Below are 120477 nucleotides of genomic sequence, written 5' to 3'. Positions count from 1 at the left end.
TGGTATTCCACGAAAAATGATGGCTGGTGCAGTTTGCAACTCAATAATCAGTTTTTCCCTGAGACAACTATGTAGAAGAAATGTGTAGATGTGTAGAAGACTGCCACACTAAAAGAGTTAGCAGGGTGCTGATGGGATTCTTCGGTTAGTTATATAACCACTCTTGACAGTGTCGTATAGCTGTCTCATACTTCCTTTGGAAGCTTTTTTCTTTAAGAATATAGCATACTTGTAGCTTGCACTTTAAAAGATGCTTGATACACATTTTAAAAAAACAAATCCCTGTACAGAGGATTTGTTAACAAGATTAATCATTTTACTGAATGTCAAGAGACACTGCAAAACTTGCTTTTTAAAAGAAATTGTTGCAAAAAGCCAACTAATTCTATACCTGACAGTCTGGTGGATCAAATCAGCAATGAGACCTTACTCAGATTTTGTCTTCACTTTTTGATCTTTCATTATCAGGTTGTGAACCAAACAAACCCTGGATTGCAATAGAAAAGACTGGCTTTTTAAAAGTGAGAAAGTTTACCAGAGAATGAATAAATACTTCTGTTTCTGCACAGCATAAAATAAGGTCCAGTGAATGGGATTCTGGGAATTTGAGATCATTCTGGACAACTGACCTAACGTTAGAAAATGTCTTCAGTAGAGGTTTGCAACAAATTCACTTGCCCAGAAAATCTTGTATCTGGAGTCTGACCAAATGGATTCATTCAAATCAAACACAGAAATAAAAAAAACAGATAATGTATACATTTCCCTCATACATTTTTTTTAAATCAAAATTTTAAGAATGATCATGAATAGTTTGAAACATCATAGACAGTTCAAAAACAATAAATTTCATACGATGTTGAAAGTTATTTCGTATTTTATTTCTAATTGCAATAGTTTGCATCTGATTTCAGACAACTGGAATTGTAATTCCAAACAATGGGAAAAGAAACCCCCAAATCAGTACTAATTAGCTGTCATGAATCTACTGTAAGAGACTGATTTAAGACTTAATGAAATCTGACCAGAGCTATCAACAATACTAAGCTTTCTCTAAAGAAATATAGAGCAAGTTAGTATTTTGCAAAATATCCTTAGGCAATTTAGAAAATTCCATCTGTTAGTCTTACACTGAATTAAATGAGGGTGGTAGCAATTATTTTAAATACTATGTTGACATAAATATACAAATATATTCTACACACTTCTTTTATTATAGGAACCAAAGACTGCAAGAGAAAGAAAGAGAATATGTCATGCATATTGTATCTTATACAGTCCTAGCTATCAAGTGAATAGTAGTGAACACTGCTATAAGTGCATCACATATGAATACGTTATTAATCCTCCCAATAATGCTGGTTCTGCAGGTACTGTTATCTCTCATCTTACAGGAGGAAGGCCCTGAAGCTCAGACAAGTTGGAGAAGGTGTGTGTGGTCACCTGCAGGTAAAGGGCAGAGTGGGGGCTGGGGCACAGGCTGCCTCACCCCACAGTCCATGCTCTTCACATATCACAAGGCCTCCTAAGCACAAGGCGGCTGTGGAGGAAGAAATGATATAGTCCAGCACTCTCCAAATTCCTAAGAGTGTCTTGTCACACTTACTAGTAAGACTTAATTCAGATTTTGTTCTTTTCTAAACAGGAAGAAAAATGCAAGAATGCTACTTTAAGGTAAATAAAAAATACAAAGTGGTACGCAAAAGTTCATGGGAGTCCAAACTGTGTAAATGAAACTCCCCCTTAGTAATAAGCAGGATAGAGATCTAAACATCTCATACTGAAAATCTTTATAATTTAATCTTTACGATTGTCAGGGAACATACAGAACTTATTTCACTGTCAAGCCACACAACACTGGATGTTATTAAATCTGTATGCAATAAAGTATAAATCCAGCTAGGTATTTTATTTGAAACATGCTTTTATCTATTTGATTACTCACTTGCTCAGTATTGACAGCAGTTTACATCTATTAAAGTTGTTATGCAACATTCTATATTTTGTATTTACACAAGAGATGAGATTAAGTTAAACTGTAAGTCACTATGAGTTTTGTAAACAACTATGTTTATAGCCACAATTCATGGATGTGGTGAGTAAACCAATGACCATTAATAAAAGACAAGAATTTTCATCATGCATAGTTTACAGGCTCCTTAAGAGGTAGTCTCTTTGAGAAGCTGGATGTTCAAGAAAGATTCAACAGTCAAACAATTAATTCTTGGCAAGTCTTTTTTTTAACACAAACATTTGCTTTGGTTATTTAACCACCTTAGGAATAGGACTTATTTATACTCTAACTGGAATAAACACTGTGTATAAAAACACAAGCCTGTCAAACTCAATCGTGGTAACTATTACACTCTCTTTGCAGTAAGAATCATTACTCTTGGATTTCAAACACTTTATTTTCTTTCAGGGCACACCTTATAACACTGTATTATAAGAATCAAACAGCCTAACAAAAAAAATTTTTTTTCCTTAACAACCACTTCCATTCCAAATTCATGTGAAATATAATCAAATCAGTTAAACTAATTTTTACATTAAAGACAAGCAAGTAAAATAATTCCTCCAAGTAGGGTTGCATAGGAACTACTCGTTTACCCCAACTATTTTAATCATCGTGATTTGAGATGTTCTAGAGTGCAACAGCACCAGATGGGACTGTTACTACCTCGGCAAGAAAAAAATCACTTGCAAACACAAGAATCAATGTCATATTTGTAATTTGAAAAGAATCTTTAGACAAACCATTTGTTAAGGGAAGTAGAAAAACCAATGTTGGAGTTGCACCACCCCTACCATGAACTGTAGCACAGATGCAGGGTAAAACATTCTTGGTAAGATAATGTGGAGGAAAGATCTACATATGGCACAAATTTAGCAAAGCACTTTTATGTACAGAAGCCTAAATATCTTAGGAGGTTTAGATTACTCCTTATGTCATTACTTCGTGATGACGACAATCATGAAGTAAATTTTTCAAAGCTGTTTCCTTACAAGTGTTAAAAGCTACAAGGACTTCTTTTATATGATTTCTATGTAGCTAGTGAGGCTTAGGTCTTGCCCTTAATTTCATCTTACTAGAAGTGATAATAGAAAACTAAGTAACACAGGGTAAATCTAAATTGCCGATAAAATACAAGCAAAAACACCTGTACACATAATAAAATACATCCTAAACACAAAGTAAGGGTTTAATATTCTCTACAGCACAATACTGACTTTTATTATATTTCTCCCTTGTATGCAGCTCTTCCATTCAGAAACTGGAGACCATCTTTTCATTTCATACCTTCCTCTTTTCCCAGCTTAGAGATACTTTCCAAAAGGCTTAATTTGTACAAGCAGTTATGAAATTAAATTTTCATTTACACATAAGTGTTTAAAAAGCGCTCAAAATTCCAGCTTACACATATGACTTCTGAAAATAAAACTTTTTGAACATCATCTTTTTCTTTTGCAAAAATATTCTACATAGCATGTGATCAGTCTTTTGTTTGGGAAATCATCCGTGAACAGTAAGTTAAAAAAAAGATTGATAACTATATCAATGTCTCTAATGTTAAGATAACTGGGTGCCACCTAGTGTTTGATTTCTGCAACTACTAACTCTACAAATTCAAAATTGCTATTAAAACCCAGGTTCTAAAAACTTCACTTTGGAAATGCCTTTTTCGTTGACAGGCTTACAGTGGCAAAATAAGATCATGAAAAAAAAAAGTATATGATTTCAAAGTTAGTATAAAAATAGCCAAATGCTACTGAAATATGAAAAACAGAACAATCATTTTTTACTTCAAATGAAGATTTCTGCTTCCCTTAAATTGTACCAAAATCTTAAGGGAACTAGGTAACTGGAATATATAAAAATTCATTGTACAGTCAACAGGTAAGTCAAAACTAGGGCTTAATTATAATTTATAACAAGTATATAGCAAGTGGTTTATTCAAAACATCCATTTACTTATTACTGGAAGTGGTCAAAGTGGGAAAGGCAATAATGCATTTTTTTCCTGTTTTCAAAGAGCAGACTTCCATTATACCAAAAGAACAAAGTGGCCTTAACATTTCACTTAAGAGAATTCAGCATTACCAGTTTTTAAAGAAATACCTTAGAAACAAAATCACTCTGCTTTAGCAAATTGTGCTGCTAATGAAACTTTTATTTTAATGAGTCACAGTTAAACATTCAAACTGTTGAACAATCTTCAGAGAAAACTGGAATGTGCAAGGCTGAGTTCGCTTTAGATCTGGAAGAAAAAAAAATCAGATCAACCAAAATAATTTTTATACTCCAACAGTCTACCTCATGTAAGGGGCACACGCACCCTCTTCTTTAGACTATCTGGGAAACAAATTCAGTTTGCTGAGGAAATTCTGTACGCTAGGATTTTCTCAATTCTGGTCTGCTGCCAGTGAATCTTTACAAATTCCTTCAGAATGCTATACGTTATGCAGAATATTATCTGTAAAGATTAGTGTCTCCGTCCTTTCATGCTAGTGACTAGAAATTTATCTTGGGGGTGGGAGCAGACACAAGGAGTGTTACTTCCTTAAGAAAGGGCCAAGTGTGATACCAAATTCTCCTACCAGTCAACCTGGTTATAGAGGTGAAGGCAAGAACACACAGAAACCATTTGGAGAAACACCTTGGGGAAGAAGTAGTGTTCTCAGGTGATAAAGCAACACTTACAAAACATACAAGCCAACTCAAATTACTTTAATAACTACTTTATTATCCCAGTTAATAACTGTCTTTATTATCCCAGTTCTGAGGAAGCACTGGCACAAATTTAAAAATATTTTTCTTAGAAAAGCTTTACCCTATCTAGATGTTCACCCTATCACCTCTGCGTATGTGACTTCAGACTCAGGCATGTTCTCTGACTAGGTTCTTAAGTTACTAACAGTTTAGTCACAGGAATCCTCTGGCTCAGGGGTCTCCAAACGGAGGTAACATTAAAAATAGAATGATGGATTTATTTCTTAACCCTTATTAATTTTCTATTTTAGGGTATGCTTTAAAATACAGTACTGTAGGTTTTGTGCTCAAATTTTCCTTAAGTCATGGTGTATTCTAAATGGTTTGGAGATACATCAAAATATGTAAGATGGACTGACAGATGAATGAAAGTATAGACAGAAATGTGATACACCAAGTATAGAAATATGTTAATTGTAAAATCTTGGTGGTAGGTATCACTAACTCAGTCTTCCTCAAGACCAGTCTTTGCTTTATTGGGGCAGGGGGGCTGTGCCACAAAGCTTGTGGGATCTTAGTTCCCTGACCAGGGATCAAACTCAGGCCGTCAGCAGTGAAAGCACAGAGTCCTAACCACTGGCAATCCAGGGAGTCCCTTTAACAGGGCTTTTAATGTTATGTTGTAATTCCAATGCTTCATACCAAACTGGTTCAAACAAGATTATTCTTTTAATATACTAGTTTCAATTAAGAGAAGGCATGTTTGTACAACACAGGGAATATAGCCACTTATATTAATAATAACTATAAACACACTATAACCTTTCAAAATTGTGAATCTGTATATTGTACATTTGTAACATATAATATTGTACATCAACTATATTGCAATTAATAAAAGAAAAGGCCTGTTTCTTGGATAAAATCTTATTTCTCACAATTGTCTGCTAAATTTCTTAATAGCTCTCTCTCTAGATACTCTAGCAAATACTGATCTTTTCAGGAAGAAATACTGAAAAAGATCATAAAATTCTCATAAGCACAAACAATTTGACTAGCACAAACTAAAATTGAGAAAACACAAGGTGCATCAACTTACATCATCAATGTCTTCATCATCATCTCCGATGTCATCAAACTGGATTTCATCATCATCTCCAGGACCAAATGTATCAGTTTCATTAATTTTAGCTTAAGAAACAATAACAAATATAGTCATATAATATAGCCAAGATGTTAACAAAAATGAATTAAAGTGCCCACTGAAAGCAGTAGTTGGGTATCAAACGTTGAACTATACAAGTCAAACTTTTAATCTGTTTCATTATCAAAAATATCCTCGTAATGTCTACCTAACAACTCTAGTATATAGAACACTATTTTACACATCTCTAAGTCAAGATGGAAATAGTTTTCTTTTGTTCACAAAGGTATTTTTAGTGAGGCTGGCTCCAATTAAACAAACACTAAACTATTACAACTTCTAGCTAAACTTCAAAGAAGGTAGCACATGTTAACAACCCAGAAATTATCAAACACGTCAATCAGAAAAATTTGGTTATATCATGCTTATCCCTTAATAACAGAAATGAACCAGGAATTCCTAGTCCTATTCCCAGATATATTAGTATTTCCTAGATTGGAAATGTGAAGTAAATAATTACAGCAGGATTTTCACACCCAAGTAAAATTACAGTTTTCTTGGTAATATGCAACAACCAAAATATAGTCCAGGGGCTCATAAAGGATAAATCCTCACCAAAAGTATAGTTATTAGAGACAGAGTCTCAATTACTTTCTTCTTAAGGTGTCTAGTAATATGAACTGAAGGTAGGCATACTTGGACTGAGTCACATAAAGACAAAACTAAATATGCAAAATCAAAAAAATTCTATCAAAATTCCTTCATTTAAACCATCAAGGATTAACAGCATATTAACAGGTTAATAACTCAGACATTACCATGTTCTGGAAGCTCGCCATATGCTTTCAGGCTTCTAGCCTCATCTGCATTGTATTTTAAGATTACATCAGCTTTATTATCCTTAAAAAGAGACACATAATGTTTAAAAATAATTATGCCAAAATACTATCCATTAATTTCATAAATTAGTTTCAAACTTTTCTTAAATTTTAAAGTTTTCTCCTACCCTCTGAAAAACATTCTTGGGTTTAAGTCAGTCTGAAGAATCTTGCATATGTAAGTGAATAATGATCAACAAGCTTAGGGAAGACATTTATATAGATTTCACTTCAAAAGAAGCAGAACTGTGCAGACCCAATTTTAAAGATTATTTAGTTACCCTTTGATTAGAAGTCTTTTGAAAAATAAAAATTCACTGGGACCATAATTTAGGTGATTAAACACTAACTCAAAAATTGAGACTGGGATAATGACCTAAGGGAATTATTATACTTTTCCATAATCAGTGGTTCTTAGGGTACAAATCCATCAGAATCTCTTATGGAGCTTTAATGTCTATGCTCAGTCATTTCTGACTCTTTGTGATCCCATGGACTGTAGCCCACCAGGCTCCCCTGTCCATGGAATTCTCTAGACAAGAATACTGGAGTCGGTTGCCATTTCCTCCTCCAGGGGATCTTCCCAATCCAGGGATCGAACCCATGTCTTGGCAAGCAGATTCTTTACCACTAACGCTACCTGGGTGGAGCTTTTATATCTCCTGATAAATTAGGAGTTATGGCATGAAGACCATGACAGTGTATTTGTAAAATATATGGCTATTTCTGATCCAAGTGTCCCACTGAAAATGAATGCTTCATAACATTCACACTTCCCCATCTGAAAAGAATCTGACTTAATTAAGGAAGAAAAACGGGTTCGAAGCTGATTGTTTCAACTTCAAAAAAATTTTTGGACCTGAAAGCAGGTCCAAAGAAAGGCAGGAAAGCGATCACAGTGACCCAAGAATGGTATGATTTGGGACCAGCACTTCTCAAAAAGCATTATGTACAGAAGCCCAAGGGGATTCTGGTTAAAACACACATTCTGATTGAGGCGCCCTGGGGTGGGGTCCAAGAATCTGCATTTCTAACAAGTAACTGAAAGCTAGTGATGCTACTGGCCCCTGTACCACCCTCTCAGTGGCAGGGGCATAAAAGAAGGATCATGGGAAATTAAGAATCAGAACATTTACTGTGGCTGTCATTTTAACAGTATCAATATGAATGCTACCCAGGTGGCACTAGTGGTAAAGGACCCACCTGCCAATGCAGGAGACTTAAGATACTCGGGTTTGATCCCTGGGGGAGGGCATGGCAATCCACTCCGGTATTCCTGCCTGGAGAAGCTCATGGACAAAGGATCCTGGTGGGTTACGGTCCCTGGGGTCACAGTCAGACACAACTGAAGCAACTCAGCACGCTAGCGTGCATGCATGCATGAATGTTACATCTTTCAAAACCTTGACTTCCGTATCTGTCAAACAGGGAATTAATTCTACTTCTGAGGTTCTCTTTAAGATCAAAAGAAGAAAATGGACATTAAAATAATATGAGTTTAGAGCACGCTATCTCAATGTCAGCACTGTTTATGTTTTCGGCCACATAATTCTTTGCTGTAGGGACCAATCTGTGTGTTTTAGGATGTTCAGCATCACCCTTGGTTTCTATCAATTAGATGCCAGCAGCACTGCCCTTTACCCCATGTGTACAAACCAGTCATGTCTCCAGACACTGCCAAATGTCTCCTGGAGGAAAGTCACCCACAGTGGAGAACCATTGATTTAAAGTAGTAATTTTAATTCTTTATTCTGGAACATACATTTAAAAAATCAGAGTATGATCAGAGTTATAAAAATAGAGACACTATCACTCAAAATGTAAACATATACATGGTGCTGAGTTCCAATAGGTGGAAACCAAATAGATTTCACAGACTCACAATGGGTAGAGTCTCCAGGTAGAGATCACTGAAGGGTAACTACCATTTTCTTCCCTAAGTTCCCATCTAAATTTAGAGCACAAGAGTTGGATATGACTGAGTGACTGAACATACACACTTTTATCATGATTTGTCTTGTAACTGCTTGTGTGCCTCTTATTCTCTCCACTGTCAGGCCATAAGCATTTTGTGAGATGGCAGCCTGACTCACTCAGTTGTATCCCCTAGAGTAATGGTTTTCGTATTTTTATTTCAATATGTATAAATTAAAAAAAATTGGGGCAGGCAGGCACTCCAACATAAAATTACATTTTTATTGTTATCCTGCCAACTGAGAACACTTAACAAAACTACAGTATAGTATCCTTCATTCCAAAAAGGGAACTTCTAAATATCCAAAAGAGAAAAAGGAGTATTTAGCTTCATGAAAAATTCACACTGTGATTCTTCTATAGTGAAAATGCAGACTCCATAGACTGGCACTGGGGAACCATGATCCCTGGGGTACCCAGCACAATGCCTATGACAGAACTGGCCCTTAAGAAATGTTTATTGACACAATACTGAGCAGCCTGGGAACTGATCAAATTTGGCTATGACTTATGTTCTAAACATCAGTTGCTCATGAAATTCAAGCAAGTAAACAATGAAAATTTTAATAATATTTTTACCTGGTAGTCCCGTAGACCAACCAATATAATGTCTGAGGTATTTATCCAGACCTATAAAAGCCAGAGCAGGTTACATTTAAAATAAAAATATTCAACCAAGAGCAATGTTGAGTCAGTCTTCCCATAACACATACATATTATTCAGTCAATTGTGGGTAGAGTATCTACATTTAGAATTAGGGGACAAAAACTACAATAAGCAGCTGAGCCATTTTAAAGTTTCTATCATTTGGGATATTAGAAAAATAACAATTTAACTACTTGACAATTTAATAATTTCAAAGAACCAACGATTAGTTTAGCAATTAAGGGATTTCTAATACTGAACCACTCCAAGTGGTTAGTTACCCATTACATATGAGAATAGTAAAATTAGAAATGTGGTTTTACCTTTCCCCCATGTACTCAAATACACACAGGAAACAAAATCCCTTTAGTTTGGTAACAGAAGCATTAATGACCCAATTATTTTTTTAATCATAAAGTCAAGATTAGAGGGACTTCTATTCTAACCAGCCTCATGAATAAATCAATCTGCCTGATCAGCTACACTGATGGGAAATTAATCATTTCTTTCCAAGGCTGCTCGTTCTTTCAATTCAGGAAATTTAACATTAATACAACATTTATTTACCATTAATTCATATTCAAATTTCTTAACACTCCTTACAACTATTTCCCCCAACCCCAAGTCAGAACCCAAATAAGGACCACTTACTGCACATAACCAATGAGTCTCTTTAATCTTCTTTACATTGAAATAGCCCTTCCAGCATTTTTTTTTCTTTCATGACAGTAACATTGCATGTATTGGATTGGCCAAAAAGCTGGTTCATGTTTTTCCTTAAGTTGTTAATAGCCAACCCAATACTTACAGTCAGATGATTTGTTTTACAATGTGTCCCTCAATTTGGACTTAATTATTTTCTCACGATTAGATTCAGGTTAACCACCTTGGGCAGGAATACAACATAAATGATGCTAAAAAAAGGTCCCTGACCCATAAAAACCTTACCGCCATTTCTCCCCCTTTAACCATAATTTTATATTAAAGTAAAACAAGTCTCCACAGCTACCTTCTTTCTCAGTTTCCCTCTGATGTGGCACAATCTCTTAACACCATCGAAGCACATCGCTTCCAATCGTCCATTTCCCAACATTTTGATCACTTGGGCATACTCTGGATGAGGGAAAAGAAAAGAGTATAGGACATTGCTCAATTTCTGATAAAGGCAACTTAAAAGTCCACATAGGTTCATTAGAACATATAGGTGTGTTGGTTAGGAGTAAGTATTTGCAGTAAAGTAAGTACAAGGGCGTGATATACACCAACCTAGTATACAGCAGGGCCAACATCAAAGCTGTGGAATGCCATGTCCATGACAAGCTGTCTCTATTAGAAATACTTTAATTACCTTACTTACTCACTGTGAGTTCAGCAGACTGACCACTGTCTTCATCACTGTATGCTCTACTTCTGGAAATCAAAGTGGCTTGTACCAAAATATACACTAAAATGTTCCTCATCAATCGCTCACTTTGGATCCTCACCCAGTTATGGATCTCCTTTCCCTCAGAGGAAGGTTAGCCTTTAGAGACTGGTCACAACACAATTTTTGGTACACTAGCAAATAAAAGCAGCTTGAATGTTATTAATGTCTTTGTTAAATTAGTGATTATTTTGGTTTTTGTAAAGCTGGAAAGATGTTCCCAGGCAAATGCCAAACTTTTAATCAAAATCTTTCCAAAATGGTACCAAGGAAGCCACCCTGTTTTGTTGCCATTCGAAAAACTGAGATTATACACTGGCTTGCACAAGGGCCATCTCTTGTGGCCCAGAAGATCGGAGGTAGGGGATGGGGGTCACTCCAAAACTTTTTTCTCTTACTCAAGTTGTGTTTAAGAAGAGGCTATCCACCAGTGTGTAAATATAATGAAACCTAACTTTCAAAGGTTCACCTGTGGGATTGCAAAGTGGCAGTGTTACTCAGACTGCAGTGAATCTAGCACCCATTTACTACCTCAATATTGCTGGTCATTTAAAAGGTAGCCTCTCTTCCAAAGAGGGAGGGGGAAACATGAAAAAGAGCTAATGGTAGTCAAAATAAAGTCAATTGCTAAAGGAGGTAAAAATGAGCAAGGGTAAGAAATAAAAAGGTCTTTCAGCCAGATACTGTGTTTTATTTTCAGTGGCTTATATATATTCATGGTATGAACAAATTAATCAAGTTCTGTAAAAGAGACAATTAGAAAAAGTTATTTGTTAAAAACTGCTGGAAATTACTGAGATAAATAGAAAAATTTAAATATGATTATATACTGGACAGATAATATATTCACGTTAAAATACCTGAGTGTGAGTTGGTGATGGACAGGGAAGCTTGGCATGCTGCAGTCCATGGGGTCACAAAGAGTCGGACACAACTGAGCGACTGAACTGAACTGATAACCTTAGTTATCTGAGAGAATAGACTTGTTCTTAGGAGACACATGATGAAGCATTCATAGTAAGGGAAAAGTACCATGATGTCTGCAGTCAACTTCCAAATGGTTCAAGACGGATGGAGACAGTCAGACACACAGACATAGACACACACACGTGCACATGTGAAGTGTTTAAGGGAATTCATGGTACTTAAAACTACAGCTTTTCTGAAAGTTTGAAATTACTCAAAATAAAAACATGGGAAACTAGTGTTATTACTTAAAAATCTTAATCAGTTTGAAAAGGTCAAGTCAATGGTTCAGTTTCATTTCACTGTATTTTATAAATTATTGATAAATGCCAATACAACTGGAGAAGTAAGGGAAAGGCTTTGGATTCATTCCTCTAATAACCATGGTCTATTGAACACACTATGTAGCACCATTCACTATCAAAAAAAAGCCAACCAAGTCATGGAATTGTCAACAATATAGCTTTTGAAGTTCAGTTCACTCTGTTCAATTGCATTTGCCTGGGAACATCTTTCCAGCTTTACAGAGGGAACTGTTCAATTCATTCTTAGTTCTGAGTGTGTTCACAAATAATAGTGAAACATATGTATTTACAGAAATGCCATCAACCCTCAACAAAGGCTGAGTATACACGAAATAACTATAAAGAAATGCTCTGGAGAAGTGTAGGGGATGAGAAAGTGAGGAGCAAAAAGGAACACCACATTTTTTTGCTCCAGATTATGAACAGTATCTTCTAATGTTTAGAAATTGAATATCTTTATTTACAAAAGACAACTATTACTGAAAGAAACCTAACTTATTAAATGCTTACCTTGCCCATCTTCTTTGAACACCAGCTCTCTCTTTTCAGATTCATTCTCATTTTTGCCTCTGCGTCTGTTTTTACCTCCTTTACCTAATGGTTTTTAAAGAAAAAGACATTATCTGTAAAACAGTAGAAAAAGAACTTAGCTTATAAAACGTTCATGACTAATTTTATAAAATAAGGTCTCTCTGTACCTGCTCTCCCAAATGAAAGATCTGTGTGCAAAAAGATAACGGCCGGAGGTGGGCCTGGCAGAGTTCTCACTACTGTAATGGAACACACTGATTTTTGTAGTAGAGGGAGAGAAACAATTGTGGCAACTCTTGAGAGTTTACACTGGATCTGTAGAATACATCAAGCCAGTAAAAAAGCAAGGTCCTACCTGCCTGAACTTGGAAACAACCAAGATGTCCTTCTGTAGATAAATGGATAAACTGTGATATTTCCATATAATGAGTACTATTTAGTAATAAAAAGAAGTAAGCTATCAAGCCCCCTTTACCACGGAAAGGGAAGAGTCTCAACAATACCCAGCAACTGTCCATAAAGAATCCCATGAGGGAGTACTGATGGCCACTTAAAGCAGGTATCGCCCTATGAAAGTTAACAACTGCCGCTAAGGCCTGTGGCGCCCATGTGGCGCCCATGTGGGAAGCCCAGGCCGCACGGAGGTCTACCCACAGGTCCCCGTAGCGCCGGGGTCTGTCTGGCGCGAATTATGAGCAGAAGCACACGTTCTCCCGCAGGAGGCCCCTCAAAAATGGCGTCGGCTCCACCCCAGTGTGACCAAACTGGAAGCCTGAAGTAACTTCCCAGCTCCTCCCCCGAGACCAGAATCGCGTCCGGATAGTCTAGCTGTGTGAAGGCAGGCCGAAGAGGAAAGTTACTGCGGCCTAGGGCATCCGGAGGCCGCGGACAGAGCAAGGGAGACCGGGCAGAGGGGAGTCGGGGTCCTGAGGTTCAGGCGGCATTACCTTTATTCTTAGGCATGGCGGTGACGACGCACTTGAGGCGTCTCCGACTTCTCTCCGGGTGGTGGCGGCGACTCCTCCGAAGGGAGACGCGTGAGATAGGGTGACACGAACCGGCTGCGAGAGACCGGGTCGCGTCTGCGGGAGTCTAGCGACGGACGTCTTCCGAGATCCGCCTTCACCGACGTTCAGCCGCAGCAAATGGCGTCGCGCCTGCTTGCGTCCGTTATCTCCACCTCCCAACGTCAGCAGGCCACGCCCCCTCCTACCTATGGCGCATGCGTAGCCGGCTGACTCCTATTGTTAGATAGGCAGACGCGCTCTCAGACCGTCAACGGCCGTTGGTGGAGCGGGGGGGCGGTGGGCGGGGCACGTGAGCGGGGCACGTGAGCCTGGGAGCAGGGGCGGGGGCCACGAGCCCGGGGGCGGGGCCGTGAGCCTGGGAGCAGGCGGAATCTTGGAAGCAGTGGGCGGTGCCGAGGCGCCGCGGTACAGGCGTACTCAGGTAGCGCCCCCTGCTGCCTGGCGCCAGACTTCTACTCAGTTCAGTTCAGTCGCTCAGTCGTGTTTTACTCTCCGACCCCATGGACTGCAGCACACCAGGCCTCCCTGTCCGTCACCAACTCCCAGACTTCTACTGCTTTGTGGCAAACTGGCGTCTTCAGGTTTGAGCTGCGGGTTCATTAATCTCACAGTTCAGTTTTATTACTTGTCCCAAAGAGTAATATTTACATGACACTTGTTATTTATAAGTGTCCCCTGCTAAGTCACTTCAGTCGTGTCCGACTCTCTGCAACCCCATAGATGGCAGCCCACCAGGCTTCCCCATCCCTGGGATTCTCAAGACAAGAACACTGGAGTGGGTTGCCATTTCCTTCTCCAATGCATGAAAGTGAAAAGTGAAAGTGAAGTCGCTCAGTCGTGTCCGACCCTTAGCGACCCCATGGACTGCAGCCCATCAGGCTTCCCATCCATGGGACTTTCCAGGCAAGAGCACTGGAGTGGGATGCCATTGCCTTCTCCTTAAGTGTCCCCTACCTCACGGTAAACCTAATTTGGTGGAGACCAAATCAGTTGCTTACTATTACCAACGTTTAGCAGAATGTCTGGCACACAGTAGGTGCTCAGTACACACAGGAAGGGAGGGAAGAAGACAAACTCAGCATTAGGGGCTTAATTGTATCCTCCCCAAATCCGGAAAAGACTGATGCTGGGAGGGATTCGGGGCAGGAGGGGAAGGGGACGACAGAGGATGAGATGGCTGGATGGCATCACCGACTCGATTGACATGAGTTTGGGTGAACTCGAGAGTTGGTGATGGACAGGGAGGCGGCCTGGCGTGCTGCAGTTCATGGGGTCGCAGAGTCGGACACGACTGAGCGACTGAACTGAACTGAACTGAAAATTTGCATATTTAACTCATAACCCCCAATACCTCAGGATGTGACTTTGGAGACAGGGTCTTTAAAGACGTAATTAAACTGAAATGAAATCATTAAGGTGGGCCCTGATCCAATATGACTAGGTGTCTTTATAAACAGATTAGAACACAGCACAGAAAGGAACACCACATGAGCAGGAAGGTAGCAATCTACAAGCCCAGGGGAGAGACCTCAAAGGAAACCAATACTGCTAACACCCTGGTCTCAGATTCGTAGCCTCCAGAATGGTAAGAAAATAAATTTGTTTTTAAGCCACCCAGTCTGTGGTACTTTATTGGTAGCTTCAGCAAACTAATACAGCTGACTATGCAGGAGGAAGAGCTTCACTTTTAAGTAATCTTATTTTAAATCATTTTTCTGAAAACGTTAGCATTTAAACATTTTCTAAGAAAGTGGACATTCCTAAGTTACAATTGTCAAACAGTGGTTCTCTACCAGGAATGGTTGACAGTGTCTGGAGATACTTTTGGTTGTCACAACTGGGGAAGGAGGGCCATGCTGCTGGCATCTAACGGACAAACCTAAGCAAAATAATCTCATAAAAGGACATACATGCATTTATTTGAAACTTTATTATATAAATTTTCATTTCTTTTAAAGATTACAAAACCTGTTCTGTGACAGGAATACAAGCAATATTGTTCCAGGATTATTCATGGATACATCTGAAAGAGCTTAGATTATACATTAATATTATGATTTGAAAACTTCCCAGATTAGACTCTTAAGTAAAACAATTTAAAATACTCAGTGATATTTAATCCTTTACAAGCATTTCATAATCATGGCAGCGGTGCCAAGCATCTGATGAGATTTAACTACCAATAAAAGGTACAATACATATAAACTCGTGATATGGTGTCATGGGCTTCTGGCATGCCTTACTAGAGAGAAACTAGTATAAAGTAAAATCATATATAAGAGTAGAAAAATATTTGTGACTTTTTTCTTTTTTAAAAACTGTTTAAGTAGATACCCACCCCTTTCCCACCCATGGCCAAAAATGCAAAATAATTACATCCCTTAGGTGTATACCTTCCCTTTTGCTTAGGGTAAGAGTTAAGATAAACGTAATACAGGTATATAATCTTAAGAGTTAAAAACTCATCACCCATAATTATTAAGGATGCTAAGGAATGGCAATACCTTGAAGCTTTTTTTTTTAATTAAAAAAGGAAGCCTTAGATGGTAAACTACACTTAGAGAAACACAAACCAAAACCTTTGTCCTTATGCCCTTGCTTTATATTTAAAAGTTCTACTTTAAGTACTTGTTTGAAAAACTCAGTATACAGTTCACTCAGTACTATAGTGATAATAGGAGTAGATTTTCACTTCCGTTAGATATTGAACTAATCTACTTAGAGAGGACTATTATAGCAACTCTCTTCTCACATACATTTACATACATTGTACTCAAATGGTATGTGCTCTAAAGAGGTTTTCTTGAGGTTTACACCTCTGTTTAGTCTCTAAATTTTCCTTTCCACTAATCTCTATTCAATGTAATATACTTTGCTAGTTGCTCTGGGAGAAGTCATGGACATTTAAACAGCTTATCATGCACTTCAAGGTTATATGGCAAAATAATGAGGAAAGTGCCTTTAGAGGTAGGAAGTAGGCTCTCATCCCAACCCTTGGTATGCCCTGTTATGAACAGTTAAAAGACTGGAATCAAAGTGGTAAATGTGAGACAGATAGTTAATACAAGGCTTAAGAAAATTAAGTTGACTTTGCTACTAGAATTCATTGAGAACACTCAGTCACATTGGAACCAGTTACAGGTCATTCGATCACACAGAATACAGCAGTGTCAAAAATATATAAAGCGCACTGTAGATACAAAATCTTCTTGGCCATCCATATTTAGTTATTATCATTCTGTAGACTCTTCACTAGAAAAAGTGGTTAAACGTGGCTCTGCAGAACACCACAGTCCCAAGAAAGCAAATTAAAAAAAAAAAAACAGCAAATTTCATTCCTTCATTAATTGGTCTCCACTAATGGTCACTTGGGGAGACCAGAAAAATGTAAGCAATCTGGAGGTGAAGAGAGGACTGTTTTCATTAATTGAAATAAAAATGCTGAGTTAAGTCAACTTATCTGTGAATTAAATAAGGCTCAAAGTATACATCCAGTTTGTTAGTCACATGGAAGTGGACCTTTCGGAAGACAGAGCTCTAGGACTAGTTGGAACCCCCTGGTTTAAGCACCAAGGTCAGCCATGGAACTCATCGTATTTGTTAATCACAGAAAGCAGACCTTTTCTGACCACTTACATTCCTGAGATATCTGTCCTAATGCCTTTGTAAATTTCAAATGTTCGATACCACAAGAGAGAATATTCTCTATAAAATACAGTCAAGTAGCCTGAAAATTTTCAGCTCATGTGTAAAGGCCAGGAAGTTGAGAAAAATCACAGCCATGTTGAAATGTGTGCTGCTGGCTTTTGTGGTGATGCACATTAGTACTAAGCCCCCAAATCGTGAATGCTTTTCTGCTCTCACCTGAGGCTGGATGTACCCTAGTGCTTTTCCTACCAACCCATTGTGCCCACTTATGAAGCCTTTCCTGCGCTGAGGGTACAAGGTACAGCTAACAGACTAGCCCCACTTCCCATGATGTTCTCTTCTCCCAACAGCAACCACTTCTTAAAAATAGATGGGAGAAGGCTGACCCAAACCAGCTCCTTGCAGCCCACTGTGTGTGAAATGTGGAATCTCTACTGGATACACACCACACCCTCTCTAGACACTCACCAAGGGACTTTTCCCACATGTCAGTCTCCAGCCTCACAGCATCTCAACTTTGTGCCTTGTCAAAATTACTATATTTTTGGACTTTTGAGGTTGCTTGCAAATAAATGAATCTATATCAAATCTGCTAAAGTGAAGAGTCTATTGTACTTAGAAAGAAGACATCTCTATGAATTAGGAACTGAAATTACTTACTTATACAAAAAGTTCAGAGGACAAAAAACTTACCTTAATTTAGCATCATCGCTTGAAAGGGAGGATAGAAAACACATGGTATAGTGTAATCCAGATTTTCCAGTATGTGCTTGATAATGTTAAATTCAACCTACCATTCTGGATATTATTTTGGATTATAAGCTAAGAGGAGGTTTGTGAAAGTGGCCTGTTAGTTTAGTTCCTTCTTTCATATTGAAATATCCTTCAGACTGAACTAAAATCTCCTGGGAGGTAACCAGCAGCACTAATGGGAAAGGGCCTCACTCCCACAATTGTAGGGCCCAAGAGAAACTGGACTTGAAGAAATTAATGGAAAGGTTATCCCAGCACAGGCACTACATTTAGAGCACATTGTTGGCCAAGTTTGTCTGCTCTAAGTCAAAGGCAATAGGAACACCAGAATCACAGATGACATAAAGTATGAACTGCTTTTTAGGCAGAAGGCCTTCAGTTTTGTGAACATATAACCAGTTATTCTCCAATAAAACTGGCAGCTCTTCTAGGCAGAGAAGGCAAAGAAGGCATTCACGTACCAGCAGAGGACTGCTCCAAGAACTATAGTTTTTGAACAACTCAGCACATGGTCGTGTGATAATACGAGGGGAAGGCAGCACGGTGTTATGAGGGAAAGAAACTGAATGGAAAGTTAAGGATTCTAGTCTTTGCTCTGGGTCTCAGGTTCTTTACATGCAATATGAGAAAGTTGGACTAGACAATTTATAAGGATTTACACATTAACTTCTGGTTTTAAAAGACTACAATTAACAATACACCTAAGCACTTATGAAATAGTGTCAGTGTCAAAAATCTGAAAAGATCTATTTTCTGCCTAGAATTACATAAGTGACAAGAATTTGGGATGACTCAGGTTTGAAACACTTAAGAGGAGAGAAAAAAAAAACACCTTTATTTCCAGGCAATGGAAAGCAGGTGTTAATCATTATCATCCATATACTCAGGAATATTTTAAAACTTTCTCCATCTAGATTTTCTGAAATCTTTCCTCTTATGTATTTTTTTATTTAGAAGATAAATTTATATTTGATTTCTAGGCAATAATCATTTTGTATCACCTGGGCAAAAGGCATGATCACTTTTCTCTTTCTCTTGAATTACACAGAGGAGAAGTTAAGGAATAACAAGTGGCTTCCAAGACATTTAGATAAACCATGCTTTCTTGGCTCTGTACTCTCAGGGGGAAGATTTAAAGCTTCTGGCAGGAAAAGAGATTTCTGATGTAAATGGCTTAGTACATGACTAGGAAAGATATGTTCAGGCACATTCTTGATGAGATAAGTTAAATCACCTTTTCCTTGCTCATATGTTTTTCGTATTACATACTGATGTATGCTAGGTAGCTTGGCAAAGATACAGGTAATAATGGATGCAGACGTTTCTTTAATGAAATTGTGGAAACTACCAAATTTGATGTAGATAATGAATAAGCAGATATAGTGCCCATTATGAAAACTGATCATTTCTGAAATTAAAGACAGCATTATATGAAACTAACACAATATTGTAAACCAACTATACTCCAATAAAAATTTTTTAAAAAAAGAAAAGAAAGCATTATATGGCTATAAATCATCAGGAGGAATTCAGAAAACACTCAATGCTAAACATTCACTTAGTCTACCTCAGCTATGATTTAAGGTTAGAACAGATAATATTTGATCCAGAATGTTTTATTCCCTAGAATAAGAAAGCTTAAGTCCAAATTTCATAGAGAGGCCCATGGCCTTTATTACATTCAAATTAGTGTTTAATGTAGAGCATCTTAATGGGATATAATTCATTATGATTTATCTTTTTCTCCCCCCCCACCAAAAAGCATACTTTTCCTGCAGGTATACAAGAACAGGTATCCTGTTATTCATATGCTAAATTCTGCAATTTGATCTATTTAAACACGAAAAATCCAATGGGATTTCAATGACCTGTTGCTAAATTTTCCTTTGCCATCTCTTCACCATGCCTTTTAAAGGTCTTTGATGTATATTGGGAAAAATTCCAAATGTATGCCAAATCCTAAGTATGGAGATGATTTAAGATAAAAAATGCAAGAACTACTTCCTTAATTAAGGAAAAAAGACCCTAAGGATTTGCAAAGTATACGGACTAACTTCATAGGTGTACTCTTGATGTCTGTCATACCACACACACACACACACACACACACACACACACACACACACACACAGAGTAACTTTCTCTATCACAAAAGCTCTCTAGGTTAGCCTGACAGAGCACCTGACTTTAAGAAACAAAGAAACAAACAAATGAACCAGTGAAACAGACATGGGGAAAGATATGTACATTTTGGAAGTATTACATTCAAAGGCTGTTCTACAATCTGGCCATTTTGAGGGCTGTCCAACAATACTGTTAATCCAGGTGAACTATTTAACCAGATTTAATAGTCAATTGATTAATAATAGATTCCAAGTTAAACAAGGCATGTATACGTTAAAGAAAGCAGTACAGAAATGTACTGTATATGAACTGTTTACAAAAACATACAAAATGTTGGATGGCACAAGGGATACAGTGCTAATAGAAACGGATTGTTTAAGCTAAGTGCTTAACATAAACTGTCCATCCCTATAACTAACGAAGAATATTTAAGGGACATGAAATATTTCCTATAAAAATAATGCTATGTGGTGTAGAGTACTTTATTCAGTGTATTTTTAGGTGGTATTCATGTGTTCATTATTATTCTTGTTGATTCAGTGAATATATCTTCATCATGTTTCCATTTTCATTTCATCCGAAGCTCCAGGAAAATCTAACTTGCTAACAATCATTTAAAGCGAGAAGAGACAAAAGCGGGAGCAGCAGCAGGAGCAGCAGCATTATGGGTACCAGCTGGGACAGTGTGTGCTTGCAGGTGCCTCTCAGATATGTGCTACCTGTCACCAGAACTTGTGCTATCAACTTACACCATGGTACCAAATATCTCACTGAGGTCACTTCACAGGGCTGTAGAGGTGATTTTTTTAATACCTCTCCGCTGAGCAAGAGTAGAGCGGCCTACTGGTTCCAAAACTGGTGACTGATTACGGTTTAAAGCAGAGTATGTAGCTGCCATGGCACCCTGAAAACAGGAAAGAAAGGTCACAAATAATGACAGTGGGTAGTCACTTATACACAGAATATGAAATGAACTTTCCCCAGATAATTTCTTCACATGCAAATTTATATAGATTTTATTAGGCTCATAATGAAAATAATCACACTAGTCAAATCCTCTGATCTAACTAAAATTGAAGAGGCCAATGAGGGAGGTTGAAATTATGGATGAGAGAAGACAGGGGTGGGCTCATAACAACCAGTCCTTACTTTTCTCTGGACTATTCAATTGTTTTTTACCTCTGCAATCCTTTACCATGAGAGTCAGCAAGGAATGCTGTTTTGGAACTTGTGTTTTACCACTGCTGACAACCTCAAAGAGTCTGCTTTGGGTTGTGTGTAAGAAAGAACAAAGAAAAGTCAGGAAGTCCACAAAGCTTATCTGATTAATAAATTCAGAAATCATTCCTGAACTAGCTTTAGGATGGTATTTTGGCACGCCTTGGCTTTTTCTTTTCTAAATCACCCACTGTATGAGAATCTCACCTGAGAAGTGGATGCGTGTTGAGAGGCAGTGAAAGGGTAAGGTGCTGTGGTACAGAGACGGCATCTCAGTCTCCCCTGGAGGGCATGTGGCATGCATGCCCCAGTGGGCTGCTCACCTTGACCAGATGTGGTGCATCCTGTCTGTTGAGTTGGTATTGCGGCAGTTGGTCCCAGTGGACAATCCAAGGATGTCTGAGCACAAGGGCAGCGGTCAGTCTCTGGTGAGGGTCCACATGAAGCATCTTTGACACCAGGTCCTGTAGTGGGAAAAAGAATAAAACAAGCTTCAACCTGTTATTTGTTTTCCTATAGCACCTGATACTGTGTAGTATTCTTCCTTGGCTTCCATGACACTATTCTTTCTGAGTAGCAGACCTTAGGGTACAAAGCAATTTGGGCAATATGACAATGTTTAAAAAAAAAAAGTAAAACCTTAAGTCTTTGTTTTCTCCTCCCTGAGTTAACAATAATTCTGGTGCATTGCAAAGGGTAAATTTACCACATTTTATGTATATTTAAGGACTTTGGCTCTTTTTTCTCCCAGATATTCTGATTTTCTCTACATTTTCATTGGTTTATTTCTAAGTAACTTTCAGCTACTTAAGATTTTTTTTTTGTACTACTGGTAAAACTGAAAAGCAGGATACAACTGTCTAATAACAGGAATTAATTGGAGTGTTCTAAATGCTCCCTCCAAAGATTACAGAGTTATTTTTACTTTTTTCTACTTCTCAATTTTGTGGGTATTCAGCATATTACATTATACTTATAATCACAAGTATTAACTGGACAAATTAGCAAAACTTATTAGTAATCATGTGGCATCCATAAAATAGGCTGTGCATTGGATGTAATTTTTTTTACATTATTTGTATCTCATCTTCACCTGCCTTTCACTCAAAAAAAAATCATAAAATGCAAGTGAATGAGAACCAAATTATAAAAATCATAGAGATAAGCTAGACTTGCTTTAACTTATTAAAAAACCAGGCAATGTATAAACTATGGTACTTTCTATGGTAACATTACTTGATATGCCTGACAACCAATTGTGACCAAGTTTGCAGTGGATCCCAATGGTTAAAAATTACTACTCCACAGTGACCTTGAAAAAGGAAAATCTGACCACTACAATGCTTAGTATTTTTCAGCAGCTCCCCAGTAATTAGAGAAAATCCCAAATCCTGAGCATGACTGACAAAACCTTTCATAACTGTGGTTCATCAGTGACCCTGTTACATGTACCTTGTACTGGTCACATCAAACTCTGTGCACCACCCTGGAGGTACTGTGCCATTCCCATGCCATCATGACCACGCATGGGCTGCTCCTTCAGCCTGGGATGGACTACATCCTTCTGCTTCCCAAAGCTGCCTGGCCAATCCCTTCAATGCTTCTGGAAAGCCTTCCATGAAATCTTTCTGATCAAACATCATCTGTGAACTTCTTTAGCACAGTAAAGCAGAGCACTGTGAAAGCACATGTGACACTGAACTATATATTTCTGGCCATCTCACAACTAGCCTGAGAGCTCTCTGAGATCAGGAATTCCATCTGAGTCCCATCTTTTATCCCTGGCACCTTCGCTTATTAAGCACAATGCAGGTGCTCAATACATGAATTTTAAAAAAGTAAAAAGTACCAAGAAAAATGAATTACCTGGTTTAAGAAATTTTATTGTTAAACAAAGGGAAAAGCTAACATATCATTTTAAATACAGTTATAATACTAAATTATCCATACAGATATTAAACTAGTCAACTGAGGCTTCATATCGATGCCAAAATTATCTACAGAAATTTCTGACATATCCTATTTACTAATGCAATCATTTCAAGTCAAGCATCCACCTCTAAGAAAAAGGAGTGAGCACTTTTTACCAATATGTATCTTCCTCATCTCCTCTATGTTTTTCTTATTTTGAAATGGAAAACTTTGCTCTTCTTTTCAAACAGAATTTTCTTCAAATGAACTGAAAGTGAAACTAGAGGAGAGTTAGAAGGCAAATCAATGCTATTCAGGGGATGGCGAGTCTGCTAGCAAGAAAGGCTTTTCAAATGGATTTCAAGTAGACACTATAAAGCTAAACTACTATTTATTGTGAAAAAGATAGACCCCTTTCTTCATAATATGGACCAAAAATAGAACACGGTACAGTTATTCTAGGGAACAAGGACTTTGGAATTGGCTGTTTCTTTTGAAGCACCTACTCATGCCTGGTGTGTAACTGTGGAGAAGTTCACACTAAAATTCTGGGCTTTGGTTTCCTACTGGGAAATGGTGACACTACTAGCTATTCTACAGTGTTGTTAAGAGGATTAAAGGGGATAATCTAGGTGAAGTGCAGTGTGAGGCACAGAGGAAACACACAGATCATCATGAGAGCCTGGGATGGACTACATCCTTCTGCTTCCCAAAGCTGCCTGGCCAATTCCACCGTAAGTGTTATTCATCATATTCATTAGTAAGAAGTACCATGAAATAGACAGATAGATAGATAGACAGATAGATAGATAGGCCAAACCAATCTATTCTGGAAAAGAAACAACGTAAGTGGTCAATTTTTGAGTCTGAGGTATTTGGTGACATCATTTCAATACTGCTTTATCAACAAGTTTCTAACTGATATTTTTTTCTCACTAGGGATTATGAAAAATTATTTTCTCAAAAGCTTTAATAGGAAGCCATACTTACCTTTGCTGTGTCTGAAACAGAATTCCAGTAGCCACCACTGAGTGAGAATTTTCCACTGCCTATTCGAGCCAGTATTTCCTCCGGTGTATCATCAGGACCATTTGCAAATGGAGTGTAACTAATTTATAACAGAATAACATGCTAATGAATAAAGTTTCTTTTTTGGTTGGTAATTTTCATATTTATTTGCAATATCCAAAAGTACTCTAAGTAGTTCATTTAATGTTACACCTCATCAAAATCTACTTAAGTAAAAATTAACAACAATATGAAGCTTCATAAAGTACCAGGTCAAGGTATAGGTTATGAAATATTAATTTAAATTTAATATACAATAATATAATTAAGACATGACATACTATAGAATAAAATATTTAAAACAGTATATGTTTATGACACAGAGTACAAAAATGATATAAAAAATCAACTCATAACCTGAAGAACTTAATAATAGTACATTACAGAAAATAATAATACAGGTATAACAGTGATACACACATATACACATAGAATTGTATTATTAAACAACAAGAGAAACTATGGAAAGAAAGTATTATAAGAGATTAAAAAATAAATCTAGATAATGTAACCAAAATTATCGATGAATAAATGCTTACAACATACGGTACACACTCACCCAGTAAGCATTGTGTAGAGGAGGACACCAAGACTCCATATGTCACAAGCAGCATCATAGCCTTGTCGTTTTAAAACCTAGAAAAAGTAAAAATTAGTATCAACACACTGTTTTTTATTATACAGATTTGGATAGGCTGTGAACTAAATTATGTCTCCTAAATCAATGCATACAAGAAAAACAGAGCATGATTAACAAACAAGACAATACAGTAATACTACTTCTAGAAACTTCTACTAATACTTTATATAAATTTAAATTTTGATATTCATCTTAATTTATCAAATGCTGCTGTGGCACACAGAGGACTATAAAAATAAACTGAAGGTAAATTTCTTATTTAAATGTATTTATATTTTGTAAGGGGCTGCAGAAATAATTAACAAAACAAAGAAAATATAACAGTATAAATGGTATAGGGCAAAATTGTACTTTTATATATATACTCAAGATTTAATCATCACTATTATCAGGCATAAACTGTGACAAATACAAAACAACTGTTTTCTCTAAGAAAATCAGAATCTTGCAAAGGAAATAAACATATATGTAGTTAATTCAACATGATAAGTTTTCTAACAAAAATATGTTTTAAGGATATGGGTATAAAGATGAAGAAGCAATTCACTCTTGATAGGGGAGAGAGGGAAGGCTCGGAGGCAACCTGCTTGTATTGGGCCGACGAGGAAGAATTCAGGAGGCGAAATCAAGAGGTGGGAGAGAGCAGGGGCAAGAGAGCAGAGCCTGCTTAGCGACATGTAAGTTCAGCGTGGCCAGATTTCCACACAGGGGATTCTATAGAGAGACTGAAGCGGTCTTTTAAAGGTTTTTTAATTATTTGTTTGGCCACACCACGTGGCTTCTGGGATCTTAGTTCCCCAACCAGAGATCGAACCTGGGCCCCAACAGTGAAAACACCAAGTCCTAACTACTGGCCCACCAGGAAATACCTTGGAAAGCTTTTTATAAATATCTTGTTAAGGAATCTAGGTGTTTTTTTCCCGCTGCAGGCAATCAGATGTCATTGAAGCATTAAAGAGGAAAATAAAATAAGTGGATGTGTATACCAGAAAGATAACTCAAGGTATAGAGAAAATGCTGGCAAGAAGAGAGAATGGACACAAGGCCACCTCATTGGAGGCAATTTGTAGCAAACTAACTGAAAGGCTGTGAGGATCTGTACTAAAACAGGACATGAAGAGGAAAAGACATAAAGATAAAATGGGAAGGACTCAGTAAAGACTGGATATACAGGGTAAGGGAAAAAAGGTCTAAAATATTTAGGAATCAGAAAGGAAAGGATCTGGTGATCCACTGAATGTGGAGAAGTAATACAGGAGGAGGATTTTGGGAAGAGTTAAAGGTCAGTCTAAGGACAGTTTGATCATAGAAGACTTCCTGAAGGTGAATTTAGAGGCAGGATCTGAAGCAAAAAAAAAACATTCCAATGTGTCAAGACATAAAAGCTACATGGTGATTCCAAGAAGCAGACTGCTTATATGAAGTAGGAAACAATCCTGAGGAAAAATGAGATGGCTGGATTAGGGGGTCATGCTTGGACACCAGTTTGTGTCAGAGGCTGTGGATATGTCAACAAATAAAGGAAAAAACCTGTCCCTCATCAGTTCTAGTATCACTGGGAGAACTGAATCAAATAATCTTAAAAAAATTTTTTTTCTATCTAAAAAGTAAAGTTTGGAGAACAGACAAGGGAATCTGAATCTATAATCCAACTAGTCTAACGTTATCAACTATTATCATTTTTGTGAAATATCTAGCACATGGTAAAGCACAAACTTTGTAGCTGGGTTTCTTGGGCTCAAATCTAGATCTGACCTCAGGCAAATGGCATCACCCCTCACTGTGCATCCTGTTTCCTGTAAAATGCAAATAAAAGTACTCACCTCACATAGTTATTATGAGAACAAATTATTATACCCAAATTAAAGCTGAGAGGATGAAATCTGTTAACATATGTGCCTGACATGCAAGCCTTATATTAGGATTAACTATTATTTTTTATTATCTTGCTTCTAGTTTTAATTTTTTACATAGTGATAATCCAAAGGCAAGAAATTTTGAGGGCAAAGCATTGGATTTTAGAGATGCTATAATGGGGAACTGCAATTTCTTAGGAAAAGCAGCAACCTGATCAAAGCAGTGCTTGAGGAAGACTTCAGCAGCTTTGCAACATCTTTGTGGACTGATCAGACAATGACAAAAGGGAAAGCCATGCACCTAGGCTGTGGCAGTCACCTGGGGCTGTGGTGAAGGAAGCAGGGGCTAGGAAGGCAGGTCTGTGAACAGAAGAAGCCCAAACTGGTTGTAGGGGATAACAGAGATGCTAACTGGTTACAAAGCTAAAGACAAGAAAAGACCATGATGTTTTAGCTTTAGAAATACAGGAAGATGGTGACAAAAATCAGAAAATTCGAACAGTATCAGGAAAGAATTTTCCAGGCAAGAATACTGGAGTGGGATGCTGTCTCCTTCTCCAGGGGATCTTCCCGACTCAGGGATCAAACTCAGGTCTCCTGCATTGCAGGCAGACTCTTTATCATCTGAGCTACCAGGGAAGATGGGCAAAACAAAGCAAATGAGTCTTTAAATATACTGAAATACTGCAAGCAAACTCTTTCACAATTACCTCTGGTGCAACAAAATTTGCCGTATAACAAGGAGTCATGAGAAGACCATTTTCTGCTCTTAGCTGTTTAGCAAAGCCAAAATCACAAATGCGAATAGATTCTGGATTGCCAGATTCATCCACATAAAGAATGTTGCTAGGTTTCAAGTCTCTGTGTACCACCTAATTGAAATACAAATTAAAGAGCTGCATTAACAATACGTCTCCATTATGGAAAATTATTTATCACAAACTTAACAAGATGATTGGTAGTGACCTTCACATTATTGCAACAGTATAAAATACTGATAGTGTAAGTATAACTCTCTCACACAGAACTTTGGCAAGGAAAGGAGGAAGAAAGAACAGTATTTATCTCCCCCCTCACTTTGTCCAATTAAGTGGATTAATGAAAAATGCAAATAGCAGTAATATCTGTCTCCAAGTTATTCATCGTTCAACAAATATTAATTGAATATCTATCATGTACCAGGATATTATACAAGGAGCTACAGATACTCTGATGAACAAGACCTGTAAGATCCTTGCCTTTACATGCCAGGAGCTTACCCAGTAGTAAGGGAGGCAGAGAATAAATAGGTGAGTGATGGGGCACAACTCGGGAGGGTCAGGAAGGGTCTCTAGAGGAGGTAACAACTGATTTAAGATCTGAAGAACTGAATGTAGAAGCCAGAGAAGTGGGGGTAGTCATTCTAAGTAGAGGGAATGGTGTGTACAATGGATAAACACAATAAATGTGTGGACAGGCTCAATGGAACAGGCATGGGGTTTAAGTGTAAAAAGGAAACAAAAACCCGGATTTACCTAAGTACTGCCTATGTGATATCCAAGCAATAATGGCACACACACAGAAAGATACCATTCCTTTAGAGTTCTGAATTACTTTCTCCCTTTAATCACCTACTGGAATACTTATTTTAATCTTAAGTCTCTCTGATGTCCCTTATTACTTATTAGACAATATGTTTCTTCCATCACTCAATTCTGAGTTTATGTTCTAATCAGTAACCTCAGTTTCACACCCTAACATCCAGAACTTTACTTCTCCAGACCAGTTATTATTTTAATAACTAATTACTGCTGAGGCACTAAGAAAAGAACATAGAAGAGTTAGATGACTGCAAAGTCACAAATTCTTCAGTGAAAACTGAGTTCTATTAGTTTCCAGTCACAGTAATAGGCAAATCTTGAGCAGCTACAAGTGAAGAAGCTCTAGAATTAAATGAACACATTTCACTTGTTAGCTTCTAGGGGCAAAGACAAAGAAAACAAGAATAATGTACTGAAAATAAACTCCTTAAGAAGAGGTCTGTTATTCTTTTCTTGCCTCCCATTCCTCTTTGCTCCTCTGCTATTTTCCTTTCCTCCCTCTCCCCTCTCCTTACCTCTCTCTTGTTCCTTTTCCTTCCCAGACTCACTTGTTTGGGGAAAAAAAAAAAAAAGAGCTTTTTTTTTTTTTTTGTCCATTTACTAAAAATCTGTAGGCAGGAATAAAGGAGGAAAGCACCCACCAGTCAGAATTCAGGTGGCTCTTTGGCCTAGTCTGTTTGAAGGATTTCCTTTTACAAGTGAATACAACCCATGCCTCTGGTTCTTGTCTAAACTTTGCTGCTGCTAAGTCGCTTCAGTCGTGTCCGACTCTGTGCAACATGGACAGCAGCCCACCAGGCTCCCCCGTCCCTGGGATTCTCCAGGCAAGAACACTGGAGTGGATTGCCATTTTCTTCTCCAATTATTGAAAGTGAAAAGTGAAAGTGAAGTCACTCAGTCGTGTCGGACTCTTAGCGACCCCATGGACTGTAGCCCACCAGGTTCCTCCGTCCATGGGATTTTCCAGGCAATAGTACTCGAGTAGGGGCCATTGCCTTCTCCGTGTCTAAACTCTACATGGGCCCAATTCTCAAGAGTATGCAGTGGCCTAGCAAAATTGGTGCTGTTTTCTATGTCACAAAATCTCACGTACTTCTTGGGAAGTGTAAGAATTTAATGTTTATAAACAAGCTAAATTTTTAAAGTAGAACTTCAGGCTCAATGGGAGAAATCTGCATAGTGGAAAAACAGCAGCATAATTAACATAATATAGTTATTTTTCTTTACATGCATAAACTAACTTCTACCTTTGTAATTTCAACTCAAACACTTAAGAGTGAAAAAGAAAAAAGGTATTTAGTATTTTATACCAAATTTCATACGGTGTTTTATATACATTAGGTTAATAAAATGTTAAAAATACTTACCCCTTGTGCATGAAGATATTCAACAGTTTTGGTAATAGTAAACAGGACAGCACTGGCCTCTCGCTCAGAGAAAAATTTCTGCCTAAGAATTTTATCCAGCAGTTCACCCCCTTTCATAAGTTCTGTCACTACATACACATATTTTCCATCATCATATACCTGTAAAATTCAACATCAAAAATGCAAAAAGTTATGTGAAGCTTTACATGTGCTCAGCATGAAGTTTAGCATAGTAAAGAGAAATTAAAACTCAATTTATATTCAAGGAAAATTTTACTTATCATAACCAATGAAGGATATAAAATTTGTAAACAATTTTATACACATAAAAACTTTAAAATAGGAATTGATGAGACAATGTCAGAAAAATAACCTGATTTCCTTCCGTGAAACTTAACTCAAGCCAATCAAAATAGCTATGGGTATGGAATGTGAAGGGGCACTGAACTTCAGCTCTTAGGGTGTGTTCCTCTTGATCTTTCTACCTACTAATGATGAGAGGGACTGCTACAAAGACATGTGATTGAGATTCTCCCGGAACTTCTACAACTGCAGAACTTCTAATATTTATATGCACTTCTATATTTATATAGTGAATTATTCTGATTTTGATTAAATTGAAAGACAAGCTGTGGCAAGAATTAAATAGGAAGAGTAAGTAGCAAAGAGAAATTCCATCCAACCATACAGAAGCATACCAATTCACTTCTAATGTAGAAAAAGCAAGCTCAACATAATTTTGGATTTATACTCCAGGCAAGCCCAAACTGAAATAACCCTCTCCTTAAACTTCAGGCCTTTTTATTCCCCTCTTCTCATAGAGTTACTGCACAGCTCTGTTTAGCTCCCTAACAGATACCATGTACTGGGGCCCCGAATATGGAGAAAACAAGGTACCTGTCCTCAAAGTTTTTATTCTAGTAAGAAGAAACAGACATGGAAATGAGTTTTAAAAAATGTTGGCGATGCTGTAACAAAAGTGGGGATCATTTTAGAGACTTTAGAATTTGACATGAAGGAGCAAAGATATAAAAAATAGCAATAGCTTAGGGAATTCCCCAGGCAAGACCGAGATTAACTATTCAATATTTTCTACATTTCCTTTTTAATGTACTTGGTTGGATTCTTGGAGGTTATATTAATTAAAGAGTCACTTAAGTGAAACAGCTTCACATTTTAATGGATTATTTTAACCTCCTCTAACAATGAACAGTGATACATTATTCTGAGGAAACTGGAGTTTCAGCTAGGAAGGAGAAGGAAGGATAAACGCTGGAATTCACAAAACCTCAGAGGTGAAAGGTACCTTAGGAGTCCTCTGGCTGAGTTGGCTACATGACATTTCTGGTCTATAACACCCAGACATGGCCTCTAAGCCCATATGAGCATGACCAGCAAGAGAGGACATAATGCTGCCTGGGGAGTTTGCACCCTTTGCCAACATCTCTGTTATGACAAAAGCCAATGGTAGCAGGGAGGGAAACTTCACTTGTTTTTTGGGGGGGGGGGTGGTAGGCAGAATATGAAGCCTGAAGGACATAATGCCTTAGCTAAGTCTTAGATTGTGGTAATTAGCCAGGCAAAGAAGGGAAACAGTATTCCCAACAGAGTGAATCATATAAAATAAAGAACAGTAGAAGAAAACACACAAAAAAATGTACATACTTGAGCATGGCTGGAGCACGGGGTATGTGAGGAAGTGTGAAAAATATAGACGGAGGAAGGCAGGGACCAGAGGTGATGGGCAGCCTGAACTACAGGCAGGAAAGTAACATGGTTACTTCCACAGAAGTGGTAGCTCCCTCTGGCAGTACTATGGAAGACAGTTTGGGGAGCCTACAGAGCCTCCCCTATGGCTCAGAAGGTAAAAAATCTGCCCACAACAAGAAGACCTGGGTTTGATCTCTGGGTTGGGAAGATCCTCTGGAGAAGGAAATGGCAACTCACTCCAGTAATCTTGCCTGGAGAATTCCATGGACAGGGGAGCCTGGCGAGCTGTAGTCCATGGGGTCACAAAGAGTCAGACAAGAGTGAGCGACTAACACCACACACACACACACACGCACACGCACATGCACACAGACATGCACGCACGCACGCATACACGCACGCACGCATGCACACACACACACACACGGAACCTGACCTAGTTCAACCTGAATATAATTAATACCTAAGTGTTCCAGTAAATACTGATATTAAGAGCAATAATTTCATTAGTACTTTTCTTCTTAAAGGCAGAAAAACTAACTATATACATGATTTTTTTCTGTAACTTGAATTATGTATGTTGTCCTATTTTTTTTTTGCTCACTATATTGAGTCCTTTGTCTAACACATGATTCCAAATGTGAGTTAGACAACTGATTCAAATGATCTATATTAAACAATCTACTTACATCCTTTAGAGTAATAATGTTTGGATGCTGTCCATAACGAAGAAGAATTTCAATTTCTTCTGTAGGGTCTCTCTTGCTTTTATCAATAATCTAAAAGGCAAATATTTATCATAAAATTTCATGAACTATACAGTATAAACCTTAAGTATTTACAGCTACAGACTTAGGTGTTATTTTGTGTAAACACTATATTTATAAGCCACTTATCAACGATTTTTACTCAAGTACCTGGCCAGATTGTCTAATCAAAATTTGAATGCCAGTCTTGATATAGATGGTAAGGCCATAAACTCTATGCCCTGAGTCACATTCATATCAGGTCTGTCTAGTTTAAGTTTGTAACAAGTTTAGGATTTAACAAAAGCTCAAAAGCCTCAAGAAAAGGTACCTAGAACACAGTTAACATAACTTCCATTTTTAAATGTCTTAAGAGCTTTGGGAACTCAGTTAACTTCTAACCTCTATCAATATAGATAATTAAGAAGAGCAAGATGTATCTTTAAAACCACCACCAGAGTTTGTTTATTGTAATTCAATACAGTTATTGGATTACCTTTACTTTTTTAAATAAAATGCTTCAATGGAATATCCCATTAGCTGTAAGCTACTTATAAAAAATTAATTAACAGTTAAGTAGAACAAGCTTATTTTTGAAGCTAGGCAGAAAGCTAAGCAGAATACCATACCTAAAAAATTCTACTTGGCTAGAATTAATTATTATAATAAAGCCCTTTAAAATACTAATTTAGCTTTCCAACCCTTTTATGTCAGCTGCTTCTTAAGAATACTCCTCTAAATGTTTTAATCTGTTACAGGAATATTTTTTAAAAGGCAACAAGTTTTGCTTTTATTTCATCCAAAAGGTAGTCTAAAACAAATTTTGTGATCTTCATAATTTCCGTTTTAAAACAGCTTAGTAATTAATATATGTAATAAATACCCAAATGCTCCGCCATCCTAGGAAAGAGCTTGTAAACTCTCAATATGAGCCAAACCCGCTATCTGAAATGGACTTAGTTGTGAAAACAGTTCTTTATTTGGAGAATGGGGAAGACAAACATACAAGTGTCCACTGTGAGCAACTGCAAATGATAGTGTGCAATCAGGCAAATGGATGATTAAGAGGAAAGATATAGGGAAAAGACATGCCAACTCAAAGGAAATGATTTTGCACTAGTCTTGTGAAAACCAGAACACATTGGGAGGCTTTGTTTTATTTTTTTAAATTTACTTTTATTTATTTATTTGATCACACCATGCAGCTTGCAGGATCTTAGTTCCCTGACCAGGGATTGAACCTGTGCCCTTGGTAATGGAAGGGCAGAATCTTAACCACTGGACCACTGGGGAAGTCCAGGTTTTGACTCAAACTTTCTCATAGAGGCATGTGTCTTGGTTTTTGGCTAAGAAATTCCTTATTGTCTTAGGATACATAACTAAATTAAAACAGCTAATGATGATATATTTTATGACACTTGTTCTTATTCTTTTATTGGTTCACAGATCCTTTTAAATGTGAAGGATGTATCAATATTTTTGCCATAAAAATGTATACACACAAAATCCAGCATAAAATTTCGAGGAACTCCCTGAAAGCTTGACTAGAAATGGGGACTTCTGAGAATAAAAGGCATGATACTAAAAACCAGGTCAGGTGAAAACTGGTACCGCCTTCCTCAAACTGTATGTATGCTGCCTTATCTTTTGAGCTTACAGGGGAATCTATGGTTCCAGATTAAGATCCTGCAGATCACTAGTTAGACATTTAAATTACCTTACCTTTTTATAACAGAGGACACACTTAGCAAAGGAAGAGTGTAATTTTTAACTGGTACTAGCATGCATGAGTAAGAACTGTTAGAGTTGCATTTTATTTATTTTTTATTTCTTAAATAATACTTTATTATTACAGAAGCAATACATGTGCATTGTGGAAAATTTAAAAACACAGAAAGCAAAATAAAATAAAAATATCACATTTCTACCACTATTCATATCTTAATGTACATCCTTCAGATCTTTTTCTTACTTTTAAGTATTAGAATTGCATTTTAAATCTAAAAACACTTACCTTCACTGCAAACTCCATGTTTGTGGCTTTATGTATACATCTCTTGCACACGGAGTAGGAGCCAACTCCAATATCTTCTTTTACTTCATACCCATCAGTAAACTGGATACTGTTCCTGTGCAACTGCTACAAACACAATTATAAGTTGATAAAGAGCTCTGTAATGACTTTGGTATATTATGTAATAGGGAAACATCAGCATGTACTATAAATGAATTTAGTAAAATTAAGAATGAATCTTAACTGCACTCATTATTCTACAACTTTGTATTTCAGAAGTGTCTATGATAAAATGTACAGCAAGAAATACTCCTTTTCAAAAAGCTTATGTTAAAAAGAGAAAACTGAATATGTAGAACAAAAAACATGGAGCTACGTGGTTTCTGACAGCCTTGCCTGTGATCATTCCCCATTCTACTATCCAAACGGCTACAAGTCTTTGAAGCAAATGGGGAGATGTTTGAAACCTCTGGTATAGAAGAAAAGATAAGGAAGATTCAGAATTAGAACATCTGGATTCTTGTCTTAGATGCACCACTTGTAGGCCATGTACCCTTGAACGTGTGTATTTTCAGAAGGTAAGGATTATAGAAAATAATGTATCTGAAGGTGATAACCTATTTTATTGTCACTTTGGACTATCACCAGCCATGCCCTCCTTTCTCTACCCTCAAGTCATAGCTTCATTACAACTCTGTCCAGAGAAGCTGCTAATGGCTTGAGGACTAGTAACGAGGGGTAGGATGATGAACAGCAAATTACTAGTTCTACAAACAGACTGAGGGGAGTTGTTCTGGTCTTGCCTACAGTATTGAAGACACCCCTCAGCATGCCTATAGGTTAAAACTTGAATTCTACAGAAAAATTGTTTATGATTTCTGTTAGGTACAGAAGTTTTGACTTAGAAACTTGCCATACATCACATGCCTGTCATAGTAAAAGGGACAGACTATTTAAACATGAACTTTGTTTTTAAAAAAACCCAGTGTTTAAATTGATTTTCTAGAAAGTGGAAAGCAAGAGGACTGACTTGTGAAAAAAAAAAACTTAAGTGCAAAAACAATTTAATCATCAGGCAAATTGAAGCACTAATTATACCCTAAAAACAGCTCAATGTTTCAAAAGATGTTTCTAGTTCCCTCTATGATTAGGAAGATGAATTAAATTTATCTTTCAATGATATTAGGATGGGAAGAAATAAAATCTAATGGTTTGTACTACTTGTGTTCCTCTAATAATATTTAATTTAGTAGTGCAGTTTCCTGTTACACACACACACACTGATAGTCACTCAGAAACCTGCTTCTATAACTCCTTTTTCTCCTGCACTGATCAACAGAAGGGAAAAGGGAAGTAGGGGGCACCCTAAGGCAGTATCCACAGGCATTTCTTCCTAATGACAATGCAGGCTCCAAAAGAATAAAGACATAAACCTGGAAAACTTAAAATTTAAGTTCATTTTTATTTCTTATCTATTTCTATGCCAGAGGCTGGCAAACTATGGCCTGTGGCCCAAATCTGGTTTAGTGCCAGTTTTTCAAATATAGTTTTATTGGCACACAGCCATGTTGATTCATTTATGGACAATCTATGGCTGCTTTTGTGCTACAATGGCAGAGTTGAGTAGTTGCAATAGAGATCCATATAGCCTACAAATCCTCAAATATTTATCATCTTTTCCTTATAGAAAAAAGTCTGCTGACCCCTGTTGTAAAACATCAGTGAAACAGGAGACCCCAGCTCATCATATCTGATCTAATAGAGACAGGATGAAACAAACTAGGCCTGATAAACATTCTGAAGCACAGGAGACAAGAGAGACAAGATGGTCATATTGATCTCAACTCTCTTAGAATTCCACTTTCAAGTCAGATAGGTATCCAGGATTTTGGCACATACAAACTTTTCAAAGGCATATGAAAGAAATTTCTAAGGGTCAACGATATATAATGCATTTTAAGCTGCTCACTTAAAGTCAGCAGATCAAATCTAACATAATTATTCACACAATGAACTATATCTTATAACATTTCAAATTTAAAATTACTTAGACATTCACTCACCTGAACAATTGAATGCACACCAACTGTCTGCATAGCTTGGCTTTCATCATCTGAGGTAATAGCAACAAAACTAAACCCCCGAAAAAGCTGATGCGCATTAGCACTAGGTGGAATGCCAGGTGAATCTGGAAATAATAATAAATTACTATGAAGGCAACTGCTTTGAAAGGTAATTAAGGGAAGAACTGTCTACCTTTCTCACTTATTCTGGAATTCTACTTCTCAGGTATTCAGTGCTTTCAGGATAACTCAGTGAGGCACTGTATCAGAACTGTCCTGATGGCTTACTGCCATCACAACTTGGACATCCTAGTCCCTTAGAGCCCAGAAAATAGCTAATTCATTTGAAGAATATACTAAATGAATGAATTACTGGGTTACTGTTATTCTATATTAGCACTGTCCCAAAGAATTTCCTGCAGTGATGGAAATTTTCTTTATCTGTGCTGCCCAATATGGTAGCCTCTAGCCACATGCAGCTACTGAGAATCCGAGATGTGGTTAGTGTGACTAAGAAGCAAAGTTTTTAATTTTAATTAATTTAAATAGCCACATATTGCTACTGGCTACCATATTAGATGAGTGAGAGAAGTTGCTCAGTCATGTCCGACTCTTTGTGACCCCGTGGACTGTAGCCTACCAGGCTCCTCTGTCAGTGGGATTGTCCAGGCAAGAAAACTGGAGTGGATTGTCATTTCCTTCTCCAGGGGATCTTCCCGATCCAGGGATCGAACCCAGGTCTCCTGCACTGCAGGCAGATGCTTTACACTCCGAGCCACCAGGGAAGCCCATATTGGATAGTCCGGCTCTAAATAATAACCCTAACAATGCTATGGCTACTGGTTAGAGGGAGATACAAGGTTCATCTACAGATAATTTAGGAGAAACAAATTTAGTCCAGTGGTCTCAAGACATAACGTCAGACTCTAGAAATCTAAACTCCAGTTACAATTACTAAATATATAAAATATCAAATATATATATAAATTATTCAAACTATTTCTGTGGAATCTATTGGCATTAACAAAACAGAAAAATACTTTTATAATACAGCTAATGTTCACTATAAAAATAAATAATAAAAGCATAATAAATGTGTTATTCATAAATATAAAAACCCAACTAGGTATACTAATATTTATAAATATACTCTAAAGGCTACAGGCAAGCAAAAGACAAATCTACTTAAACATCAACTCCACATAAAATTCTTTTTAATATTAGCTTGATATCCTCAGCAATATATACTTAGTGAATTTTACATTAATGTGGCAGTATTATACTGAAAGTGAAAGTTGCTCAGGTGTGTCCAACTCTTTGCGACCCCATGGACTATACGGTCCATGGAATTCTCCAGGCCAGAATACTGGAGTGGATAGCCCTTCCCTTCTCCAGGGGATTTTCCCAACCCAGGGATCAAACCCAGGTCTCTTGCATTGCAGGAGGATTCTTTACCAGCTGAACCACCAGGGAAGCCCAAGAATATTGGAGTGGGTAGCCTATCCCTTTTCCAGGGGATCTTCCCAACCCAGGAATCGAACCGGGGTCTCCTGCATTGTAGGCAGATTCTTTACCAACTGAGCTATCAGGGAAGCCCTATTATATCGAAGACGTCTGCTAAGAGAACCGATCTGGGCAGAACATAAGATAGAACTGCTCCATTCTAAGATTTTTCCTTTATCAAAATAACTTGTATTAAGAAAGTTAAAGTAAAATACTCCCATGTATCATCAATTCTATTCATATCATTGCCTATGCATTTGATAAAATTCTATTTGTGTATTAATCCAAATTTCTAAGACTGCCTTATAAAAATAAATACCCTTCAATGCTAATATTATAGGCTGTCAGGCTTTTTGGCTGTAAAGCTTTATAGCCAGATTTAAATGATACACACAAGTACATTTTCTATTTATTTACTTGTCAGTGATAAACCTGGGATTTGATACACCTAAATAAGAGAATATTAAAGTGTAAAACACACCATTATGTATAATGCACATATAAATTAATGAAATATAGCTTACCATTTAAAAAATCACTTCTCTGTAACAGTTACAACAGTAATTTTAGGATATCCTAATACAGGATATGAATCATTTTGAAGTTATCACACCTCACATAAAATTTAAGCTATGTTTGGGATTTGAACTTTACAAGTATTTCCACGAACACTATGCTAGAGTACTTCATGTGAACATAGCTACAAGCAAATAAATGCACAACCAAATAATGTTTTCAAATCAGTTTAAGGCACAACATAATTTGCTAAAAGATTTAACAAGGACCTTAATTTCTATAACATGCTATCAAGGATTTACTAATGATCTAGTTATTGCAGCAGGGATATTGTATGAAGGGGAGACATGAGGACAGCATAAAGATTTATATTAGATAAGCTTTTCTGATTGAACAAGAAAAAATATATAGATTGTCTTATATTTGGGTTTTCACATTTTCTCCTTACCTTTGGGAGTTTTTGCAGTAAACTCAGGATCAAAATAGAAAGTATCTTCAGGCCTGCCAGTTGCAGGTTTAAAAGGTGGATGAATTTCTCTTCTATACAGTTTCTGGAAGTGAAAAAGAGGGCCTTAGTCATGTGTTAATTATTTAAAAAAATATTTCAAGCAAGTTTTCATTCGATACTTACATTCCAGTCTATAGTTGAGAAAAATGAATGTCTTTTAATTTCTTCAACTCCATCTGGTCCTGCACCTATCAAAAATTAATTAGCTTTGATTAAATGGCAATTTTATTTCAAGGATAGATATACAATGCTTATTTAGTCTTCGTTTTTAACACCTGCCCTAGTACTTCATAATTCCACAACACAAATATCCATCCACCCCCTAGAAAACAAACATCAGCAAACACAAAAAAGAAACAAATTAAGAATTTTACCTAATCTGTTTGCAGGATTTCGTTTGAAAAGCATTCGTAAAAGACTCTGGGCTTCTGGGCTCAAAAACTGTGGCATCCCAAGTTTGGCTCTAAATAATAAATCCATACAATAACATTTTATTTTTTGCAGGTATCTGTATTTTATTTTTAAAATGAACTTTTAATTGTAAGATAATTGTGGTTTCAAACTCCGTTTTAAGATATAATACAGAGAGATCCTATGTATCATTTACCCAATTTCCCCCAATAGTAACATCTTAAAAAACTATACTGCAGTATCTCAACCAGGATATTGACATCGATAGAATCCACTGATCTCATTCAGATGTCTTCAGTTTTTATTGCACTTATTTGTCTGTGTGTTTAGTTCTATGTCATTTTAAAAACTGGAATTGATTTACCTTATATTATTTTTAGGTGTACAGCATAGTGATCCAGTATTTCTGCAGACTATATTCCACTTTCAGTTATTATGAGATAATGGCCATAATTTCCTGTGCTATATAGTATATCCTTGTTGTTTATCTATTTTATACATACTGGTTTGTATCTGTTAATCCCATACCCCTAATTTGTCCCTCCTGCTTCATCTCTTTGGTAACTGTGTGTTTTCTATGTCTGTGAGTCTGTTTCTGTTTTACATATACATTCATTTGCATTATTTTTTGATTCCACATATAAATGATATCATACAGTATTTGCCTCTCTCTGTCTCACTTAGCACAATGCCCTCAAGGTATATCCATGTTGCTGCAAATGGCAGAAACATTCTATTTTATGGCTAACCATTTTGTGTGTGTGTGCACGCGCGTGCGCACGCACACCAAATCTCCTTAATCCAATCATCTGTTAATGGCGATCTGGGTTGCTTCCATGTCTTGGCTATTGTAAACAGTGCTGCTATGAACATTGGGGTGCATATATCTTTTTGAATTAGTGTTTTCATTTTTTCCAGATATATGCCCAGGAGTTAAACTGCTGGATCATATGGTAGTTCTAATTTTAGTTTTTTGGAAAACCTCCCTACTGTTTCCATAGTGGCTGCACTAATTTATTTATGTTCCCACCAAGAGTGTATAAGGGTTCCTCTTTCTCCACATACTCTCCAACACATTTTTATTTGGTTGCTTTGCGCGGCTTGTGAAATCTTAGTTCCCTGACCAAGGATTGAACTTGGGCCCCCCGCAATGAAAGTATGAAGTCTTAACCATTGGGCCACCAGAGAAGTCCCATCCAGTATGTGTTATCTGCAGACTTTTTGATGACAGCCATTCTTAAAGGTGTGAGTTGAAGTTCTATACCATTTTATCACATTTCTAAGTTCCTGCAGCCACCACCAGAGCAAAGGTACTGAACAACCAGGATCCTTCAAGTGGCTCCTTTACAACCCTACCCACCTCCCTCCTTCCCTGATTCCTAAACTCTGGAAACCATAATCTATTCTTCATTTCTATAAATTCATCATTTTAAGAATGCCATGTAAAATGGAACCATATAGTATGTAATTTTTTTCATGCAGCATAATTTCCTTGAGATTCATCCAAGCTGTTGTATTAACAGTTCATTCCTTTTTATTGCCAAGCAGTATTCCATGACAAGGACATGCCACAGTTTGTCTATTTACCTGTTAAAGGACATCTGGATTGTGTCCAGTTTGAGGTATCACGAATAAAGCTGCTATGAACATTTTGGTCAAGGTTTTTGTGTGAACACATAATAGAATGTTAGCCCAAAATCTTGTAATGAATTTTTTCATTTTTCAGAACTTTTTTAAAAAGCACTACTGTAAAAGATCGATCATCTGGATCTGTTACTAAGATCTCTGTGACTTTGGGAAAGCCAACCCCCCTGAGCCTGTTACCACTTCTTCATAAGCAAGGGGATATGGATGTTAGATTAATGGCTGCCAAATGGTAGACTTGGAACCCTTTCTCAAAAGGAATTTAAGAAATCCAACATTTAAAACTGTTAAGAGAACATGTATTTCCATATACCTATTTTTTCCTTCCATTCCCTTTAACAGCCCTGAAAGGAAGAGGAGCTGGTGGGAAAGGGGTCTGTGGAACATCTAAGATGTCTGTGGTACAGTCTGAAAACCACTGGCTTGGATAAGCTTGAAGGTCTGTTTCAGCTCTAATATATAATTTTATTCTTTTTCGCAACCTACAAATTAAGGAAACCAATGATCCTGTAAGTATGAAAATAATAACAGAGATGGACAAAATGGCTAGTAGAGAAATTTCTATTTCAGAAATAGATCCATTTATTATTCAGTGAGTTGTTATTGAAGCTACTATGTGCTAGACACTGCTTAGAGCTGAGCATACACATAAAGACAGCCCCCAATGGTGAGTGATGAATATGGGTATAGATAACCCTTGTACATTAAGAGACAAATCCAGAAGGGCATAAGTGAAGAGTGCTAAGGGAACATGTGTGCATGCTCAGTCTCTCAGTCATGTCCAACCCTTCTGTGACCCCACGGACTGTAGCCTGCCAGGCTCCACTAGGACTTCCCAGGCAAGAATACTAGAGTGGGCTGCCATTTCTTTCTCCAGAGGATCTTCCTGACTCAAGTATCGAACTCATGTCTCCTGTTTAGTAGGTGGATTCTTTACCACTAAGCCACCAGGGAAGCTCAAGGGAACCGTAGGGGATATTTATTTTAATATGGGAGATTTTAAAAGGCCTTAAGTGCAATTAAAGGTTGAGAATCTATTTATTTGGTCAGTATTCCTTCAATACTTTACTAAATAACATTAATTTCTCTAGACACTAAGCAATAACAACAAAATATTTCATGATCCAATGAGCTTGTGGAATCTCATCTATTATACCCCATGCTGGAGACATAAAATAAAAATATGTTGTATATGAAAGGTTGATAAATGTGAGTTAAGAAAACAGTATTTTTCTAAACATTTGTTTTTAGCATCTCTTTTTCAGACAATACCTATTAACATCTTCTATAATTAGGGTTATATTAAACAACAGAAACAAGGGGAAACACCACTGTATTGGGTAACATGAATATAGTAGAGATTTTTAAACAGTGGACTAACAGACCATACTTATTTTCAAGAAGGCAATGCCAAGGGAAGTACAGAATGATCTTGAGTGGTAAAAAGTGGTGGGCAGTGGGCTTTCTACTTAGAAGCTTGACCCTATAGTGTGGGTAGGAGGTCACCATGGGTAGGAGATCTGAGAGCTATAAGCAGTACAATACAGAGGAAAGGTTGGGAGAGTAAAATAATTTCTGAGAGTGAGTTTAGTGAATACCTGTGAATGCAACAGGAAGAAATTAAGAATGATTTCTAGGTTTCTGGCTTGGGAAATAGGGTGCATGGAAATGCTGCTAATTGGGAATACAAGAATAGGAACAGAACGGCAAACAAAGATAAATTTAGCTTAAAAATATTAAGTCATGCAGTCGTTTGTTTTGGGTGAGACATGCAGGTGAGTAAATGGAAATTCAGGTTTGGTGTCTGGTAAATTAAGAAACAGTGACTTGGGAGTAATTAAAATATTTAATAGTTATTGGAAAGATTGATATTCAGGAAAGTGAGTCCAGGGGGGAAGAAAAGCACATCAGAGATGGAACCCTGGGGAACAAGAAAATTTAAAAGGTGGTCAGGAACAGAACAATTTGGGCATTAAAAGTAATGACTGAAACTGGCTGAATCAAACAGATTATTAAATCCCATGATCTTGTTATAGTTTAAAAAAAAAGGAAAAAGAAAAGTCAAAAGTAACATAAAAACCCAACTCACAGTGGACATCACCCCCACTGGAAGTAACTAGGGCTCTGACAATTGGAAATAATTAAGAAAAGAGTCAAATATTTATTTTGCATTTGTTTGAGTCTAATTTCAAGATAACTAAATAAACCTAGCTGATGAAGAAAAGTTTATCATTTTGGAAAACACCAGCTAATAAATGAACAAATAACAGAAAATACACCATTTAAAGTCCCTAATAAAAAACTGTTTCAAGTAATGATTATCAATGGATGAAACTATTAGATGAAAGCCTGACAGGGAACTTAATAATGGAGGGATCAGCTATAATCGCAAGAATTCATCACATACAGTGGTGCAACACAGTGTTGTAAGTCTCCTGATGTGATGTAATAGGGTACAAAAGCACAAGCTATGGAAATAATCTTGCCAAAAAAGTTTAACCAAAAATGGGATAAAGGAATAAGTGAAAAAATACCACAAAGAGAATTTAAGAAACATCCACATTCCTGGGAAAAGACTAATCGTTATATAACCATAGTAACAAGTCACCAGAACCAGTCAATTGATCAAAGACGATTTGCCTAGGTGAACAGCCTTTCCTTTTTGTTCTTGCAAACTAACCATTCAATAACAGCTGTTCATCTGTGAAAATTAGCCAAACAAGAATGAACTAACTCCAATAACCAGACCTGAGTACCAACAGTCCCACCCAAGTAACTACACTCTTACAGATGATGTCAACTCACTTAAGGCCCTGAAAACCTGCCAGTTCTTGAACTCCACCTTTCCTCCAAACCCTATACAAGAACAGTGGTCTACTATGCTTGGAGAGATGCTGCTGGACCACCATCGCTTTCCCTTACTATAGTAAGCAACAGAACCACCTTTATACTTTTTGTTTCAGATACTGAGAAGTGGTCTTATCTTTTGACAAGATAAATTTAGAAAGTGAAATGATATAAAAGTGACTTAATTTCTACAAGTAAATGGCAGGGGAAAAACAGGAGTACACTGTTCTAAATGAACAGAAGCTTAAGAAATATAACCAAAGGAAATGTGCAAACTTGATCTGGGACACAGTTTTGGAGAAAACCTGAAAGATCTGGTTAAGGATTGATATTAGATATTCAATTTACCATGCAAATTGAAGCAGCTAAGAAATGACATGCCTGGAATGCTTGAAATATCTCAGGAAAGAAGAAAAAAAAAGAAAAGACTAGACAAAGCAAATGCAGCAAAATCTTGACGACTGTTGATTGGTATATGTATGTTCACTGTATTCTATTTTTGCAAACTTACACTGGAAATTTTTCATAAGAGATTTTATAAAGAGAAAGGCAGGCAGAGAAGGAATAGTCAAGCAAAAGAGATCAAAACAGGAATGGTTAGAGAGGTGGGAGCAACAGATAAAAAGTAGGAAAACTAAGTGGGGAGGAGGAGGCCAGCAGGGTCAACTATTCCTCAAAAAGACCTTCCTTAACTGTCCCACCTAAAACGACTCCTGCCCTCACACTTCAAGAGTACCCTGGCTTACTATCCCCGCTGCTCCTATTACTATAGTAAATTATCATATTTATTTGTTTAGAGTAATTCCTTTGTTTCCCCCACTAGAACGCAAACTCTGAGACGACAGAAGATCCTGTCAGTCTTGTTCACACTGCATCCTAAGTACATACATATAGCAAGACCTCAATCATCTGTTGAATGAACTGTGGGGACAAATGATATAAAGAGTCACCTTTCAATCTGTCACTGATTTAAGCAACCAGGAAATTACTGATGACTATAGTGAGAGACGTTTCAACAGGGTGGTGGAAGTGAGCAACAAAAGACTGGTTATGATAAAAACAGCCAAAAAGGTAACAAAAAGCTTAGACTACTCCTTAAAGAGCCAATGTATCGAGAGAGTGCAGGAAGATGCTGCAGAAACTTGAAAAAAGGCCAAGTCAAAGAAATGGTTTGATTTTTTCAACACAAGAGTGTGAGTATTAGTTGAAAGGAAGGGGCCAGAGTAGGTAAGAGTGATGAAGGGTCAGTGAACATTTGTTTACATAGCAAACACTTTTAAACGTTTTTTTATTATGAAGGATAACATAAAAGTGCAAAAAACAAAACAAAACAAAAACCCCAAAGTACACAGCTCAATGGCTGACCACAAAGTGAACAGTCATCTGACCAAGAAATATAAGATTTCCAGAACCACTCATCCAATGTAACTACTTTCCTTATTCTGGCACAGGCTTTTGCCATCTAAATATGGACCCTAAAAACTATGTTTTAGTTTGTCTGCTTTTAAAACTTTATAAATAGAACCACCTATGTAGTATTCATTTTTTGTACCTGAATTGCTTTTGCTCAACATTCTTGTGAGGTTACCAAGTTGTATATAACCGTGGTTTGTTAATTTTCTTGTATGGCACACTACACCCATGGGCAAAAGGCTTCAGCCTATTTTTGTATGGCTTTTGAACTACAAATGGTTTCTACATTTTAAAAGTGTTAGAAAGAAAGAATAAACAATACAAATATCTGATAGAGACTGTGTGTGGCCTACAAAGTCTAAAATATTCATAGACAGTCAATCCCTGTTGTAGTCCACTATATGAACTTACCATAATTTATTAGTCCATTCTTCTGTTAACAATCTAATTTCTAACTTTTGGCTACTATAAGTAATGTTGCTATGACTACCCGAGTACTGGTTTCTCAATGTGCAAGAAGTACCTTGATACATTTTTCAAGTTCTCTGCACTGAGTTCTTACATAACTTCTAGATTTATTTCTAGGTTTGATATTTTTTATACTATGGTAAACAGAATCTTTTTAAAAAAAGTACATTTTCTGTTGCTAGTATTCAGTCATGAAATAGATTTTATTTATTGACCCTTTATCCAGCGACTCTATCAAGCTTTTATTAATACCAAGGATTTATATGAAGATTTGCATTTTTTATGGACACAATCATTTTAACTAAATGACATTTTTTCTTTTTTGGGGCCATGCCATGTTATATGGCTTGTAGAATCTCAGTTCCCTGACCAGGGATCAAACCTGGGCCCCTGGCAGTGGAAGTCTGAAGTTCTAACCACTAGATGGCCAGGGAATTCTCAAAGACAATTTTATTTCCTCTTTCTAAATCTTAAACTTTTGGTTGCCTTACTGTACTTGTTAGTACCTTCAGAACAATGTGAACAGAAGTAGAATAATGGGCATATTTGTCATATTCCAAATCTCAAAGGTAAAGCTTTCAATATTAGCATGAAGATAATTATATGGGTTTGTTCATATTTCAACCATATAATATGAATATCATAATATCAATGAATTTCTTAGTTATTTATTGTACTATATCTAACACTCTAAAATCTCATTTTTTAGTGTAGAGCACTGATTTGTAAATCTCATCAAAACACACACAACTCAAGGCATACTTACTTAAGAATCATAGTCATTGTTTCTTTTCGATCTTTTCCTTGGAAAGGTAGTGTACCAGTGAGCATCTCAAACTATAAAGAAAAATAAGAGGTATTAGTAAGTATAAAATTTTATCAGAAAGACAAAAAGCATCGTTTTAATCACAATCAAATCTTCTAAAATTGCTATAGAATAAAATAAGTGACATATTTCTACTATAGTCACTACTGAACTTTAAAAAAAATACAAAAAAGAACTCAAACCTTACCATTAACACACCAAAAGACCACCAGTCTGCACTCTGAGTATGACCTCGACGATTAACTACTTCTGGAGCCATGTATTCCACAGTGCCACAAAAAGAATATGCTTTCTTTTCATGGTCAATAGACTCTTTACTTAGGCCAAAGTCTGAGAAAATAAATACCAATTTCATAAATACCCTACCATAATTTGCACATACAAAGTTCAAACGTTGACTTCCAAAGTTTACATTAATAGTTCTAATATTCACATTACTTAAAAATTCTAATTCAAGTTTTTAACACAATATGTTACTTAATATTTATATCATGATCAACCTTAAAGGAAATTATATAGAGCAGGAGAGACTATTTTAACAAAATGAGGATTTTTACCTGTTAACTTGATATGACCTTCTTCATCAAGAAGAATGCTAAAAGACAACAAAGTCAGAAAATCTTTTCAAACCACCAAAGAGAGATCTGAAATTACTTTGCTAAGCATCAGACCACTACAGTCATTCCAAAACATTGCTTTAGACTGTAAATAAGAAGGCAAAGGTAAAGGAGGAGAAAAACTATTCTTTTGGACACACACATATAACAAATCCCAAAGGCAAAGTGATATAAACTTGTATTAAAGAGCCAGGGACACTTGAGAACTATGAGGAAAGGAACTAAAATCTATTCCTGTAAGTTGCTCTTTCTAGTGCCTTTCTGCATAGGTAGCCTAACTAAACTCCCTAGTGCTTGAACAATAGACAAAGGGTCTGGAAATTTAAGCCAAATGTGTTAGAGCTGTCATTTTCTTGGTCTTTTAAAAGGCATCTGACTTAGTCATTCCTTCCTAGTTTATTTTCTGACACAACTTACACAATCCTCTTCTCTTCAACACACCTTCCTCACACTCCTTGCTTTTCTTTGATTCATCCTTTTATTGTGTATATTGGTATTACCCAGTGTTTTCTTTTTCAGTAAACTGAGAGCTCCTTGAGACTTTGACCTTATTCATCTTGTAACTCAGTGTCTGGCAGAGCACAGATAAGAAATGTACATTGGATGAATGAGACCAGTCTGTAAAGGGCCAATACAGCATACCAAAGATTTTGGATTTCTTCTCAAGGGCAATGAAGATCATAAAAGATTTACATGCAAGGAAGGCAGAGATAATCAAACCTGTGATTTTAGAAAACAATTTAGAAGGAAAAATAAAGAATATTTATTGTGCTCTTAGGTATGGGTTATGATAAAGAACAGAAAGCTAACCAAAAAAATCACACGGATCTCAATGAAGTTATGAGCCATGCCATGAAGGGCCACCCAGGACAGACAGGTCATGGTAGAGAGTTCTGACAAAACGTGGTCCACTGGAGAGGGAATGGCAAACCACTCCAGTATTCTTGCCTCAAGAATCATGGACAGTATGAAAAGGCAATATGACACTGAAAGGTCAGCGCCCAGGTCAGTGGGTGTCCAACATACTATGGAGGAAGCAGAAAAATAGCTCCAGAAAGAATGAAGAGGTCAGGGCAAAGTGCAAACAATGCTCAGTCGTGATGTGCCAGGTGGTGAAAGTAGTCTGATGCTGTAAAGAACAATACTGCATAGGAAACTGGAATGTTAGGTCCAAGAATCTAGGTAAATTGGATGTGGTCAAGCAGGAGATGGCAAGAGTGAACATCGACATATTAGGAATCAGTGAACTAAAAGGGATAGCAGTGGGTGATTTTAATTCAGATGACCATTGTATCTACTACTGTGGGCAAGAATCCCTTAGCAGAAATGGAGTAGCCCTCATAGTCAGTAAAAGTCTGAAATGCAGTACTTGGGTGCAGTATCAAAAATGACAGAATGATCTTGGTTTGTCTCTGAGGCAAACCATTCAACAACACAGTAACACAAGTCTATGCCTCAATCTAATGACAAAAAAGCTAATGGTTCTATGAAGACTTGCAAGACCTTCTAGAACTAACACGCTAAAAAGATGTCTTTTTCTTCATAGGAACTTGCCTCCAAGTCCATCCACACTACTGCAAATGGCAAAATTTTGGTTTTTTTTTTATGGCTGAGAAATACACACATCTTTTTTATCCATTCATCTACTGGTGGACGGTTAGGTTTCTTCCGTATCTTAGCAAGTGTAAATAATGCTGCCATGAACGCTGGAGTATGTGGACTACATCTCAATAAAACTATTTTTAAAAATTCTTGATAGAACAAGGTTCTTGTTTATATCCTTTTAAAAAAAGGATGAAAAAAACCCTTTCTTGCTCAAAGTGGTAGACAGTAAACACTGACAAATTAAAGCACAGAACTGTGTGCAATTTTTAAATATTAGTTTCTTGGTAACCACTACTATAAAAGTAATGTAAAATTTGCTCAACTCACACGAAAAATTTGAAATCACGTGGAGAAGAAAATTTTCAATAAATGGTCTTTGGAGGAAACAATTAGCTCCATGCCATCCCTCATACCAAAATTTTTCTAGATGGAGTTAAAAGTAAAAAAAAAAAAAAAAGAAATCGTGAAATTAGAAGAAAAAAAATCTGATCATGAATTTAGTCAAGTTAGAGAATTATGGCTCCTAAGAATAGAAGCCATAGAAGAGATCTCAAAAGATCGGTAGGCCTGAGAAAAAAAATACTTGTACAGGTTAAAATACTATAAAATTTTAAAATAAACTAGAAAAGCATATCTATAATATATATCAAATGGTAAAATCTTAGCTTATAAAGAATGGTCTCTTACAAATCAATGAGAAAAACATAATCCTCCAAAGGAAAAACTAGCAAAGGCAATGAACAGAAAAATCACACAAAAAGACAAACTGCCAATAAATCTATGAGCATAGATTTGAATGTAAATGAAAACAAGGTAACGTGAACAGATATTTTGATTAACAGAAATTTAAAAGTATAAGAATACAGAGGGTTAGCAGAAATGTGAAGCACAGGCACTGTAACTCAATGTTTGTGGTAGTTCTATCAAATAACATTATTTTGTTTTACCGCTTAAATAATTACATTACATTGTATTAAACTTAGCAGCATGATTCCTTACTTTTCTGGTTTTAAGTCTCTATAGATTATTCCCAGGCTGTGTAGATGGTCTAAAGCAAGTGCAAGTTCGGCCAAGTAGAATTTGACATCTTCTTCTGTGAACATCACCTAAAATAAAATAATAATTTTTCTGTCTTTATTTTCTTTTGGTGTTTGCTATTTTTATTTAAAGTTCCACTCTACAGTTTAAATATTAAAAGTTATAAATATGCTAATTAGATTTAGTTTCCTGTACAATTCACTTATGGAAGATATTTGCAAAGATGATTACATCAGCCAATTAATGACTTACTAAATGCTAAATATGCATTGTGCGGGAAATAATTTTACATTTTGTTAAATAACAACTATATTCAGTTTGTGCCACTGTTGCCCCACCATAATAAAATCTTAGAAATGAAAAATGATCTTTACAATGCATGCTGAATTTCCACTACTGATTGTTCAAGGATATTTGTTGATATATTATTGCTTCTGAAAAACCTAAAACTGAAAGAAGCAGGACAAAAGACAGTTTATCAATTTAAAAATCTACCTTCAGAATAAATTCAAAAGTTAGGAAAATAACTCTTTTTGGTTCTGATTCTTCAATGTAAGAATCGTGTGCCACTTGAGAAAATATGATAAGCATAATATTGAAACATAACAAAGCTTTACTTAAAACAGGATGCATATAAATAGATTTAAAATAGAGATTAATTATATACCTCTTTGGATAAGCGTGTAAACAAATCTCCTCCCCTGAGAAAGTCCAATATAAGATACAACTTCCCTTCAGTTTGAAAAGCTGAAAGAAGAAATAAAAATTTCCATTTAACTCATAGTTTAATTTTGGGGGCTTACATTAGGTCAACTCATTCACAAATAAATACTATTTTAGCAATTAATGACTATATCATCAGTTCAGTTCAGTTCAGTCGCTCAGTCGTGTCCGACTCTTTGCGACCCTATGAATTGCAGCACGCCAGGCCTCCCTGTCCATCACCAACTCCCGGAGTTCACTCAAACTCATGTCCATTGAGTCGGTGATGCCATCCAGCCATCTCATCCTCTGTCGTCCCCTTGTCCTCCTGCCCCCATCCCTCCCACCATCAGGGTCTTTTCCAATGAGTCAACTCTTCACATGAGGTAGCCAAAATATTGGAGTTTTGATCTAAACTAATTTTTATTTACAAGTTAATCACCAATTCCTCTTAGTTTTCATGTAGAAATGTTAAATGCAGTGTTTCTTATTATGGAACCACTAGAACATTTGTTAGATTTTATTCAGGCAATAGTCTCTCAAGAATACAATAGTTCTAAAACATGTGGTCAGTTAAGAAAAATTCCTAACAGAAAAGACTTACTTAACCATGAAACAAAATACAAAAACCATGTCACTTAACTACAAAAAAAAATGTGGACTGGTTAGCTTTAATTACACATCATAAGAATATCAGGATGTCTATATTAGGGATTTTTCTTGCTTTTAAGTTAGGCTAAAATATTGGCACATTATTATTATTATAATTTTTTAATGATTATTATTACCCATTCCTATGGCTATTACTCAGAAACTATAATGTTTAAAAGAAACATGAAACTAAATGCAATAAAATCTTTTAAAATTTATCTAAGAAGTATTGGTTCAATTTCCATGACTTACTATATGTATCTACTAGACATATATGAATATATACAAGTAAATTTTATATACATTTGTATATCTGCATGCAATCAGGGAATGGGAGAATGAGGTAAAAGGATGAAGTAGGAGGTTGTTCATAACTTACCATAATGCAACTTGACAATAAAAGGATGGTTAACTTCTACCAAGATATCACGCTCCATTTTTGTCCGAACACGGTCTCGAACTATAAAATATTGTACATATGGCTATACTGCAATAGCTTCCAGAGACAATCTTTGAAATAAAATCTCTTTGGTGACTACATTAAATAAAATTTTGCTTATATGTATAAAAGTATGAATTCACATAGAAATAAAATTATTATCTATAAATAAAACTATTCATTACTCTTAAATTTTCAACATTAACTAATTTTTTAACTAAATTGTATTACCAGAATAAATTGGATATAAAAATATGAAATAGATTTAAGCACCCCTCCCTACCAACCATATCAACTCAATTCAACAAACACTCATTAAGCATCTAAAATATGTGGCAGACAAGGTGAAGGACGGATATACCCCAAAAGGTATATTTTGAGGGAGGCAGGAGAGTAGAGATACTGAGAGGAGATACTATGGTGCAGCTAAAAGAGTAAAGATTTTTGGAATTAGAAAAACCTGGATACTGATCTGTATAATCTAGAGCAAGCTACTTAAACTCTCTGTGCCTCTATTACCTTTCATCTATAAAATGGGGATAACACCACTGTATCTTTGGGGGCTGTGTGACCATTGTGAGATAAGGTTTGTATATCCCAGAGCCTGATATAAGAGATATTCAATTATAGCACCATGTATATGATAAAGTTATAGTACCATGAATATGATAAAGCAATAAAATGATGTATTACCACCAGGAATAAGTACAAGAATTCAGAAAAGAGAAAGATGAGTTTTACTTGCACAGGAAGGCTAGAGTGAAGAAGTGTTTAGGACTCTCTCAGTAGAATTTAGACGGGCAAGAAGGATTGGACACAGAGAAGAAAAGTCCAGGTATAGAGTGCCAGTGCAAGCAAGGACATGGAGGCATGCATGATGCACAAGAAGGAATCTAATCAGTGTTGAAACTGGTGCGGGGTGGGGGTTGGTGGGGGTGAGGCGGGGGGGAGGAAGGGGAATGTAGGGGAGGATGTGAAGTAGGGAGGATTCAGATTCCTGACAATTTGGAATGCCAGGATGAATTTACGTTTGACTCTGTATGTGGGCAAAGATCTCTTTTACCAACAAAACATTTCCTGAGCAAACTCTGTGTGCCAGGCACTGTGAGATACAAATAAAATAATCTTCAAGAAGCTCATAATCTGGTGGGAATGAGACAAGTAAACTGATGATTAATCATCTGATAAGTACTCTGTTGGTAGCTGAATGGATTTAAGAGTTGAAAATGATCATTCATTAAAGTGTTTTTTTCTCTTGTGCAATAAGGACAAATCACACATAACTTCTATTTTTCAGGCCAAAGAGCTGCATGGTTATGCCAAAGATTAAATAGAAAGAATGGGAGAGTCTTTTGGGGGTGCAGGGGTGGGAACAGAGAGTTGGTTTCCTTGTCAATTAAAGGTGACTACTGATATTTAAAACTCAGATATAAGCCCTCTGGAAAAAATAAACAAAACTTAAAAAAAAAATCCTACATTTGCCATTCTACCAGTTTTCTACCTCCAAATGGGAGATTTTGGTGCCAGTGACTGAAAATATGCAAAACTGGAAAAGGAATCAATTGCTTTGTTATCAATACAGCTTTTTTACCTGACTTGCTTTGTTGATATATCAAATTCAGTTATCAATCTCTGATTTTGTTATTTTGTCCTATCACTACTACTCTGGTGCCTCATGTCCAACAGGCCCTTTCTACTATTTGTGTGAATGAGGTTCATCACCTAGGTCTGCTGACAAGTCTGTTCTACTCTAGCCCAAAACTGCCCTTTTTCCATTACTACCCATACAATCTTGGATTATGTTCTGGTTACTTTAAAGCTAGATTCCAAATTTCTATCTCTTTCAGTAATTATACAAAGCTTATTATTTAAAAATCACTCCTCTGCTCAGTAAGCAGCAAAAATACCTATCATTATATTTACTGTATATCACTCTTCTATTATTCTACTGCTATAAAAAAATTACTTGGGAGTTAAGAGCTATAGTTTAGTGGCCATGCTAATAACTAGATGAGTTACCCTGGTAAAACCCTTTGTTCAGGGACTTTCTGCCTCCTTCTGTATAAAGTAAGAGGCTAGAACCAGGGTTTTCTTTCTATTATGATTATCTTGTCAGATAGTTTCCTTATAAGCAACATTGATGAGACCTTGTTTAGTTCAAAATGAACAGTAAGATTCACTCACTAAAGAATTCCTTCCTTTTGTTGGAGACAGGTCTGTACAATAGTTCCAATCTGGTTTCTTTTATGTATATAAAGACCTAGTGACAAATATAAATCATCCTACCATCAAGAATTTTGATCAGGATATTAGTGGTTCAGAAGAACCACTAATTTTATATTGGTTAAACTCTAAATCCTGAAATAGAAGTTGTTAATACTGACTCATGTTGGCAAAGCAACTACATTCATCTGGAATAATTTGTATTACATACTAGTTATTAGATTTTAAACTCAACTTGAACATGAGAACAAATAAGAAGAAATGCTGTTTGTGTGTCTAGAATTCCATATTAAACAAATGCTTTAAGCAATAGTTTACAAAACCTTTTAGGCCCACAGATTATTAGGACAAGAGTCCCTATAAACTCAACCTAACACTTTTGACTTCTTTTTGACCCCATTCATTGTATTAACAGAAACTTCAAAATGGAAAGAGACTTCTAATTAAACATTAATGTTTTACTTTCTACTTTCTTTTAAAAATCCTAATGGAATTAGAATAATGGGAAAATTACACACAAACTCACAAGGACAAAAAAGAGAAGAAGCAGTAGCAGAAAGTGACTGAGTGGTAACTCACACAGCAGATCAGAGAAAGCTAAACTCTAAGCTTAAGGAAAAGAAGCCAATGAGAATTCAGAAAATTCCTGCCACAAAATCCCTTCCAATCAGCTTTTTGGTACCTCACTCTTAAATGAGGAAAAGATAGCAAAGAATTCCTAAGAATTTAAGAAAAGACTCTAAACATGAAAAAGAGCTACCAAAAAAAAAAAAAATATATATATATAGATCCTGATTCAAACAAACTGTAGGGAAAAAAAATGAATTCTAACAATAGGGACAACTGGAAATCTGAAGAGTTATCAGACATCTGTACAGTAAGTTTTTTTCAGATATAATCACAGAATTATATTATTTCTTTAAAGAGTCTTGATCTTCTTGAGATATACACCAAAACATTTATGCAAGAAATTATACAATGTCTGAAAATTGATTCAAATATCAAAACAGGGGAAGGGGAAGAACACAGATAAAAAAGATTGATCATAAGTTGAGAAATACTGAAGGAAAGAGAAGAGTATATGGGGGTTCTATATTTTTCTATAGATGTTTGACACTCTCCATAATAAAAAGTTTTTAAAAATGAAATAATTAGAGAACAAGGAAAAATCTAGGAAGTTAAAAATAATAGTAAAAACAAAAAGTCATTAGAGGGTTGGAAGATAGTTGATAACATTTCCTAGAAAACAGGAAAAAAATAAAAATTAATCAACAAACCCAGAGGTTCAACATATCCAAAGAGTAGCAGTTGTAAAATGGAGAAGAAATGACAAAATACTTTCCCAGAACTGAAGAAACGAGTTTCTGGATTGAAAGAGACAACCCCATTTCTGGTACAATGAATTTTAAAAATCCACACTAAAGAAATACCATTATATGAATTTCAGAACACCAGGGATAAAGAGTAGATTGATTATAAAGACTTCCAAAGAGGAAAAGCAGCTTACACACAAAAGACCAGGAACCAGAATGGCAATAAATTTCATAACTGCAACACAGGAAACTGGAAGACAATAGAAACAATGTCTCCAAATTTCTGAGGGAAAATTATTTTTGATCTAGAATTTTTACATCTAGTCAAATTATAAATTAAGTGAGGGGATAGAATAAAGGCATTGTCAGACATGTAAAGTTACAAAAAATTTACTGTCCAACCTTTCTGAAGTCCCTCCTAGAAGATGTATTCCACCAAAACTATAAAGCAAACTCAGAAAAAGGTAGACACAGAATTTAGGAAAGGAGATCTAATCAGCAAAGATGTGAAGGATATGTGACTTCAGTATACTATCTGGCTCTGCAAGGAACAGCTTTTATAAAGCATCATAGAAATATTACTAGGAGGACATGAAAAGGGAAATTTTGTATAGATGGTAGTATAAAAGAACTAAATCCAAAACTTCCATGGTAGAAGTCAAAAGATTATGTCCCCTAATGAAAACGGGCAAAGAATTACAATATAAGAATACTGAATGTAGAGGTAAAAGGCATAAGTAGCAGCTAAAGAGATTGAAGTCATTGTCTCTGAGGGTCAAGAATTGGGATAGGGAGGAGGATAGGAAAAGCACTGACATTTTTACAAGACTCTATATGCAGATTACTTTGAGAAAAACAAAAATTAAAGAACACACCAGCAACCTACAATTCCAATATGTCAAGTATCTTCACTTTTCTATGGTCTCTTCTATAGCTTATATCTTTATACTTTAGGTAGACAAATTTGTTATAATGTTCACTTGCAAATTTTTATTACATTCATTTTTATGCTCACATTTGAAATAGTTCATTTAAGTAATATTCTATTAAGTGGTATACCGTAATTTTCTAAATAGTTCTCTATTTTTCAATATTTATAAGATTTTAAATTCTTGATATTGTAAATACCGTTGCAATGAAAAAGTTGCAAGTGCACAAAATCTTCCTTTGAGATTATTTCCTCAGGTTACTTTAGCAGCAATAATGGCTTACTATACTTAATGCAAAACAGCTTTCTAATTTATGTTGCCATCGTATGAAAAAACTCATTATTTTACATGCATTTATCAGAAAACTGAGACATCTTTCCAAATATGGTTTATTTTCTCCCCTTATAGAAGATGTATTCTAAAACCCTGTAGGTGGAGGTTGTAATGTTATTTCTTAGGAACTCCTAACTCAATCATTCCTTTTACATTTATTAGTTGGAATTCTACTGTAAGAAAGAGCTTTCCATTGTTCTCCATGAATTATTTTATGGATTAACCCATGGATTCTTTATTCAGTGGGTTGTAATCGATCACTATCATTAATTACTGCAATGTTTAAACTGTTCTAGATTTGGCCAGTAGGAGTCTTTTAATAAATTCCTTATATATTACTATTTTGTAATATCTGAGGCAAATAATCTCCTGATTTCCTATTTATACTATTTTCATTACATGAAGGGCCAAAAATTTTTGTATTGTCAATCTGCTAATAATTTGTGATTTGCTCAACATTTCTTTACAAGTTTCCTAGGATGTGTTAAATTGTAAAATTCAGTTAGATTGTTGTTTACTATGGTATATGGTTTAAGAGAAGACTAACTTTTTTCCAGGCTGTTCAGAAGTATTTCAAGCAAAATTTATAAAATCAATATTAAATTTTCATTTTCTGGACATATGCTTTTTCATAAGCACAGCAAATACTCAATATTTTTGTAACACATATATTAAACTTTAATATATACTACTTTTGTACTGTTTTGTCCCACTGGTTTATATACCTATATTATTTCCCCTCCAAATTACATTGAATTATTATTGCTTTAATAAGCTTTAAGCCTGATAAAGTTTGTTCCTTTCTTATTCTTCTTTTTTAGAATACTCTTCGAGGCATATGTTTTCAAGTGAAATTCTGAATATTTCAAGGAAAATGCAACAGGAATCTTGAGGATATGGAGCTAACTAGATGACTAGAGGAATACTGAGAATCTTATTAATTAGCCTTCTCTAAAAGGAATTGGGCATGTTTTTCCTTTCCTAATATCTTTGAGGTTTCTCAGAGTTTCATTGTTTCCTTTACATATATTATGCACAACACAAGTGCTGTTATATACATGAAAACAAACTACTTCTGTTGCTTCTGTAAATGAACTCTCTTAAATAAGCTGGAGAAGACTCCTGAGAGTCCCCTGAACAGCAAGGAAGTCAAACAAGTCAATCTTAAAGGAAATCAACCCCGAATACTCATTGGAAGGACTGGTGCTGAAGCTGAAGCTCCAGTATTTTGGTCACCTGATGCAAACAGCCAACTCACTGGAAAAGTCCCTGATGCTGGGAAAGATTGAGGGCAGAAGGAGAAGAGGACGTCATAGGATGAGATGGCTGGATGGCATCACCAATGCAATGGACATGAACTTGAGCAAACTTCGGGAGATGGTAAGTAACAGGGAGGCTGGCATGCTGCAGTCCATGGGGTCAGAAACAACTGGATGACCGAACAACAAATGCAGCTTTATAACATGGGATTCCTGAGTATGAAGTTATAAAAAATAGTGACACAGAGTAGGACACTAAGGATATAATTTTAATGCCCTGGTCCCTGCAAGAATCAACTAAGTAGTAGGCCAGGAAGTAGAGACTAGATAGGAAAGAAAATACATTCAGGAAGGAGCAAAAGAACAGAAGCAATGGATGGTGTTTATAGAAGAAGGTGAAATTTCTTGAAACGATGGCAAAATCCAGCCTGAGTTACTAATTGGGAAGAATAACATCAGAAATAGTAACTGATCATCACAAATATTCCTTCCAGAATATTTTAAAACCTTTAGAAAATACAGGTAAAGTTGAAGAGGAAAAAGAGATGTTAGGAATCAACACATAAAACAATTAGAGGTTATGTGGTAAAAAACCAATACTACTTTTAAAAAGGAAGATTTAAGTATTTTGAAATCTAGGCACAATTTTTTTCTAAGAGACTGTTTACCTACAAGAACCAAATCTGACATTAGATTTTTTTTTTTTCAAAATCAGAGGCTTAGAATGAAAACTTATTTGCAGCCAGAAGTCAAAATGATAAAGTCCTTGGAATAAAAGCTATTGTGCATCATAAATAAATTAGTACATTTTAAAAATATTAAAATACTAACATGAACTGGTAAACATATCAAACCTAGTTTTAATATTCTAAACTTCTATTTGCCTAAAGCCCAAGAAAAATTTGCAATACTTCTTTCAAAACATGGCAACTCCCATTCTCACTAGTCATATGATTCCTAGTCTTGTAGGAAAAAATCCACTAAAATAAAGTCTAAATTTAAAGACAGTAGCAAGAACAGATTCAGAATTTAAGTAACTGGCTGAGAAATCATATGAGATCAATTGAGATTTTTCAGTCTGTTCATACTACACAACGCTACAAATTGCAGTAGCACTTACCTTTCAGTGTGGCCTTCTTCAGTACTTTCATGGCGTAAAGCTGTCTAGCATCAGAGCCTGAGATTTTTTTGACTAAGAAAACCTGTATTTAAATAAGAGAAAATAAGTTTTACAAAGTATCACAAACTATGCTATTGCTAAAATAAGACTCTTATTGTAATACAGCTTATTAGAAAGATTCTGATACATTAACTATTTTCCTTAAAATCTATCAATTATAAACACAATGAATTGTAAACAGTGGTTATAACTTTAGGTATCAATATAAGTGAACACATTTCTTACTATTATTTGCCAATTCCCTGAAGATCAAATAACATGTAAGACAAGGAAAAATCTTTAAAACTGTAGCAATCAAAGTCTAACATGTTTAAAGTATAATACAGGTGGTAACTACTCTGCTTTTAACAGAACAAAAATTCTGATTCCATAAAAATTGTTATACAGGAGTTCTTGTTAACCATAATCTTCTGCTGATTCAATTCTGTTGAATAGTCTTTTCTATATAAAAAAAGTCACAATTTCTCATTTACTGGGCAGAGCAATTTATTTTTATTTTTAAATTGAAGTATACTTGATTTACAATGTGTTAGTTTCTGGTGTACAGCAAAGTGATTCCATTTATATATTCATTCTTTTTCATTGTGGTTTACAACAGGATATTGGATATACTTCCCTGTGCTATACAGTAGGACTTTGTTATTTATCTATTTTATATATAGTAGTTTCTATCTGCTAATCCCAAACTCCTAATCTATCCCTCCCTTATCCTCTTTCCCCTTTGGTAACTATAACTTTGTTTTCTATGGCTGTGAGTCTATTTCTGTTTTGTAAATAAGGTCATCTGTATCATATTTTAGATTCCACATATACGTGATATCATAGGATATTTGTCTTTCTCTTTCTGACTTACTTCACTTAGTATGATCATCTCTAAGTCCATCCATGTTGCTGCAAATGGCATTTGTTTTATTCTTCTGTATGGCCAAATAATATTACATTGTATATACACACCACATCTTCTTTATCCATTCATCTACTGATGGACATTTAGGTTGCTTCCATGTCTTGGCTATGTAAATAATGCTGCTATGAACACTGGGGTACATGTATCTTTTCGAATCAGTTTTCTCTGGATGTATGTCCAGGAGTGAGATTGCTGGATCATATGGCAACTCTATTTTTCGTTTTTTTTAGGGAACATCCATAGTGGCTGTACCAGTTTACACTGCCACCAACAGTGTAGGAGGGTTACCTTTTTTCCCCACCCTGTCCAGCATTTACAACTTGTAGACTTTTTAATGACGGCCATTCTGACTGGTGTGAGGTGATATCTCACTGCAGTTTTGACTTGGGCAGAACAATTTGCAACACTTATACTGAAGAAGCCTACTCATAAATATTTAATGTAAGCTAAGTCAGAAACCTGCTTCCCCATCTTTTAAAAATCAAATATACACATATAACCTAAATATTAAGAATATAATTCCCAGGTATGTTACTGAGCTTCTTGATTTTCCAAATATTTCCAAAATTCAGTGTGAGATTTATGCAAAATGAATAAAGCCTGCTCTAAAAAACTCACGGTCATACTATAATATGGCTAATACAAAACTATCAATATACCCCTCTACTCATTTTGACCATGAGTTTCATGATCTTTTCCATCAAACTTTTAAACAGACTTGCTAAATGGACCTGAATTTCAACTTTTTTTCTTCTACCCATTCTTTACTAGCAGTGCTATTGAGCTGCCACAGATGCTAAGAAGAGACACAACTATAATCAAGGAATAATTCTAGGGTCAGATCTCAATTATCTGCATCAGCACACTAGACTATTAGCACAAAATCAAAAACTAATTCATTCAACTGATTCTAGTGCAAGGCAGAGTTCCTCACTTTGAGAAATTTTTTCAAAGACAATGGGCAATGACCTCACTGAAAAGTGCCACAATGTACACAGAAACCCTGATGCAGGGTATGCTTCTCTGCCCAAATCTTTCCCCTTGTCCCCCTTCACCATGGCCCCTGGTGAAACTTTCTTTTAGCCAGCTAGCAGTGAGCCAACTTGGGGAGAAAAAGTGTATTCTCAGTCAGGGTGGTTCCTAAGAAGGAATGATGTTCAAATATTAAAGGCAGTCAGAGATCATGAGTATTTCTGAACTGAAACAAATTCTAATTAGGTAGGGATAGTGAGGATTTGATATTTATTGTTCATTCTTAAGAGTCCCTAATCAAGTTTCTTTGGGCCATTCTACAAGAATTATTGTCTTCATGGGTTGCAAGATTTCTTCACCCTTTTTTTTTTCTTCACCCTTCTTTGAAAGCACCCTTTTTGATAACCTTTCAGCACATCTTAGTTTTTGCAAAGGACTTTCACAAGGATTTGTAACTCATTATTCATGATAATTTTGGGAAGCAGGCCTACTAAGCAATGTCTATTTTATAGCTGCCCAAGCTAGGGCTTTGAGAGGTGAAACAGTTCACTTAGAGTCACAGTGGTGACATCAGGATAAGAATTGGGCCAGCTACCCAGTTCCAGTGAAAAAGTTGGCTTAAAGCTCAACATTCAGAAAACTAAGATCATGGCATCTGGTCCCATCACTTCATGGGAAATAGATGGGGAAACAGTGTCAGACTTTATTTTGGGGGGCTCCAAAATCACTGCAGATGGTGACTGCAGCCATGAAATTAAAAGACGCTTACTTCTTGGAAGGAAAGTTATGACCAACCTAGATAGCATATTCAAAAGCAGAGACATTACTTTGCCAACAAAGGTCCATCTAGTCAAGGCTATGGTTTTTCCAGTGGTCATGTATGAATGTGAGAGTTGGACTGTGAAGAAAGCTGAGCACTGAAGAACTGATGCTTTTGAACTGTGGTGTTGGAGAAGACTCTTGAGAGTCCCTTGGACTGCAAGGAGATCCAACCAGTCCATTCTAAAGGAGATCAGTCCTGGGTGTTCTTTGGAAGGACTGATGCTAAAGCTGAAACTCCAATACTTTGGCCACCTCATGCGAAGAGTTGACTCACTGGAAAAGACTCTGATGCTGGGAGGGATTGGGAGCAGGAGGAGAGGGGGATGCCAGAGGATGAGATGGCTGGATGGCATCACGGAGTCAATGGACATGAGTTTTGAGTAAACTCTGGGAGTTGGTGATGGACAGGGAGGCCTGGCATGCTTCGATTCATGGAGTCGCAAAGAGTCGGACACGACTGAACGACTGAACTGAACTGAACTGAACCCAGTTCTGTGCTTCTGCTCAGGGCCCTCTTATTCCACTGCCTCTGGCAGGTCACCAGTCAAGCATAGCAGGAGCAGCAGCAGTCCCAGATGCCATTGGATCTTCTCCCACCAGCATTTCTGACCTTTCTAACTCCCCCATGAAGCTATTCTAGGCTGTGACAGGTCATTTCTATTTCCTTGGCTTAGACTGGCTTTTGAGGATGAGTAAGAAAGGAGACGCCCTATTTTTAATGTTTGCTATTTTTAGTAAGGTATTTAAGTTACTCTTAAAGAAATAAAGGGAGACACATGCTAACTCCTGGAAACTTTAATATTATGTTCCCTGAAAATAGAATATGCTGAAATAAATCGATCTATTTTGGTTTATCCATAATAAATTATATGATAATACAATCCCATGATTTAATTCTCACTACTACCTTATGAAGGTAGGACATTATTTACTCATTAATTCTTTCCAGAACTATATGCTAGGTACCGTGCTAAAGGATCAATGCTGAGACATGGTACAAGGCATGCATGGCCCCTACACTCATAGAACATAGTCTAGTGTGGGAGACAGCCAATAAATGAATAACTACTCAAACAAAAGACTGCAATTGTGGTGAGTGCTGTGAAGATGAGGTATGTAATGTTCTGCAAGGGTAAAAGAGACAAATATGACCTAGCCAGGACAGCTGGGAAGACTTCGAGCTCATAAGCATGACAGGAGCTAACCAGAGAAGAGGTCGGAGTGGGACACAGTGTTTCAGGCAGAGGGAACAGCACGTGCAAAAGGCTTTCACTTACAGACTGAAAAGGAGGCCCATGTGGCCAGAACACAGGTAGCGAAAAGTATATAAAGTGATGTTGATAAGGTAGCTAGGGGGCCGACTCAGGGGCTCCTCTACCATCTTAAAGAATTCATCTTTCTCCTGAAAGCAAAGGGAAGCTACCAAAGGGTTAAGGGGACGGAGTACAAGACTAGCTCCTCTTGGCTGCCCTGTAAATAATGGCTTGAGGCAAGAATAAATTTGGGAAGTCCAAGGTAGCAGCCTTCTTCATTAGGTCAGGGAGAAATGGTGGTGGCTGAAGAAGTGGCAAGGAAAAAGAGAAAATAGGCATGATTTGAGAAATCTTTACTAGATCAACAAAACTTGTGGACAAATCATATTGGTAGAGGTGAGGGGAGAGGAAAGGGTGGGGACTAGAAGGATATGTTAAGAATGGATGCCATTCATAGTGATGGAGAGAAATGAAACAGGAGAGGTTTTGGGGTTAGGGGAAAATCATGAGTTTGGTCTTATACATGTTGAGTTTAAACTGACTTTAAGGCATGCAGAAAGAAAAAAAAAACAAGTAGCTATACATAGAGTTCAAAGCTTGGAGGTACAATCTACACTGAAGGTGCAAGTCTCTTAGGTCAGCTGTATAAGGGTTTTATTAAGATAGTGGACATAGAGTAATTAGGAGTGGATAGAGAGTGAGGAGAAGGGAGCCTAGAATGGAACATTGAGAACTTTAATACCTGATGACTGCCTAGAAGAGGGAAGTGGTGCTCTGAGAGGTTCAGGAACTTGCTCAAGCACAAACAGCAAGTATGTAGGAAAAAAAGAAAGAATCTACCTCTGGCTGACCTAGAGCGCAAACTTGCAACCATTAGCTTCTTTTGGCTACTTAATCTGTATTTGGATTGAAAATATCATTTTGGGTTTGAAAGAAGTTAACAGCTGTAACAGATTACCTATGTTAGCCAAGAATTGCTAAATAGTCCCATTAAAATACACAAGAGAGAAAAACTGGTGTTGTTTTGAAACTTGCAAAACATGTTATCTTCAAATGCTTCCTCAGTGAGGTGGCAAAGAAGCATTGCATGGCGAAAGTTGAATGCACTCTCAGAAAGTTCCTCTTGCTGAGAAATGTACTAGATAGACAGGTCAAGTAGTAATGATTATAAAGCTGTATTTCCCAAAATGGAGTATAGGAAGTGCTCCTGAGGTATGCAACAGGGGGAAAAGTGATACAGATGTTGCAATTTCAGCTAGTGGATTTGGGAAATATTTTTAGATATTAAAACAGACACAGATATCACTGATTAGAATGCAACCTTTGCATTCATTTTAAAGACAAGCTAGAAGTCCCCCAATTTCATATCTGTAGTGCTAACCCCCCACCCTATTCCCTTGGAAGTACCTATTCACTTTCTGCTGGAATTAGGGATACTCCAGAGGAAAGACTGATATGCAGTGTTAGAATATAACACAGGATCACCTTCCAATTCTACATGAAGCCTCAAAAAGAGACCAGTGTATCATGGGAACATTTTGTGATTGTTTAATCATTTGAGAAGTGCAATTAGAGAGGTTGCTGACAAAGGTCGGTTTAGTCAAAGCTATGATTTTTCCAGTAGTCATGGATGGATGTGAGAGTTGGACTATTAAGAAAGCTGAGTGCTGAAGAATTGATGCTTTTGAACTGTGATGTTGGAGAAGACTCTGGAGAGTCCCTTGGACTGCAAGCTCAAATCAGTCAATCCTAAAGGAAATCAGTCCTGAATATTCACTGGAATGACTGATGCTGAAGCTGAAGCTTCAATACTTTGGCCACCTGATGTGAAGAACTGTCTCATCTGAAAAGATCCTGATGCTGGGAAAGATTGAAGGCAGAAGGAAGAGGGGACGACAGAGGATGAGATGGTTGGATGGCAACACTGACTCAATGGACATGAGTTTGAGTAAACTCCGGGAGTTGGTGATGGACAGGGAAGCCTGGTGTGCTGCAGTCCATGGGGTCGCAGTCGGACACAAGTAAGCAACTGAACTGAACTGAATGCCGTGAAGATAAAATGAACTGAATACTGGCAGTTTATGAAAGTTTCCAATGTACTCTTGAATGGTTTTATTCACTTTCTCACACTTATTGACAGTGAGAATTGTAAAATCACAGAAAGTACCGCTTTGTAGGGAGATCAGTAGTATTTCAATAAAATATTTTCATTCCCCATTTGTATGAAATATACATTAATTTCAAAAAACAACTTTTTAAAAAGTACATATTCATGACTTACCTTTCCAAATGATCCCTGCCCTAATACTTTTAAAAGTTCAAATTGGGAAGGATCTGCCTTTTCATGTCCTTCCTTTACATGATGTGTGATTGCAATTTCTTTGATACTGCCTTCTTCCTGTTGATGCAAATATAAGGGGAGAAAACAGAGTTAGAGCTACTTCCTCTGGCTATAAGTCAAGCAATGTAAATTTAGTGTATCATATTAGAAATCCTCAAGTTAACATACATAAACTGCCTTTACTGACCCATCAAGTAAAAAGAGAACACATGTCAAGCAAATATACTTTAAGTTAAATGTCAGAGACAGAATAATACCAGCCAACCACACAGGCCAGTTAAACCTCTAAATAACATTAGCACTGAATATTTTCAAGTCTTCATGCTTCGTAATGGAAATAATCAGAATAATTAGTTTCATTGGCTGAGGGCATAGGGTGTAAAGAAGTCTGAAAACAGATCAGACTAATCTGCTATGCTCTGATATGTGGCTGTATCGGGTAGAATCAATACTATACACAAAAAAACCTGATTATTGGGGAGAGGGGTTTGAAACATATTCCAAAGTAAATGTGGAAATTTCTACCCTCAGCAAGGCCAGCTGAATTAGCATGGTGAAATTTATTGTGTTTGAAATATCTAAGTTACTTCCTGTTTCTAGGACAACCTGAGATCTGAGAGGGGAGAAAAGGGATAACTCTAAAATACAACATCAAAAAAGATTTAACATTTGGATGGAGGATTAGACAGAAAAAAAAAAAAAAGGTCTTTCCAGCATGATGGAACAGTAGAAGATCTTAGAGTTAAGAAAAGGATACTTAAAGATGGTGGTTGTTTTACTATATTTGAGAGGTGTCAGAAAAGAAAGGCTGAAAATACATGTAAGTATACATATAATTTCAATTATTTATTTACCCTGAGATCAGAAGATTAAGTACACCTTATTTAATCAAGACACATAAAAATCAGCCCAAAACTACAATAAAACAAAACCCAACAAAACAAGAGACATAAGCTTGTCACAGACTATTATCATACTCTGTATATTTTAGCACTTTTTTCCTTGGGTTAAGTGGGATGCAATTTATTAGTCTGCAACATTTTTTCATATTATATTTCATAGAAAATACCAACTACAATTACCTGTCACAAATAAAAACGCAACACAGGCAGGGAAGAATTACTGATTATAAGCGTTCTGCATTTTGTCACAGGCATTCAGGATCAAGCCTCATTCCACAGTGTGAGCTACAATCAGGCCACAGGTCTCACAATAAACAGCAGTTACTATTCAAGAAAGATTTCATTTTTGATGACTACCCTTCCTTTCCTTTGAAGAACCGCACTAAGCACCTACTATGTATTAAGCACAGTACTGGGAATACCTTTCATTCTATTTCCAGTAATACTGTCTAGATGTAATCCATCATTACCTTTCCTGTAGGAAACTGAAACTAGCTTGGTCACTCATCATGCCACTTTTTGCCACTGCCACTCCAATTCATCCTCCTGATAAATTCATTTTCTGAAAGTAGATGCTCCAGTTACTTGACCAACTGCTCAAAAACTTCTCCAAGTTTTCCCAAATTAAAAGCGCTGCTTCACCTTGGCAGTGGAGGTCGTCTGCAACATGGTCTCAACTGCCTTTTCTGGCATTATTTCCCAACATTCCCTTATACAGTCTTTTGTCAAGCAGGGTTATTTCCTGTTTCCTAAATTTTTTGTCTTTAAAATCTAAGTAATACTTACACATGGGTAACAAATCAAATAGTGGCAGAATAGTTTAAGATGAAAAGCAAGTCTCTTCTCACCACCATACCTAAGCTTTAAAAAAAAATCTAATTCTTTCTGCACTAACTTTGATAATTTTTTAGTTTATTAACTTTACGACAATGCCTACTGATTTAAAAATACGATGAAGGACTTACTTATATGCCACTTCCATCCATCATCTTCTTCCCTACTATCTGATAATTATTTTCACAAAACCCTCTCGTTTTTTTGGTAAGTTTTAGACAGGATCCTAACTCTTCACTTTGTAAGAGGGTAATAGTGCCCATACATTCTTTTCCTCAAATTACTCCCCAACTGCTGATAGCTTCTTTGTATTAATATTTAAGGCTGCATTAATATTTAATATTAAGAAAATTAACATCCTCTCTTGTAACCACTACCAAATTCTTCTTGCTCTCCCCAAAGCCTGATTCTAAAAGCTGAACGCCTATACAAGCAGCAGCATTTTCATGACAATACATTGTTCAAACGAAGGCTAAGAGGTTTATTAAATTTCCTCTCATACGGTCCCTATCAGTGAGTTCTGGGACAATCCAAGGGGACTTGAAATCTTAGCTTTTAATCATACTTTCTATTCTTCTGAGAGCCTTTCTTACCCTCCCTCAGGAAGGGTTGTTCTCTAGACCTTGCTGCATAGGTATTATCTTGGGATGTATCTTCAGTGCTTTCCTGGTTTAATTTACTATTTTCAGTTTCCCACGTTTCTCTCTTTCTTAGATCACTCCCTTCTAACTTCCTAAGAAAAGTGATGTGGAAGAAAACTTTCTGGATCTCGCACATCTGAAAATGTCTTTATTTTGTCTTCACATTTGTATAGTTTGGCTTCCTACCAAATTTTAGAATAAAAACAACCTTGCCCAAGAATGTTGGCGCCATTCGTCCACTGCCTTCTAGCAGTCAGCGCTGCTGCTGATGCTAGTCTGATACACACTTTTTAGTACGTGACCTGGTTTTTCTTTCTGGAAGTTTTAAGAATTTTCTCTGCTTTTGTATTTCTGAAATTCCACGCTAAGTGAGATAAAAATGGTCTCCTCTCCTTCAGAATGCTAGATGCTTGGTGAACCTTTATAATCTAAAGACTTGAATTTTTTAACTCTGGCGGAATTCTAACATTTCTTTGATAAATTCCTTCCAACTACTCTTCAGGGTTTCTCTTTTTACAGCAACTCTATCAATTGGACATTGTATGTCTGGAATTTAATTCTCACCTTTTTTTCTCTTGGTTTCTGTCTCTTTTCTGAGAGACATCCTTGACTTTATTTTCCCACCTTCATACCAAAGTTTCTATTATGGTAAATCTTGTTTTAAAATAAATCTTCAAATCCTTCTTTTCTCAGCTTCTTTTTTTAAACAGCACTTTCCTCCACTCCCCTACCACAACCTCCCCAAAATGGAGGCAATCATTTTGAGGATATTAGACTTTTAAAAATCTTTTTCTAAATTGGGAGTACAGAGAATATAAAAATCATCCTTGGGGGTAGAGAGAAAAGATCAATGTCTATGGCTCAAGTTCCAAAACCTTGTGACTGTTCTATTCCCAACATATTTTTCTGTTCCTTCCCAGTTGAAATTTTTACTAATCATATCAGTAAATCATTTTCTATTTACTTTTATGTATAAGTGAAGTCACAGTAGCATAATAGGCATGATATCCTTGGTTAGTATCTTGATTCCCAAATTGTGCTTTATGTTAGAGTCTTTCCAAGCTATCGGACCATGAATATTTCAGAAATGAGCTTGAGATTCAATTAGGACATTATACTAATGCTTGGGCAATCTCGGATAACAGATAGGAAAGCAACAGCATGCGCTTCCAGCTCATATTTGGAATCCAATGAGATGCAGGGAAGAATATCAAATATCTGAAGACACTGATAACCAAGGACAGACTGACATTCACATGTGACAAACCTATCTTTATATCACTAAATCAACTGTTATTGAAATGAATCTGTCATATGAAAACACAGAATTACAGCCTGATAGTTTGTAAAATTGTGTTTTTGCCTGTAAGTATACAGTGAAGCAACTATAATTTTATGGGAAAAGAATTTTGTCAATGAGGTAGAGTAGAACTATACATTATAACCATTATAATTTTTCTGTGAGGCTCACATTTTTACATTTTCTAGCACAATTGCACTTTAACTGATATATGGATACCTGCCCATTCATTGGAGAAGGCAATGGCACCCCACTCCAGTACTCTTGCCTGGAAAATCCCATGGAGGGAGGAGCCCGGTGGGCTGCAGTCCATGGGGTCGCTAAGAGTCAGACACGACTGAGCGACTTCACTTTCACTTTTCACTTTTATGAATTGGAGAAGGAAATGGCAACCCACTCCAGTGTTCTTGCCTGGAGAATCCCAGGGACGGGGAGCCTGGTGGGCTGCCGCCTATGGGGTCGCACAGAGTCGGACACGACTGAAGCGACTTAGCAGCAGCAGCAGCCCATTCATTATCACAAAAACTTAGCTTGAGTATTTAAAAAAGTTGTAACAAATTTCATATTTTTATTTTTACAAAGTCCACATTTATTTGATAAAGGTGTACTTGCAGGTAAAATTGTGAGGCTGGCAGCTGGTCTACATCACAATCCTGTATCCTTCATCTACATTCCCTGCACTTTCAGACACTTGGCACTCCAGTCTAGGTGTTCAGCACTTTCAGACACTTGGCACTCCAGTCTAGGTGTTCAATACTCTCAACTTATGAATGGGAGTTAATTCGTTCATCCATTTAAACATTTATTTATTGAGCACCTAATACATGACAGGCACTCTTCTAATTGAGACATACGATAAATGAAACAGAACAAAATCTTTGCTGTTTTGGGAGAGACCTAATAATAATAATAAGTAGTAGTATTACTACTAGTAATAGTAGTTATAGTAAGTTCATCTTAGAACATGATACATACTGTGGAAAAAAGATATTAAGTTGGATAAGAGGGATCAGAAGTGCATGGATGGAAAGAAGGCCTTGCAATCTGAAATAAAAACACCAGGGCAGGCTTTACTGAAAAGACACTATTTCCTAAAGGAGTTAAGGGAGTCAACCACCTGGGGGAAGAACATCCAGGCAAATGGACAAACCAGTGCGAAGGCCAGTGTGGTGCACACAGGGAAACTAGTGTTTGCATCAGGGAATGAGAAGGAGAGGAAGAAAAGGAAAGGTTCAAGAGGGGACTAAAACTCAGGCAGCTCTTGTACTTTTCCTACGTGACTGCCTGGTCCTGATGGAAGTGTTTCTGATCTATGACATATTCTCTTAGGGTGCTTCCTTTTTGTTAGAAGGCAATTCAGATTATGGGCCCAGTATGGTGCTAGGTATTAGCAATACTAAGATACAGAAAAGTAACTGCTCTTCAGGAATTTACCCAGGGTTTCAAAGATGTACTACTGGGTAAACACTTGTTGAGTATGACCCTGATAGATAAAACAAAGTCTGTTCAGTTAAAAAAATTCTGTAATTTTTGGAATTTGTAAAGAGTATCATTTTAGACATCACAGAAAAATGGCAGAAGAAAATTCATGGACAGATGGATCTTTTGGTGCTCCTCCTGTCACAGAGAAAGGTCACCTTGTTTGTTTCCCAGGACCAAGAAAAGGTCCATAGGTTTTGTCTTAAATGGTCTTTGAGGTCTTTCCCTTAATAGAGAAAAATTAACTCAATGCTTCCTTTCCAAGTTGAAAGGGAAAAAATAGAATTTTGTTCTTAAAATATTTTTTAAAAGGATTAAAGAAAAGGAACTGAAATTGATGCTGCCTACCTGAGTTATAGAAAACATAATGTTTTAGCATCCAAACATCAAAAAACCAAACTGGGTGACATTAACTGATTTTGAAGAGTGATTCAACATTTGGCATTATGCCCTGCCTTGTATACATAATTTCCTTTTTCCTCCCCTCCCTTGAGTCAGGAAGTGTGTTCTTAAGGCATTTGTATTTTTAAAATTGTTTTTAATGTCAGAAAACACTGTTGAAGCTGGAAATAAAACATTTAAATATTCCTTAGTAAAAGCCAATAAATAAGTATTTTCTACTCATGGATATGTAATCATTTTGTGGCCTAACATAAAAAAAAACTCTGACAAATGAAATTATAAGATTATATTTACCTCTTAAATATAATCCAAAATTAAATACTGCTCTCTATATAGATACTTATAGTTCCATAATACACATTTTTTAATTTTAAAAAGATATGTTAATTTTTTGGCTGTGACACATAATTAGGCTGGTTATTCAAGTTGTGGTGAGAAACTACATTTTAATTTATTCTAGATTACAATTTGACCAAATCCAATTTACTTGATTTGCTAATGAATGATAAATATGCTCAACATTTCTCACTTAATCAAATTCTTTAAGAGAGTATTCCAACCAGTTTCTTGAATCTATGCCTGAAAAAAGAGCACTGATAGTTTCCCAGACTAATATTCTCAATAACTGCTGCAAAGAGCACTAAGTTTTCTCCCAGTCGGGAATCCTGATCAACAAATTTAATTCTCTTTAAAGAGCAGCAGGATATCACAATTCTCATGGGAAAATATCAAATTTATTTGGGCATGCTTTTTAGATTAAATACAATGCAAATTATCATTTTAACAAACACATTTTAACAAAGTTATGCTTTGAAAACTGTTCCTACTCTAAGATAAAATTACCTGCTTAAAATATAATTGATTAAAAACTTCAAATTTTTAAAAGACCTAATTTCAACAAAACTCTGCTTTTAAGTTCTTGACTGTTTAAAATAAGACATTCTCCTACAATGTTGCTTCCATTATTATTACATGGTAATCTCCTAAATATTAGTACGTTTCCAATTTTGTTCAGGCCTAGTTTAATACTGAGAGTTACAATATAAAATTATACACACTAACAAAATAAAAATTACGTTAGCACTAAAAAGCCAATGTAAAATAACTTTAGAAAATACACAGAGTTGAAATATATAATATAAATAGCTGGTTTAAGTAAACAGAAATAGCATTCTTTAAATGTTCCTTAAGAACTGGTTTTGAATTCTGAAAAGCTACTTAAAAGAATATATAAAGTAAAATAATTGTTTAATTAGTGTAATTATACTTAGCTCCAACCGAAACATTTTAGTCTTTAAAGAAGTTAAACAAAGCTTACCTGTATAGAGCGAACACGAAAAGACAGAAATTTAAACATGGCTACGAAACCATGATGGTGATAAAAGAATTTCTGACGGTAAAACTTAAGTTAGAAAGGGAAGGCCAAGCCCCTGCAAAGTTTTCCCCTACCAGCTGTTCCGGCAATTAGAAAATTTCCTGTCAGGCGGGTCCCGAAATGCTAGAGAAAGAGGCCTGACAATTTTCCTGTGGTAAAAGAAAGGAGAACCGTAATGGCGAGGGCACTAATGTAGCTGATAGGTAGGGAGGCCAGAGCAGGAAACCAAAACAGATTTGCTGATAGCAAAATCCTGTTGAAATGTTCATACGCCTGGTTCCCAGAAATCTGGACGATTTTCACAACCAGTAAAATGAACGTTCTTTTATTTCAGAATCCTGAGATAGGTTGGTATTTCTTAACTATATGACACTTTAAAAGCAACGGAAACTAGTCAGCACTGTCATCGATTCACATGTGAAATTTTACCCTGTGTATTGTTTATACACGCACTCCAAAAGACAGTTTCAAGACTACTTTAAGGTTACATGTAGACATGTAATGGGTGTTCCCCGTCAATGAGGAAGAGTTTCTGAACTATGGGAAGAAAATGACCACATGTAAGAAACTTTTTGATTGTGATGTAAGGACAGATTCTTCCTATCTTAAATGAAAGTAAATTACATTTAAATTCTTACTGGTTTCTAAACATCAATTGTCAACCAGGTTAAAGACTTCAAGGCCCACAGTTAAAATTCACATTCCTAGCTGATAAAATCTAAATTAAAAAAAAAAAAGTCCACTCCCTGGGTTATTAGTGAGCAAAAGGAACATTTACTGAAGTAAATCTGGAAAAGAAGGAAGGGTGAAACTACCATACAATCCCCTACTCCATTTCATCCTCTAATAGCTTCCAGAAGTTCTTCTAAGGTATTTTTGCTTTGAGAAATATTTTTTAAAGTATGCCAATATTCAGACATGATCACTAAGACAGTGTCATTTAAACAAAACCAAACGACAGAAGCATCAAGATCGGTGGGAAAATATTTAACGTACACAATCTATGTAGAACCAATAAAAACCTCAAATGTTAATCTACATGACCTGTACCAATATCATAAAAATCATCAAATTTTCCAGAACTGAAGAACATCTAGAAATCAGCAGGTTTGCTCCAAGCATGAAGGAACTACGGTGAAGGCAGGCACATATTTGATGACAGAGCTACCTACCACGAGAGCTCAGTGCTGCTGTCCTGTATTGAGCAAATATTAGGGGGCCTATTAGGTGTTACAGACACCATGTGAAAGGCCACAGCTCCTTCTGCTAGATCAAATTTTTATGGCCGTGTACAGTTGAAGAATTTTTTTAAAAGTTACTCGATTTGAAAAATTATTCTATGTAACCAAACATATTAGAATCACCTGGGACTCAAACAAATAGCCAAGATAAAATTTTCAACTCTGCCTGGGAAACTGCATGTCTCTTGATTAAAAATGCGTATCTTAGTTTTTCAGCAAGGAAAGCACTGAAAAAGTTTTCCATCAGAACATAAACCCTCCCATCTCCCAAAATCAATTACCTAAGGCTGCTTACAATACTGCAAAAGGGCAGCAAGGCCAGGACAATCACCCAACATTGAACCAGTCTCTCAACATGAGGTGCTTCTTAAGACTGTCAAGAAGAGGCAAACATCACGGTTATTCTACAACCAACTAAGGTTATTCTACAACCAACTAAGGTGCACAAACGAAACAGGAGTGTCCCCGTACAGAGCAGTCACCAACTTTACTCTTGTAATATTTAAGAACAAGAGCAACCAAATAACCTTTTTTGAATTTAAAGGGTTGGTCTAAATTGGCTTTAATGACTAGTGATGCTCAGGTTAACAATTCACATTTTACTGCGAGATATGCTTTTTAATATTACCCCTAAAATATAAAGCAATATTTCAGACACCAAAATCTGAACTAAGTCTTCCTCAGTTGAAATGATACCGTAATTAAAACAGCATGGTACTGCTGTATAAAAGATAAGCATAGCGACAGAAAAGAATGGGATGCTTTACCTCTGAGGGAGATGTGATGGTATTTGGCTACCTGTTTAGAAAATGCAAGCATAAAGGAAAACATTGATATAGATTTGGTTATAAAATTTAAAAACTCCTTTACATCAAAAGGCACCATAAACAAAGTTAGAAGAGTAGCTCAATATATATCACTAAACAGTTGCTTTACTTGGGTGTTAGTTATCTCCTAATCAGAACAAAAGCTCTTTAAGTCCTTCAGGACATTGTTTATGGCATTTATTAGTGTTTAAGCATATCCCATTGTCCCTACCAGATTAATCTTTGGAACAGGCACCATACTTGCTTGTATCCTTATAGCAAACACCACATAGGACAAACTCAAATAACGGCTGCCCAATTAAGTATCATATACTGAAGCCTGAAATGGACACTACTTGTGTGGTTGTACCCATGAAACTAGATACTACTGTTAATATTCTCCTGCCTCTAACTTTTAACTATCTTTAAATTTATCTTTTAAAATTTTCAGCTAGTTTTTTCATTTTTATGTCTTATTGGTTTTATCATTCACCTTACTATTTAAGTAACTTTCATTATAAAAATTATGCATGTCCAGAATAGAAAACTTAAATAATAAAGATACACAAAAAGGAGAAAAACAAAAGAGGGAAAAATTCACTATTTCAATGCTCTCTAGTTTTTTTCTGAATACATACATGTACACACTTGAACCATACTACAGAATATTATTATCATTTTTTTTTTCTGTAGAGGGTCAGAAAATATGGCTTTCCAAGTCATACTGATGTCAACACCGCCACTGCAGCAGGAAGAATGGGTGAGGTTGTGTTCCAATAAAACTTCATTAACCAAAATAGGGGGCAGGTCTCAGGTATAGTTTGCTGACTCTTGTTTTCTATTATTAAATCAGCCTCAATGTGTCATTAATGACTGCGGAGGATTCTACTATATAAATTCCCTGGGGTGATGAGTATTTGATCTATATCACTGGAATGTCTCCATGTTTTGTGTACATTCACAGTTTATCAGAAATAATTTCTAGAAATGGCACTGTATTTCTAGAGGTAGTGCATGCGAAGCTGCTTCAGTCATGTCTGAATCTTTGCAACCCTATGGACTGAAGCCCACCAGGCTCCTCTGTCCATGGGATTCTCCAGGCAAGAATACTAGAGTGGGTTGCCATTTCCTCCTCCAGGGGATCTTCCCAACCCAGGGACAGAACCTGGGGATCCCGTGCTGTGGGCAGATTCTTTATCGACTGAGCCACCAGGGATGGCACCTTCTAAAGGAGTATACAGCATTTTAAATTTTCTTGATCCTAAGTTATTTGGCAAGTTGTCCTCCAGGAAGAACCTAAATAATAATGAGAGAACCATATCAAGACCTCACTCAGGCAAGGGTAAACTACAGCCAAGCAGGGCCAGTCAAGGGCTAAATCTGGTCATGCCCATCACTATTTACCTAACAGCTCCTGCTGGTTTTGCCCTACATAATGGCTACCACTGACGTGAGTGGTTGTCACAAAGCCTACATGGCTCACAAAGCCTAAAATACTCACTACCCAGCCCTTTATAGACAGTTTGCTGACTCATGGTCTTGAGTCTTCCAACAGAATGAGCAGCAAATGCAAAAGCCCTGAGATTAGGAAATCAGCTTAATGAACTCAAAACACAAAGGAAAGATCTTGGTGGCTAGCAAGGAAAGAGAAGGAAATGGGGAGGTATGTTTGGGCCGTATCAAGCAGGGTTTTACAGACTATCAAGAAGTTTGGATTTGATTTCCAGTGTAATGGGAAGCTAAACTGCCTCATTTTAGGCAGCAGCATCAATACTGATTCCCAAAATCTGTAAGCCCTTTTTGGCTTTTTCCTTTCTAATCTAATTTCCTTCCCTTCATATTTAATCCATCAATAAATTCTACATATTTTATCTCTGAAATATACCTCAAATCAGTCTATTTCTATTTCCTCTGACACTGTCAGTACAAGCCATTATCATCTAGCACCATCTAACTGATTTTCCTTTTTACAAATTTCTCCTATACAATCCTTTTCTTCACAGCAGCCAGAATAATTTAAAAACAGAAATCAGGCTGGGTTGTACCCCTATCTCACATGCTTCAATGGCTTCGAATTCCAGACTAAAACTCAAATTTCTCATAGTCTATGGAGCATAAAGCAAACACTAATAAATGCTGCCTTGATTCTAACCTGGGAATATACTCAGAAAATCATTCAAATACGGTTATCAATATTTGGGTTTAGACATATTTTAATCATGGTAATATGAGATGATTTCCTCTTTACTAAAAGAAGAATGAATATTCAATTTTGTAAAATGTCTTTTTATTATCTATTAATACAATAAACTTAGTTTTTCTCCTTTGACTCACTGATTTGATAACTTAGATCAACAGATATCCTAATATGCTTGCATTTCTGGGAAAATTCCATTGCTTTACTATAAATCTGTATTTGATTTGTAAATTTTAGAAGGACTTTTGCATCTGTATTCATAAATTAAATTGGCAGTTTCCTTTTCTGTGTTCTTTCATTTTCAGGGCTATGCTAACTTTACAAAACAGGCTAGAAGGTGATACAAATTTTTCATATGTTTTAGGACTATGGCAGTACATATTAGGAGAAGGCAATGGCACTCCACTCCAGTACTCTTGCCTGGAAAATCCCATGGCGGGAGGAGCCTGGTAGGCTGCAGTCCATGAGGTTGTTAAGAGTCAGACACGACTGAGCGACTTCACTTTCACTTTTCACTTTCATGCACTGGAGAAGAAAGTGGCAACCCACTCCAGTGTTCTTTCCTGGAGAATCCCAAGGATGGGGGAGCCTGGTGGGCTGCCGTCTATGGGGTCACATAGAGTCGGACAAGACTGAAGCGACTTAGCAGCAGCAGCAGCACTACATATTCTTTAATAACTTAAAGTTCTCCCTTCCTATTGGTACAGTCAGTTTTCCATTCTTTCCTAGATGAAATCATTCAGGTTTTCTTAAAAACCACATATTTCAGCAAGACTTTCATATTAGCATAGAGATATACTTCATATGAAAGTGAAAAAAGTGTCAGTCACTCATTCGTATCCAACTCTTTGTGACCCCCTGCACGGTAGCTCACCAGGCTCCTCTGTCCATGGGATTTCCCTGGCAAGAATACTGGAGTGGATTGCCATTCTCTTCTCCAGGGGATCTTCCTGACCCAGGGATGGAACCCAGGTCTCCTGCACTGAAGGCAGATTCTTTATCAAGTCATCAGGGAAGCCCATACTTAGTACACTATTATGTTTTTTAATCAAATTTAAGGAAAACTTCAAGCTTACATAATAGAATAGTATAACAAACCCTCATGAATCCAGCACTCAACCATAACAATTATCAACTCATGGCCAATTCTGCTTGTAATACTCACTTCCCCCCACTCTCATAACTAATTATTTTGAAGTAAATCCCAGACATTATAATATTTCATCTGTCAATATTTCAGTTGTTATAATGTTTTAATCTCCTTCCTATCTGTGGTTATATCCCATTTTGCTTTCCTTATGTGTGCATTTCCTTTTGTTTCTTATTTTTCCTGTTTTCTAATTCATCAATTTTGGAATTCAAATTTTTCTCTGGCTTTTTACAGGTTTACCATGTAGTTCTTTTGTCAGTTTTGTTCACTGAATTCTCAATTCCTTTGTTTGAATTCTTACTTAATAATTTTTTTCAAGTATAATTCTAATATCATTTAAGATACTACTATATGCTAAGAACCATGTTTTACATGAAATTATTTCAATTACTTCTCACCACAATGAGATAAGCACTGTTATCCACACTACAGATGAAGAACAAAAGGTTAGAGAGAAGTTAAGGAATCCAAGTTAAGCCCAAGTTCAGAAGTGGGAATGGCTGCGATGTTGCTGGTAGGAGCACAGCCAGGCTATTATATCTGGGGAAAGAGTGTGTATACGTATGGCCAGTGGCTGACGTAAGCCAGACACCAGGAGGTGCTAAACCTTTTGATAAGACCCTGAAGGAATACAGTTCAGTAGAGGGTCCACAGCAGAGTTTCTGAACACTTTTTCTATACCACATATTATGTTCATCTGGCAAAACCTGAACTCTGGTCAATTATCAACCATCTTCATGACTCTATGACAGCTGAACTCTGCTGGAGAGAAATCAACTGCTATAATAAAAACTTAACATGTTCTTAACCAATTCCATCAGATACAGGGTTTTTTTTTTTTTTTGTATGAATCAAATTTTCAGATACTAATTAGTTTAATATTTAAGGACTTCCCTTTAAGTATAGGGGAAGAATTCTGTAGCACACATCCATCAATAAAAAAATGTTATAAAATGCTAAGGTTGTAAGGTTTTAAATCAGAGATGGGAAATAAGTTTCATGACCATCAACCTGAACCAAATGATAGTGGCTTCCTAGAACATGGAGAGGGGTTGCTTCTAAGGCCCTGTCTCAATGGAAAGGGCACTATATTTCACTCACAACATGTCCCCTAAGCATGATGTAAGAGCAACAGGGCAGCACCAGAGTCACAGACTGGCATCTTGCAGTTGGCTGCGATATACCCTAGGCGGTATTGCTGGTCTCCTTATTCACTTTTTCCTGCTTAGCCTGGAGTTCTTTTCACTCAGTCATTTTTGTCTAAAATGGGTAAATTAAGAGATCCACTCAAGTACACAGGTTACAACTTTCAATACACCAGTATTTCAGGTTGAATAAATAAACCACTCACATTTCAAAAGAACTTAATCAAATGAATATTCTTTCTTTCCAATTATGGTTTGGGTCACTCAAACTCTGAAAAAATGAGTATTGTGATAAGCAGACTAGAGTAGAGGAGAAGCAAATTTGGATCAGGGGGATTATATGAGTTAGGCAAGTTATGATTTTTTTTTTGAAAGGGAGTGTGCACAAGTGTGATTTTTAAAAGCTCTTAGGGGAGGAGAGTTACTTCCCTGGTGGCTCAGATGGTAAAGCATCTGCCTGCAATGCGGGAGACCTGGGTTCGATCCCTGGGTTGGGAAGATCCCCTGGAGAAGGAAATGGCAACCCACTCCAGTACACTTGCCTGGAAAATTCCATGCATGGAGGAGTCTGGTAGGCTACAGTCCATGGTGTCGCAAAGAGTCAGACACGACTGAGTGACTTCACTTAGGGGAGGGGAGAAGGGACACTAGAAATTAAAAATAGCCCTGAAAGAGGGTGAAAAATGTAGTATAGGAAATCTTACATGCTTGGAAATTAATGCCATTTAATGCCACCATGCAGTGCTAATTATAATACTATTTAATCTCAGAAATATTTTTCTAAGTGGCATATACTTAAATCTACTAGAGCATATTTTCCCCACGCTCCAAGTGCTAAAATATACTCTCAGCCTATGAGAGTTAGAACCGCAGACAATACTCTACACAATCAGTCAGTAAGTGTCATCAGTGTATCACTCCACAAATGCTCACTGCCAAAGAGCACTCTATTGTACTTTCCTGTGTTGAGTGGGTTCTTCACTGACTATTGTCTACTCTTCTAGGGCTTCTCTTTCTGTAGTTTGTATTTAACCCATAACTTCGAAAGCTACACAAGTGTGTGCTGGACTTATGACTATGAGTGTCATTTCTAGATGTTCAAATCCAAGTTTTAAGAGAGTTTGAGGGAACCTTCGATGCTGTGAAGGCCATCAAACACATCACTGCTGCCTTAGGCATGTGTAGACATTGAAAAAACTATTACGAAGTCCCATCAGGAGATTTGAGAAGAATGGGACACTGCCTATGTACCTCTGCCTGTGTCCTTCACAGGGTGCTGCTCTTTAACTTGGCACCTAAGGTCATCTACGACCCATCTCCATTGTATCTTTTAAACCCATTTTTACCACTACTACTTTTAACAAACTTTTTCCAATTCTTAACAATCATGCATGTGACTCTGATATAAGAGCTACAAAGACTGAGTTGGTATATAGTATTTAGGACTGTAGTAATATAATACAAAGTTAATGTTATGAGCAATTCACATATGCATGGCTATTAGAAATATACAATAAAAGGAACAGAAGGACCAAAGGGCCAAATTAAGAGAAAGTCATTTCTCAATTTTGTCTGAAGCTAGGTCTACTGTCAGCCACAAAATTACTGGATACCACCCTTGTTTCTAAGAGGCATACTTTCTCCCTGGTGAGTAGTCTGAGAGAGCAGGATCAGAGTCAGTCTCTGGGAGGAAGAGGACAGGAAAATTAACACTTATTGGGCTCTTCCTTTGTGCTAGGTATTTATTTATCTCCTTTAATTCTCAAGCCTCAGAAGAACCTTTGCCTGTCACTGTAAGAACCATTAAGAGAATTATTTCCCCACTAAACAAGAAACTGCTTTGAAGATTCCTGGATGATTATGGAGACTTTAACAGCTCAGACTCCCTATTTCCTCAGCATGGATCATCAGAGCATGGAGTCCTCTGACCAGATGAGAAAAGATAGAAAATCCTGGAGTCCAGGAAGGTATCCTCGCTTGAGGAGCTATATAGTAACTTATCTTCTACTATGAAGGCAATCTCTCTCTCCCAGCCTTAGCAGAATAAAGGATAAAAATAAAGTCTCTCTAACAGGTAAGGGAGAATAATAAAATACACTGGCTAGAGCAAGTTAACTGGTGATAAATTCAACTAATTATACATAAATATGAATTAACATGCAAAGATGGCTATTAAACATGCAAAACTTCATTAAACTTCATGGGAAATAGATGGGGAAACAGTGGAAACAGTGTCAGACTTTATTTTGGGGGGCTCCAAAATCACTGCAGATGGTGACTGCAGCCATGAAATTAAAAGACACTTACTTCTTGGAAGGAAAGTTATGACCAACCTAGATAGCATATTCAAAAGCAGAGACACTACTTTGCCAACAAAGGTCTGTCTAGTCAAGGCTATGGTTTTTCCTACGGTCATGTATGGATGTGAGAGTTGGACTGTGAAGAAAGCTGAGCGCCGAACAATTGATGCTTTTGAACTGTGGTGTTGGAGAAGACTCTTGAGAGTTCCTTGGACTGCAAGGAGATCCAACTAATCCATTCTAAAGGAGATCAGTCTGGGTGTTCTTTGGAAGGACTGATGCTAAAGCTGAAACTCCAATACTTTGGTCACCTCATGCAAAGAGTTGACTCATTGGAAAAGACTCTGATGCTAGGAGGGATTGAGGGCAGGAGGAGAAGGGGACGACAGAGGATGAGATGGCTGGATGGCATCACAGACTCGATGGACGAGTTTGAGTAAACTCCGGGAGTTGGTGATGGACAGGGAGGCCTGGCGTGCTGCAATTCATGGGGTTGCAAAGAGTCAGACATGACTGAGCGACTGAACTGAACTGAAACATGTGAAAAAAGCAGAGGTACCAGAGATCAAACTGCCAACATCTGCTGGATCATCAAAAAAGCAACAGAGTTCCAGAAAAACATCTACTTCTGCTTTACTGACTATGTCAAAGCCTTTGACTGTGTGGATCACAACAAACTGCGGAAAATTCGTAAAGAAATGGAAATACCAGACCATCTTACCTGCCTCCTGAGAAATCTGTATGCAGGTCAAGAAGCAACAGTTAGAACTGGACATGGAACAACAGACTGGTTCTGAATTGAGAAAGGAGTACATCAAGGCTGTATATTGTTACCCTGCTTATTTAACTTATATGCAGAGTATATCATGAGAAATAGTGACTTATATGCAGAGTATATCATGAGAAATGGTGGGCTGGATGAAGCACAGGCTGGAATCAAGATTGCTGGGAGAAATGTCAATAACCTCAGATATGCAGATGACACCACCCTTATGGCAGAAAACGAAGAACTAAAGAGCCTCTTGATGAAAGTGAAAGAGGAGAGTGAAAAAGTTGGCTTAAAGCTCAACATTCAGAAAACTAAGATCATAGCATCCGGTCCCCTCACTTCATGGCAAATAGATGGGGAAACAATGGAAGCAGTGAGAGACTTTGTTTTTGGGGGCTCCAAAATCACTGCAGATGGTGACTGCAGCCATGAAATTAAAAGGCGCTTGCTCCTTGGAAGAAAAGCTATGACCAACCTAGATGGCTTATTAAAAAGTAGACACAGTACTTTGCTGACAAAGGTCCAACTTGTCAAAGCTATGGTTTTTCCAGTAGTCATGGATGGATGTGAGAGGTGGACTATAAAGAAAACTGAGCACCGAAGAATTGATGTTTTTGAACTGTGGTGTTGGAGAAGACTCTTGAGAGTCCCTTGGACAGCAGGAGATCCAACCAGTCCATCCTAAAGAAAATCAGTCCTGAATATTCATTGGAAGGACTGATGCTAAAGCTCAAACTTCAATACTTTGGTCACCTGATGTGAAGAACTGACTCACTGGAAAAGACCCTGATGCTGGGAAAGACTGAAGGCAGGAGGGGAAGGGGATGACAGACGATGAGATGGTTGGATGGCATCACTGACTCGATGGATGTGAGTTTGAGCAAGCTCCGGGAGTTGGTGATGGATAGGGAAGCCCCGCGTGCTGCTGTCCATGGAGGTCACAAAGAATCAGACACAACTGAGTGACTGAACTGAACATGCAAACATTCCTGGGGCAAAGAGATGGAGGAAGGTAATACCTACCTGTTTATTCTGGTACGGATCAATTAAATTAGATAAATTTTCTAACATTTTATTAGACACATGAAAGAAATAATTGTACTTCAAATACATATAGACAAGAAAGGGTTGAGCCTTCAGAAAGCCAGAAGAAAGGAAAACAGCAATAAATTCTAGGAGATGGAAAAAAGGTGGATTAAGATATGGGAAGGAGGCAGACTGTAGTGCAAAGAACAGAAGGAAGAACAGAAGAGATGAGGTGTGAAGTTAAAAAAAAAAAATTCAGCCAGAATGAAACAACTCTCCCAACAAACAGAAATCAGGGGACATATTTAAGAGAAATCATAGGGGCAGTTCCATGTCAAGAAGGTCTGAGTGAAGGTTAAAGGGTCAAATAATGATGCAAGGCTTATATAACCAAAAAGTAGCAGTACCTAGTGTTTCCAATACCCTTTCAGCTCTATTCATTGTTCCCTCTGGTATTTATATGATAGCTAATAACCTTATACTATTTTCTTCTAACTCACCAGTTCAGTCATTACCTTTAGACATCCTATAATAGATGATAACTCATAACACAAGCTTTGGTTAAATCAATATTCAGTCTTTATAAATATTATGACTATGTAAACTCTGTTCACTACTTGAAGGAATATACTATAGTTACATTTCTCGTACACTTTTTTTTTTTAAGTTTATAGTTGTTTTGCTTTAGAACTTGCTTTCTTTTCTTTGTACCTATCTCAAATTCTTCTCTTTGTGTCTCAGGTGAATTTTCAATACTCAGACCTATTGGATAATTCATAACTTCTAATATCTTCTCCCCTGAAGACAGCCCTGCTGGAATCATCTGTCTGCTTCAATTTGGACTGGGGACTGTCTAAGTGGACTGAATGAATTAATCTTCTGAGGCATCCTTTATTCATCATAATGGGAAGGAACTTTCTTCATTGTGCTTTTGCAAATGTTGGGTCTTTTGTTGCCTGAATCTCTTTCCTTTAGTTAACAGTCTTCTACTGTTGGCAGAGCCCATTTTCTAGGAACTTCCAAAGAACAGGTACATGTCTGAAAATATCTTCCTTGAAAATCACTTTCACTAAGCATTTCAAAGGCATTGCTCCTTGATTTTCAACTTTCAATGCTGAAATGTCTGATACTGTTCTTGTACCCACTCCTTTATATATGGTATAAAAAAAAAATCTCTAAAAGCTTATCTTAGTCTGTTTGGGCCACTCTAACAGAATACCATACAGTGGGTGGCTTATAATAAACAACAGAAATTTATTTCTGACAGTACTATACACCAGAAAGTCCAAGCCCAAGTTGCCAGCAGATATGGTGTCTGCTAAGGACCTGTTTCCTGATTCACAGATAGCCATCTTCTTGCTGTGTCTTCTCGTTACACAGCAGAAGGGGTGAGGGAGTTCTCTAGAGTGTATTTTATAAGGGTCCTAATACCATTCATGAGGGCTCTGCCCTTGTGACCTAACCACCTCCCAAAGGCCCCACCTCTAAATATCATCACATTGGCTTCAACATATGAATTTTGAGGAGACACATTTAGCCCACAGCAAAACTTCTCTTTATCCCTGGATCTTCTCTTTATCCCTGGTGTTTCGATATTTTATAAGGACACTTCTTTAGAGTAGGGTGGTCTTTCTGGCTTGCTTTATTTATTATTGCTATTAACAGGCTTTCAGTAAGCCGTTTTAATCCAGAGACTCATGGTCCTCATGCTGAGGGAAAAAAACTTTTTCTGGTATTTTAGTATTCTACCTAATCTAAGAGCATGATTATCACTATAACATTAAGAAAGACAAAGTGATACCAATTAAAATGTGTCACACCTTCAATCATAACATTCTGATTTCAAAGATATTAAGATATAGGGGAAAATATGTATCTCATGCTACTTCTTTCCTAATTTCTTCCCCTCCATTTCCCCACTGTCTCTTTCTGGAATTCCTATTAGGTAAATGTTAGACTGCTTCTCTTTCATTTTCTCTCCTATTTTCTCTTTGTCTTGTTCTATTTTTTGAAGTTTCCTCAATTTTAGCTTCTAAATATTCTACTGAAATATAAAATATTATCATCACATTTTTAATTTCTAAGAGTTTCTTTTTCTAACTAAAAAAATAGCATTCTACTTCTGATTTAGAAAATCAATTTCACCTCTTAGCATTCAAAGGATATTAATTTTTCTTTTTCCTGCATTGTCTCTTTCCCTTAAGATCTTATTCTTTCATGTTGGAAGTCCTTCTCAAGTATCTGGTGATATTTAGCTTTTAACTCATATTTAAGAGTGAGGCACTAAGAAGTGGACCAAATATTCTGGAGCTTGTCAACTGGTAGGCTTTCTTGTAGGTTATCTGGCCAAGCAGCCAGCCTTTACAATGAAGATCTCCCAAATGGCAGTTACCTGAAGGTCTTTTATCAGGGATCATTGTTTCTTCAGGAAAGATGACTCCACTCTCCTGTATGGAGGATATGGTCCTGGCTGGTGAAATGGGTAGGGGTAGGGGATCACAGTACCATTGAGGAGTAGCCTTTCACTTGATCTCCCTGTTTCCAGCCCAGTGTCTCACCCCACTTACTACTATGCCTGGGCTTCCCCATGTCTGGAGCCTCTCTGGTTAATTTTTCTCTATGAAATACTTTCTGTCTCTTCCAAGGGTAGGAGAGGGGACAGAGTGAAGACTTTTTATGTCGACATTCAACCAATCACTATTTTCAGCCTGGGCCATACCTCCACTTTCCATAGCACTAGATGACCTCATTCTTGAGCTCTTCTGGGGCTCTGGGGCCCTGAACAAGGTCTCCTTCCTGCTGATATACCCCTTACCAGCATGTAGGTGCTACAATTCCATCTTTTTATGATTCTTTTATCTGCTTTTCACATTTATATATTGTGGTTCAAATAACTGAAATCTTCTAATTTCAAAGACCACTTTTCTGTTTTTTATTCTCCTTGTTGTTTAGGGTGATAATATCTCAGAGAAGAGGACAAAAACAGCTTTATTTTGCCATTTTAAAACTACAAGTTTCCCTTATGTGTTTTTTGTGTCTCTAACAAGTTAGCAGAGTTCCTGGGACCAAACAGACCTTCATTAAATACTTCATTAATGAATGACTAGATGTAGTCAGAGTACAGACTCAGCTGCTCTAACAAAAAGACCCCCAAATGCAAAGGCTCAAACAAGAGAAGTGCCAGTTTTCTCTCACAGAGCATTCCACAGGTACAAGGCTAGGTTAGAGTGAAGAAGTGTCGCTAGGTCCTTAGGTCATTAAGGATCCAAGTTTCTTCTTTCTTGTTATTCTATATCCATTCTATAGTTTTGTTGTGGCCAAAATTAGCTAATTATCACACTCTGCATTCCAGCCCATAGAAGGGGGAGTTCAAAAGGGAGCCAATCAGCCTACAAGAAAGTCCACCAGTCAATGAGTCCCATACATAGTTACTATCTCACAGTTTCTAGGGGCCAGGAATCCAGACCAACAAACATGTGAGCTTGGAAGCAGACCCTTCTCCAGTCAAGGTTCAAATGAGACTTTAGCCCTAGCAAACTCCCTGACTGTAGTCCATGAGAGACTCTGAACAAAAGGACCCAGTTAAGCCATGCCCATATTCCTGGCCCACAGGAACTGTGAGTTAATGAATGTATGTTGGCTTAAGCTACTAAGTTTAGGGTAATTTGTTACATATAAAATAACTACTACAACATCTCAACTTTCACTATTTAACAGTAACTGGCAAAAACATGTAATTGTACATTAAAGGCAAATACAATTTAAAAGTATAAGGCTAAGAAATATTTGACAGTCTTCTGGATTTAATATCATTAAAGAAATATTAGGCTTTCATCTTATACCCGATTCCTGTAATGGGGAAAGATCTCAACAACTTAACCCACATTGCTGGTAGTTTCTTAGTCCTGCACTTTTTCAACCTATCTATCTCTAGAATGCAATCTTCTTTCAGATGTAAATGTCACTAATGCCGGGAGTACTCAGAGGGAAAGCATGAGCCATGTATGTAGAATATCACAATGGAAAATGATTTGATTTTATACTACAGAGAATAAAAAACTTTAAGGTTTTCCTTCTAAAGGAATTGTGCAAGAAAAACAAGGTGGCTGAGGGCAGAAAAATCAATATTAATACTTAATTGTTTATATATTTGCTTACATGCTAATAAAGATATACTATAGACCAATGAAGTAAAATGACCCAAATAATCTGGGAGGTGCAGAAATCTAGACCAAATCTGAAGGCAGCCTCAGGCACTAGGCTCTACATGTTAGCCAAGACTTAATTCATGCATTCCTTTAATTAACAAGCACTGATGGAACATCTACTGGGTACTGGATGGCGGATATATGGATGTAAAACAAGGAATAATAATAAATAATGTAAAACAATAATAATAATTGTCTTATATACAGAACAAAAGGATGATAATAACTAAGCTGCTAGAATAGTTATCTTGTAAGAGGAGACTATTTATTTATTTGTTTCTTTAATATTTAAAGAATGCCTATTATGTGCCAGGCATTGGTCTAGGTGCTGGGATTCAGGACTGAATTAAAAAAGCAGGATGAGGAAACGGTGAACAATCATTTTCAACATTAAACATCTCTAAAAAGCATGACCATTTATTTATTTCACCAATAAATCTATGGTTAGGTTCTTTTTTTAAAAGCAAGCTTTAAGTTACTAATGAAAAACTTTCAACAATATAAAGTCTGTCTTTATAATCTGTCTTAAAATCAGGCTCGTCAAACAGTTTTTAAAAAATATCACTGGCATATTCAAGAATGTATTTTGGTAAAGTTAATGTGAAAGCATCAATAAGTTTCCAACACTGTAAAATCATTACTTTGCCCAGTTTAAAAATAAGAATGTTTAAATTTTATGGTATCTGATTTATCTATATCCCTATGATACAATATTTTACTTACAGTTTGTGGATTAATCTCTTCCTCTCCCATAGGTTCATCCATAATTTGCTGTCCATTCTGTGAAAAGCATAGCAAGTAAAAAGTTACCAAAACAGATTTCACATCAGTTCAAGTCAAACGAAGGCAGACAAAACAAAATCATATAGGAATATTTTCACTCCAAAAGGGTTCTAATGAAATAAAGAACCATCATTTAAGTATGCAGTTGCTAATTTGCAACAGGTTGTGCTTCAAAAGTTAATGTATAAATTGATGTTTAAAATTATAAAAATATTTTTCCATGGAACCGATGTAATAACTGATGGTTACCTTTCCAGGTAATCCCTGGCAAGCCCTTGAGTTTATTTTAACAGTTAAATGCATTACAATGGTCTTATTTAAACCTCACCAAACATTGTTTACAATACTTTCTATGGCAAAACACATTCTAAATTCCAATTCCACTGATAAACAATCAGGGCAAATGATTAATTATCAGGGGGAAAATTAAGTTAAATCTCTACATCAATAGAGATTCCAGATGGATTAAACATTTAAGTGTCAAAAAGTAAAATTATACAAGCATTAGAAGAAAACACAGGTGAGTACTACTTATGAGGTAAGAAGGATAGAAATCATAAAGGAAAAAAAATGACATCTGAATCCAGAAAAGTATAAAATGTCTCTGTCAGACATAAAAAAGATAAAAGACAAATTGATTACGAAAAAAATAAAAGCAACATATGACAAAGGGTTGGTATCCTCAAGACATAAAAAACTTCATTTTACAAACCTGTAAGAAAAAACACTGAACTTCAACAGATATGAACAATAAGGGAAAAAACATTTCAGCCTTAGTGCTAATCAAAGAAACGTATTTAACTGAAAGATACTTTTGCCTTTCAAATTGGTAATCATTTACAGAAAAAAATAACACCCAATGCTAATACAGGTATGGGGATAAGAACACTCTGGATATACTGCTGAGGCAAGTGTAAATCAGCACAACCTTTCAAGAAGGCAATCTAAGCCTGTATTTAAAAAACAAAAAAGACACATAAAACTTTGAAATGTCTCATCATTTCGACTTTTTTAAAAAATGGACACGTGTGCAAAGATGTACATATAAGAATGCTCACCATAACTTTTTCCAAAAAGAACTCCAAATTGGAAACCTAAATTCCTAACAATAGAGAACTAGTTAAATATATTATGGTACATCCATATAATGGAATACTATGCAGTCACTACAAATGATGATAAAGATGTAAATTTATTGACATGGAAAGACACTCACATGTAATAAGTGAAAAAGCAGTTTACAAAACAGTATGGATTGTAATGATCCCATTGTAAATAAATATATACATGTTTTAATGTATATATTTGTATGGGAAAAACTCTGGAAGGATATACACCAAAATGTTAACAGTGACTATCTCTGAGTGGTAGAATTTTAGACAATTTAAATTGTCTTGCTTATTTGGATTTTCTAATGTGTCTACAATGAATATGTATTATTTGCATAATTAAAAACAAAAGCAAAAGTCAGGTATACGTAATGTCTTCTCTAACTTCCTCACTGGAAAAAGGAGTAATGTCCCTGGCCACTTGTTAATTCAACAAAGTACAAGGATCTAAGCTAACCATCTTTAGAGAATCATCAACTAGGAAATAAAAGGTAGCCATCCACTACCCCATATCCCACAAGAGACATCTGCTCTGAATTTGAACTGCTCTCTGTACACTCCCTATCTCTATTTATTCATCCATCCATTCATCCACCCATTTCATTTCATTCATGCTATGTTCTAGGCATCAAATTGGAGATGAAAACTTAATGAAACATACCCTCATCCTAAAGATCCATCCTACAGTATCTCATAGGTGTACTGACCCATAAAAAGGGCAACTTCCATTTTCAAACACTCATAGAGTATGTTCCACCGTTAGGAAATGCCCACACAAGATTACAAAGCACAGAAATGGTGCCAAAATACAGAAAAGGAGGAAGCAGGTATAAAATCTTTATTTTCCGAAGACACTTTCAGAGGCTGTGTATTGTCCACTCCTATGGTAAGGACTCAAGTAACACCAGCATACATCTTTCTCTTATAAGCCACAACCATTTATTCAACTGAACACTGATCATTTTTATCCAAATATCCCAGAAAAACCTTTAAGAAGCTCTTAAGAACACTGGTTTTGGAGTCAGACACCTAGATTCAAAGTCCTGCTCTTACACTGATTATGAAGCCTTGGACAAGTTATTTAAACTATCTAAGCTCTTTCTTCACATGGAAAGTGAAGATTAAAAAGTCTTATCTTCAGAGAGCAATTATATAAGACCTGTCAGTAAACAATCACAGTTAGCTATTTTAATTATTGTCAAAATTCAATCACTCCCTCTGCAGCCCACCAATTTGCTACTTCTCCTGCATTCATTTTTTGTCTCAGTGAATGGTATCACCATTAATCTAGGAGTCCAAAGTAGATTTTCTCACTAATTGTACATAGTGCTCTCCTCCTATTAACACAGATCTACTCAATGGCTCCCCATTATTTGGCTTTTAGAACCCTTGGTTTAACTTGAGCTACAGTTGTATTTTCCATGGGAATATACTTTGAGAATCATCTGTTCCTTGTGATTTTCAATGCAAAGTAAGAATCACAGCTTGTAACTTACTTTTTGGTATAGGAGAAACAGCACTAAAATCTGAATTGGTAGACCAGGGGTAGAGTCCTAGATCTGCCACTTAAAAAGCTTTACGATTTGGGGCAATTCAGAGAGTCTCCTGATCCATTACTTTATATCTGGTCAAAATGGAGGTACCTGCCCTGTCTACTCAAAGGGTTGTTGTTAAGCTCAAAACTGAGATAACTCTTAAGAAAATACATTATAAACTGTAAGAAGCTGTACCAACACAAATTACTATTATTAAGGTAAGGTAGGTTCAAGAGGATAAAATAATACTGCATAAAGTCATTTTGATCTTAGTTTTCTGTTCCAAATACACAAACATACTCATATCATATGCTTAAATTCTTTCTATCCCCTTCTCACCTATGAACACTATCAGGACAAGAAAGTACTATACCTCACTGGGCAGCTTACTATACTATTTCAGGAAAAGCACTGACTGCTAGATAATGCTCTTCTTCATATAGTAACTTTCCTCAAATGCAAATTCTTTTTAAGAGGATTACTAATACACGATGACTAACTTGTCTGTACTCTATCTACAAAGTCATGGAAGTAAATCTACAGCTGTGACCATAAACTCAAAGAACACCTCAAGTCTGTTCTTTTCTAGATAATTCAAGTTCCTTCAAACACTCCATTTAGAATATGAGACCACTTTGTTTTCTGAGCATGCAACCAATTCATCTTAACTGGTAGTATAGAGAACTGTGTGCAATTAACACTGTAACCTTGATATAACCAATGCAGAGTAAAGGACATATCACCTCCCTTGTTCTACATAATACACATATTAATGCAGTTCACAAATGCATTATTTTTGGAATGTCCACAACACATTGCTGAGTCATACTATTTCTTTGTTTTGTTGGTTAAATTCTTGTTTTCTTCACTTACACTGCAACTAAGCCCTCTATCCTCTATCTTGTACTTGTTACCTAGTCTTAGAGCCTTAAATTTTTTTATTCATCTTTTTCCAGTTCTGATTCATTGCTACAACCTCTATAGATTAGATTCCCACTCTGTCAATCAGCTTCTTCACTATTTTTAGCTTTATGTAATCCACAAATTGTACAATGCATTCTCTTTTCTGAATTTCCCACCGGGTTAATTAATACAATATACTAACAAAGCGATCTAAGAAAAACATTAAGTAAAATATAATCTAAAGGTATTTTATGTTCTACATTTTTTTCAAACTACTACTGTTTCAGCCTTTTTTTATATAATTATTTTTAATTGGAGAATAAAAACATCTACTTCCTTTCTGAGTTTACGAAAGATTTAGAACTTTGAACAATTTAATTTTTAAAGCAGGAAAATATAAAAGCTAATTTTATCCTACATACCAGTGTAGCGTTACCAAAATCAACCCCAAAAGGCAACTTTACTTCAATAAACCTTTTGTATCACTTCAGAAAAATAAGGATTTGAATGCTAACTATTTAGAAATGAGGATAATTACCTCTGTGGCTAAGAATTTTCCCTTCTGAAAAAGGACTCTTGACTTCACTAGAGATTAGGTTACATGGACCACTAATGTGACTCACTATTGTAATACTTATAGTTTCAAAAGTTCAAGAAATAACAACAATTAAACAAGAAAATTTATTTCCCTAATTTTAAGAAACAAATAGAAAAAACATGTGCTCTGAATCTGGCTAGTAGCAGGTTTAAACCCAAGTCCTGTCACTTACTGCTGTAGTTAACTAGCTAAGTTACTTAACATTTTGAGCCTCAGTTTTTTCATTTGTAAGATGCATATAATATCTACTTCACAGGGCTGTTGTAATTAAAAGGACTCACCAAGGGACAGTAGATGCCCAGTAAATGCTACTTCCTGTCCCCTCTTTGCCTTCACGTGACTGTGTAATATTTCTATTTCTACAGTTAGCTTCCAAAAGTCATAATGCAGTGAAGTACAGGAGAATATTGAGATACCTGTTTCATCACTTATTACAGCCAATTTCCTGCCAAGCAGGGTGAAAGAGATCATTCATATGTGTGATATATTTTTATACAATGTGGCTAAAGAATGAATACAAGTGAAAAAGAATCATTTAAATGCGAGGCAAACGTATTTATCCTCTCTCATCCCACCATAATGCCTTCCAGCCAAAAAATCACAGAGCTTGGCAGACTGTACATATGCAAATATTATGTGAAATACTGGAAAAGGTTAGGAAATGCTAATCATGCTTTACTCTGGTAGTCTGAATGTGTAAAAGTCAAAAATTAGAATAACATACAATATGGGTCTCACCAGAACAAATCAGACAAAGGAGACTGTTAGCCTCAGTTTCAGCAGGTACTGTTTTCAACACAACTTCTAATGTTGTGGTATAAAATTATCACATAATTTTCCTGCTCTTAAGAGGATAAGCAATTCAAATCAGTAATTCTGAACCAAGGTTTCAGGACTTCTAGAATATTGCAAAGTATTTTAAGGAAAATTTTTAAAATGTTAAAATCAAGAATATTTTTCTAATTAATTTTTTTTTAATTTTAAGCAACCCTATTAAACAGGTTGTTTTGCTGTAATGGTGTGTTACTACCATGCACATTTCTAGGCTGCTTGGTAGTTTGCTATCACTAAATATAAAATAAGTTTTTAAAAATACACTGAGTCTAGCAGAAGACCATCTTGCACAAATACACTAGGACTACAAAAATGATTTGTGACTCATAAATGCTACCTTGAACTTAGCAGGACATATCATCTCGTGACATCCTACCACCTAGAAATGAAACATACATATGAACATTGGGAGAAAAGAATTCCTCATAGAGAACAGCCTAAAACAACAGGAAGGGAGGAGGGAAAGAACGGGGCCAGAGCCTTAGTGTACTAATCTGGAGACTCAGGTTGTAGATATAAACAAGAACCATGGCTTTTTTTTTTTTTTTTAACCATCCTCAAGTTTCCACAAGTGTATCTGCCTTTCAAACTCCCTGATATCAGCAGCGGTTTTCCTGCCCAAAGCATATGGCAGAGGATTTCCATGAAGGTGCTGACGATGAAGCATGAGAAACCTCTCTAAAACTTCAATTAAGATAGCATCAAATTGTTCAGAATCCAAAGAATCTTCTATGCAATCACATTGAAACAATATGAAACAAGCATTTTATATTCTTAATAAGGAATGTATATAATCCTTACCAATGTGACAGGATTAAGAATCAGCTCCTCATTTATCCTAAGGAAATATCAGAGATGTGCATAAAGACTATGTACAGTGATATTCATCATACTCATTATACTGAAAAATAGAAAACAATCTAAATGACCAACAGGGGACTGGTTAAATAAAGCATAATACATCTATTCATATGTAGTAATACTATGCAATGGTTAAAATCAGGGCCTAAAAGAAAAATTAATGATGCAAAAATATGACTGCAATATATTAAGTTAAAAAGGATACAAAACTAAATCGTATGATCCCAATTTTGCACACACACCCCCTCCCAACATGTGTGCATGTAACTGGAAAACATATAAAATCTTATCAGTAGTTACCTGGGTCATAGGATTTTCTTCCTTGTACTGTATTTTCAAAATTATATGCATTTATTATATATTATTTTATAAAGAGAAAAAACAATCAATGTAATTAGAAAAATCCATTTATTTCTAGCTAAGGTGCCATTACATGGGCTTTGCTATTCCTCTAGCAACTAAAGGTCTGCCAGTACTCAAGACTATTCTGTTTTCTAGACTAGGGTAGGAATGACCACTGGTTATATTTACATTATTAAGTTTTAGAAGAATCTTTCAGAAGCTTTTTTTTTCCCTCTCTGATGGTTTCCTGTGGTTGTGGCCTCAGAAAATAGATAAGTCTTTAGGCCTGAATCCATCTCATTTTTTTGGAGTGTACCCCTAAGGGGAATTCTGCTTATGAAACAAGAGTATGTTGAGATAAGAATAAAGAAATGAAAACATGGTAGCCAAAATTAAATCTGCATTGTGAATAGCAAGTATCAGAATTGACACTGCAGAAAACAGAATTCATGCCACGGAGGACAAACTTGAGTAAATGAAAAAAAAAAAAAGAAAAGATTAAAAAACTATGGAGGACAGACATAGAAATAATCTATGAATAACAGATGCTCCTAAAGAAAAACCAGCAGTTTAATCAATCAAAAGTATAAGAAAACTTTCCAGTTCTGAAAAAAAAAATACCTGAGACTGGAGACTGAGAAGGTTCAACAGAGATCATCAACACCAAGACATGTCCTGGCAAATGTTTTTAAATGTCAAGGATAAAGATATAATCCTACAAGCATACAAGCAGAAAAAAATAGGTTATTTTCAAAGGAACTAAAATCATATTGACCTCAGATTTCTCCTCTGCAACAATAAAATGCCAGAAGACAATGAAGTAATGACTTACACAGAGTTAAAAGGGAAAAGTTAGGATCTAAGAATTTTATACCTTGTCCCAGTTCTTCACATACAAAAGTTACAGGAAATTATTCTTAGTTCTGCAAAGTCTTATAACATTTCACCACCTTGGTAGTACCTTTTTTCATGAACTGTTCAAAGGTAGGTCTTAGACCATTGAAAGAGAATCAAAATAAGAATTCAAGAATACTGAGGTAGGAAAGAATTGGTAAAGTATATTGACACCAACTAAGTATCTAGAAATAACTGAATAAAATAATTAACCCCAATAGAGGAGACAGGGTCACTAATGAAGAATAAATAACTGATATAAGTATATAAACAATATAAAACTTCAGCAAGTTTTGATAAAATAAAGTGAACTGAAAATAAAAGAAGTAGTGGAAGAAAGGAAAAACTAAGATTCTAAATTCTATCTTTCCTAAAAAGACATTTAAAAACCACTGCTTTTAGTAACTAGCTAATAAACTTTGGAATGCTTTGAAAAACCATGAAACAACTGAGAATTATAATTATTTATTGCAGTCCAAATCAGTGGAGAATATAGTAACTGGCAAAGACTGTGAATAGTACCTTATGTAGGCATCCCATTCAACCCTAAGCACATGAGGTAGGTATAATTACCCCTATTTTACAGATGAGGAAACCAAGGTTCAGCAAAGTTAATTAGTGAATGGCAGAAGCAAGATTCAACCCCAAGTCTTTCCAACTCTGTAATTCTTTCTTCAATTTTTCATAACCTCCTCAAACAAAAGAATCCATAAGGCAGCAGAAAGAAACCAAGCCACAAGAATAAAAAACTTAAAATAAGATGATGGAAATAATTCCTATTTTACACCTATTTACTCTAAGAACTTTAAAGTATCTACTTAAAACCGAGTATCTTAAAGGATATTTGATGCTATTATAGAATTATTGATGTTTTTATGAGTGATGATGGTATGTTAATTAGATGTTTAAAAAATTCTTTATCTTTTAAGAAATACACATGTAAATATTTATGTCTTAAATGATGTATCAGCTTCAAAATAATCCACTGGAGCCAGGGAGGGGAAGAGAGATAGTAGTGTGTGTGTGATGGGGAGTATAGATGAAACAAGAGTGGCCATGAGTTGCTAATCTTTGAAGCTGGGCTATGGAAATCTGGTGGTTCATTATTCTATTCTCTCTATTCTGGTATGTGTTCAAAATGCTTGATAATAAAAATTTAATGGTCTTTAATGCATTTTTAAAAAGCTTAAAAAAATTCACATAATTATTTACTGCTTTAAAGAGAAAACCAAACAAAAACAGATAAGCCTAAAAAAGCACAAAGAAAAAGAAGAAGGCAAGTGTTTGCAATAATAAGGCCAAAAGTAAAATGTGAAGCAAAAACCTTAAACTGATTAAAAAGGTGATTTGATCTGGACTAAAAATATAATTAGTACTTAATGCATATAGTAATAATAATTGCTATCATTTACTGAGCAATCATCACACACTAGGCAAGTCCATCTTTGATGCTTCTAACAACTCTGTGAGGCATTATCACTAATTTACAAATGAGGAAGTCAGGACGGGTATGTCAGTCTTTGAAAGCACTGACACACATGCACATGTATCCTCAGCCCCTAACAAAATGCCTGGCTGGCATACAGTAGGTGCTCAATAAATATTCATTGAGTAAGTAAAAAAGTCTAATGTCCTGCCTAAGGCAAATAAGCAAAGCCTAAATTCAAACCTAAATCTGATTCTAAAACCCCTACTCAATCACGTTTAAATCTTTTCCTAATGATATTTCATAGTAAGAGTAAAGATGTTCTAGTTTTTCTTTTATTTCCTTTTGTGCATATTTCTCTTTTTCAGATTTTCTACAATCAGCCTGTGTTTTTTTCAAACAAGTCATTAAAAATAATATAATGCAAAACAGTACTGAAAAGTTAATCAGACTAACCTAATCACAAAACACAAATACTGACATGAAATAAACGGAAACAAGTAGAAGGGGAAATTTTAGCACACTAACATAAACTAGTATAATGAATAGAAAAGGAGGGAGCATCTGACCTAACTTACATTAGAATAGGTAAATACTGAATTTTATAATGTGAAAAGAATATGGGTTCAACTGTCTATAAAGTTATGAAGACGAACCATGTTCCAGGCCATGAAGTAAATCCAAAATTCTTAAAAGCAGGAATTGTACCAGTATTTTCTGATTATGATTAAAAAAATACTGAATAAGGAAATAAATTACTCATTCAGAAATTAATATTATTCTAAGTAACTACTGGCTCAAGGAAATAATAATAGCTATTATCTCTGCAATTATTTTGTACAAAGTACAGTGTTAGCTATGTTACATATATTCTCATTTAATCCCAATTAATCATTAATAAACCATGAGTCATGTTACTATATAGAGAAGAAAAAAGTTGAGAATAACTTGGCCAAGATCACAGAGGTATTAAGTTTGCAGATAAGACAACTGAACCCACATCTGAATCCAAAGCTCACACTACTACAGAGAAATGCCCTATTACTGTTCAAGTATAGGCAACTGCTGCTGCTACTGCTAAGTCGCTTCAGTCATGTCCGACTGTGTGTGACCCCATAGACGGCAGCCCACCAGGCTCCCCCGTCCCTGGGATTCTCCAGGCAAGAACACTGGAGTGGGTTGCCATTTCCTTCTCCAATGCATGAAAGTGAAAAGTGTAAGGGAAGTTGCTCGGTCATGTCCGACTCTTCGCAACCCCATGGGCTGCAGCCTACCTGTGCTCATTTTTCTCTATTTATAAAATTTTGTAATAAAAAGTGGAGGAGACTAGAATTCTTCCTCTCAACACATGTTCTGAAAATGTCTGTTTATATTTCAAACTGCATAATCTCCTAAAAAAGATTCCTTTGAAACATTCATATTCTCAAGGGCAATTAAAAAGGAAGAAACCATAAAATCAGATAAAGTAGGGAATATAAGGTAAACATGATTTGCTACTAAGTTTATTTCTAAAAAGTCACTATTTTCTGGTATTTATCTGCAATCCATAAGAGTTTCATGGAATCTTGGCTAGCATGGAGTTTGTCTGCCACTAGCTGTAGGCTTCCCTCATAGCTCAGATGGTAAAGAATCTGCCTGCAATGCAGGAGACCCTGGTTTGATCCCTGAGTCAGGAAGATCCCCTGGAGAAGGAAATGGCAATCCACTCCAGTATTCTTGCCTGGAGAATCCCCACGGACTGAGGTGCCCCATGGCATGGGGTCGCAAAGAGTCAGACACGACTAAGCCACTAAGCACACAACTGTAGGCAAGCCCTTAAGCCTCTCTGATTTGTGGTTTCTTCATGCATAAAATATATGGATATCTAAGAGCTCATCCAGCTTGAAAATGTTATAATCCTGTGACTTTAAGGATTAAAAGTATCTAAAATTTTGTGGGCTTTTTTACACCTGAGGACATTACTAATTCTGTTTTTAAAGCTGTTCTGTACATTATTTCTAACTCTAGTTTCTTCTTTCTTTTCTGCATCCAAAATACAGTTTTATCTGTATCCTTTAGGGGTGCTTTGTATTCCAGTGTAAACAAGGATAATGCCAAAGAATGGAATGCACAAATGCTGTCATTTGAAAGAGTGCTGTGCTTTGTCACTCAGTTGTGTCCCATTCTTTGTGACCCCATGGACTGTAGCCCACCAGGCTCCTCTGTTCATGGGGATTCTCCAGGCAAGAATACTGGAGTGTGTAGCCTATCCCTTCTCCAGGAGGTCTTCCTGACCCAGGAATCAAAACAGGGTCTCCTGCATTGCAAGTGGATTCTCTACAAGCTGCGTTACCAGGGAAGCACTGAGCTACCAGGGAAGCCTCACTTGAAAGAGAAGTAATAATAAAAAGAAAATAAATGAAACATTGTTTTTCTGTGCAGATTAAGCAACCTAAAGCAATTTTATAATTTCCACAATCCAATCTTACTATTCTCATTTTACTAGTAAAGTGTCAACTTATTTTTTAATTTCCTCTGTGTACTCCCAATGCAACTCTTGCCTTCCTAACACCTTGAATCCCACCTCTTGGTACTTCATGGAGTTGACAGTATTTCATAAACATGTATGATGATCAGAATCACCTAAGACTCCTGTTAATAATATAGTCATTACCTGGCCTTACCCCAAACCAAAACTGAATCAGAAGTTCTAGAAGCCCCATGGCTCAGTATTTCATTTTTTTAAACAGGTACCTGAGATGACTCCTGTGATTAGGTAAGTCTGGGAAATCACAGTGTAGAGAAAAGATCATGGGCTTTGGAGCCTGACATATCCAGTTTCAGAACCTGGCTCTGCCCTTTATTATAGGTGTAACTTTGGGCAAGCTACTTAACATGAGTCTCAGTTTTCTAAACTACAAGATTTGAATACTAGCTATGCTGGAGGTTATAATAAAGTTTAGTGTGCTTAGCCATTCTGGCTGCTCAGTGAGTGTTAACCTCTCTTTCCTCCTGCTTATCTTGCCAAAGGGGGTGACAAATGCAAATACTTAAGAATATTCTGATGAGCCCCTTACCCTAATGGGTCCACTACCATTTCTAGAGCTAAAAATCTGAGTAGTAGATAATTTGCTAATGCATTACTTGGTTTGGCTAATTTAGGTCTTAGGGAAAAGTCTAATAATTTTTTTCTGGTTTCTGGAGGCTTATTAATGAAGCTCTCCTATCTAAAACAGATACACCATTATGCTGAGCTTCAAAGCCCAAGCTTTATTTGCTATAATACATAGCAAAATTTACTATAAATTGGCAAAATGACCAATTACTGTTTCCTCATCAGTAAAACAAGTGGTGCTTAAATGTTTGCTGAACTGAACCCAAAATATGTTATTGATAACATAATTGTTAATTAAAATAATTAAACTTACACACAGTCTTACAAACACCCTTATGAACAAAAAGACAGCAATAACAGCTTGCAAAAGAAACAAGACGTAGGACTTGCTCAAATACACAATAAAAAAGAACTTAACACCCAAGCAATATCAACTGTATCTTAACACGAAGTATATTAGACAAGTTTAGAATTGAAATTACTTAGGAAAAAAACAATCTAAACTACTCACTCATTAACTATGCATGCATATACGTACACAGATACATATATTTAAAATTATCATACGTCTACACACAACCTGGCATGGGAGCAAGGTTTACATATGAAAAAATGAGAAATATAGTTTATAATTACAAGCTCGATAATGAATCCTAGCTGTATATATATTAAGCATGTGTTAGTCAGTCGTGTCCAACTCTTTGTGACCCCATGGACTGTAGCCCACCAGGCTCCTCTGTCCATGTATTAAGCATAAACACTATTAATAAGAGTATTCAACTAAAATTGTCATATTAACTGTCCAGATAAGCTACAAACTGAAAGAAACCTAAACAAATTAGAAAAAAAAAATAATAAAACTCTGGGAATATTCATTCAAGACACAGAAAAAGTTACCCTCAATTTTTAAAAAAATAAACAAGAAAATAACAAACACCAAATCCTTTTGAAACTAATTTAAAGAATCATAGCTTTTCCTCTCAACTTATTCTTTAATGCAACTATTTTCTTTCATTTAGTTCCAGTGCTTTGCTTATTTCCATATTTTTAATATTTTTACTGCTATTTTGAATTAAATCTTTTTCCATTATCATTTCTAACAAAGAAAACTATTAATTAAAAAATATATACTCTGTTCAATACCACCTTATTAGACTATCATGGGTTTTAACAAACCTTTTTAGTGGTTTCCTTAGATTACCTAAGTAGATGATTATATCATCTATGAATAGTTCTGTTTTATCCCTCTTTTGAATATTCTTTGATTTTGTCTAACTTCATTAGCAAACTCTTTTAGAATGTAAAATAGAGGTGAAAACGGTAGGCATACTTTTAATGAGATTGCCCCTAATATGTCTCTATCAAGCATGATGCTGGCTACTGGTCTTAAGACTATTTAATAACATTAATGACACACTCTTTTATTTCTATTTCACTGTTTTTAATGGATAATAGATACTGAATTTTGTCTAATGCTTTCTCAACTTTTCCCCTAACTTTTTAATTACAAATGATTATATATTCACAGGAAGTTGCAAAAATAATACAGAGGTCCCATATACCCTTAACCCAATGGTTACACATCTTACACAACTTCCTGTCAAGACCAGGAAATTTATACTGGTACAATGCCCAGACCTTACTCAGATATCACTGGTTTTACAGGTTCTCACGTGTGTGTCTGTCTGTGCGCTCATGTTACACATTTTATCACATGTATAGATTCTTGTATCTACCACAGAGTAAAGATACCAGTTCTTCACCACCAGGAGCCTACGTGTTGCCCTTTTATAACCATTCACCTCTCCCTCACCCTTCTTCCTAACCCTGATAACCACTAATCTAGTTTCCATTTCTACAATTTTGTCATTTCAAGAATGTTATATAAATGGAATCATATGGTATGTACCTTTTCCCCACTCAGCATGAATTCCCTTGAGTGTGTATCAATAATTCATTCCTTTTAGTTTAGTAGTATTCCAGTATAGCATGGTGGGAACATACCACAGCTTGTTTAACCATCCACCCACTGAAGGACATTTGCTGTCTCACTTTCGGATATTACAAACCAAGCTGCTGTGAACATGTATGTACAGACTTCTGTGTGGACATGCATTTTCAGTTCTCTGGGACACATATCCAGGAATGCGACTGCTGGGTTGTATAGTAAGTGTATGTTTAGTTTTTGAAGAGATGGCCAAAGTTTTCCAGAAAGGCTGTATCATTTTACTGTCCCATCAACAACATATAAGAGAGCCAGTTTGTCCACATCCTCACCAACACTAAGTGGTGTTAGCGTTCTTCATTTTGGCTATTTGTTAGGGAAAATAAATAAATAAACAGAAAATAAATTAAATAATAGTCAGAGACAAAGCAGAGTAGGCCTCTGACCTTACTTCTAACCTGCCTGGACACTGCCCAGCTGGTGAGCTGACAGAGAGTAACTGCCTGCTGTGAGTGCAAGACTTGCAGCACCATATAGAAGATGGGAGAGGAATCTTGAGATTGTTGTGCCCCTGGAGGGGGCCTGGGCAACCAAGCCCCAGGCTCACCAACATTTAAGTTTTACATGACAAAACCAACAGCGTTAACATAAAACCAGAGCTGCAATTTGGTCACAGATTGATGAAATCAGTTTGCACCCTAGGAATGGGAATCCTGAATCCTGAACTGCAATCTTTGACGTCTCACCCATGGACCAGACACCCTGCCTGGGACCCTTTCCCAATTGGGACTTTCAGATGTGCTGATCCTTCTTTTATCACTTCCTTTCTGCTTGAAGAACTACCTGCAGTCATTCTTTCACAGTCTTACTACAGACACATTCTCATAGCTTCCCTTCATCTGAGACTGCTTTGGTTGCACTTTCATGATAGCAGGACATTTTCACTAAGTATAGAATTTGGAGTTGCCAGTTCTTTTCTTTCAGTACTTAAAATACAGTGTGCCATTTCCATCTGGCTTCCATCATTGCTCCCCAGTAACAGTTCATTTCTAACTGCTTTAAGAGTCTTTGTCTTTTAGTTTGATTTTTTTTAATTGTAAAATACATGTAACATAAAATTTAACATCTTAACTATTTTTTAGTGTACAGTTCAGTATGTTAAGCATATTCACATTGCTGTGCAACCAATCTTGAGAATTTTTTCATCTTGCAAAATTTAAACTCTATAGCCATTAAATAATTTCACATTTCCAAAGGTTTGATTTTGATGTGTCTAGGTGTGGATTACTTTAGGTTTACCTTATGTGGGGTTCAATCAGCTTCTTGAATCTGCAGGTTTGCATCTTTTGCCAAATTGGGGAAATTTCAGGCATTATTTCTTCAAGTCCACCTTTTTTCTCTAGCTCTGAGACTGTGGTGACATGAATATTAAATCTCCTGTTAATGTTCCCCAGACCCCTGAGACACTCTTCATTTAATTTGTGATTTTTACTCTGATATTCAGAATGAGCAATTTCTACTACCACTCTATCTTCAGTTTTATTGATTCTTTTCCAGTCATCTCCATTCTTGTTTTTTTGCCTGTGCCACATGTGGGATCTTAGTTCCCTGACCAGGGATCAAACCTTTGCCCCTTGCAGTGGAAGCCCAGAGTCTTAACCACTGGACTGCCAGGGAAGTCCCTCTGTTCTTCTGTTGAGCCCATGTAGTAAGTTTATTTTGGTTATTGTATTTTTCGGTTCCAAAATGTCCATTTTCTGCTTTATTTCTTTTCTGAGACTAATTCATTGGTTTCAAATTTTTATACTGGCTGTTTTAAAATCCTTGTTAGACAACCAACATCTAAAGCATCTCAGTGTTGGTATCTGGTGCCTTTTTTCCTCATTCATGATATGATTTTCCTAGCTCTTAAGCGAACTTCAACTGCAATAATGGACATTTTGGAGAATTTAAGACTCTGAATCCTATTTACTCTTTTTTAGCAGGCAGTCTACCAGCTGAGGTGTAGTGTGAGGGCAGGGTGAGTGTGTATGTTCAGCTTCCTGCTGGGCTCCGCCAACACCACCCTGGCAAAAGTAGAGCAATGACTCACACTGCCTTTTTGCAGATGGGTGGGATGGAAGTTCAGCTTCACTCTTGTTCCTAGTGAAAGTGGGGCACCAACCCGCACCACCCCGTTGCCACAGAGTAGGGGTGTAAGCTCAGCTCCCTGACAGATCCCACTGACAGTACGGAGAGGGGAAGTGGAGGGTTGACTCACACTGCTTCATTCCTGCAAGGCAGGGAGGAAAGTTCAGCTCCCTTAAAGACCCAGCTGACAACGGGAGAGGGGGGAGTGGAGTGCCAATCAGCCCTGTCATCCACCACTGTTTTGCCTTGTAGCTGCCAGATGGGGGTGACACCTGGGCCTTACTGCATCGGGGGAGGGGGATGCAGTGTTGACTAGGCCACCTCCAACCATCTTGCTCTATCTACCTTGCTGATGCTGGGTGGAGGCTCAACACTTCACTGACACAGGGCAGTGGGGAGGCTTAGCCAGGACTAGCCCTGCCTCACACCACCTTGTTATGTCTCACTTCTTTCAGGTTGGGGTGGAGGCTCAGGGGTTGCTGGCCCCCACAGATGCTACTCTAGTGAGAACATCACCTCCTTCTATAGGGAGTGGGACAGGGGTGGCGGTGAGAGAATATTGGGTCCCTGCACAACCTGCCAAAACCACCCAGCAGGGGGTATCAAAGTGCTGTTTGCTCTTGCTAGGCAGGAAGGGAAGATGAGGTCCCTCTGCCCAGGGAAGATGGGTCCCTCTGCCCAGCCAACACCATAGGGTGGAGGAATCCAAGCACTGCCACTTGCTGCTTAGGAGTAGGATGGGGTTTTTCTGTTGGTGTTTGGCTATAGTAGGGTGGGTGTTGCCAAAAAGGTTTACTGTTGTTAGCCTACCCTTCCCCCACCAGTCTGGTTAAAGAGAACTGGCTTTTCTTGGAGTCCATTTTGTCTGTGCCTGTTGTTGGTTCCAGGTTGGAGGCTTTTACAACACCCTCCAGGATATATGGGAGGTGATAAGAACACCCAGAGAACTTACTATTTGTGTCATTCCTTTAGTCTCAAAGTCTGCAGGCAGTCTGCCTTCTTATTTCTACATTTCAGAGTGTTTCTGTGCTTGTTTGTTAGGTGTTTTAGTTGTAAAGGAAGACCTAAGGAAAAAAAAAAAGACTCCTCCATCTTGGCGTAAACAGAAGTCTCCTTCAAATGACTACTTTTTATGTTAAAATAACATTTGTGTGTGTGTGTGTGTATACATGTTAAAAGAAACTTTATTGGGTGTTTGGGGTAATATCATTTATTTTCTAAGTTTCCACATTATGGTTAAAAATGTACTATGGAAAACTGCTGTAACATCATAAATCATAATTTTCCCCTAAAGATCCAATTATGTTTATATTGTTCCTGGCAAACTTAGCTTGCTTCATGTTATTCAACTGTCTGTCCACCTCAGTAATTTCACATTATAATATTCCAAAGGAAAGAACTCTATTCATTATCACCTAGTAATATACTACACAAACTCAGAACAGCCAGGGGGGAAAGATCACTTTAAAACTCATTTTGAGCTCTTCTTTTTAATAATCTAAAGCAAATTTTATTTTTAACTTGCCAGTGACACCTCTCTTTAAGTAACTCCCCTTACTGCTACCAACATCCACTTTGATAGCTATTCTTCTTGAATTATACCAAGAGCCAACAGGAACTTGAAGGAAAGAAGGCAAACAGGGGTTTCACTTTGCATTTTTACTTCTTTAAACGAAACATCTGTATATCTCACATTAAGAGATGGATTCTTGAAAATTCATTTTATTTATTTATATTTAATTTCAGAGATTGTAGACTTTTTGTTTTGATTAGTCTTCGATTTATTGCTATAGTCTTGCTTTAAGTAAGAAACTATAGTATAACAAGACTGAAGGCTGAAGGGACTGTAAGGAAAAATATCACCTCAATTTTTGCTTTCTTTCTGTAATTTTTTAAAATTAATCTTTTACTCTTAGATGTGTTTCTTTAGAAACTCTGCTCTAACCAATACAGTATTGTAAAGTAAAATAAAGTAAAAATAAAAATAAAAAAAAAAAGAAAGAAACTCTGCTCTAGCTGGAGGTGGACCCAGGTGATGAGGTAGCCTAAGATATTTCCACAGAATGTAGGTCTCTATTCACTCAGTTGGAAAGCTATTGTTTTAGAAAAAGCTTTTTATTTATCATATCTAAAAATGAAGCAAATCTTTTAAAAGTACAAACTGAAACTAAGTTTTCTGAGAACAATGTATATAGCATGACATAGGTAAGGATCTTCTATATTAGCCTTAGAGTAAAACTCCATTTAAGTTCCCTAATCAGCAACAAAACATGCGCAAGAATTATGGATACAAGTAGACAATAAACACAAGAAAAATCCTTCACATCCTCATTCATTAGAGAAATGTAAATCAAAACCACGATGAGATACCACTTTCTCACACACAGGGTGGTTATAATGAAAAAACAATAACGTGTTGGTGAGGATGTGGAGAAACTGAAACTCTCATACACTGCTGATGGGAATGTAAAATGGTACAAGTTCAGTTCAGTCCACTCGCTCAGTCGTGTCTGATTCTTTGTGACCCCATGGACAGCAGCACACCAGGCCTCCCTGTCCATCACCAACTCCCAGAGTTTACTCAAACTCATGTCCATTGAGTCGGTGACGCCATTCAACCATCTCATCCTCTGTCATCCCCTTCTCCTCCTGCCTTCAATATTTCCCAGAATCAGGGTCTTTTCAAATGAGTCAGTTCTTCACATCAGGTGGCCAAAATACTGGAGTTTCAGCTTCAGTCCTTTCAATGGTACAAACCAGTTGGAAAACAATTTGCCAGTTTTTCAAAAAATTAAATATAGACTTACCATATGACACAGCAATTCCACTCCTAGGCATATACCCAAGAGAACTGAAAACATATTCACATAAAAACTTGTAGACAAATGTTCACAGCATTTATAGTAGCCCAAAGTGGAAACAATTCGTATGTCCATCAACAGATAAATGGTTAAACAAAATTGCTATAACCATGCAACAGAATATTACTCAGCCATAAAAATGAAGCACTGATACATATGCTACAACATTGATGAGCCCTGAAAACATTATGTTAAATGAATGATGCCAGACACAAAAGCCACATACCATATAATTCCATTAATATGAAATGTCCATAAGAAACTAATCTACAGAGACAGAAATTAGATTATTAGTCACCAGGGGCCGGGGGAAGGAGTGAATAGGGAGTAACTGGCTAACAAGTATGGGATTTGGGGGGTGATGAAAAAGTTATGAAATCAGATAGTGATGATGGTTGCACAACTTTATGAATATACTAAAGACTACTGAATTACATACTTCATAAGAGTAAAATGTGGCATATAAATCATGTCTCAATTTTTTAAAAAGATGAACTGGGGCTCTTTAACCTAAGTTAAAAACCTAAGTTCCAAAGGGTGAAAAAAAGCCACCAATGATTGTGTAACATTTCTTTAAATTTCCTTTTCTTTCACTGTAGCAAGATAATCGGCAACTTTCTCAGGCTCAGTCAGACCCTGTTTCCTGGCACTCTGAGGGAAAGTTAAATAGATTTTTTCTGAAAAGAAGATGCAAATATAAAGAGGTAATGATTTAATAAGCTGCAATTTAAAAACAGCAGTTATTCAAGCACACACCTAGGGGCTTCTGTATGGAGAGGGGTTAAGTTACATCTGGGCAAACCTCCTTTTTCAAGTACAGTAGTTTTTGTTTCAAATTCTCACTTGTAAGACAGCTTAAAAATTGTAAAAATTTCCCATACAATGTCAAAAATGCTGTTTCTCAAGCCAGCTCACAGGTTATTTTACCCAAGCTCTATTTGAAGAGTAATATCCATTTTGCTTTTCTAAGTCTACCTATACATTCCCATAAAAACGAGTGCTCAGTACAAACCATATGGACCCTCTCTCCCTTAGGAGGAGATGTCATTTTGACCGAGTCACTCACCTATATGCTGTTCTCAACCAAAGCCAGGCAGTCTAGTGGAAAATCAATGGAATTTTCAATCTGTGAGACTTGGTGTTTGAACTCTGCCTCCTCCACTTAAGAGCTGTGCAATCATGAGCAAGTTACTTAACCTCTCTAGGCTTCAGTTTCCTCATCTGTAAGTTGAAGTTAATTACATCTATCTCATTCAAGTTGATACACACAAAGCGTCTAGTCAAAGAAAACAGAGTTGTTAGTCGCTCAGTCATGTCCGACTCTTTGCGACCCTGTGGACGGTAGCCCGCCAGGCTCCTCCATCCATGGGATTTTCCAGGCAAGAACACTGGAGTGGGTTGCCATTTCCTCCTCCAGGGAATCTTCCCGACCCAGGGATCAAACCCAGGTCTCCTGCATTGTAGGCAGACTCTTTACCATCTGAGCCACCAGGGAAACCACAGTCAAAAAGGCATTCAGTAAATGTTAATTTCTAAGATGTATCAATCTACTTTCCCAGTATTTATTAGTACAGTATAGTGAACAAAAGACACCATTTCGGACTGCCAAATTTCCCCAACGCTTCGATGTTACCACTTGAATGAGAATGTCACCATAAAATTAGTAGAGTTGTATAAATTGCAGAATGGTTATTTGAGGTACATGTATCACTTATTGAAATATTCAGGGTAGAAGATAAACAAGACAAAGGTGATTAAACATAATTTGAAAAAGCATATTCAATATACTTTTCATTTAGAAAAGGCATTAAGCCTATTAACTTTAAAATACAAGCAATAGAAGGTAGAGTTGAAAAACACTGGTGTAGAAAAAAGGATTCAACTTGTATTCTATAATCTAGAATTGTTCTATTGTATGTGGTAGCCAATAGCCACAGTGACTATTATAATTTTAATTAAAGTTAATTAAAAAAATTCAGTTCCTCATACTACCCACATTTCAAGTGCTCAACAGCCACATGTGGCTAGTGGCGACCAAACAGTGCCTCCTAGAAGTTGTTTAAGTGAATCTCTCCGATTATTTTATATTGTTTTCAGATACACTCCTCTGCTCCTAAATGTGAAGACGCAAAATAAGATCCTGCATAACTGAGGTTTTTAGTATAGATTCTACAAGATTTCTGGAGTGAAGATATCTCCCCAAACACTGCACTTGCCATGTACTTCAATCTCTTAATGTCAAAATGAACTTTTGTTTCAGGCTATCATTTGACATCTGCTTCTAACTCATATCAAATGACTAAACCAAGTTTCCTATAACAAGTTTTGTGGCCCAAAGGATTAGAGGTAAGCTCACAGAAATCTAGATGACCAGGTCAGAAATGAAGATGAGATCATCATCACATGTAAGATTACAAAGATCAATTAACATAGTGGATAAAACATAATTAGTTTTTAAAGTATGTGAGAGACCATGGATAGAATATTAGTTAAGACAGGCAAATCTGACTTAAGTTATGCTACTGCTGTAATTCTATTTATACTAATAAAGGAGAAGAATAATAGGAAGTATAAAAATGCTTTTGGATTTACACATATAGTATGGTTATGTAATATTCAGGGAACTAGCACTGTTTCATGGGGAACACACACACAGACACAAATACCCTCTAAAAGACAATGTGGAGAGCTGACTCCAGGTGGGACAGCAGGCTAGCTTTCAGTCTTGCAGCCGGCTGATCTTTAGTTCATTCACATTTCTTTCTAGCTGACACCTTCAGGAGAAGAAGGTAAAGATTCAGAGTAGGTAATGCCAGTAACTGAGCTATTCTGCTATGGTAGGTTGAAACAAAATCAGCTTGTTAGTGGCTAATATGTCCATCAAACATCCCTGATTCCAGAGGTATGTGTACATGGTGGACAGAGATCAGAAAAAGGGTAAGAAAGTCATTTTACATTATTTGTGAAAGTTTTAATCATTCAGTTGTGTCCAACTCTTTGCAATCCCATGGACTGTAGCCCTCTAGGCTCCTCTGTCCATGGAATTCTCCAGGCAAGAATACTGGAGTGGGTTGCCATTCCCTTCTCCAGGGCATCTTCCCAACCCAGGAATCAAATCTGGGTCTCCTGCATTGCAGGCCAATTCTTTACCATCTGAGTCACCAGGGAAGCCCTTACATTATTTAGTAAGCTGTAAGTGTAAATTTTTTAAAAGATGAAGTAACAATATTCCCAAGTTAAAAACAGCTGCATCAAAATATTATTAATCCTAGCTATTTTCTAGTAACTGTAAGTTTGAAGCAATTAATTAAAAAAGAATGGGACAGGTAGACAGACCGAAAGCAGCATTAAGTAGCAAGTGATAAGTTTTTTTAAAAATTCTGAATATTAAATATAAGTTACAAAGCAAGTCAATAAGGGGGCCATTTAGTAGGGGCAATTAGCTTGATATTAAGATAGAATATGACCACCAATTTCAGAACACTGGCTTTTAAAAGTTTAAATTATTTAAAACTTTAATTTATTGTATTTAAATTTTAGTCAACTATTAGAATGGAAAATTGTTACACAAATTAATTTAGAAAGACTTCAAAATGAAACAAAAACTTTTGACAGTTACAGGAAAAAAATAGCTTTGATAAAGTCAATTAAACAAGCTGGAAACAGCTTGTTTCCAGGCAATACTGGATCCTATTACTATAGTTATCAGACTTTCCAAAATTGTGTTCTGCAAAGCACTTATGTCCTTTGAGACTTCATAGATGGTTCACAAAAAAGGGATGCTGACATCAAGTCTCAAATGCTTTGAGATACTTCCTTTTTGCAAATTCATCATGTACATCATCATCTTAAATTTCTAAGATGTTGGCCAGTAAAGACATTAGTCACATCTCATTTAATTCCACAACCCCCAAATTTATTTGATTATGTCATGATGCTGTGTGTGTGTGTGTGTGTGTGTGTGTGCGCACACGTGTGTGTTTTGGAGGGAGAAGATGGTTGTTGGGACACAGACTCATTTTGCAAATTTTCAGAGACTTCTCAGTTGAAAATACCATATGTACTATTGAAAGTTGCTTAAGTACCAGTACATAACAGAATAAAATCCAAAGGATTGTGTTTCTAGACAGGAAAACCCAGCTACTCATGGCATAATCAAATAACCAAAATAAACATGGTTATAGTAATGGAGAGGGAGGTGTGCAGTATTAATTTCTGTCCCTAAAAAAGGAAATTAACAGAAGTGACTCTAAAATATAAAAAAATGCACACATTTTGTTTTGTTACTTTTTAGAGGGAGTTAAAATTCTACCTACTGATACTATATATTAAGTTTATTTCTTCACAGACACACCACCTTCAAGAGGTTGACATATACAGTATATCATATTTCATCAATTACTAGATACCATCGTGTGTTAAGATACACTATTATTTTATGTATCACTAAGGGAAAAAAACTACTGCTAACTAAACGACATGCCAAGGATTGTGAGAGGGCTTCCAATTTAAGCATCACTGAAATATGAACATACTTTCTTTTCTTCCTTCCACACATACTCCTCAAAATGTTCTTTATCTGTTTCCCCCCTTTAAAGACACTATCAAAGAGGGGAACAATACAAAAAAGGGTAAGATTCAAGAGACTTCTGTTCACCTTACCTTACAATTATATTCTGATATTACAAAGGTTCTTTTAAAACAGGTCAACCAAATAAACCATTTTTAATTGTTCTGTTTGATTCTGGAAAAACTACCCCAGAATTAAAACACAGAATTTACTAAAATAGTTCTGGTTGAGAGATGATTCATTATAACTATTAAACACTTAAACCATGTACTGAACCAAATGCTTTACATATATTATCATTTAAATCCCATCACAACCTGATAAAGTAGGTATTATTTTTATGCCTATTTTACAGATTCGAATGTTAAAGCATAGAGATTTTAAATAACTTGCATAAGATTACAAAGATATTAAGTGGTAGAGGCAGTGCTCAAACCCAGATCTTCATGTCTCCAAAGTCTGTTCTTTAACACTTTGACATACATTCAAATTATCCCACAAAGTGGAATAAGTAAAATTGAAATATTTAATTGCTAGTAACTAAGCTATTTGCTTAAAATAGCCAAATGTATTGAATGATAGTTATGTTTTTATGGATACATTTTATACTGTTTTATATAACATATATTTGTGTTTGTTTTGTTAACTGATACACTTTACTTAACAATTAAGATTTAGTTATCTTGCTATTTGGTATAAAACTGAAAAACTAGAGTAACTGAGATTTGATAATTGTTCCAGATTAATGACACAGGAAACTGTTATCAACTACTAAGGTGGGTGGGGGGGGATGTGGTGCCGGTGTTAAGTCTAATGCCAAGTATTAAAATGCAATTACTTGTTTTTTTCTTCCTATTACGTGAAATAGGGAGTGGGATGTGTAAAATATTACATTTATCACTTGCATTCCAATGCTTTAAAACTTGTTATCCACCAAAAAGCATGAACAACCAAGCACTATTACACTCATGTATTACCAAGAGACCACCAAGATGTCACTGTTGTACCCTGTAATCTGAAACCACTGGGTCTAAAACATTCAGTCTGCACTGGACAAACTGGGCCACGTGAGGTCACCCATCATTCACAGCCTAGCAGATCACACGTCTCTGAATATGGAACTCTAGAGCAAATCTTTGTCAATGATCACAATGGTATAAATTTTTTAGTGGATGATAAATTAAAAAAAAAATCTTTACAACAACTCTTCTGCAATTCAGACTTCTAAATGATCTGCTATATTTTTGATCATTCTATAATTTACCAAATGTCATGTCCTTGGTCAAGAGTGCACATCCCAATTATGCCACTCTTTTCATATAAAAATAAGATATACTCATTGCGATTTCCAGAAACAATGATGAAAAGGCAAAGTCTGCCTATACTTGTTTCTTTAATTGGATAGGCTTCTCTCTTTATCTTAAAATTTAAATGTATCAAAGAAGTTTCTCATTTTGGATTAACCCCGTTAGTACAGGATCAAGCTGCCAAAATAAAGCAAAGTTTCCTAAATTTAGTTTTAAAAAACTGATATTTAATATTATAATCACTGAAAACAGCAAAGTGTTCAATAATGTGTCACAGTTACTCGACAGTTGACATGTAACAATACCTGTCCTCTCCTCAGATCTTCACTTGGGGGAAAGAAAAAAACCTGAAAAATGGTAAAAATGAAACAGGAAAAGGAAAAGAACTTAATAAAACATTTTTTTTTCAAAATCAAAGATCACATTTTAATAGAATGTTTTTCCCTACAGATGAAATATAAGAAATCTAATATTGATATAGTGGAAATACTATAGAATCCAATATAATCTTTGAGATTACAAATGGTTGCACATCCAGTGAAGATGGTTTCCAAAACAAGGGTCTTGTTTTTTGTAAATATTTATATAGTTAATATTTTTCAATGCATTATGGGTACATCTTATTTAAAGGAATTCAAAGTAGCTACTATATTTTTACATAGCACATTTCTATAAAGCAAAGAGAATCTCCTTAATTTTATTCTTTTTGAAAATCATTCATATTTAGGTTTACTATAATTTATCTTTACTAAAACTGAGAAAGTGTCACTTTAAGTCAGGCTTAAGATTCAGTAAATGTCCCTAAGAGCAGAAGCTGGAGTTTTTAGAACTGATTAGCCACAATCCCTTGATATCCATCTCCTGAACACTCCAATATTCAAAAACACACTACCATCTTAAATAATTCATTAGAGTTTTGAATTAACCTGGAGCATTTAGGAAGGTATTTTGTTTTTAATCTTGTACCAACCTTGACTTTGCTTACATAGTACTTCCTTTATTATTCTAAATTTGCTGCTTTAAACATTTGGCATAGTTCTAGCCTATCATGTTCTGACCCATGTTTGAGTTCAACCACAAGGGTTTTTCTGTTTTGAGCACTATGAGACTCATATGAGGTCAAGAAGATATATAAAGGAATCAACAAACTGCCTGTACTTTTGGTGAGGTACTCAGTTCTTTTAAGATTGCTCATATTTCAATTTAAGATTAAAATGATAAGAATAGAAATAAGACTGACAATTACCCTATTTCTGACCTTCATAATTAACTCACTGGTCATCTAGGGGGCCTATATTATGTATATGCCAGGCACTGTGTCAAGTGCTAAGGATATAGAGAAGAAAAAAAAGTCTCAGCTTTGAAGAATTCAGTCTCCTAAGGAAGAGACTATAAATGTAAATCTCTATAGAGAAGGACCCTGAAATCTTTTGGCCTGAAGAGAAACATTTTGGTGTTTTTACTCAATGACTTTTTAAAAATGATTAAAACACAATTATTCACTGATAAGAACTTACTGGGGAGAAGATGGCATAATATTTTAAGTCCAATATTAGACATCCAAACGAAAATTTTCAACCTTCTCCTTACTGGTTTCAATATTTTCAAATTTGTGTCAGAAGTAATTTACTTGAAACAGCTGAATAAGCAAAAGCAATAAAATATCTAAAGGCAATTTGTTAGAATCTAATTTTAATAAATCTAGGCAACACTGGCTCTGATTGAAATACCTTATGCCAGAATTTCAAGAAAATTACTTGAAAATGGCAAGTTGTGGAAACCTATCTGCCAGGTTCTGGAAACCATGACAGTAACTAAAATAAGTAGGCTTTAACAAATGAGACATCTTATAATACCATAATTATTTCTGAAAAATACATGGCCTCTAATTATTGGCTTATTTGTTTATACTGATTTTTTCCACAAAAGATATGAAACATCTACCCTAGTATAAAGTAAAGCACATGAATTACATTCACCTGGCTTTGAATTATGGCTCTGCCATTTACTATTTATAATCTTTGTGCCCTTAACTTCTGAAATCAGTTTCTTAATCTATAACAACGGAGACCAAAATCCTACTCTGTTGGGGGGATTGGAAGGATAAAATGAAATAGCATGAGCACAGTATCTGGCATATAGTAAGTGCTAAATAAACATTAGTTTTGTGTTTTCTTTATCCAAATGCATGCTGCACAGAAAAAGGATCAGGTGGAATCTTAAATGACTTTTTTTTTAAACACATTGATAAATGCCAAGCAGAAATGTGGACTGATTAAGAGTAGCAAATGCTAACGTTAGCATCTAAAAATCAGGCTCAAAGCAAATTCAATTTATTTCCACAAGGTCGGCAGTTTGAGAATATACTTTGTTAACCTTTTACCTATGGTACTTAAAGCAAAACATTTTTCTGAAGGAAAAAAAATGAATGAAAAGAGTCCCAGACGCATTGTTTTTTCACACTATCCATTCAAAAGATGATTAAACATTCTAAATTTGACTTCCTTACAAAAAATTTACAATATTCGACTGGCTAACAATTTTAAATGAAATTCTCTTAATTTCGCCAGACTTAAAAACCTTATTTCCTTTAAAAAATATATTTTTAGGAAACATCTATCAATGTGTTTTCCATGGAAGAAGAGCGTTTCGTTTAGGTTTTAAAAATATGATCCAAGTCGCAAAATGCAAAGCACCAACCGTAAGCACTATTACAATTCTGCTTGCGATAAGGAGAGCAAGTAAACATTTTACTTTATTCAGCAGCGGAGGTGACCAGGCAAAAAGTGCAAAGTGATTTGAACTGATCCTCGTCCCCCTCCCCCTCCATTCTACCCAAGAATGGAAGTGTCCCGCATCTCAGATCAAAACTGAGCCTCGGTCTTACTGACGTAACCAGTAACCCTATCCACCTCTCACACTGCGGAGGCCGGCAGGGCAGCGGCTGCCGCCAAGTACACCACTCATCAGAGCCTGCCCCATTCCGCCCCCGCGCTTCAGTCATGCTTTCCAGAAATGGGGTCACTCACTCAGTAACTATCACACACACGCAGCCTATCATCCTGTAATCCCCCAAAGTCCGCTGTGGGGATAGAAGACAGCAAAAAGTCAAGAAGGAAGAATCACAGACGCGCCACCATCAGGAATTGATTTTCCGCTCCGGAGAGGAGCGCTGATGCCTTGGAATGGGTCTTGTCTGGATTATTTTCACAGACCCCGAGTTGGTTCTGGGACACAAGCGGCTGCGAAGAGCCGGGGAAATTTTGTCTGGCCCTGTTTGGTTATATCGTTTGGGTTTGGGTCACCACGGTGGGCATCTCAGGGACGGTCACCAGATCCCGGGCGAGGTAAACCAGAAAGCCCTTTACTGCGGCCGCTGATCTTGAATATCACTGTATCATCTCCGCGGACAGGAAACTCAAGTTAAACTCCAAGAGACGGGGTCCTCAAGCTCAGCGACCTCGGAAACGGGGCGGGGAGTAGGATGGAGAACCTCAGGCTTCCACTTTTTTCTTTGCAGCAGCAGAAACTACTGCGGCAGATGGGAGGGGGGCCAAAAACCCTCGACTGTCCTGCACCCCTTATCCGAACCCCCCCCCACAGGTCGCTACCCCTGCCCCGGGCCGTTCCTGCCCACGCGCGCCCGGTTCCCCAGGGTAACCCTGTCCCCTAGCCGGATTCGAGAGTCCCCGCTCTACAGTGAACCCAATCCACACCCCTCCCGCATCCCCCAAAGTCACCAGGGTCCAGGGAAGCCCCCGACCAGGCAGGGCCAAACTTCCCAACTCCTCGCCGGCCCCCGCTCCGCGTCCTGCTCCCCCCACGCAAAGTTGGTGAAAATCGGCTTCTTGCAAAGCCCCGGCGCCCACTCCAAACCCCACGCGCCACCACACCACAGCCCCTCTAGCGAGGGAAGGGAGAGGGCGTGCGGATGGGAGGAAGAGAAGGGCAAACAGATCAACCCCAACTACCCAAACCGGAATCCCGAACCGAGGGGAGAAGCGAGCAGCAGAGGAAGGGGCCGAGTGGCCGGCTCCCGGGAAGAGAGCGAACCGGCGGGGGCGCGGGGAGGGGGGCGCGCCGGCCCCAGCCGCCCGGCTGCACTCACCTCAGCGCTGTCGGATGGGCTCTCCACAGCCATCTTCTGCCACGGGTCCGCCAGCTGCGCCAGCGGCATCTTCCCCCCCGGCCCGCCGCCTTCACCGCCTCCTCCCTCCCCGCCCGCCCCGCGGCCGGCCCCGTTCCGTCGCCGCCCGAGCCCCACGGCAGAAGCGGCGGCAGCAGCTGCAGCAGCAACGGCGGCTGCCCGAGAGAGGGCTCGGCGCCGACACCGACCCTCGAACGCCGCGCGCCCGGCTGGAGACGCCCGCGCGCTGAGCGAGAGCCTCGCGCGGCTGCCCGGCACCGGGTCTCGCCCCTTTCTTCCTCTCCTCCTTCCGCCGCCGGGACTACAGCTCCGCCCCCCCCGCCGGTTCCCGCGCCCGCTCCCAGCAGAACAGCGGCCCCCGCGCGCTCCCCCACTTCCGCTCACAACATGGCGCCTAAGCGATACCTGTCTCTCAGAGCGAGGCTCGGCCGCCGCCGCCACCGCCGCGCGCACCCGGGGGCGGGGCCTGGGAAGACACGCCCCTGGCCGCGGCGCTCCGCTCGTCCCTCCTTCCTCGCCCCAGCTTCAGCTTCTGGGCCTCGCCTTCTTTCAGGAAGGGCAAGCGGAGAAATCTGGGGGCGTCGGCGGGAGGTGGGGGAAAGAGCGGGAAAGGAGGAGGTGCGAAAGACGGAGAGTTTCTAAGAGCCACAGGTCCAAGCAGGTTGAAGGCTCTCAGGGATGTAGAGAATTGTGGTCCCCACCCATCTAGGGAGAGACCGGTGAGGCGTAGGGGGTGCGGTACCGTACCAAGGACCCGGGGAGGGGTCGTGGGGTCTTTTCGGCCCGATTTTTCCGTGGGTGCATGTGGGCGCGCCGAGTCTATCGGCACATGTAATGGCCCAGGACCCACCCTCTCTCAGGGTCATATGATGGGCATTCACCTGCCTCTCCACCCCCCACGATGGGGATACAGAAGGCTTCGTGTCCTGGAGCCGCTTGGGGCTTCGGCTCTCGGTTTGAGTCAAGGCTCTCCAAACTGACGCTTTTGTGTTATATTGTTTTTAATATCTGGAATTACTTCGTCTTGCATGAGTCGCCCCCCCCCCCACCAAAGTCCACAGAGCCCTCAGGCTTCAGGCGCGACCCTCCAAGCTCGCCCCCTTCCATCCCTCCCCGGTTCTCCGCAGCCTAAATCTTCACGAAGGAGAAAACAAAGAGGTTCTTCAAGGCTGCCAGTCTCGGCAGAGGTTGGGGAATTATTTTAAAATATCTTGGTGGCAGGAGCCCGGGATTCCTGCTTCTCTGTTGACTTTAAATAAAAGATTAGATTAAAAATCAGGCTGGCGGTGAGTGGAGGAGGGGAGAGAGGGAGGGCTTCTAACTCCTGCCCAAGACAGGGAAGCACTAGGTTAAGGAATCCCAAGCCCCAGACGGCGATGGAGCGCCAGAAGACCGGAGAGCGTGAAGAGAGAGGCCTGGACGTCTGGAGTGGGTGGGGGCGGCGGTTTCGACCCCATGTTCCCAGCGCCAGGTGGCCGGCGAGCTCAGTCCGCCGGGGCAGAATTGTGTAAAAGTCGCCGGGCTGAGTGGAAAGCTACCGCAGCCATTGGCTAACCGCCCTACAAGGAAAAGGAAAAAAGTAAAGGGAAATCTCCAAGCCGGCCAGTGCTTCCATCCCCTCAGGCCTCTGCCCAGGCGTCCAGGTCCTCCCACGCTCGGCGACCAGAGCGCGTCCCCCGCTGCGCTCCTGTGCCCGCCTCTTAACAGCTCCTTTCATCCTCCAGGGGCCCACACACCTGGAGAGCCTTCCTCCCTAACGCAGGTGTGAGGATGAGATTAGAGCCCCACACCTAGCTGCCCAGCCAGGTCTTTGCGGGCGGTGCAAGGTTTCTCTCTGGGCCGAGAGAGGCAGGTGTTAGTTTTTTCTGCTGCCTTCGCTGGCGCGCCCCTGGGTACAGGCTCGAGGCCCGGGAGCCCCGTGGCCACCTGAAGAGGCTCCATCTGTTCAGGGAGCCTGAGGAGGCGGCCGGAAATCCTCGCTGCGCGCCTTCTCCTGCAGCCTTGGACTCAGGGGGACAGCTCAGGGTTGAGCAACATCTGGGCAGGCTCAGCGTGGTCTGTGAGGTGGGGGTGGGGAGGACGGAGCTCGTGATTTTGTCACCTCCCCCAGCATGCTGATTCAAGTGCTGCAAATCCAATCTGGACCCAAACCTCAGCTAATTTGGCAGCCACCGTCTCTGTAACTCCTAACAGTAAAACCAGCCTGCAGTAGTTTGAAGATAAGGAATTGTATATCGTTTTGCATTTATGCACAAAGTGCCAGATTTATCTTTCATTTATATTGCAAAGCACGTTACCATTCCTTACAGCGAAAAGAAGTCGGTCAGTTTGGTTAGTTTAAGGTAAATTAGTCCTCCGCCCCCAACGGTGATCAATTATTCCAATTAACATTCTTTCTTTAGTAAAAACATACAGTTGAAGAGTTATCCTGTGTCTAACACTGTCCAACGCTAAATACTCCACCCAAAGGGTGAGCCAACCTTTTAAAAATAAATCTAGTTGTTTGCATACTGAAAAGTTGATTTCAGTAGGGAGTTGATTCAGAGGAATAACTTTTAAAATAGCGAATTCATCTGAAAAAGTAGTGTGAATAGTGGTCACATTGCAGGAGTTAAGCATTAAATGAACTTAATAATAGGCTAAAGTACCACTAGCACAGCTGTCCTGCAAATAGGCTCAAGTTGATAAGTATGTGAATTGATTTGGGAAAACACTATTCTCCTTCCCTTTGCCCAAAAAGAAAAGAAAGCGATTTTTTTTCTTTTGGTTAACAATAAACTTTTGGTTTCTTTCATTTATTAAATCCAAGAGTGGTGCAACCACTCACTCTTGCTGGGAGAATTGGGGAAAATCAAATAAGGCTGGGGGATTTGTCTTGCAGGTGGCGACAAAAGTTATTTGAACATAGAAGGTGATATTGTCCTGAGCAGGATTACTCCCCCCGCCCCCCTTTAAGAAAGGAAAACTCTTAGGTATTCAAAGAATAGCTGCCTCTAGAGAGCATCTGTGCAGGGTAATATGGTAGCCACTAGCCACACCGTGGCTCTTGAGCACTTAAAACAAGGTTGGCTGGTTGCTATTGAGATCACACCAGATTACAAAGACTTAGTACCAAAAAAGAATGTAAAGACCTCAGTAATAATGACGAGTTGATATTTTCAATATATTGAGTTAAAATATTTTGTTAAAATTAATTTCCTGTTTCTCTTTACTTCTTTAATGTGGCTGCTATAAAATGTATACTTACATATGTGGCTTACTTGTCAAAACTGGCATTATAGCTGTATAGGACAGTTCTGCATTAGCATTTTCCTTTAACACTGAGCCTTTTATGTATTCCTAAAGTCCTGTAATGTTAAGTGATGCCCTCATATTCCATTGTCTTTTGGGGCTCCTCGGTGCAAAATCTGCAGAAAGGGTTGATTTAGTTACCTACTGATTCTATACCCCTTCCCCCAACACACACACACACACACACACACACACACCTCAGTCAGAACCAAGATATTGGAAAGTTACTACTTGAAACTACAGCAAAGGGAAACAGCAAACCTCAGTCGAAAATCTGGACTAGATTTCCAAGAAATCATTCCTGATGTATGACAGGACAACCAGATTTAACCTCCTCTGTCCCCAACAATTTCCTGCTATAATTATAACCTTTGTATACAAGTTTAAATGGGCATTTACTTAACAAAATAACATTTGTTCAAAAAAATGGAGTTACATCAGTCTGGAAAAGTTACAAGATGACTAAACTATGGCTCATCCCACAATCTCCACCTCATATACATCCAATACTCCCAGTTATAGGTTTGTCCCTATGGAAAACCCATAAAATGTACTCATCAGTACCTCTCTGAAACAGGTGTTGTCCCTCTACATTATCTGAAACATGTTTACTTTTCATACAAAAAAGTAATCACTAGAGACTATTTAACTATTTCTTTGCAATAAGAAAGTAAGGTAAAACTTGGGCTGGAAGTTTATCTTGCATAAGACAATACATGGTGACATATTTTTTTCATGTGTATGAATTTCATCTTTTCTTTGAAATTTCCCAAGTAAAAATTAATAGTTTCCTGATTGACACACATCTTAAGAGACAACAGATATTTCTAAACCTATCTGGACATTTTATTTGAAAGAATTCAAGTTTCAGAAAATGTAAGATCTTCTCTAGATTCTCCTATAGATATTAAAGTTCATTGATTCTGGAATTGCATGTGATGCAAGACGCTCATAAAATCTATAAGGAACTAAGGGGAAGATGATCTATGATACAAATACTTGAAACATTTAACATTCTTCATGGTAAGGCAGTACAGGATCAGGACAA

General features: G+C 37.1%; 2 protein-coding genes across 4 annotated transcripts; both read right to left on the bottom strand.

Annotated features, from left to right (window-relative positions):
* Positions 1-2387: 2387 nt before the first annotated feature.
* EIF1AX (eukaryotic translation initiation factor 1A X-linked) lies at positions 2388-13735 on the bottom strand. The gene is made up of 7 exons (XM_068961970.1): positions 13526-13735; positions 12558-12641; positions 10363-10466; positions 9287-9337; positions 6674-6755; positions 5811-5902; positions 2388-4259 (listed from the first exon to the last, which is right to left on the bottom strand). The coding sequence occupies exons 1-7, from the start codon at positions 13539-13541 to the stop codon at positions 4254-4256; spliced, it is 435 nt and encodes a 144-aa protein (XP_068818071.1). The 5' UTR covers positions 13542-13735; the 3' UTR covers positions 2388-4253.
* Positions 13736-19322: 5587 nt separating this feature from the next.
* Positions 19323-116168, bottom strand: RPS6KA3 (ribosomal protein S6 kinase A3). 3 transcript variants are annotated; one of them, XM_068961956.1, is made up of 23 exons: positions 94386-94481; positions 93363-93399; positions 87523-87579; positions 64965-65081; positions 58670-58751; positions 51433-51513; positions 50368-50447; positions 49662-49768; positions 46998-47035; positions 46628-46770; positions 46381-46451; positions 39206-39294; positions 38955-39019; positions 38772-38874; positions 36305-36429; positions 34242-34367; positions 32171-32260; positions 29772-29930; positions 27535-27696; positions 24888-24964; positions 24251-24368; positions 21673-21813; positions 19323-21035 (listed from the first exon to the last, which is right to left on the bottom strand). In XM_068961956.1, the coding sequence occupies exons 3-23, from the start codon at positions 87562-87564 to the stop codon at positions 20913-20915; spliced, it is 2139 nt and encodes a 712-aa protein (XP_068818057.1). In that variant the 5' UTR covers positions 87565-87579; positions 93363-93399; positions 94386-94481; the 3' UTR covers positions 19323-20912. The 3 variants fall into 3 exon arrangements, with proteins under 3 accessions (XP_068818057.1, XP_068818056.1, XP_068818058.1); XM_068961955.1 differs by lacking the exons at positions 93363-93399; positions 94386-94481 and adding an exon at positions 116100-116168; XM_068961957.1 differs by lacking the exons at positions 87523-87579; positions 93363-93399; positions 94386-94481 and adding an exon at positions 71901-71958.
* Between the last annotated feature and the right edge of the window lie 4309 nt (positions 116169-120477).

Source organism: Capricornis sumatraensis, chromosome X (assembly GCF_032405125.1).
Source record: "Capricornis sumatraensis isolate serow.1 chromosome X, serow.2, whole genome shotgun sequence".
In the NCBI taxonomy this organism is placed as follows: domain Eukaryota; kingdom Metazoa; phylum Chordata; class Mammalia; order Artiodactyla; family Bovidae; genus Capricornis; species Capricornis sumatraensis.
The sequence above is the reverse complement of the archived record's forward strand: the minus strand, read 5'-3'. Positions and strand labels throughout refer to the sequence as shown.

Bases quoted from the DNA above. Each gene is read 5' to 3' on its own strand.
- EIF1AX (XM_068961970.1), bottom strand. The intron at 10,467-12,557 runs GTAAGCATTTAA...TCCCTCATCCAG, and splicing joins GTTCAAAGAAGATGGGCAAG to AGTATGCCCAAGTGATCAAA. The intron at 9,338-10,362 runs GTAGCTGTGGAG...TGGCTTTTATAG, and splicing joins GAGGGAAACTGAGAAAGAAG to GTCTGGATAAATACCTCAGA.
- RPS6KA3 (XM_068961955.1), bottom strand. From the start codon at position 116,168: ATGCCGCTGGCGCAGCTGGCGGACCCGTGGCAGAAGATGGCTGTGGAG. The intron at 46,771-46,997 runs GTAAAAATCCTC...TTATTTTCTCAG, and splicing joins AGGTCATATCAAGTTAACAG to ACTTTGGCCTAAGTAAAGAG. The intron at 24,369-24,887 runs GTGAGTGTGTAC...GTTATAAATTAG, and splicing joins CTCTACACAATGCTTACTGG to TTACACTCCATTTGCAAATG.